General features: G+C 45.5%; 5 protein-coding genes and 1 pseudogene across 16 annotated transcripts in view; 5 read left to right on the top strand and 1 right to left on the bottom strand.

The window, feature by feature from the left end:
* Positions 1 to 1096, top strand: part of ZIM2 (zinc finger imprinted 2) — a 6272-nt gene extending 5176 nt beyond the window's left edge. The window contains exon 5 of the mRNA XM_079907255.1: positions 1 to 1096. This exon is cut by the window's left edge and continues 1221 nt beyond it. The gene's annotated coding sequence lies outside the window, so the exon portion shown is untranslated.
* Positions 1097 to 8113: 7017 nt separating this feature from the next.
* Positions 8114 to 9139, bottom strand: LOC307178403 (olfactory receptor 9S13-like; annotated as a pseudogene). The gene has a single exon. The product of its transcript is annotated as an olfactory receptor 9S13-like (transcript).
* A 711-nt stretch (positions 9140 to 9850) lies between these two features.
* On the top strand, positions 9851 to 10878 carry LOC307178498 (olfactory receptor 6Z7-like; the record flags this gene model as incomplete). Its single annotated transcript, XM_079906690.1, is given in 5 exon segments — positions 9851 to 9940; positions 9942 to 10016; positions 10020 to 10635; positions 10638 to 10705; positions 10708 to 10878. Coding segments are annotated over 5 exon segments (1020 nt in total).
* Positions 10879 to 29606: 18728 nt separating this feature from the next.
* On the top strand, positions 29607 to 35596 carry ZNF835 (zinc finger protein 835). The gene is made up of 3 exons (XM_079908451.1): positions 29607 to 30518; positions 31631 to 31722; positions 33669 to 35596. Exon 3 carries the CDS (start codon positions 33711 to 33713, stop codon positions 35310 to 35312), a length of 1602 nt encoding a protein of 533 aa, XP_079764577.1. The 5' UTR covers positions 29607 to 30518; positions 31631 to 31722; positions 33669 to 33710; the 3' UTR covers positions 35313 to 35596.
* Positions 35597 to 41554: 5958 nt separating this feature from the next.
* ZFP28 (ZFP28 zinc finger protein) lies at positions 41555 to 62240 on the top strand (the record flags this gene model as incomplete). Its single annotated transcript, XM_079906689.1, has 9 exons — positions 41555 to 41615; positions 41718 to 42488; positions 42938 to 43029; positions 49733 to 49859; positions 49968 to 50063; positions 51934 to 52097; positions 52818 to 52929; positions 53275 to 53370; positions 57664 to 62240. 9 exons carry the CDS (start codon positions 41555 to 41557, stop codon positions 59367 to 59369), a joined length of 3225 nt encoding a protein of 1074 aa, XP_079762815.1. The 3' UTR covers positions 59370 to 62240.
* A 3198-nt stretch (positions 62241 to 65438) lies between these two features.
* On the top strand, positions 65439 to 141585 carry ZNF470 (zinc finger protein 470). Of its 11 annotated transcripts, none has more exons than XM_079906340.1 (7): positions 65439 to 65768; positions 66019 to 66275; positions 71169 to 71261; positions 73489 to 73580; positions 78768 to 78894; positions 79071 to 79166; positions 81542 to 85145. In XM_079906340.1, exons 4-7 carry the CDS (start codon positions 73521 to 73523, stop codon positions 83413 to 83415), a joined length of 2157 nt encoding a protein of 718 aa, XP_079762466.1. In that variant the 5' UTR covers positions 65439 to 65768; positions 66019 to 66275; positions 71169 to 71261; positions 73489 to 73520; the 3' UTR covers positions 83416 to 85145. The 11 variants fall into 11 exon arrangements, 7 of the variants coding, with proteins under 7 accessions (XP_079762466.1, XP_079762465.1, XP_079762464.1 ...); XM_079906338.1 differs by lacking the exons at positions 65439 to 65768; positions 66019 to 66275 and adding an exon at positions 66822 to 66863 and having other exon boundaries at positions 81542 to 81705; positions 81832 to 85145; XR_013825164.1 differs by lacking the exons at positions 65439 to 65768; positions 66019 to 66275; positions 71169 to 71261; ... (1 more) ...; positions 78768 to 78894; positions 81542 to 85145 and adding exons at positions 97583 to 97651; positions 103853 to 103979; positions 110725 to 112189; ... (1 more) ...; positions 130069 to 130151; positions 141484 to 141585 and having other exon boundaries at positions 79134 to 79166.
* The last annotated feature ends 2156 nt before the right edge of the window (positions 141586 to 143741 follow it).

Genomic DNA, 143741 nt, shown 5'->3' with positions numbered 1-143741 from the left:
TTTTGTTGCATAGTAAAGAAGCTAATAGATTTTGCCCTTCTTTGGTGTTATCCATAGAATGGAGAACCTTGATTTTGACATCCTGACAGAAAACTTGCAACTGGTAGTTGGGCTCCAGACAGGAATTCTGTTGGCTAAGTTACTACAGAAGTGTTTACATACAGTATCTTTACCACATGGGATGTATCAGCAGAGGGCATGGTAAAAAGATTTTTGAGGTGTGCCCATGTTGATTCATCCACAAAGCTGAAGTAATTGGTAATATGTTTACACAGTACTTGTTGATTTACAAAACATTGCCAAATATATTATTTGATCTTTTAAGGAATGCTGCATTGTACCTAGTATGAGGATATTTATTTCATTTTTACAGGTATAGCAAACTTGAAACTCCAAGTTGTCATTTGATTTAACCTGGGTTGTAAGTGATGGGGTAAGAACTGAACCCCAGTGTGGTTTGGTTAGGTTTGGCTTTTGAGATTCCATGAGATATTTATTTTATATCTTGATGCTCAACCCAGGTTTGTTTTATTCCTGCCATACCCCTCTGAAGAATAGGTACAGTACTATACTGACTGCAGCCGTCTTCCTTTTTAGTAATCCCAACATTATTTCACATTAAATCAGATGGGGACACTTGTAGTATAAGGGGTTCAGAAAGCTTTTTTTTTTTTTTTTGGCGGTACGCGGGCCTCTCACTGCCGTGGCCTCTACCGCTGCAGAGCACAGGCTCCGGACGCGCAGGCTCAGTGGCCATGGCTCACGGGCCCAGCCGCTCCGCGTCATGTGGGATCTTCCCGGACCAGGGTATGAACCCGTGTCCCCTGCATCTACAGGCGGACTCCCAACCACTGCGCCACCAGGGAAGCCCCTGGTATCTTTTTTAAACCTAAAAAATCTAACCTTCTCTAAACATTAGTATTTTTTTCCTGCAGTTTTTATTATTTGTAAAATATACTTTAACTATTATTGAATTTACTTTGATGTATTATGTGAAGAAAAAAATTATCCCCCATTGTTAATTGCCCCAACATCAATTTTAGTAAGTGATATGTAGTCATAATATTTTATTTTATAATACAGTTCTGTATCTGGATCATCCACTTTGTTTCATTGTTTTGTCACCCTATTATATCATAGATCTGTATTCTTTTTAACTTTTATAGCCTCGTGTGAGTTTTCTATCACTGTGCCTTTAAGAAGTTTATTTATGTGTGTTATATTTATATGAGAAAAATGAATTTTATTACTCCTCCAGATGAAAAGTTGTTCAACAATTAAAAACAGCCTTTTGATGATTATTGAAGTGAATTTATAAATGAATTAGGAAGAATTAACATTGTTACATTTAAACTTAGCATCCAGGAATATGATATTGTTCTTTTATGTACTCAAGCATTTTTATCAGCCAGCAAAGTAAGTTCCCCTTAGTTATTCCTACATACTGTTGCAGTTGTAGGTTTCTTTGTGTAGGGTTTTTCTTTTTTTGTTATAATTCTCAAAAATCCAGCATCCCAGAAATGGGGTTCCTTCACTGTTGCCCCACTACATGCATTCAAGCTTGCCAAACCCTACACTTCCAGCAGTTGGGGGCCACAGATGCTCTTAAAGGAAAATGCAGAGAAGCATAGCAGTAAGTATGTGCATACACACACACACACACACACACACACACACACACACACACACGAATACCACCACCTCAGAAGGGTCAGCCATACACCCACCTGGGCCCCAGCTTTGAATCTCCTACCACTCTGGGTCTAGGGCTGGTGCCCAGACCATCTGATAGTCAGGTCTTCTCCAGGTGAGACCCTGAAGGAGGGATAAAGTACAGGTACATTGCCATGGTACCCAACCCACTTCAGCCTTTCAGGTGAAGAGACCCATTTGGATTCATTAACTATAGGTGTGTGGGTTTTGTTTTTTGTGCTTTGTTTTGGGTTGGGTTTTTTTTGTTGGTTTTTTTGTGGGGTTTTTTGGGTTGTTGTTTGTTTGTTTTTTGGCCGCACTACGCAGCTTGCAGGATCTTAGTTCCCCAACTAGGGATCGAATCCACTCCCCGTGAAGTGGAAGCACGGAATCCCAACCACTGGACTGCCAGGGAAGTCCCTCCCCATAATTTCTCTTTTTAATATGGTATAAGATATGTGTTTAATAAACCCAAAATCTTTAGTGTTTCTCTAAAGATGACAAAGTACGTAAATTTAGACATGTTTAGCAATGAATGTTTCAGTATTTTTATCTTAACTGAAAACGATCTGGATGTTCAGTGAATTCCCATCATTTAATTTAATTTAGGAAAACTCTAAAGTTTCAAGTTATCAAACATCTGGAGAAATTAATTTTAGGTAGACATACCATAAAACAATCATTTTTAAAGAATTCATGTAAAAATTTTAATCCCATTGATCTCTATTTCATTACCTATGAAAATATCATCATACCAAGTTAATTTTCTTGCTGACAAATTTTGTAACAAAGATAACATGAACTTACTTTTAGTAAACCTAGGAACAATTAAAGTATTAATACTTAATGCTGATGACCCTAAAGACGTGTCTATATTAATCAAAGCAACAACTTAGGCTTGTTTTCATTTACTAAAGAGTAATTCTATATCACATGATCCTTTAAACATTTGGATTACTATTTTGTTACATTTAAAAATATTAATTTGTAAGTGCTTACTTTTAAGTCAATAGAGCTCTTTTACAAATTCATATTGATAATATCATCTGTAGGTAGAAACAGATCACATTTATAACATACATAAACATACATACATCCAGATAGACACAGAGATCTCATAGTTTTCCTGCTTGAGTTTTAAAAGTCCATTTTTTTTAAGGTATTACTTTCTACTAATTAAGCCAAGGCTGTAGTCTCAGGCAGCATGGGCTGTGTTTGCATTTCAAGGACATGATAAGAGTTATAACTTCAAGCCTTTTCCTAGGAGTACTTTTGTCTCTGAGGGTCAGAATTTTGAAAAGATGTTTTATCAAGCCAGCTGTGTTTAACTGTGCATGCAAAATTAATTTTGGAATGTCAAAAAAAATTTCATCTTGGCCAATTTAGGGTTAGGTAAATATCTGTAAGTATTGGCTCCGTACCAATTGTAGAAGCCAGCCGGAGCTCCAGTGGGTGGCTGCCTGTCCAGGAGCTAGGAGGCTTTAGAAGCACAATCTCCTGCTTTCTTTTAGTTTCATTTTACTATAAAGTGCAAATCTAAATTTAAATTTCCAATTTTAAGCCACATTTAAAAAGTCAGCCAACCCAGTTCACTGCAAAATTCCTTCCAGGCCTTCCTGCCTGGACCTTCCCCCAGGTCCTCTGCCTAGGACACCTACTGGCACCCTCTTAAGACTCCAAGTCTTAAGATAACAGCTCAAATAAAAGTCGTGGACCATCACTTAATATAAGGAGACCCAGGTATCAGGAAAAACTCACCAAATCACCTGAAGGGTGCTGTGAAGCCAGAGGGGCTCAAGGGGCCCATGCTTGTTACAAGCATGGTCTAAAGTAGATTCCAGGTGACCTCAGGTGGGTTCTTCTGATATCCTGCTAACTACGCCAAAGCAGTGTTAATGAAAATAATAATCTGTAGAAGAATAGGAAAGAGTTTTATTTATTATAGAAAAGAGTTTTTATTTTTATAAGCCAAACTGAGGGCCAACCTGAAAGCCATCTTCCCAGATTACTCTTGAGAAGCTGCTCCAGTTTTCAGCAGTTTTATATATTGTCAGAACAAAGAACATTAAACAAGTCAGGGTTATATTTCTTCAACGTTTCAAAAAAAAAAAAAAACAGATCAGCACATACACAGCGAGTCAGTATGGCCTTGGCATCCGGAAAGGGAGTCTTTATCATTAAAGGAGGAAAAGGAAGAGAGGCACTTAATCTTTATTTTTAACATGGACATTCTTTACTTCTGGTCAGTGTGCCCTTAAATAATTAAAGCAGATGTACAATGTATATACGACAGGCCACAAACAGGCTATTTTAAGTAGCATAACATTCAAGTTAACTCAGGTATAAGCCTGAATGACTTCCCTGTATCTCAACGTGTGAACATTTCTTTTATCAACAGCCACCACAGGGCCCTGCATACTAGTGGACAGCCACCCTGGGATTTCCCCTGCAACATTCAGGATCACCCCTGAAACCTTTGGGCCCCACATGTGAGCGGGCAGCCCCCACAACTTTCCATTTCCCATCCTGTATTTCCCGAGATCTTGGTGCTCACAGGAGTTTCCTGTCTGCTGGCTGGCTCTGCCAGTTGTTGGGCTGCACCCCACAGGCCTCAAGGCCTGAACTTGCCCGGCCTCAAGACCGAAGAAAGAGCCCGGAGTCAGCAACAGAGACATCAATGGTTTAATGGGTTGGGGCGCTTACACGTCTGAAGCAACACCGCACCGTGTGTGGCAGATGGCGGGCAGGATATGGCGTCTTCACTCCGTGGCGAGGAAGGGGAGATTGCCAGTTATGGGGGAATTAACATCAGGTGGGCTCATTGGTTACCAGGGAAACCAGCAGAGGAGCATGACCCTCACGGCCCGTTTGATAAGAACAATCATCAGCTGGGGCTTGGGGCAAGTGTAGGAAAGTCAGTCATGTGCGTGAGTGTAGGTGATGCAGGCACTGGTCCAGCAGGGATGTAGAGAGAGCAAGAAAACAGCCACCTTGAGTGGCCTGGCCATACAGTATGCCTTCTAGGATTCTGTCCTGATTCATGGATGACAATGCCACTAAGTGGGGTGAAAACTGGGGAAGATGCAGGTGTAGAGGATAAACGAAGAGCTCTGTGTAGATGTGTGAAGTCTGAAGTGCTTGCTACATGTCCATTCAATGTGATTCAACGATGGTCTGTCCATTCACTAACCAGTTGTTTATTGAGCTGCTATTATGTACAGGGAGAATCTGGTCTGGGTCAACTGTGTGCTGGAGCATGCTAGTACCAGCTCACAAGAGCTAATTGTTAAACAGTCAAGAATGTTGCAAATCGGTCATTAAGCTATCAGTAGCTTGGCATTAGCTGTGGTGAGATTGTTTACACCATGGAAATTGACAAATGCTATTTTTTTTTTTCCAGAGAGTTGATTTATCAGCACCACAGTAAATAAGCCAAAGTAATGTCTGTGTTCATGCAGCCTTCATTCTAGTGTCAGGGACAAATTTTAAGCAAATGATTATAGAATAATTAAAATTGCAATGCATATTTTGAAGAAATGAGAGTGATGAGAGTATAGAAGGAAAAATGGGCTAAGTTGGCCAGCAGGGGGTGATAAGGAAGTAATGCTTGAACTGTGACCTGAAGGCTGAACAGCATGTTTTAACATGGATCAGGATGTGTTCTATTGATGAGGTGTCATGGTTTGATTGGCAGTATCTTTTTCTTCCTTAGTGGAACTTAAAATAATGGAGTATCTTTCAATGAATGGTGGTTTAGATTCACTAGCAGGTATTAATCTGATTCAGGAAGTGGTGTCTGAACTGGATTTGTGGGGCCCAAAGATTCCAGGCAGGTGTTGCAGAAATGACCATGGAGATAGGAAACCACCAAGGCTCAGGGATCCCAGCCCCCGGACCCCAGCTCACACCAGGGAAGCTCTGATTTTTGTGTTTTGCTGTTCTGCTTCATATTCGTTCAGAAAAATACACATTGAACACCTAGTGTGTGCCAGACACTACGACACACAGGCGATACAGTACTGAGGAGACCAGAGCGCTGCCCTCGGGGATTATATCTGAAGGAAGGGGATGGGGATTCGGGGCAGAGCAAACAAACTGAATAATTAGGTAATTTCAGAAGGATGATAAATGCAATGGAGGTAACAAAACAGGATGCAGGCATGATGAGTCACCTGGAGGAGATCTGCTTTGGATGGCAGGGCCACAGAAGGTCGTTCGGATGAGGTGACCTTGGAGCTGATAGGGAGTTGGCCACTCAGGGGTCTGGGGGTTACACCAAGCGCCTTGATGTTTTCTGCCTCAGACAGTATATCTCAGGTAATCGTGGGAGTGACACCCGTCACCTTTGCTGTATTCTATTTGCTAAAGTTAAATCAGTTTCCTCCCACACAAGGGGAAGGGATTATACCAGGATGGGACTCATTGGCATGTGCCTGCCAACCCCAGGAATCACCAAAGACTTGCCTGATCTGGCTGGCTGGTCACATGCCAATTTATGTCTCTCCCAGGGATTATGCATTTGATCAAGAGGTTGATGTTCTCAAGTAAAGGAGAGCTCTTCAACCCTCAAGGATATGTTGGTAGCACTGCAACCCTCTCCTAAAAACTCCCAAAGAAATGTCTCAACAAGGTAAGATTTTTTAAAGTCCTAGAGAAATACAATCCAATCTCTATCATTAAAAAGCAGAACACCCCCCCCCCGCAAAGTAGAACCCCAAATGGTTCTGGACCCAAAATATTGGATCCTTTCTCAACCCTCTGAACTTTGGGTAGATTGCCTATCCTATCTGAACTTCATCTTCCACATGTAAAATGAAGAGGATTTTATAAAGAGTGATAGAGATAATGTATAAAAGTGACTAGTACAGGTGGCCTGGGAAAAAAGGGAAGAATTGGAAGCACGACAATAGATGGAATAAAAAATAGTGGCTTGGGGACTTCCCTGGTGGTGCAGTGGTTAAGAATCCGCCTGCCAATGCAGGGGACACTGGTTTGAGCCCTGGTCCGGGAAGATCCCACATGCTGCGGAGCAACTAAGCCCATGTGCCACAATGACTGAGCCTGCACTCTAGAGCCTGCGAGCCACAACTACTGAGCCTGCGTGCCACAGCTACTGAAGCCTGTGCACCTAGAGCCCATGCTCCGCAACGAGAGGCCACCGCAATGAGAAGCCCACGCGCCGCAACGAAGAGCAGCCCCCACTCGCCGCAACGAAGGCCCAATGCAGCCAAAAATAAAATAAATTATTTTTAAAAATGGTGGCTCATCAAGAGATCAGATGTGGAGGAATGATTAAAAAATAGTAAATACTGTTCTCTCCATTTTTTTCTGGAGCTTTATCTGAGCACATGGCACCCCAGCTGGAGACATTTCCCAGCATCCCTTGCAGGTCAGAGTGGCCATGTGACTAAGCACTGGCCAATGGGATGTCAGCAGAAGTGATGGGTACAACTTCCAGGTCACATCTGAAAAGCACTCTCCTTGCCCTCTACTTCCTCTGTCTTCCTTCCTGCAGTTGGACTGAATGAGTTGCTAGTAAGCCTTCTCCTACCACGTGGATAAGGAGACTGTATGGGATGGTACAGCAATGAGATGGGAGGAACCTGGTCTCAGGATGACTTTGTGGTGTAGAGACACCCATGTTTACAGGAAAGAGAAAAAAAAAAACCTTCTGTATTATTTAAGCCACTGTTGTTTGGTCTGTTAAAGCAGCTGAACCCAAAACCCAACCAATACAGTGCTATCAGGTAAACATTAGAGAAAGAAAAATGTATCCCTGATGTTCTCTTAGGAAGGAGCCACATGAAGACCATGTCTCTGCAAGTACGATATGGACTGTTTTTCTTCCAGAATAGTTGCTTCTTCTGATGAACTCACTGACTTGCATTTCAGACAAATATTAGATGGAAAGTGTGTACCACTAAGCATTAGAATCATTTTGAGCAGGTCAAGGTGTGATCACTTGTGGGAGGTCCATGGAAATGGATGAGCTGAGCAGAAAGTCCCCTAGTGGACTCACACTCCAGGATACAGGGTCATTGGTGGGCTTTGGGATGAAGTGACCCCTTACCACAGTTGTCGTTCAGTACCCACAGGGGATTGGTTCCAGGACCCACCAGGATACCAGAAGGGATGCTCAAGTCCCATAGTCTGCCCTCCATACCCACAGGTTCTGCATTCACGGGTTCGACTAACCAGGGCTTGTAAACAGAGTACACGATCCACGGTTGGTTGAATCCGCAGATGTGGAGCCCGTGAATACCAAAAGTCAACTGTTTTTTAAATTTTTCTCTCCCTCTTTCTACCTTCCCCTGTGTATGTACAGTACCATTTGCCTAAATTAAATGCACCTTGGGCACGTCTCCATTTTATCCAGCTGCCTACTGGGGCTTCCTGCGTGAATCAGCATCAACGTTGTTGTCAACTTTTTGGGCCACCCAGTGTGTTCCTGGTGGTCTCTGGAGACATTAACACCTCCACTAAGACCACAAGGAAAATCCTGTGAGGCTGGATTTCTGGGTCACTCCATGTCTTAAGGTGGCACCTGAAGATACAGCTTCCGCAGGGATCCCTTCATGTCCTTGTTCTTCAGGCTGTAGATAAGCAGATTTAGGGTGGGCATGAGGATGCAGTAGAAGACGGCAGCTAGGCGCCCTTGCTGAGGGGAATATCGTGCGGTGGGCTGCATGTAGGCAGAGCTGCCAGTGCCGTAAAACAGGAGGACGGTGGCCAGGTGGGAGGAACACCTGGAGAAGGCCTTCCAGGGGCTGGCTGCTGAGCGGATCTGAACCACCGTGGCCAAGATGCACACACAGGACAGGACAGTGAGGCTAAAGCAGCTGATGATGACGCAACCGCTGGCTGCAAATCCCGCAGTGTCATGGACACCTGTGTTGGCACAGGCTAGGCGCATGAGTGGCGGGATGTCACAGAAGTGGTCAATCACGTTGGGGCCGCAGAAGAGCAGGGAGAAGGTGTTGGTTAGGGGAGGGCAGAGAAGAGGAGCCCACTGCCCCAGGCCGCCGCCACGGAGACACAGGTCCAGGGCCTCATGGCTGCCCCGTACACCAGGGGCCTGTAGGTGGCCAGACAATGGTCAAGCCATGGAGGTGATGAGAAAACACTCTGCGGACTCCAGGCAGACAAAGGCAGAGTTGGAACATGTACGCATGGAGGGAAATCTGCCCCGAGCCCAGCAGGGTGGCCACCAGGGCCCGGGGCAGGGTGGTGGACATGGAGCAGATATCCACTAAGGAGAGGTGTTTGAGGAAGGAGTACATGGGCGTGTGCAGGCGGGCGTCCAGCGTCACGGCGGCGACGATGGAGATGTTCCCCAGAAACGCGGCCGGGTAAACCAGAAGGAAGGCAGCAGCGCTGAGCAGCTGTATCTCAGGGACCGCTGAGAAACCCGGAGGAAGGAAACGGGCACTGCCTTGAGGTTGGTCATGTTGTGTCTTCGGAAAAGCTCGCGAATGGCAGGGGATGCTCAAAAAGCAGTGCATGGGGCTTCCCTGGTGGCGCAGTGGTTAAGAATCAGCCTGCCAATGCAGGGGACTGGTTTGAGCCCTGGTCTGGGAAGATCCCACATGCTACAGAGCAATGAAGCCCGTGTGCCACAACTACTGAGCCTGTGCTCTAGAGCCTGTGAGCCACAACTACTGAAGCCCACGCGCCTACAGCTGGTGCTCCACAACAAGAGAAGCCACCGCAAAGAGAAACCACCGCAAAGAGAAGCCCATGAACCACAACGAAGATCCAACACAGCCAAAAATAAATAAATTTATTTTTTTAAAAAAAAGTAAAGGAATAATCATGACTCTCTTTATAAAGCACTTTCTCATCTGTTGCTATGTTTAATATCCATAAGGACTAAGGACCTCCTGGGGATAGATTTCACCTCCATTTTACAGATAAGATAATGGAGGCTCACAAAGGTTGAGTATCTTGTCAATGATCAGAGATGTAGTAAATAGTGTTAAATTTTCCGTTTCCGGTTTTGCAATTTCCCAATTGCTCCTTGCTGGCGCTCAGAGCAAGAGTCAACCTACAGCAAAGTAGCATTGGCTCTAGGGGCCCTAACTGTATATGCTCTCCCCCTTTGATCAATTTATTTCTGCATGGATCATGGTCTCTACAAAGCTGTTTCTTTCTTACATAGATGGAGAGGTCTCTGGACTTGGGCAGTATGTCCAGAGTGCAAAAGTTTATCCTACTGGGTTTATCTGCCAGGCAAGGCATAAGGATTGTGCTTCCTGACTCTCTACCTGCTCACCCTCCTGGAGAAAACGCGCATCATTTTCCTTGTCTGCAGTCATGGTGAGCTCTGAAAGCCCATGTACTTCTTCCTGGGCAACCTGAGCTGCCTGGAGATGTGCTACATGTCAGTGACCATGCCCAGCTTGCTCATGGGGCTGAGGTCCGGTGCATGCCATGTGCCCTTCACAGCCTGCATAATTCAGCTTTTTTTATTCATATCTCTCATTGGCACCAAGTGCACCCTCCTGGCCTCCATGGCCTATGACCACTATGTGGCCATCTGCCACCCACTACCCTACCTGCTGCTCATGAGGCCCCAGATATGCCTGGGTTTAGCTTTGTCCTCATGGCTTTGTGGGTTGTTGGTCTCGGTGGTCAAGCTATCATGCATCGCCAGCCTGTCCTCCTGTGGCCCCAATGTCCTCAACCAATTTTTCTGTGATGTCTCCCCTCTGCTCAACCTGTCCTGCACCCACGTGACCCTGACGGAGCTGGTCGACTTCATCTCTGCCATCGTCATCTGCAGGATTCTGCTAGTTGCTCTGCCCTCATATGTGGCCATCAGGAGGGCTGTGCTCCAAATGTCTTCGGCTGCTGCCAGCAGCAACCCCTCCACCTGCGCCCCCAACCTGACTGTGGTGGACATCTTCTGCTCAGTGGTTCTCTTTACGTATTCCCGCCCCAGCCGTGTCGAACCCACTGCACTGACCTCAACAAGTTGCTGTCTGTCATCTACACGGTGGCCATGCCCATGTGCTGCCTGATCTAGTCTACTGCCTGCGGAACAAGGAGGTCCACGCAGCGCTGCGGACATTTCCTGCTCCTGATTTTAACACTTTCGTGGCCAAAACACGTGCACAACTTTCAAAGGCAAATAGAAATCCGGAGGAAAATATTTGCAACATAACGTATAAAGACTTCTTTAAATAAAGGAGAAAAATATGAAGACCCTCACCAAGAGAAAAACCAAAAGGAAAATGGTCATGAACATCAAGCCTATTAAAGGAAACATGTAAGTGGCTGATAACCTACAAAAAAGATGTGCACGCCCTCTAGTAATCCAAGAAATGGAAATTTACTCCTTGCCCACTGTAAAAAAAAGTATAATACAAAATTGAAGCACAAGAATTTTTATCACAACACTGTGAAATTTGGAATAAACATTATTTTATTGGAAATTTTTACAAACAACTCCAATGTCCACCAACGTGAAATCATTTAAATATGTTACATTATATACATAGTGTGAAATAACAGGCATTCATTAAAGAGATTAAACCAGACTTGCAGGTACTGCCATGGGGAGACAGTAAGTTGTTTAGTTAAAAATGAAAGAAGCAGTATAAGAGTATGTCAAAGATTTGTAAAACAATAATAATAGACTAATTGCAGTAGTTATTTATGTTAATAACTAATAACCTAGAAAAGAATCTGAAAAAATATATATCAAAGAGTTATTAGCTATGTTTTTAGGCATGAGACCACAGGGGACTCATATTTTCTATTTTATACATTTGAATTTTTTGCAATAAACTTGTATTACCTTTATAATTGAATAAATATGCATTTTATAAGAGAAAACAGAAATTCAAAGAAAGACCTTCTATAGAATGACTTACTACCATACTAGCATATTTTTCATTTTTATTTTAAGTAATAAAAATTTGTGTTGGGGGACTTCCCTGGCGGTTCAGTGGTTAAGACTCCGTGCTTCCGCTGAAGGGGGCACAAGTTCCATCCCTGGTCGGGGAACTAAGATCCCACATGCAGAGTGGTGCGGCCAAAAAGAAAAAAAATAAAATCGTGTTGACAGTGCCTCAAGGGAAATGAACATGTTCTAGTGTGTTTTGTGAGAGTATATGTTGGTACGTTTTAGAAGGGCAGTTTGCTAATAAATACAAAAAGCCTCGAGAATCTGAATGGCCTTGCATTCATCCATTCAACTTTGGGAATTTATCCTGGAGAAGAAAGTAAAAGATATGGGCAAAAGTTGACCTACAATGATACCCATTCCAAACTATTTGCACAAAGACAAATAACCCAATAGTTCATCCAAAAAAAGGCAATAGAAATGGCCAATAAACTGTGGAATAATATTCAATCTCCACCACAACTAAAGAAATGAAACTCAAAGTAATAAGATGCTCCCCCCTGGTAGTGGAGCATCTTTTAATTTGCCCAGAGCAAATTAAACCCAAAAAAATCCTTTGAGAGAACCCAGTGTTGGTTGGATGTGGGGCAATGTACCCTCTAAGACTACTGTGGGAATGCAGATTGAGGCAGTGTTTTTGGAAAACAATTGGCCAATATTTATCAAATTTTAAATTCACAATCACTTTGACACAGCTATTACCATTTTATCTTCATCTTCACTGATGTTTCCAGCTCTCTACCTTCCAGGCTCTTTATGCATGGGTGGGATCATGTGAGTGGTACTGGCCAATGAGTAATATGTCACTTCTAGACCAAATCATTTAATTCCTGGTGTGAGACCCTCCAGATCTCTCTTTTCTGTTTGGCATGGTGGCAAGCAAAGTTCAAGACTGGCCTTTTCCACCTGAATTCCGACCATGGTTAGCAGAACACCCTTTAAAATGGTCATAAAAATTCTCTATATGCAAATCTCACAGATACATTGCTAAGTGACAAAAGCAGGATGCCAAATATGATCTGGGAAACGGAAGAGCTTGGTTCCAATTGTTTGGAAAAATTTGTGCCACCAAAAATTTTCATGTTTCCTCTTTCCTCAGAAATACTCCTCTTTTCAAAGCTCCACCTGGCCAGGTGTGGGAGCACTTTGAGTCTGTGCTCTTTGCCCATGGTTCTTCTCATCCCCAGGCTGCCATCCTTCCCAAGCCCTGAACCAATAATTGTGGTTGTTGGCCTGGGTTGGGGGGGCGGGGGGGGGGGGAGGTTGCAATGCTCTAGTTGGCCAGCAGGTGTTACATGCCTTCCCCTAGACCCAAGAGCCGCTGTGGCCAGCTCACTCAAGACATAAGGGCAGAGCGTGGGGTAGCGTTTCTCCCCCAGTGGAGTATGTGACTAAAAGGACACCTCTTTAGGTGATAATGGAGTCAAGGAAATATCAGATTCTACTGCAGCTACAATTCCATGAGGGAGATGCATCCTAGAACAGGGAAAGGGGCAGAAGACAGAGATTACAGTGATTTTTTAATATTGAAAAATAATCTTATTATAAAAGCAATACATGCTTGCCACACACACAAAAATTTTTTGACAAAATACAATGAAGTGAAAATGAAAGCAAAGCCTTCCCAAGGTCTGCCACACACTGGCAATCGCCATTAGCATTTCATAGTGTTGATTTTCAAATTCTTTCCAATATACATACATACACTCATTGCATTACAAAATCAAAATGTAATTACACTGTCCATACTGTTTCCTAACCTGAATTTTCCACATCACGATATACAATCGACATCTTTCATGGAAGTAAATATACTTACAAAATTTGTTTTTCATGGCATTGTAGGATTCCATGTGTAGCTGTGCCTCAGTTTAATGACCCCTCTATTGTTGAATAGAGGTTTCTCCCAACAGCTCTCCATTAGAGGCACAAAATGCTGGGACTTCCCTGGCGGTCCAGTGGTTAAGACTCTGCGCTTCCACTGCAGGGGGCACGGGTTCCATCAGGGAACTAAGATCCCACATGCCGTGTGGCATGGCCAAAAATTTAAAAAAAAAAACAAGAGAGAAAAGAAAAAGAAGCACAAAATGCTATGAATATTCTCGCAATTACATTGTTGCAAGCATCCTAAGTTATTTTCTTGGCAAAAAATCCTTAAAATGATACATTGTCAAAGGCCATGAACATTCAGATCTTAATGCATATTGACAAATTGCCCTCCAGAAACATTATACCAATTTCAGATAATAACTTTCATGATTGCTGAAATTTGGGAAAAAATTCAGTTCCTTGAATTTTGGGGTGTGCATCCTCATATGCAAACATCTGTAGCTAGGTCTAGAATTTTTGTCTTTACATTTTTTAATTTAGAATTTTATTTAGAATTTTACTCTAAATTTTTACATTTTTATTTATATCAGGCCTCCATGTCAATATACAGAGATACAACAAATTTTTTAAAATTGCTTCATTAGGTTTCACAATATGGGGGCAACATAACCTATTCAGTCATTATGTTATTGGTGAATATTCACATTCTTTCCAGTTTGGGCCACTTAAAACAATGCTATAATAAACATCCTTGTACATTTATTTTTACAGATCAGTGCTTTAATATTCCTGTGAGATATCTGCAAACGTGGCGATTCTGGGTCAAAGTGTAGCCAGAACAATTCAAATTTTATTTATTTATTTTATTTATTTATTTTTGGCTGCGTTGGGTCTTTGTTGCTGCGTGCAGGCTTTCTCTAGTTGCTGCAAGCGGGGGCTACTCTTCATTGCGGTGCGTGGGCTTCTCATCGTGGTGGTTTCTCTTGTTTCGGAGCACGGGCTCTAGGCGCGCGGGCGTCAGTAGCTGCAAGCATGCAGGCTCAGCATTTGCAGCATACAGGCCCTAGAGCGCGCAGGCTTCAGTGGTTGTGGCACACAGGCTCAGTAGTTGTGGAGCTAGTTGCTCTGCAGCATGTGGGATATTCCCGGACCAGGGATCGAACCCGTGTCCCCTGCATTGGCAGGCGGATTCTTACCCATTGCGCCACCAGGGAAATCCCCACAATTCAAATTTTTAATAGGTGATACCAGGTTGTTCTCCAAGAAGGTTTTAACAATTTATGCCACCACCAGCAATGTATGAGAGAGAGAGTGCCCACTTTTTTAAAACCACTTCAGTTCTAGGTGTTAACAATAATTTGAATTTTTCCTGATCTGGTACAGTGATGGTACAACATTGTAACTAGCATCTTTCCTGAATATCAAGGAGACTTATTAGATTCATTGCTCATTTGCATCATCTCATCTATAAATTGCCATTTCTAATTGCCCTCCTTACCCTGACATACATATATTTTTTTTTATACATATATTTTTAAAGTAGGGTATTGAACACTTTGAAAACAGTTTGACAGTTCTTTTTTTTTTAACATCTTTATTGGAGTATAATTGCTTTACAATGGTGTGTTAGTTTCTGCTTTATAACAAAGTGAATCAGTTATACATATACATATCTTCCCATATCCCTTCCCTCTTGCATCTCTCTCCCTACCACCCTCCCTATCCCACACCTCTAGGTGGTCACAAAGCACCGAGCTGTTCTCCCTGTGCTATGGGGCTGCCTCCCACTAGCTATCTATTTTACGTTTGGTAGTGTATATATGTCCATGCCACTCCCTCACTTTGTCACAGCTTACCCTTCCCCCTCCCCATATCCTCAAGTCCATTCTCTAGTAGGTCTGTGTCTTTATTCAGGTCTTACCCCTAGGTTCTTCATGACATTTTTTTTCTTATATTCCATATATATATGTGTTAGCACACGGTATTTGTCTTTCTCTTTCTGACTTACTTCACTCTGTATGACAGACTCTAGGTCCATCCACCTCACTACAAATAACTCAATTTCGATAGAAAGCCCAGAGATAAACCCATGCACATATGGTCACCTTATCTTTGATAAAGGAGGTAGGAATGTACAGTGGAGAAAGGACAGCCTGTTCAATAAGTGGTGCTGGGAAAACTGGACAGGTACATGTAAAAGTATGAAATTAGATCACTCCCTAACACCATACACAAAAATAAGCTCAAAATGGATTAAAGACCTAAATGTAAGGCCAGACACTATAAAACTCTTAGAGGAAAACAGGCACAACACTCTGTGACATAAATCACAGCAAGATCCTTTTTGACCCGCCTCCTAGAGAAATGGAAATAAAAACAAAAATAAACAAATGGGACCTAATGAAACTTAAAAGCTTTTGCACAGCAAAGGAAACCATAAACAAGACCAAAAGACAACCCTCAGAATGGGAGAAAATATTTGCAAATGAAGCAACTGACAAAGGATTAATCTCCAAAATTTACAAGCAGCTCATACAGCTCAATAACAAAAGAACAAACAACCCAATCCAAAAATGGGCAGAAGACCTAAATAGACATTTCTCCAAAAAAGATATAGAGATTGCCAACAAACACATGAAAGAATGCTCAACATCATTAATCATTAGAGAAATGCAAATCAAAATGCCAATGAGATATCATCTCACACTGGTCAGAATGGCCATCATCAAAAAATCTAGAAACAATAAATGCTGGATAGGGTGTGGAGAAAAGGGAACACTCTTGCACTGCTGGTGGGAATGTGAATTGGCACAGCCACTATGGAGAACAGTATGGAGGTTCCTTAAAAAACTACAAATAGAACTACCATACGACCCAGCAATCCCACTACTGGGCATATACCCTGAGAAAAGCATAACTCAAAAAGAGTCATGTACCACAATGTTCATTGCAGCTCTATTTACAATAGCCAGGAGATGGAAGCAACCTAAGTGTCCATCATCGGAGGAATGGATAAAGAAGATGTGGCACATATATACAATGGAATATTACTCAGCCATAAAAAGAAACGAAATTGAGTTATTTGTAGTGAGGTGGATGGACCTAGAGTCTGTCATACAGAGTGAAGTAAGTCAAAAAGAGAAAAACAAATACCGTATGCTAACACATATATATGGAATCTAAAAAAATGGTCATGAAGAACCTAAGGGCAAGACGGGAATAAAGACACAGACCTACTAGAGAATGGACTTGAGGATATGGGGAGGGGGAAGGGTAAGCTGTGACAAAGTGAGAGAGTGGCATGGACATATATACACTACCAAATGTAAAATAGATAGCTAGTGGGAGGCAGCCGCATGGCAGAGGGAGAACAGCTCGGTGCTTTGTACCACCTAGAAGTGTGGGATAGGGAGGGTGGTAGGGAGAGAGATGCAAGAGGGAAGAGATATGGGAAGATATGTATATGTATAACTGATTCACTTTGTTATAAAGCAGAAACTAACACACCATTGTAAAGCAATTATACTCCAATAAAGATGTTAAAAAGTGATTTCTCCTGGAGTATTCTACCTGATACAAGTGGAAGACTTATAATTAGTCTAAGTTTCAAATAAAAGCACATCTATACTAAAAAAAAAAAAAGGGGTACACACAACTCTATATAAAATAGATAAGCAACAAGGATTTACTGGATAGCACAGGAAACTGCATTCAATATCTTGCAATAACCTATAATGGAAAATAATCTGAAAACATATGTGTATAACTGAATCACTTTGCTGTACCCCAAAATTAACACAATAATGTAAATCAACTATACTTCAATTTTTAAAACTTTTAAAAATTATCATGCTGTATACCTTAAATATATACAATTTTCACTTAAAAATTAAATGACATTAAAAAGAAGAATTAAAGAGGACCTACATTAATGGGCGCATGTTATAAACTTGAGTAGTCAGTAATTTTCACTTTTCATTTTTACCTATATTAGTCTGTACATTTTGTGTCATCCCAGTCAAAATCCCACAAGGGTATGTGTGTGCATGTGTAAGTGTGTGTATGTGTGAAACTAAGCAAACTGAATCCTAAAATTTATATGCGAAGGTAAAGGACCAACTCTAGTAGAAAATAATGCTTGTCTCAAAGCTACAGAAAGTAACAATAAGGAAATCTGACCAGTGAGCTAGCAAAGAGAGCAAAGAACTGAGCCAACACACAAATGTTTATTTAATTGATAAGAAAAAATGGCATTGCAGAGAAGTGAAGAAAGTAAAGGCATTTCAATAAACGGCCTTAGCCCAATTCACCACTACTAAGAGAACATGAGGGGACTTCCCTGGTGACGCAGTGGTTAAGAATCCGCCTGCCAATGCAAGGGACATGGGTTCAAGCCCTGGTCCGGGAAGATCCCACATGCCTCGGAGCAACTAAGCCCGTGTGCCACAACTACTGAGCCCACATGCCACAACTACTGAAACCCTCGTGCCTAGAGCCCGTGCTCTGCAACGAGAAGCCACGGCAATGAGAAGCCCGCGCACCGCAACGAAGTGTAGCCCCCGCTCTCCGCAACCAGAGAAAAGCCTGCGCGCAGCAACAAAGACCCAAGGTAGCCAAAAATAAATAAATAAACAAATTTAAATAAAAAAAAAAGAGAGAGAGAATGTGAAATTTTCTCAAGCTCAAACTCTTCTTAAAACTATGTGCCCTCTATAATATACATATATCGAAACTAACACAACGTTGTAAATCAACTATACTCCAGTAAAATTTTTTTAAAAAGGTAAAAGACCAAAAAAAATATGTTCTAAAGGAAGAAGGAAAAGTAAATTCAAAATCAATAAAACTCTTAGAAGATGGTAGGAGGCACATTGCTTTGGGGTCTGTTTAGACTTGGAAACAAGCGCAACTGGTTTAATTATATAAAAACTAAGCACTCTATCACACACACACAGTGAAAGGACTGAAAAGTCAAGCTATAGTGTGGGAAATTGTTTGCAACACATATCTTTGAAAAAGAGCTCATATCTTGAACACAGAAATAACGTCTCTAAAGCAAAAAGAGGGAATTGCCTGGTTGTCCAGTGGTTAGGAGTCTGTGCTTCCACTGCTGGGAGCCCGGGTTGAATCCCGGTTTGGGGAACTAAGATCCCACAAGCCGCAGGGTGAAGCAAAAAAAAAAAAAAGAAAAATAGAGGAAAATACTTCAGAAGAAAACAGTGGGGAAGAAACTTAAACTAGCCCATCAGAAAGAAGAATATTGAACTGCCATTCAATAGATGAAAAAATACACAAACTCGTTAGCAATCAGGAAAATGCAAAAGAAAAACATAATGAGATACAACTACAACCAACACCAAACCGTGCTTACTGCCAAGTTTTGGAATGGGAAATAGATGGAAATACTCATTCACTACTGCTGGGGGTGTAAATCGGTCGACTGTGGCAATAAAATTGGCAGTATCTACTAAAGGTTAATGCACACAAATTTATGACAAAGCAGTTCCCCTCCTACATGTGTATTTAGGGGTAATGCATGGACTTGAGCACCCAGACACGTACAAGAATATTTATAGCAGCGTCAAACCAGAAGCCACACAAATGTCCATTAACACCAAAATATGAGAAAAATTTAACCAAAAACAAAGGCAATGAGAAAAAAAAATAAAAGAAAAAATAAAATAAATTAAAAATGTCACCTTCCTGAGATAAAATTTCATTGTAAAAAGATGGACCTAAATGATGGGGGGAAAAAAGCAATGAAAATGACCAAATAACACCTACATGCAACAACATAGTTAAATCTCACAAATGTGTTGAACGAGATATACAGAAACATATAGTGTACGAAGCCACGTATATGAAGTCCAACAGCAGCTAAAACAAAATTATACTGTTAGACACCAGTATTGTACTCATGTCTGGGGGGAAGCAAGAGGGTAGTGAGGAAAGGAATCAAGAAAAAGTCTTTGAACATAAGAAAGTGTATGATTTTACTAGACAAGGGTACGGTTATATGTAAAATATTATTCGTTGCATTGTAAAATCTTGTCCTGTGTACTTTTTCTACATGCGTTATTTTTCACACACACAAACATTTTTTTAATTAAAAAAAAAAAAAAAAAGCCTGTTTACTTTCCTACGATTCAAGGGCGCCATCTAGCGACCTCACAGGCACTTCATGAACTCAAAAGCATTCCCTAAAATTGAAACAAAATAACCGAGATACTTTGTTACTTTTTTAAGGGTTTTTTAATATGACTTTTTCCCCAAATTATGATAATCATGCACACGGCCTTGGAAGTCTGTAGGGCTTTGGATATACAGCACAATGTTCTGTGGGATTCCTGCAGCCCTGGCGTGGACGTGGCTTGGGGATGGAGCGTAGGCTGGGTTTCACATCCCCACATCACCTCGGACGGTGCCTACCGGCAGCGTGAAATATGCACACCGTGCCCAGCAGCCCTGACTGTCAGCGAGGTCCTCGGAGCATCTGCCCCCGATAGATGAGAACGCTGGGCTCAGAGACGGGAGGGTTCCTGGATGTCTGGTCCTGAGCCCCTGTTTCCCACATCAGCCCCCCATCCTGCCCCCGAACATCCAAGGAAAGGTAAAGTGGGCCACCTCCAGTAATACCTGCTACACACCTGCTTTTTCTGTCCTCAGACATCGACCCTCTCATCTTCATTGTCACTGGATTCCTGTTTCCCTGATAAAAGTAACAACAAGAAAAGAATATTTTAATAATTTCATAGGAAATCAGGAAGAGTTGTTATCTTTTCTCTTTGGATCTTTTCAATTCCCAGTGAGAAATATACACCAGCAGAAATCCAGAAACTTAGCTCCATTCTTTGTGCCATCGTCCTAAGAGTTTACATTCTGATGGGGGAACATGCAGTAATGCAATAAGCAGACAAGAGGAGCATCAAGTTTGTGATGGAAACAAGGCAGAGGTATGCACGGAGGGCCTCTGGAGATGACAGTCAGGGTGGACTTCCCTGAGGAGGTGATCTCTGGCCAGAACCCTGAATGGAGACAGGAAAGAACCACATAAGGGCTCAGGGGAGGAGGGGCGGGAGTAACAGCAGGTGCAGAGGTCCTGAGGTTGGTTCTTTGAAGAGGCAAAGAAGCCGTTGTGGCTGGAGCCCACTGACCAAGGGGGAGATAAAGTCAGCAGGGCCTGGCCGGCCACAGAAGAATTTGAGATTTATTCTGAGCAAAGAAGCCCCTGTGGGGTTTAATCTGACTCGTATCTTAACTTCATTTCCTCCGAACATTTCTTCTGTCTGCTGAGTGGAGACTTGAATGGGACTGAAGGGGAGTGGAGCGGACAGGAGACAAGGGAAGGGGGTATTGGGGATTCAGGTGAGACACCTGAATGAGACACCTGGATGGGGTAATGGGGAAGGTGGAAAACATCAAGAACACTGGCCGCTTCTAATCCTGCCTCAGACGTCTGTGCAGGGAGATTACAGATAGTGTAAAGAGAACTTGGTCTGTGGGACCTCGGGCAGCAGCAGCCACCCCGGGAATCATGGAATTGGGGTCCCTGGGGAGATGTCTGCTGGGAAGTTCACCTCAAACCTCTCACCCCAGTTGCGGGGGAAGGGTTAGGAATTCCTAACACGAGCTGCAGGGAGGGGATGGACCTAACTGCCCCCCCCCACGCCCCGCAACAAATCACTGTGTGTGTTCTTTCTCTCAATTCCTGAATTCCTTTCTCTAAGTCGAGCTTCCTCCTTCAGGTTACCATGGCAACAAGGACATTCCATCCTCTTAAAGATGTCTTTGATACACGTGTATGATATTCTGGAATATGTGAAATTATAGAGATGACAACCATATTGGTTGTTGACAGGGGTTAGGGGAAGAGACAGGAAGTGACTATAAAAGGGGGAAATGAGGGGCGATTTGGGGGGGGTGGAGTCATTCTGCATCCTGATTTTGGTGGTGCTGGTGGTATTGAATCTATGTGTGTGTTAATACTCATAGAACAATACAGCAAATAAAGTCAACATTTTTAGAAAGTGTTGGTTCAATACTGGCAGCCATTAAAAAAATATGTTGCAGAAAAAGTCTTAATGACAAAAAAAAATAGTTCTTGGTATGTGTAGTTAAGTGGGAAAAAAAGCAAGATTACCAAATGCTATACAGTGTATAATCTCTTTTTTTTAAACATCTTTATTGGAGTATAATTGCTTTACAATGGTGTGTTAGTTTCTGCTATATAACAAAGTGAATCAGCTATATATATACATACCCCCATATATCCTCCCTCTTGCGTCTCCCTCCCACCCTCCCTATCCCATCCCTCTAGGTGGTCACAAAGCACCGAGCTGATCTCCCTGTGCTATGTGGCTGCTTCCCACTAGCTATCTCTTTTACATTTGGTAGTGTATATATAGGTCCATGCCACTCTCTCACTTCGTCCCAGCTTACCCTACCCCCTCCCCGTGTCCTCAAGTCCATTCTCTACTCCTGCGTCTTTATTCCTGTCTTGCCCCTAGGTTCTTCATAACCATTTTTTTTTCTTTTTAGATTCTATATATATGTGTTAGCATATGGTATTTGTTTTTCTCTTTCTGACTTACTTCACTCTGTATGACAGACTCTAGGTCCATCCACCTCACTACAAAAAAACTCTATTTCATTTCTTTTTATGGCTTAGTAATATTCCATTGTATATATGTGCCACATCTTCTTTATCCAGTCATCTGTCGATGGACACTTGGGTTGCTTCCATGTCCTGGCTGTTGTAAATAGAGCTTCAATGAACATTGTGGTACATGACTCTTTTTGAGTTATGCTTTTCTCAGGGTATATGCCCAGTAGTGGGATTGCTGGGTCGTATGGTAGTTCTATTTGTAGTTTTTTAAGGAACCTCCATACTGTTCTTCATAGTGGCTGTATCAATTTACATTCCCACCAACAGTGCAAGAGTGTTCCTTTTCTCCACACCCTCTCCAGCATTTATTGTTCATAGATTTTTGATGATGGCCATTCTGACCAGTGTGAGGTGACACCTCATTTTAGTTTTTATTTGCATTTCTCTAATGATTAGTGATGTTGAGCATCCTTTCCTGTATTTGTTGGCAATCTGTATATCTTCTTTGGAGAAATGTCTATTTAGGTCTTCTGCCCATTTTTATATTGGGTTGTTTGTTTTTTTGATATTGAGCTCCATGAGCTGCTTGTATATTTTGGAGGTTAATCCTTTGTCAGTTGCTTCGTTTACAAATATTTTCTCCCATCCTAGGGTTGTCTTTTGGTCTTGTTTATGGTTTCCTTTGCTGTGCAAAAGCTTTTAAGTTTCATTAGGTCCCATTTGTTTATTTTTGTTTTTATTTCCATTTCTCTAGGAGGTGGGTCAAAAAGGATCTTGCTGTGATTTATGTCATAGAGTGTTCTGTCTATGTTTTCCTCTAAGAGTTTTATAGTGTCTGGCCTTACATTTAGGTCTTTAAATCATTTTGAGTTTACTTTTGTGTATGGTGTTAGGGATTGTTCTAATTTCATTCTTTTACATGTCACTGTCCAGTTTTCCCAGCACCACTTATTGAAGAGGCTGTCTTTTCTCCATTGTATATTCTTGCCCCCTTTATCAAAAATAAGGTGACCATATGTGTGTGGGTTTACCTCTGGGCTTTCTATCCTGTTCCATTGATCTATGTTTCTGTTTTTGTGCCAGTACCATACTTTCTTGATTACTGTAGCTTTGTAGTATAGTCTGAAGTCTGGGATCCTTATTCCTCCAGCTCCATTTTTCTTTCTTTTGGCTATTCAGGGTCTTTTGTGTTTCCATACAAATTGTGAATTTTTTTGTTCTAGTTCTGTGAAAACTGCCATTGGTAGTTTGATAGGGATTGCGTTAAATCTGTAGATTGCTTTGGGTAGTAGAGTCACTTTCACAGTGTTGATTCTTCCAGTCCAGGAACATGGTATGTCTCTCCATCTGTTTGTATCATCTTTAATTTCTTTTATCAGTATCTTATAGTTTTCTGCATACAGGTCTTTTGTCTCCTTAGGTAGGTTTATTCCTAGGTATTTTATTCTTTTTGTTGCAATGGTAAATGTGAGTGTTTCCTTTATTTCTCTTTCAGATTTTTCATCATTAGTGTATAGGAATGCAAGATATTTCTATGCATTAATTTTGTATCATGCTACTTTACCAAATTCGTTGATTAGCCCTAGTAGTTTTCTGGTAGCATCTTTAGGATTCTCTATGTATAGTATCATGTCATCTGCAAACAGTGACATCTTTACTTCTTCTTTTCCAATTTGTATTCCTTTTATTTCTTTTTCTTCTCTGATTGCTGTGACTAAAACTTCCAAAACTATGTTGGATAATAGTCGTGAGAGTGGACAACCTTGTCTTTTTCCTGATCTTAGTGGAAATGGTTTCAGTTTTTCACCATTGAGGATGATGTTGGCTGTGGGTTTGTCATATATGGCCTTTATTATGCTGAGGTAACTTCCCTCTATGCCTACTTTCTGGAGGGTTTTTATCATAAATGGGTGTTGAATTTTGTTGAAAGCTTTTTCTGCATCTATTGAGATGATCATATTGTTTTTATTCTTTAATTTGTTAATATGGGGTATCACATTGATTGATTTGCGTATATTGAAGAATTCTTGCATTCCTGGGATAAACCCCACTTGATCATGGTGTATTATCCTTTTAATGTGCTGTTGGATTCTGTTTGCCAGTATTTTGTTGAGGATTTTTGCATCTATGTTCATCAGTGATATTAGCTTGTAGTTTTCTTTCTTTATGATATCTTTGTCTGGTTTTGGTATCAGGGTGATAGTGGCCTTGTAGAATGAGTTTGGGAGTGTTCCTCCCTCTGCTATATTTTGGAAGAGTTTGAGAAGGATAGGTGTTAGCTCTTCTCTAAATGTTTGATAGAATTCACCTGTGAAGCCATCTGGTCCTGGGCTTTCGTTTGCTGGAAGATTTCTAATGACAGTCTCAACTTCAGTGCTTGTGATTGATCTGTTTATATTTTTTATTTCTTCCTGGTTGAGTCTCAGAAGGTTGTGCTTTTCTAAGAATTTATCCATTTCTTCCAATTTGTCCATTTTATTGGCATATAGTTGCTTGTAGTAATCTCTCATGATCCTTTGTATTTCTGCAGTGTCAGTTGTTACTTCTCCTTTTTCATTTCTTATTCTGTTGATTTGAGTCTTCTCCCTTTTTTTCTTGATGAAGCTGGCTAATGGTTTATCAATTTTGTTTATCTTCTCAAAGAACCAGCTTTTAGTTTTATTGATCTTTACTATTGCTTTCTTCATTTCTTATTCATTTATTTCTGATCTGATCTTTATGATTTCCTTCCTTCTGCTAACTTTGGGGTTTTTTTGTTCTTCTTTCTCTAATTGCTTTAGGTGTAAGGTTAGGTTGTTTATTTGAGTTGTTTCTTGTTTCTTGAGGTAGGATTACATTGCTGTAAACTTCCCTTTTAGAACTGCTTTTGCTGCATCCCATAGTATCACCTATTTTTAAAACTGAGAAAAACCAGATGTTGACAGCAACATCCTTCATCCCAGAGAGAATGTGGAAAGCACATAAATGGTCTTCAGTTGAGGATTCGTTAAATAAATGTAAGGTGTAATTTAGGTACTTGCCACCTTTGGACTTCTTTTACCAATAAGGGATAGAGAGATTCAAGCCATACTTGGGAATACATTTTAGCATGATAATAATTATGCGTGAAAGGGGTTGACCCTGAAAGAAGATGTCTGGAAACAACATCCCTTAAGGAGTAGTTGAAAGATCTTTGCATCTATTTTTTATAGAGGAGAAGTGTGTGCAATTCCACTAGTGTGTGTGACCCCTATATCCGATCGCTTATATTTATGTGTGTGTGTGTGTGTGTTATAGATTACCCAAAAAGTGAAGCTAATTTCCCACCCTTTCTTGCATCCACCTGTCTTGCAACATTTCCATTTTCCCACTCCTTGAATCTGGACTGTACCTGTAGTTTGCTTTGGCCAATAGAATGCTGTGAACATGGAAATGCATCCACGTGGAGCCTGGGACTCAAGTGGTGTTGCAGACTCTGCTCACACTCTTGGAACCCCACCCAGCTGCCATGTGGACAGGCTCGGGCTAGCCTGTTGGAGCAGAAATGAGCCATCGCAGGTGAGGCCACCTTAAATGAGCCAGTCCCCAGTCAGCCCGTAGCTGACCAGTGATGCATGAGTGGGCCCAGAAAGACCAGAAGAACTGCTTAGCTGAACCCAGCCCACGGCTAACGAACTAAACCACAGCTGTTGTTTATAGCCTCTGTATTAGTTGCTAGGGCTGCTGTAACAAAGTACCATGAACTGGGGGGGCTTAGGAAAGAGAAATGTATTGCCTCACGGTTCTGGAGGATGGAATTCTGAAACCAAGATATCAACAAAGTTGGGTCTTGTGGGAAGATCAGTTCCAGGCTTCTCTCCTTCCTTTGTGGATGGCCTGTGTCGCTTTACATCATCTTCCTTCTATGCCTACATGGCTCTGTATCCAAATTTCCCCTTTTTATAAGGACACCAGTCCTATGGGATTAGGACCCACCCTAATGACCTAATTTTAACTTGATTTCCTCTGTAAAGTCCCTACCCCCAAATAACATTCTGAGATACTGAGGGTTAGGACTTCAAAATATCATTGGCGGGAGGAGATGGGAGGGAGACACAATTCAGCTCATAACAGGTAAATATAACTTTATAAAGAAAACTATTTTAAAAATCACATTTATCACTTATATGTGGAATCTTTAAAAAAAAAAAATGACACAAATGGGAATTTCCCAGCGGTCCAGTGGTTAGGACTCAGCACTTTCACTGCTGGGGCTCACGTTCAATCCCTGGTCGGGGGGCTAAGATCCCACAAGCCACATGGTGGCATGGCCAAAAAAAAAAAACCACAAATGAACTTATTTACAAAACAGGAACAGACTCACAGACATAGAAAACAAACTTATGGTTACCAAAGGGGAAAGGGGAGGAAGGGATAAATTAGGAATTTGGGATTAGCAGATACAAACTACTATGTATAAAATAGACAAACAACAAGGTCCTACTGTATGGCACAGGGAACTATATTCAATACATTGTAATAAACTATAATGGAAAAGAATCTGAAAAAGAATATATATATTCAGTTTTATATATACATATGCAAATATATTTATATATAAATATATGTATATATAACTGAATCACACCAGAAACTAACACAAACTTGTAAGTCAACTATACTTCAATAAAAAATAAAAACAAAAATATTTAAAGGAAAAGAACCTTGAGCTGTTTCCATTGTCCATTCTTTGAGGAAAATGTCCCCTCTCATGATTTCAGCAAGGATGGACAAGTATCCATAAACCCTTAAGAGTGAAGATACTATTGAGTTGGCCAAAAAGTTGGTTCGGTTTTAAGTAAAAATAAAAGACACATTTTTCATTTTTCCCACGAACTTTACTGAAAAATATATTCATTAACTGAACAAACTTTTTGGCCAACCCAATTTATATCACTGGAGTAAAATCACCACTATTTTTCATTCAAGAAAAAATATGTTTTCTTGGTATAAATTGAACTATTTCTGCTTTTCTTTGGTAAAATCATACTTGGTGTTGTTGTCTATCCAAAATTAGGCTCATGTTAGTTAAAAACCACCATGGACTTCTGCTTCTGGCCAACTTAGAGTAACAGGGACCAGATTTTCCCTCCCTTATGAAACAACCATAAAAGGGGCAAAACATAAAACGTCGTGCTTTTTAAGACAGTGCACATCAGGCCACAAAGGACAGTGGGACATAGGAAATGAATGAAGGGAGCCCTACCATTTCCCTGGCTTACTATCTTAAGAGCATTTCTAGGTCACGGTGCAGGGGGAGGAATCCAGGCAGAGCCCTGTAGACCCCCTGAGTTGAAGAGATGGAGCTGAGAATCCAGGAAAACCAACATGGCCTGAGTTCCTAGGAAAGGGTACTGAAGCGAATAGGACCACCCGGAGATCTGCAGAGGGTCCCCCTTGAGCGCTTAGCAGAACCAAGGTTCAAGGCCAGGGAAAGAACTTCCCAAAAGGGTTAAGGAAACAGTGTTCAGTACTCACACCAGGCAGGCACACGTAGTATCATAAATGCAGACTATTCCAGCTTTCTTTTTCTTTTTGGCCGCGCGGCATGGCATGCGGGATCTTAGTCCCACCACCAAGGATCAAACCCCGGGGCCCCAGCAGTGAAAGCGCTGAGTCCTAACCACTGGACAGCCAGGAAATTCCCTCTTCCAGCTTTAAAAGATATAAAGCACAGCAGCGATTGCCTCGCACATTCAGGAAGTGTTCTTAGCATGGCCCACAAGAACCTGAATTACCCGGCCTACACTTCAGCTTCATCTCTGGGCCCTGCCTCTGTCTCAGTCAGTTTATTGCCAATAAACTGCTATGTAACAAATCGACCCTCCACTCAGTGGCTTGCTCCTGGCTTACTCCTGTTGAAGCCCGGAACCACTGTATGAGAAGTTCTACTACTCTCGGTCCACTGTGCTGTGAGGAGGCCCAAGTGAGCCACATGGAGGTGTCTGGCCAGCCCCAACACCCACTGCATGGAGAAGAGCCAGGCCCCAGATGTATGGACAAACTGAGCCAACCCAGCCATCCCTGGCTCCCTGGCCACCCCGATAAAGTCCCACTGTGGGGCAGAGATGGAGCCCTCCCTCTGTGCCCTGCTTGAATTGCTACTAATAGAACGTTTTTTCCTAATAACCACAGAATAATGAAATGAGCATAATAAAATGTTTTTCTTCATAATACTTCCACATCATATACTTGAATAGAAAGGTCCTTTCCTGTATTTGAGTAATCCCTGCCTTTTTTTAAAAAGGGGGGGGGGGAAGCTTTTTAGTAAAAAAAACCCAAAAAACCTTCAGCCTTCTGAGCTCCCTACATGGTTTATGAGGAAAGTGTAAGAGGCGTTTTTTATTTTTATTTAAAAAAATTAATTAATTAATTTTTGGCTGTGCTGGGTCTTTGTTGCTGTGCACGGGCTTTCTCTAGTTGTGGTGAGTGGGGACTGCTCTTCATTGCGGTGCGTGGGCTTCATCACGGTGGCTTCTCTTGCTGCGGAGCCTGGGCTCTAGGCACGTGGGCTTCAGTAGTTATGGCACATGGGCTCAGTAGTTGTGGCTCACGGGCTCTAGAGCACAGGCTCAGTAGTTGTGACACATGGGCTTAGTTGCTCCATGGCACATGGGATCTTCCCAGACCAGGGCTCGAACCTGTGTCCCCTGCAGTGGCAGGCAGATTCTTAACCACTGCACCCCCAGGGAAGTTCCCTGATGTTTTTTAACTATTCAAATGTAAAACTAAACAAGAAAAAAATTTTAAAACCTTGGTGACTTAAAGCAAAAATCCTTTCTTCTCATGCTTACAGGTCTGTGGATTGGCTGGGAGGCTCTGCTCCATGAGTCCCAGGCTTGGAGGGGCAGTGGGCGTGTTCTTACCATGCAAGGCCAGAAGCTTCCAGAAGGATGAGAGGAAACCCACAATGCCTCTGGACATCTACACATAAAACAAAAACTTGAAAGGTAAAGAAAGCATGTTTCCAGTGGAGTGAGGGAATGGGGGGAGGCGTAAAATAGGGGTATAGGATTGAGATACAAATTACTATGTATAAAATAAATAAGCTACAAAGACATATTGTACAACATAGGGACTATAACCAGTATTTTATAATAACTATAAATGGTGTATAACCTTTAAAAATTTGAATCATTATGCTGTACACCTGAAACTCATATAATATTGTACATCAACTATACCTCAATTAAAAACAATAAAAAGCAGGTGTCATGGTTTAACGGGCAGCCTTGGGAGTATGTAAAATAATATAGTATCTCACAATCTGTAGCATGTTGATTCTGGTGACATACATACGTCTTCCCATTGTATATTCACACGTTTCTCTGCTTTCCCAACTATCTAAAAATGAGCTTGTGCCCATTTCTCTAATGGCCGAAGGAAGGATTTATGAAGGCTAATCCTATGAAGGGAATAATTTAGGAAGCCTAACTCTATGGAGAAGCACTTTACAAAAACAGCAGGCCAGGGCTTCCCTGGTGGCGCAGTGGTTGAGAGTCCGCCTGACGATGCAGGGGACACGGGTTCGTGTCCTGGTCTGGGAGGATCCCGCATGCCGCGGAGCGGCTGGGACCGTGTGCCATGGCCGCTGAGCCTGCACGTCCGGAGCCTGTGCTCCGCAACGGGAGAGGCCGCAGCAGTGAGAGGCCCGCGTACCGAAAAAAAACACAAAAAAACAAAAAAACAGCAGGCCAATAGTGACTCTTATGTCGAGTTCTGTACTATAATCGTTTGCCCACGTCAATGGGTTTATCACCTTTTTCCCTCTGGTCTAGAATTACATCATATCTCTGAGACAAATGATTTCCATGGCTTAAGGGTGAACTGTGGGTTGCAAACTCCAGCTCAAGCCCTTTCTGTGCTGTGTGGCCTGGGGTGACTCACTTAGCCTCTCTGATCCTAAGGGTCTTTTTTACCCTCACCTGTGGACTCCGCCCCCTCCTTGAGGAAGAAGAGTCCCGCCTCCATATTACTGGCCCCGCCCACCAGGGCGCCCAGGTCGTGGTGAGCGGAGCTCAGGTAGAGACACGCCCAAGCCCCGCCCCCAGCCGCCCTGCCCTCCTCGGGCTCCCGGAGCCGCTGAGATTCATCATCCCACTGTGTGCGGTCGCACGGCCTTCTGGGACTTGTAGTTTCCGTACACCGGCGCTGCGGGCCCGAGTCACTGTGCAGGCGCAGCGCGGCACCTTCTGGGAGTTGTAGTTCTTGACGGACCCGAGCGAGCCGCAACTCTCCCAGTGCGCACGCGCAGTCCGGGCCGGCCTGGCGCTTGGGCTAGTTTGTGGTGGCTGATACCTTGAACTGTGTGGCCCGCACGTCCGCGCCACCGCCGGACGAGGGGTCACCGGGGCTCCGCGTGGGCCGGATAGGCCAGAGACCGTGGAGAAACTGACCCAAACCCGCCAGGCTCGGCGGGAGCCGCCCAAGGCCTTCAGAGATGGTCCTGGAGGCGAGGGCGCCGCGGTGCGCATGCACGATTGTGTGTACGCTTGTCCCCTGTGTGTCTGTGTGTGACGGTATGATCTCGACTCCAGCGGCGTGTTCCTGTGCGTGTGAGGCCTGCCCTGCGTGCCACTCCAGAACTTTGTGCCGGTGCGGGCGTGTAGCTATGTGTGTCACTGTGCGTGTAGGCCCGCCTGTCCCATCTGTGCATGAGACTTCATGTGAGTCCGTCCCCAAGTGTCACCACATGTTTGCACGTGCCTGACCCTAGCGGCCTGTGCCTGTGAATTTGAGCATTTGGGGACCTCTGCCTATCTGTGACTTTGGGCATGTGTGGAACTTGTTCTCCTAGGTGGGTGTGAGGTGTATAATTCCACACTTCCTGGCTGTGCAACTGCGTAGGGTGGCTGGGTGGGTGTGCCTGCCAGCATGGAGCTGGATGGTCAGGGTGTGCCTGAGTGGAGGGCTGTGCACAGGATATTGATGAGAGACACTGCGAGGGTGGGGGTGCTGCGTGTGTGGTGTGTGTGTGTGTGTGTGTGTGTGTGTGTGTCTGTTTGCGCGTGGGGGAGACCCTGCAAACCTGCGGCTCTGGATATGTGCGGAGCTCTGCCCACCGCATGACTCTGTGTGTGACTAGGAGTGCCACTGTGGGTGGTGACCCAGACCAGGCCTGCCCGTTGAGCAGGGCGGCATGTGTGACTTTGTTGTGTGTGTACCCATGTGTGCATGGGCAGGCGTCACCGCAGACGCGCTTGGAGTTGAGTGGGTGTGCGAGACTGCCTGCCTCCTTGTGTATGGGAAGGACTGTGCCACAGCATATGGGTGACTGTGTAAGGGCATCTGAGGGCCAAGGCAGGGGGTGGTATAACAGCCCCCCCCCCCCGTGTGGTTGCATGCAACTCCATGTGTGTGTCTGTGTGTGATGTGACATGTGTCTGCCTCTGAGCATGTCTCTGTCTCCCTTTTGGTTGCTTGCTTGTGCACCTGACTGGCCCAGGTGTACCCCACCCTGAATCCACTTACCTTCCCCACGTGCACACAGAGGAAACACCCTGCGTTCTTGCTTCACCCACCCACCTGCGCCTGCCCCAGCATCTTCCTTCAGGGGTCCCTGTTTCTTTTCCTCACAGATGCTGACTGGACCCACTGAGGCATGTGTGGCCACGGCAGGAGCCACAGCGTGAGTGACATGGACAGGACCTGATGCTCCCAAACCCACGAGGTGGGTACCACTGCCTGCTCTGGGGACCCAGTCAGGCCCCACTCAAGCCTGAGGGTTGCCTGTGGGGGTGGCACCAGAACTGGGACTGGCCCCATTTGGCTCCCACCAGCAAAGTTCTCACCTCTGCACAAAGACCCTGCATGGTCTGGCCCTCACCCTGACATATCTAATCTCCCCTGCTCTCCGCCTAGGTCACTCTTCTCCAGCGTCCCCCAACCCTGCCCAGCCCCTTAACTGTTCCTCCATCACCTCCATCATGGTCCTGCCTTAGGACCTTTGCACTTGCTGGGCTCACGGCCCAGAATCCTCGCTCCATAACTTCCTCCAAGTCTTGGCTCATTGAGCCCTGCGCTGGGGGACAAGCATTCCAGGTAGGTGGAACGGCCAGGGCAAAGGCCCTGTGGCAGGAGCATGCCTGGAGTGTTTGTGGAACAGGGAGGAGGGCTCTGGCTGGAGCAGGGCAAGCCCAGAGCAGGTGAGGGTGTTGTAGAGGCTGAGGTCAGGGAGATGCTGTGCAGGCCATGGAGAGGAGTGTGGCATTTATGGAGCCATTAGTGGTTTTTTAAAAAGTGTTTATTTATTCGGCTGCTCAGGGTCTTAGTTGTAACGTGCGGGATCTTTAGTTGCGGCATGTGGGATGTTAGTTCCCCAACCAGGGATCGAATCCGGGCCCCCTGCATTGGGATCTTGGTGTCTTAGCCACTGGACCACCAGGGAAGTCCTGCCATTAGTGATTTTAATTGGGAGAGAGAGGAAGAGGAAAAGCTCTGGAGCTGGGCAGCCCAGGTGTGGGTCCTGGTATTGCCACTTCTGGGAGCCTCACTGAGGAATAAAAGAGCTTAAAGGGTGATGGGCACATAGGTCTGTGTTCAACAGGTGCTGGTTATTTTGGCCACTATAATAATACACCCGAGTTGGCTTCAGAGTGGCCGGGACCAGTGCCTCTTAGATGTTCCTGTGCCCACAAACCACCCAGGGCTCTTATCAGAAGGCAGATTCCAAGTTACCAGGCCTGGGGAGAGGCCTGAGCGCTGCACTTGTCCCGGGCAATGCTGATGCTGCTGGGCCTTGGGCTAGGGTGGAGCGGTGTTGATTTCAGAGTGGAAATCAGGATCTCTGTGTTGATGGCGGTCGTGCTCTGTGTGCTAGTTAAGATGAAATGTCTCCTCCTGGTCCGGACATGTGGCCCACCCACCTGTGAAAACTTTCACTGGCTTCCTCTACCTGCTGTGCGTGTACACCTCCCTGTACACCTGCTCGCCGCCACCTGTAGCTCGTCTTTGCTGGGGTTGGGGTGGGGAGCACCAGGGGGATGAGGGGAGCTCAGAGCCTTCTGAGGGAGGCTCAGGCTCAGCCTGTGAGTGTGACTTTACACACAGCAGGGAGCAAGCTGGAAGCTGGTTGCGGCTGGGGGGAGACGGACACAGGGCCTCTGGACCCACGTGAGCAGGGTCTTTCAGGGAGGGGTGTGCTGCTGGTGATACCAGGAGAAACTAATCACCCCTAGGATGGCCCCCACTTGGCCCACCCACCCCAGGGGGCTGAACCCAAAGCAGGTCACTGACTGCTCTCCACACGTGCACATAGTCACAGGCACCAGGGATTAGGACTTCAGTACATCTTTTGCATGGACGCAATTGAACCCATAACAGCAGGGTTTAGAAACAGTTTTGGTTGTCACACCTGGGGGCATCCAGTGAGTAGAGGTCAGGGACGCTGCTCAACATCCTACAAGGCACAGGATGGTCCCGCAACAAAGCATGATGTGACCCACACTGTCAGTAGACAGACCCTGCACTGATCCTTTTCCAGCCCGGGACAGGTGACAAACCTGTTTGGTTTTTTGTTGTCATTCTTTTTTCTTTCTTTCCTTCTTTCCTCCTCTTCCTTCCCTCCCTTCCCTCCCTCCCTCTTTCCCTCCCTCCCTCTCTTTCTTTCTCATCCAGTAACGAAGATGTGAAATCGAGGTAGCAGCTCACAAAGCCGGGATGGAAGGACTCTTGACGGTTGCCGTCCAGCAAGACTCTGAGTTGGAAGAAACCCCGAAACACGAAGGTCATTTCAGGGATGGCTGGGAGAACCAGGAGGTCCACGAGGAAGACCCCACTGAGGACTGCATCCCAGAGCATGATGAATGCACCAGAACCCCCAGGACCAGATCGAGCCCCACAACTACCCAGGCTGACTGCAGGCCCCAGAGGCGCAGTACACCAAGAAAGAACCCAAACCAGAAGAACACAGACGCCAGCGCAGAGGAGGAGGAGGAACGAGGTGGTGGAACCAGAAAGCCGTGGAAGTGTCAGGACTGTGGAAAGGCCTTCAGCTACTGCTCGGCCTTCACCCTGCACCAAAGAACCCACACGGGGGAGAAGCCGTTCTCCTGCCCCAACTGCAGCAAGGCCTTTAGCCAGAGCGTGCACCTGATGCTGCACCGGCAGACGCACACGGGCGAGCGGCCCTACACATGCGGTGAGTGCGGCAAGGCCTTTAGCCAGGGCTCCTACCTGGCAGCGCACCAGCGCACACACACGGGCCAGCGGCCACACAGCTGTGCGGACTGTGGCAAGGCTTTCATGCGCCCCACGCACCTGGCGCAGCACCGGCGTGTGCACACAGGCGAGCGGCCCTTTGCATGTGGCCAGTGTGCCAAGGCCTTTCGCAACCGCTCCTCCCTGCTGGAGCACCAGCGCATCCACACGGGCGAGAAGCCATTCATGTGTGCACAGTGCGACAAGGCCTTCCGCTTCTCCTCGGCGCTCATCCACCACCAGCGCACGCACACTGCCGAGCGGCCCTACGCCTGTGGCCAGTGTGCCAAGGCCTTCACGCAGATCACGCACCTGGCGCAGCACCGTCGCGTGCACACGGGCGAGAAGCCCTACACGTGCCCCGAGTGCGGTGCGCCCTTCAGCCAGAGCGCCTTGCTGGCCGAGCACCGGCGCATCCACACGGGCGAGAAGCCGTACACGTGCGCGCAGTGCGGCAAGGCCTTCACGCAGGTGTCGCACCTGAGCCAGCACCGGCGCATGCACACTGGAGAGCGGCCCTACGCCTGCCGGGACTGCGGCCGCACCTTCAGCAACCACTCGCACCTGGTGCAGCACCACCTCGTGCACACGGGGGTGCGGCCCTACAAGTGCCTGGAGTGCGGCACCACCTTCAGCCACGTGTCCTCCCTAATTGAGCACCAGAAGGTCCACACCGGAGAGAAGCCCTACTGGTGCAGGGACTACGGCCGTGCCTTCAGCCAGGGCTCGTCGCTGACGCTGCACCAGCGCACACACACCGGCGAGCGGCCCTACGCGTGCCCTGAGTGCGGCAAGGCCTTCAGCAACCGCTCCTACCTGATCCAGCACCACATCGTGCACACTGGGGAGAAGCCGTACGAGTGCAGCGGCTGCGGCAAGGCCTTCGGCTTCTCCTCCGCCCTCATTCGACACCAGAGGACACACGCTGACGAGAAGGTGGGGGACACCTTTGCCCAGTTGCCACACCTGATTCAACACCTGAGCTCTGACCAGGAGGAGGAGCCTGTTGACGGGGGTGGTCCTGCAGAAACCGTGGTGGACCAGCCCAAGAATGAGGGCTGAGGACTGCCAGGGCCTCCTATAGGCAGGCACCCTGCTGAGCCTTTTATACCTTGTGCTCGGGCTCTCAGCACTAGCGGGTAGATACCCTACCATCCCCATGTTGCCAATGAGGAAACCAAGGCTCTGGGAGGCTCTGTGGGGTGCCCGAGATCACACAGGAAGGATGTCACAGGGTCAGGACTGGACCTCGCATCTACCAGACTCACCTCCACCACCTCCCTGGTTCAAAATTCTAATTGTGACCCATGAAAGTAGACCCAAAGATATATCTGTGGGTCTCTGGTCGGCCTTTTGATCATTTTATGACTGAGTAGACATTTGGTCCACACATTTAAATAAAAGGTTCAGTTCCTTTGGTGCAGTTGGCATGGTAACAGGGAGCAGGGTCTTAAGAATAAATGTGGGGACTTCCTGGTGGTGCAGTGGTTAAGAATCTGCCTGCCAATGTCGGGGACATGGGTTCGAGCCCTGGTCCAGGAAGACCCCACATGCCGCAGAGCAACTAAGCCCATGCACCACAGCTACTGAGCCTGCGCTCTAGAGCCCGTGAGCCACAACTACTGAAGCCTGTGCACCTACAGCCCGTGCTCTGCAACAAGAGAAGCCACCGCAATGAGAAGCCCACACACCACAACGAAGAGTAGCCCCTGCTCGCCGCAAGTAGGGAAAGCCCACATGCAGCAATGAAGACCCCATGCAGCCATAAGTAAATAAATAAATAAATTTATAAACGAATAAATGTGGATCCCTAGGACTGAAACAGTGCTTCCAAAATTAGAGAAAAATGAGCAGAGAACTCCAGGGCAGGGAAAGTTGTTTTAGAAGGAAGCACCTCTCCCCTGACAGACCTGTGGAGGGTGATTTTTAGAGTGGACCCCAGTCTTTTTTTCAGTATGAGGAAACACCTCCCCTTTCCAGATGTTTTCCCCCAACTCAAAGTCCTGACTTTCATTGTTGTCTCTGTTAGCTCTTGCCAAGTAACAAGTCGCCCAGAATGTCCATTTAGTGTTTCCCATGCAGGGTGGTGCTGGAGGTCTGGACCAGTTTCATTCGATGTTGGGAAGGGGAGGGCCCACCATACCAGCCTCTTTCTCTGACCTCTGGGAGTGTGGGAACGTGTAAGCACCAGCGATTGGCCACAGAGTGGAGGCGGGACTGAAATCAGAGCTGATCCTCAGCGGCTGTCCACACCTTGGATTTACATTACTGCCACCACGTTTGTAAACTCAGTGCCTGCAGGACAGCCAAGTGGACTGCAGGTGTTCCCACAGTTGGGATAGTCTGGCATTAGCAGCTGTGTGGCTGGCCTGGAGTCTGGGCTGCTTCCGCTGCAGTCCCGATACCTGACTTCAGTGGATCTACAAATCTGTGCTTGTAGTTTTGTGAACACAGCACCTGAGGGACATCTGGGCTGATTTCTTGCCTTCCCGCAGTGGAGGCAGGGCCGAGGGCAGTGCCAACAACAGTGTACTTTGTGAGCCCACACGACAGGTGACAAGTGACACCACAGCGTGCTGCCTGATGGGCAGCTCCAATTGAGGAATACTCACTGACTCCTCTCCCATCCCACCCCCCTCACACCACAGCTTAGAAATGGGTCTGGGGGCCTCTACTCCAACAACTAGGGAGCATGCCCTTACCCCAACAGGGCAGTGAAAACCACAGATCAAAGAGGAGGCCCCACTCACTATCCAGGGCAGGCTCTGGTCACCGCAACACCAGTCACACCCCCTATCAAGCAGATAATGGCCAGCACACACTGAGGAAAGACGCAGCAGGCATCCATACTAAAAGCAGCCCTCACACCAAAAGTACTAAAACCACACAGGCTACACAAGGACATTCCATATAAAAATAGCCCTTGGGAGTTCCCTGGTGGTCTGGTGGTTAGGATTTGGTGCTTTCATTGCCATGGCCCACGTTCAGTCCCTGGTCAGAGAACTGAGATCCCGCAAGACATGCAGCATGTTTAGCCAACATAAAAACAAACAAACAAAAAAGCCCTCTAAGACCACAGTAGATAACTGTTCCTCCTAAACCCATAGGGTAAGAGAAATATAAGTAAAATGAAGAAGCAGAGGCATCACTCCAGATTAAAAGATCAAGAGAATTCCCCTGAAAGAACAAACAATGAAACAGACCTCCTCAGTCTAATAGACACTGAATTTAAAAAAGGAGATAATGAAAATACTGAAGGAATTAAGAAGAGATATTGATAGAAATGCAGATTACTGTAAAAAGAAACTAGAAGCTATAGAAGGAACCAAGAAAAATTTAAAAATTCATTTGGTGAGATGAAAGATGAGCTACAGACAATAAATAGCAGATTGAATTTGGAAAAGAATGAATAAGTGATCTGGAAGATAGAATAATGGAAATCTCCCAATCAGAACAGCAGACAGAAAGCCAAATGAAGAAAAAAAAAGAAGAAAGCAATATAAGAGACCTATGGGATAATGTAAAGCATGCCAATATATGCAAAATAGGGATACCAGAAGGAGAAGAAAGAGAAAAGAGGATTGAAAATGTATTTGAAGAAATTATGGCTGAAAATTTCCCAAACCTAAAGAAGGAAACAGATATCCAGGTACAGGAAGCACAGAGGGTCCCAAACAAGATGAACCCAAACAGACCTACACCAAAACATATCATAATTAAAATGGCAAAAGTTAAAGAGGGGATTCTAAAGGCAGCAAAAGAAAAACAAAGTTAATTACAAGAGAACCCCCATAAGGCTATCAGGTAATTTCTCTACAGAAACATTGCAGGTTAGAAGGGAGTGGCAAGATACATTCAAAGTCCTGAAAGGGAAAAATCTGCAACCTAGGATACTCTACCCAGCAAGATTATTTAGAAGAAGAATAGAATAGAAGAAGAGATAAAGAAATTTTCAGATAAGCAAAAAGTAAAAGAATACAGCAATAGTAAAACCTAGCCCAAAGGAAATATTGAAAGGCCTTCTCTAAATAGAAAAGCAGCAAGACTCTATAGGAAAGAGAAAATCACAACTGGAAAGTAAATCACTTAAATAAGCCAGTGCACAGATTTTTTAAAAATCAAAAAAATTTTCTGCAAAATTTTCTGTGAAAGTGCTGATAACCACAATGAATGGCAGAAGGATAAACATGCAGATGTAAAAGAGGACATCAAAATCATACAATGTGGGGGAGGAGAGTAAGAAAATGTAGTGGGTTTATTTTTTTTCAGAATGTTTTTCAGCTTATATGACTACCAGTCCAAGCAAGTAGATATAGGAAGATGTTAACATACTTGAAAAACAGGGTAACCACAAATCAAAAAACATACAATAGATTCATGAAAACCAAAAAGAAGAGAACACAAGCATAATACAAAAGAAAATCATCAAACCACAAAAGGAAAAACAAAAAGAAAGGAACAAGAAGAAATACAAAATCAATGGGAAAACAAGGTTTAAAATGGCAATAAGTACATATCTATCAACAATTACCTTAAATGACAAGGGACTAAATGCTCCAATAAAAAGACATAGAGTGGCAGGTTGGATTAAAAAAAACAAAAAAGCCTACAATATACTGCCTATAAGAGATCCACTTTGGGGCAAAGGACACACATAGATTGAAAGTGAGGGGATGGAAAAAGATATTTCATGCAAATGGAAATGACAAGAAAGCAGGGGTCACAATACTCATATCAAACAAAACAGAGGCTATAAACAGGAAAGATAAAGAAGGACACTATATAACAATAAAAGAAGAGGATATTACACTTGTCAACATATATGCACCAATATAGGAGCACCCAAATGCATGAAATAAATACTAACAGACATAAAGGTGGAAATCAATGGGACTACAACACCCCACTCACATCAATGGACAGATCTTCCAGACAGAAAATCAATAAGGCAACAGAGATCCTAAATGATACAATAGAACAGTTAGACTTAATTGATATTTTCAGGACATTACATCCAAAAGAACCCAGAATACACATTCTTTTCAAGTGCACATGGAAAATTCTCTAAGATTGATTACATACTAGGGCATAAAACAAGCCTCAACAAATTTAAAAGAGTATAGAAATTATTTCAAGCATCTTTTCTGACCACAAGAGCATGAAACTAGAAATCAACCACAGGAAAAAAAAATGAGAAAAACAACAATTACATGGAGAATAAACAACATGCTACTAAAAAACCAATGGTTCAGGGAGGAAATCAAAGAGGAAATTAAAAAATACCTTGAGACAAATGACAATGAAAACAATCATACAAAATCTATGGGAAGCAGCAAAAGCAGTTCTTAGAGGGAAGTTCATAGTGATACAGGCCTTCTTCAAGAAATAGGAAAAATCTCAAACAAACTAACCTACCACCTAAAAGAATTAGAAAAAGAAGAATAAACAAAATCTAAAGTCAGCAGAAGGAATGAAATAATAAAGATCAGAGAGGAAATAAAATAGAGATTTTTAAAAGTAATAGAAAAAAATCAATAAAACAAAGAGCTGGTTCTTTGAAAGGGTAAAAAAAACTGACAAACCTTTGGCCAGGCTCACCAAGAAGAAAAGAGAGAGGACCCAAATAAACAAAATAAGAAATGAAAGAGGAGAAATAGCAACTGATACCACAGAAATGCAATAAAAAAGAGAATACTATGAACAATTATATGCCAACAAATTGGACAACCTAGAAGAAATGGACAAGTTTTTAGAAACATACAGTGCACCAAAACTGAATCAAAAAGAAATAGATAATTTGAACAGAGCAATCACTAGAAATAAAATAGAATCTGTAATTTAAAAAAAAAAGACTTCCTACAAACAAAAGTTCAGGACCAGATGGCTTCACAGGTGAATTCTACCAAACATACAAAGAAGAACTTATATACTAATCCTTTTTAAACTCTTCCAAAAGATTGAAGAGGAGGGAACACTCCCAAAGACATTCTATGAATCCAGCATCACCCGGATACCAAAACCAGACAAAGACACCACCAAAAAAAGAAAATTACAGTCCAATATCTTTGATGAATGTAGATGGGAAAATTCTCAACAAAATATTAGCAAACTGAATCCAACAACACATAAAAAAGTTTGTACACCACAACCAAGTTGGATTCATCCCAGGGTCACAAGGATGGTTCAACATACACAAATCAATCAATGTGATATACCACATCAACAAAAGAAAAGAAAAAAACCACATGATCATCTCAATAGATGCAGAAAAGGTATTTGATAAAATTCAACATCCAGTCATGATAAAAAGTTATGAAAGTGGGTATAGAGGGAACATATCTCAACATAATAAAAGCTGTTTATGACAAACCCACAGGCAAGATAATACTCAATGATGAAAAGCTGAAAGCCTTCCTACTAAAATCTGGAATCTAACACAACATTGTAAATCAAGTATTTACAAGTATACTTCAATAAAACAAATAAATAAAATAAATAAATAAAATTTATTTTATTAAAATAAATCAATAAATCAATAATAAATCAATAAAATAAATTAAAAAGCTCTGAACGACTCTGACAAGACCAGCCCTAAACATGTAAATGAATAAAAGCATCAGCTAACTCAGATAATGATGAACGTTATGAAGGGGATTTTAAAAGGTATGGGGAAGTCATTCTGCATTTTACATGAGTTAATTTGAATTTTATGCTAACTAAAATAGCCTGTTTGTGGCCTGTCAAACATGCATTGTACATCTGCTTTAATTATTGAAGAAAAGGGCACACTAACCAGAAGTAAAGAATGTGTTAAAAAGAAAGGTTAAATGCCTCCCTTCCTGGGATGCCAATGCTGGTCCTCCCTCAATAAGACTCCCTTCCCAGGTGCCAAGGCCATACTGACTCTCTGTATACTCGCTGTATACGCGCTGGTCTGTTTTTGTTTAGTTTGGTTTTGGTTTTGAAACCTTGAAGAAATGTACCTCTGACTTATTTAATGTTCTTTGCTCTGACAGTATATAACACTGTGCTGAAAACCATGCTTCTCCGGAGAAATTTCTCAGAATAATCTGGGAGGCTGTCTTCTGGACTATAGTCCTCAGTTTGGCGCAAATAAAACTCTTTTCTATTTTTATTATATATTTATTGATTATTTTCATTGACAAGGGGTTGGTGGCATTTGCGGGGCTGCGCAGCCCTCTACCAGGAGATGAGAGGCTAATGACAAAAAGGAGCCAGCCCAGGGGAAAGTTTGGGGGAAGACTGCTCATTCCTGCTGGTCCCTGAAGCCTGGCATTTGGAGGATGGGTGTGGGAGGTGGGGGAGGCCCCTGTATCAGCAGAGGGGACCCACCTGAGGTGAAAGGTGGGATGCAGACCGGACACACGAAGACACGCTGTGCTCACACACACACACCATCACAATCACATTCTGGACCCTGCCCTTCCCCCACCGCACATCCCCCAGTTCTGTTGGCTGACAACCTGGAGAAACGAACTCCAAGGACCACACCACCTGCCCCGCCCAGAGACATCATCAACGTCCCCCGAGGCCCCGCCCCTCGCCATAAGCCCCGCCCCGGCTTGCAACTGCTCCTGCGCGCTCCAAGCCGGGAGCGACTCCCAGAAGCCCTTGGGGCGCTGTCCTGTCTAGCGGCGCGGCCTGTACTTCCGGCCAGACTCGGTTACTATGTGGATAACCACCTGGGCAGCCGCGGTCCGGAAGGGCCAGGAGCCGCTGACTTGGGGCCGAGTCGACGGACGCTGTGTAGGCCCAGACGGGCCCTCTCCTCCACGCCCTCTCTCCTCTTGGCGCCGCCGGGACGCTGGCTGGGACTCCGTTTCCCAGAGGGCGCCGCGGCTGACGGACGCGCTCACTTCCGGCGGTGGCCCGCCACCTGGGTTCCAGCTGGCCAGGCAGGGTGGTGGGCTCGGCGGCCGGCCGGGCGGGGCCGGCTGGGTGCCCGGCGTGCCCGGGCGGGCTGGGTGTGTTTTCGCGACCCCGGGGGCGTGTGCGCGCACGGTGGTGACATGCGGGGGACGGCGAGCGCGCGGGCCCGCGGCCTGGGATCCCCACCGCAGCGAGGCGTCCCCCGCACAAAGCCCGGAGCGGGCCGCGGCCGGAGCGCGGGGACCCCGGTTGCTTTCCCTTGCCCTGCCCGGGGAAGGCCGCGCGCAAGGCGTGGCCTCACATCCAGGGGCCAGCGGGGAGCGGCGACCACGGGACCTGAGAATAGAGGTGAGCGTGACAGGTGGCCCGGCGGGTGGACGGGGACGAATTAATCCCCTCAGGGTGAGGGGAGGGTGGGGTCTGGGACAGGAGGCTTCTTGGGGCCCAAGTGCTGGTGAATGGTGTCCCTGGACTCCGGGGCTGTTGGATGGGGGCATCCAAAGGACTGGAAATTGAACGCGAGAGCATTAGTCCGCGGTACAGGATCACTCTAACCGGCCACCTCCCTGTTTCAGGGCTCCTAGAGAGAAGACACCCCCCCCACCCGTGACAGCCCCTAGTAGAGTAGCGACCACATCCCAGGTGACCCTTCAAAACTGGTCCCATCCTACTCATGCTCGAGCATTTGACGCTCCACTTGTTGAATCCATTTCAGATTTACAGCTGTCGTTTAAGACTCAGCAGGAAGGGAGCGTGGTGTAGATCTGGCCTGTAGCTACTTCTCTCTCTTCCCCCAGCTCTGCCTTCCAGGGACACGGCCTTTGTCCAGGTGAGGAGACACAAGCAGGAGGCGGCAGGGACAGGAATTGAACGGCAAGCCACCTCCCAGGTGAGTTGGCATTTCCTCTCTCCTCTCTGAAATGCAAGCTTGCTTTTCAGGACTTAATAATGTTTATTTTCTTTCAAAAGTTTTCAATCTAAGAGACCTGTCAGGGGAGCTGGTTCCCATTTCCTCACATTCTGGTGAGTGGCGGGCTACAGGGACAGCCCAGGGCCTCCCTCCCTGCTTCCTCTTCATCCCACTCAGAGTTCGTTCTTCATTGAAGAAACGATTCAGCCCCTCCCTGTGCAGCTTTTCTCAGAGGGACTCTGACGGAGCAGAAAGGTACTCCTTAGTGCAAACAGGACAGCCCCTTGTGTTGTACCTGGTGTGCTTGGTACTCTCTTTGTGCCAGCCCCTGGAGAGACATATGGCTAAGCCCCAGCCCCTGCTCCCAAGGAGCTCACAGCCTGTGGGTGGAAAGTCATGGAAGCATACAAGGTTCTGAGTGTGAGTTTTAGGACCAGGTACTGTGAGAGCGGGCGGGAGGAACTCTTGGCTCCTAGCTGCCTGTCGGGAAAGAGTAAGGATGTGATTTCTGAGCCCCATGTTTTGAAGGGAGAGGAGAGGTTTGGCAGACAGAAGAGGAAAGGGCAGCCCTGGTACAATATGGAAGGCTGTCTTTTCCTCACTTGATTGCGTTCCTTCTTAGAATGCTAATAAATTCTTTGTTTCTGTCAGCTGTGTCTCCTAAATATGTGATCGCCAGCTCATAAACGTATGAGCTGGGTTCCAGTTGCCCAGACTGCATAGATTACCAGTGATCTCCATCCACATTACCAAAGGCAGTGCTCAGTTCTTCGTCTTTCTTGATTATCTTTGGCACTTGACGACCGTTGGCGTTTGAAATAGTTCAGGGGTTGGCAGGCTTTCACTGTAAAGGGCCAGGTAGTAAATATTTTAGGCTTTGCAGTCTGTGAGGTCTCTGCTGCAGCTACTTCCCTCTGCCTTGTAGAGCTAAAGCAGCCACAGAAAATATGTAAGTGATTGGGTGGGGTTGCGTTCCAATAAAATTTTACTTACAAAAACAGGTAACTGCCACCCCCTGAAAGAGCTCGCCCTGGCCCTCCCACCTTCCTGACTTCTCAGCTTTCACTGCTGGTTCCTCCTCACCCTCCTGACCTACAGCTGTCCCTGTGCCTCTGGGCTCTGTACTTGGCTCTCTCCTCTTGTCTGTCTGCAGCACTTTCCTTGGGGAGGTCAGCCCATTCTTGTCTGCACAGACCAGCCAAGCACTGACTTCTCCCAATTCGCCTTTCCAGCCCAAATCTCTCCTCTGAGCTCCAGGCCTCTGTGTCCAACTGGACTCCTCCACATGAATGTCGAATAGGTAACACAAACCTAACACGTCCAGACCCAGGTTCCTGGGGTTCCCCCGACAATTGCCTCTGTCTCTGTGGCAGTTTCATGCTCTGAGTTACTCAGGCCAGAAGCTCTGCTGTCATTCTTGTCTCCTCTCTTGCCCTCACCTTCCACGTTTGGTCCATTTGCAAATCCTGTCAACACTGTTTTCATGTTGTACCCAGAATCTGACAGTTATCACCACTGCCACCACCGCGTCGGTCCTCATTATCTTGCTGTTGGCCCCTTCTACTCATGCTCCCCATGGTCGCTGCCCAATGCAGCAGCCAGAGGAGTCTGTTCCGCCACTCTCTGCTCAAACGCCCCAATGGCTTTCCCAAATGAAGGCCAGCTCCTTAATGTGACTGACAGGGCCCCAAGTGACCCGGCCCCCTGAACTCTGACATGTGCTACCACACTCCCCCATCACTCACTTTACTTTCTCAAAAGTTGCCTTCTCGTTTTCCTGATCACTGTGTCTAAAATTTCAGAGCCTCCCACCCAAATTCCTCACATCCCTCTTCCTTACTCTTCCTTGCTTTTTTTAAGACTCTTAGCACTTTTCAATATACTATATACTTAGTTTATCTGGTTTTCTCTTGTCTGATTCTCTTATACCACAAAGTACATTTGACACAGGCAGGGATTTTGGATTCTTTTGCCCCAGCGCCTGATATGGAAAATAGGTGGTGGATGAATGTGTGAATGTAGTCTTAAAGTTCTCCTGGAGCCAATGTTTCACTATTTAATATAGCATTACAATGATACTTTTTATACCTGAAAATGTGCATTATCTCTGATTACTTTCTATGAGTATATTCCCAGAAGTTTTTCATTCCTGTGGATTAAAGTTTACCAAAGTTACATGAAAGCAAAATACTTTAAAAATTATATGTGGATGGAACAGCAGTAGGGTCTCAAAAGCTAGAATTCTAGATTTTACTTTTTTACTTTAAAAAAAGTAAACTTTACCCCCCTCAAAAAAATTATTACAGAATTTTCATTTGTGTATTTTAAAAATTAACTGAATTGAATTGAACCAAAAAAAACCCCTTTGATGCATTTTTTTTCTGTAAAATACTTTTTTTTAAACTAGTTTGTTTGTTTTAATTTTTATTCATTTGTTTGGCTGCACCAGGTCTTAGTTGCGGTGTGTGTGATCTTTAGTTGCGGCACGTGGGATCTAATTCCCTGACCAGGGATCAAACCCGGGCCCCCTGCATTGGGAGCATGGAGTCCTAACCTCTGGACCACCAGAGAAGTCCCTCCTGTAAAATACTTTTTACTCTTTTTTTTTCCTGTAAAATGTTAACACAAAGTATTTTTCTGTAAGGATAAGGTTGCTTTTTGGGTTTTATTTGTTTTTAAAGTTTATCTCGTCTTTATTATGTTTGAGAGTTAAAGCACCAGATCAATTTCATATTATCAGTACAGATTCTGTACCTGTATGTTTCCTCCGTGGTGTAGTATGACCCTGTGAAACCCACCTGAAAGTCTGCACGTCTGTATGATGGCAACAGGAATAAGACCAGGACCTGCACATTCTCGCTGTGTCCTCACATGGTGGAAGGGGCTGGGGAGGTCTCTGGGTCCTCATCTGTAAGGACACTAATCCCATTCATGAGGGTGGGCCTCCCAGAGGCCCCCACCTCCAAATACCATCACACAGGGCATTAGGATGTCAACATAGGAAGTTTAGGGGGACACAAACATTCAGACAAAGAGCTAACAAAAGTCATTGATTCTGTATATAAGGAGCAATCTGTATAAACTGGGAAAGTGTCTTAAAAGGATATGCACATACTGTTACTTTGGGGTCCCTCTGGAATATGAGATTGGAGAGATGGGGAAAGGGATGTTTCTTATTAAGAAGAAAAATCAAAACCAAAAAAACCCAGTTGCCAAGTATAAGAAAATATTTGAACTTGTATTCTTCTCTTTAAGGGCCCCCAAATTCCAGTTTTACCAATAACAAAGTAGTAACAAATGCTAGAAAAATAGGCAGCATTTTCTCTGGCTCCAACAGACTTAAAGTTACTGTAAAGATTCTGTGAAGATATTTTAAAAGATACTGTAATTTGTATACAATTTATTTACTACATATAATATATATATTTTGCTTCATTTAGTAAGGAATATCAGAAAGCTATTTGAATATCTGAAAAATTTAAGTACAAGACTTCCCAGCCAAGGAGCAGGCAGTTAGAATTGTAAGATTGGAACCTGCAAAAACCCATCATTCATTCATTCATTCATTTACGCTGTGCCAGGTCTCAGTTGCTGCACGTGGGATCTGTGTTGCGGCATGCGAACTCTTAGTTGTGGCATGCATGTGGAATTGAACCTGGGCCCCTGCATTAGGAGCACGGAGTCTTACCCACTGGACCACCAGGGAAGTCCCAAAATCCCATCTTTTAGAATTGGGTCAGAAAAGAAGCAGAAAAGTAGCCTCTGTCTCAGCACCTGTGTCTTTGAATGCAATTGAAAATGTTTGCCAAAAAAAAAATCTGCATTGAAATGTTTTGTTTGTTTTTAAACCACTTTGTTGAGGCAAGATTGACACATAGATAGCTTCACATTTTTAATATGTACAACTCGCTGAGTTTGAGGGTAAATACATACTCATGAAACCAGCACCCCCATCAAGGCCATAGACTTATCTATCAGTTCCCAGAGTTTCCTCCCTTCCCTCTTTAGTATTTTTACTTTTTTGGCAGTGAAAGCACTTAGCATAAGACCTACCTTCTTGGCCGACTTTAAGAATGCAGTGCAGGGAATTCCCTGCCGGTCCAGTGGTTAGGACTCCGTGCTTTCACTGCTGACGGCCCGGGTTCAACCCCTGGTTGGGGAACTAAGATTCCGCAAGCCATGGGGTGTGGCCAAAAAAGAAAAGAATACAGTGCAGTATTTTTAGCTATAGGCACTGTGCTGTACATTAGAACTCCAGAACTTACTCATCCTGCATTACTGAAACTTTGTACTCTTTGATCATCCCCATTTCCCCCTCCACTAGCCCCTGGAAGCCACCATTCTACTCTCTATTTCGAAGAGTTGGGACTATTTTAGATTCCACATATAGGTGAGATCGATCATGCAGTTTTTGTCCTTCTCTCTGGCTTATGTCACTTAGCATATGTTTAGAAATGTTTGGGTTTTCATATACCTAAATATTTCCACTGCTGAGTCTCGTGCAGTTTTCAAAACTTGAAGGCATTTAAGGAACCGCAGGTGCAAAATGCAGGTCAGTAACAGATCAGGGTGAACAACCCGGGGAACGAGAGCCAAGCCTGCCTAGCGAGGTAAGCGCTCCTGCCAGCCACTCAGCCAGCAAATCCGTTCCTCTGCCTTTGAGGCTGGGTGCACTCACTTGAGGACTTGCTGCTGTGAGCTGGCCTGCATTTGAGCACGTCTTTGCTCAAGGCTGACTAAGCAGTTCCCGGCTGTTTCCCGCAAGTGTTACCAGGTGTTTTCCGTGTTTTATGGGGCCTTGGCTTCTGCCACTTAGGAGAGCCCTGCATCGGGACTTCACCATCTCCACACAAAGCAAGATACCACTCACAGAACCCTTTACACAGTTCAGTTAAAAATCTTCAAAGTTGGTGCAAGTTAAAGAACGTGTGATAGTATTATATATTATTCAACAGATAACAAATCTCCAAGGCGCTTTCGTTGCTGGTAGAATTTAAATGGAAAGGTTGAGCCGCGGGTCAAAGTCGGCAGAGCGAACGTTCATTTGGTGTTTACAAGGCACCTCACGTTCTGAGCGCCGTGCTTGTGCTGTCCTTTTTAACCCATGGCACGGTCTGTGAGGTTGGTTTTATTGATGTTTCCCTTTTAAACATGGGCAACTGAGACGTAGAGGGGTTAAGTAACTAGCCGAGGTTTCAGAGCTGATGAGTGGACAGAGTCCTTAATTCAGCCTTCGGGGTAGTTGGACTTTTTTGCTTCCTGATTTGAGTCTATGCTTTTGAAAATCCCAAGGCTGCCAGATATTTAAATATACCTTCTGTTAGCCTCAGATTCTGGGGGTCAGAGTTTGAATTGAATAAATGTTCAAAATACATTAGGATGTATCAGCATTGTACACTGAAATCATAAAATTATGCCACATAAAATTCCACCAGCAGTGCATGAGTAGCAGACCCAGTCGTAAACAGGCTTGCAATGCCTCCTTGATACTTGCCCGCTTCTCTGAGATGGCACCTTGATTCTTTTTTTGTAATTGTGGTGTAGTTGACAACATAGTGATTCACAATTTTTAAAGGTTATACTCCACTTATAACTATTATAAAATGTTGGTTGTATTCCCTGTGGTGTACAATACACCTTGATTCTCAAAGACATCTTATTAATGAAAAGCTTTATCGTATTTTTCATTCTAATTATACACTCATCTTTATTTCAGAAAAAAAGAATTCGGTTAGTTTGTTTTAAATGAACATTCAACATGTGATGAACACTAAAAGCAAATAGAAATCCTTAGAACACAGTTTGGGGTTTAGTCATGTGATGTTCACCTCCAGGTTTATTTCCCCATTCTTTTTTTTTTTCCCCCCCCGGGAGAAAGAAGAATTTATCATTACTTGCAGGAAGTGATGAGAACACTGGGGATCTTTCCCAAAGCAGTGTCTCCTGTTTCCCCATTCTTGTGCTGATCCAGGGCACTTGACTGTCCTCATGGTAAAAAACGCTCTGGTACCTGTTGTGCGTGGAACAATTTAGCCTCCGTTGTTTATTGTTTCTAATTGATGTCACATATTTCTCTTGTGTGTACCTCCTGTCACCAGCACAAAATTGCCAGTTCTCCGAGGGTAGAGGCTCTCTATTTTTCTCTTTTCTCTGAAGTTTACAGTGTAATGAGGCCCGCTGTCCAGTAATTAACTAGATTTCCACATCACTGGGTATTTTCCCTTACATGTATAATCTCCTACCTAAAATGAAGAGGGGGTAACCCTTAGGCCCCTATATTAACTTGCAAGGACTGCCATGAGAACACCACAGGCTGGGCAGCTAAAACAACAAACAGTATACCGTTCTGGAGGACAGAAGTTTAAGACCAAGGGGTGAGCGGAGTTGGTTTCCCCTGAGGCCTCTCGTTGACTTGTAGACAGTCGCCCTTTCGCTCTGTTGTCACATGGTCCTCCCTCTGCGCTCACCCATCCCTGATTTCTTCCTCCTCTTAACAAGAATACCAGTCAGATTGGATCAGGGCCCAACCGTGTGACTTCATTTAACTTTTAGTCACCTCTTTGAAGGCCCTGTCTCCAAATACAGTCACCTTCTGGGTATGGGGGGTTGGGGCTTCGACGTGTGCATTTGGGGGGCAGGGCCTGAGCACTGGTCCAGCAGGAATGTGCTTTTGTCGTTTCAGAGCTTGGTGACATTTGGGGATGTGGCTGTAGAGTTCTCCCCAGAGGAGTGGGAGTGGCTGGACTCTGCTCAGAGGAGTCTGTACAGGAGTGTGATGCTGGAAAACTACAGGAGCCTGGTCTCGCTGGGTAAAGGCCCCCCCCCCTCCTCATCACCACACCCTGCACCATCCTCTTCCTTCAAGCCAAGGACAGACCCACAGCATGACCACGTCCCGTTTCTTCTTACATATTTAGGACTTTGTGTTTCTAAGCCCAAAATGATCTCTTCACTGGAACAGAGGAAGGAGCCCTGGGTGGCGAAGAGAACGTTGACAAGAGGCGGGTGTCCAGGTGAGCGTGGGAGACCCAGGTGGGGTGAGGCCATGGCAGTCGCAGCTCCGCGCCTTCAGACACCTGGGATCATCAGCAGCCTTGAGCCTCTGGCCTGGAGGGAAAATCTAGGCCTGGGCTTTGCAAATTCTCCTTCTCCCCATCTCTTCTCTCCACCTCTGCTTCCCCCCCCACCAAGTGTAACTTTTTTGTTTGTTTGTTTTTGTGGCCACGCCACGCAGCCTCTGGGATCTTAGTTCCCCAACCAGGGATCAAACGCGCTCCCCCCTGCAGTGGAAGGCAGGGTCCTAACCCCTGGACCACCAGGGAAGTCGTGTTACAATTCTTGTAACTCTTGTCCTGTCCTCTGGATCTCATGTTTTCCCAGCACCCGTCTTACCCTTTTGCTTTTCACACTTACACAGTCGTCACTTTCTTTAAAAGTCTTCGGCTGATTCTGATGCAGGTTTTACTATCTTATTTCTCTTTGATGAAATGACTTTCATTTACAGACTTCTTTTAACTGATTGTTACTGCACGTCAGCTTTGAGTGAGCCCACCAGGTGCTGGCTGGGAAGATGAGCGTAAGCTGTTAGAAAACTAACCATCCCGTAGGGGCGATAAGACATTTCTGTACACTTAAGTGCAGTAGAAAGTACTGTCCTACATATGATTAGTGTAAATAGGTACCTAAGAGGAAGAAAAAAGTTATTCCCGGTTTCAAGCCAGGGAAACAAGGTACAAGAGTAGAGCCTTGAGCAGAAAGGTGAGAACGAGAAGAAAGACATTGGTAGTTCAGGAGAGGATTTGTGTTGAGCCGTGATCCGTCTGGGGTCCAGGCGGACTTCCCCCGTGCAAACAGGCTGCACACAGGTGGGCGACTGGCTCTCAGAAGGAAAGGACACTGATTCTGATTTGATGGTATGTTCTTGCAGATATTGTGATGCAGATATCATATTTATACCACTTGGGAGTACAGAGATTTCAACCACAACACTATTTCTGGAATAGCAAGTTAACCAAGTAAGACAAGGAATCAGAATTACAGATTTCTTTTGGAGGTTCCTGTAATAGGAAATGACTACCATTTCTAAAGAATTGAGAATCTTGTAAGACCTCTTTGTTCAAACCGTACTTCGGCAGAAAAGTTTGTATCAACAGGACAGTTTACAAACTCTGACGACTCACATGGGTCATCGTATGGCCCAGGAGAACTGGAATGGCGTTTTGGGGAAAAGTTTTCCATTTATCATGGTACTAAATCACATTCTCTGAGCAGTTTTCTGAGACAGAACTGTTTTTTTCCCTTCTGTTGACCCTTCTTCTGTTGCTGAGACTGTAGTTGATTTTGAAGACCTGTACTTTTAAGGCCAGAATCTGAACATTGGTTAGTTAGCATTGTAATCAAAAAAAAAAAAAAAAAAAAAAAGGAGACGTTAGTTTTTAAAAAAAAAGAGAGAGAAGAAATTTTTGCTAAATAAAATGGAGAAAGAGTCAAAGTGAGACTTCCATAATAGCGCTGAGATAAGGATCATATAGCATTTCCTTCAATAGGCTCTGCCCCTCTTTGTCTATTTTGACCACATTTTATCTTAGATTTAAATCTCTGTGAGCTCTCTCACCTCCTGCACTTCGATCTCTTTCTCCAGTCTCCTGCTAAAACCATAACATGCACTACTTGGTCAACCTTTAGGTGTGAAAACTCACATTGTGTCCTTTAGGGTTAAAGCTACACAAATTTGGGAATGGAAGGCCAGTTGGTCATATAAAACAGCTTTCGAAACAGTATACTTTTTTTGAGGATTTTTTCCCATCTGATTACATTTTGGAAGATTTCTTCATACTGGTATATAATCGAAGAGATATTTACCTTCTTAAAAATATCTTTTAGACTCACGGGCTCTGCCAAAGACCAAGGAGTTATCTTCAAAGAAGAGCTTCTGTGAAGAAAAGTCATCCCAGGCGGTGCTAATGGAGAGGCCCACAACCTACAGTCTGGAGTGCTCCGTTCTAGGGGAAGACTGGGGTTACAGTGCTGTGTTGGAGAGGCATCTGGTGAGTCAGGGTGTAAATGGAGGGGGAGACACGCTTACAGATAAGTTGCATGAGGTAGACTTGGCGAGATTCCTAGTAAGGCACTTACAGAGGCAGTGCTGATGACTCCCAGGAGCTTCCTTGTGTCCTTCACAAAGAAACCCTTCCTTAGGAAAGCGATCTTGTCTGCAGTAAGTGTGGGAGAAGTTTCCGTTGGAATCCAGGGCTGCATACCGACAGAGTGTCCCCCCAGAAGAGAGAGTACCTGAAGTCTTGATACACACAAGGGGGAACACTGGGTCACAGCAAGTCGTAAACAAGTCTGTTTAAATCAGAAATGTTCGACTTGTAATGGATGTGAGAAGACTTTGAATAGGATCTCAACCCTTCCTTTTCATCAGAGATTTCATATGAGAGAAAAACCCTCTGCAGACTTAATTGAACAACGTGTGTTGAACGTCAGGAAGCCTCCAGTGAACTTCAGAAAATCCATACTCTCTGTACCTTCATTCTCCTCCAAGAAATTATAGATTCTCCATGGCACAAACAGTTTCCCCTATTTTTCTTTTCTTTCCCCCTAAACATATACGACATAGCTAGCTCAGTCGTCATGTGACCGGCATCACTCAGAACCTAGTGAAAATTCTTGGTACATCACAGCATGTGGATGCAGCCCACCCCACAGAGCCATCGTGGGTTCACGAGCACGGTTTGATGAGAAACGTGTTTGTACTATTTCAGGGCTTGGTGACCATCACGAACATGGCCGTAGACGTCTCCCAGCAGCCAGACCCAACTCGGAAGAGTTTCTGTAAGAATGTTGTGTGGGAGGACCACAATCTGGGGGCAGTAGGTAAGGATGTTCCTCTCCGAAATCTGAAACTTCAGGAGCCCCCACTTTCGTTCCTCAGTTTTGAATTGTGTGTGGGGGTGGGGGGTGGGGGGGGTGGCAGGGTTGTCTTCCAAAGCACTGGGTTGAATTTTTACTCGCAATTCTTAAGAGTGTGACGTTTGTAGAGTTGAGAGTTAGTATCTCTGTCATACTTGAAGCATCAACTTCAATATCCTTAAAATACTCTTCACTTTTCTTCCTGGTCCTTCCTGTAATAAAGCGCTCTTCCTTCAAAGCCAAGGAATTGGTTGTCCATTTAAGAATGCCAAGGGTATGACTGAAACCCCTGTCTTTTCCCATGTGCAGGACATTGTGTGTCTGAGCCAGACTTGGTCTCTTTGCTGGACCTTGGGAAGGAACCCTGGGTGGTGAAAGGAGAGCTGGCAAGAGGCCCGTCCCCAGGTGAGCGTGGGAGGCCTGGGGTGGAAATGCCACTGCAGGCCAGAGTGTAGTTCTCACCAAAGAGGCCAGGTGCTCCCTAACGTACAGAGAAAGTCCTCGGGTCTAGAAAGAAGATTGAGATCCGAGCTTTGAAAATTACATTGTTCTCTCCTCCTCCTCCTCCCCTCCCCTTCCTCTTCCCCTCCCTCCTCCCCTCCCCTCCTCCCCTCCTCCCCTCCCTCCTCCTCTCCCCTCCTCCCCTCCCTCCTCCTCTCCCCTCCTCCCCTCCCTCCTCCCCTCCCCCCTCCCCTCCCTCCTCCCCACCCCTCCCCTCCCCCCTCCTCCCCTCCCCTCCCCCTCCTCCCCTCCCCTCCCCTCCCCCTCCTCCCCTCCCCCCTCCCCTCCCCTCCTCCCCCCTCCTCCTTCCTCCCCTCCTCCTTGCCCCCCCACCCCACCTTCTCTTGGTTGATAACTCCTCCCTGTAGCTCTGCTCCTGTCCTTGGCCACTCAGACATGGATCAGCCACTTGGTTCTTTAAATGATCTCTTCCAGACCCCGAGGGTTTCTGGAGCTGTCTTCCAAAGGTCTGATGTTCGTAGTCACATGGCCACTCACTTCGTGATGCATCCATTCCTGTAAGAACCACAAATTGAAGGAGGGAGCCACTTGGCTTGACATTGGCAGGCGATTGGAGAACGAGGGAATTTACACTTCTGTCCTCAGCCATCAAATATTTACATCAAATATGACATGTGCATGGATGACTTGCATAAACCAGAGCTTGTGAAATTCCCAACATGGCCTTAAAGAGGCAAAGGACAGGGTTCCCCCCAGAGAATCCTTGTCTGGGTTGGAGAGGGTGGGCAGATGGATTGCAAGAAGACGTGGGCGGAGGGCCATTTCTTCGATACACAAGGAAGGAAAAGAAACTTCTTTTGAAAATAATGGTTTTCAGAAAGTGTAATCCTGTCACCTGTCTGGGAAAGGAATAGAAAATCATAACCTGTAATCACAATATGTTAACAAGACAACTTTAGGCCCTTCAAGCCCTGATGAACACATATGTTGTTTTATGTGGTAGAAATAGAGTTTGCGTTCTGTCCTGCGTACCAGTGTTTTCACGTGAGTTCCATGTTCTGTGTGCCACTGCTCAATTAGGTTGCGTCACATTTCTTGGTGTTAAAAATATAACAGGCACCTTTATGTTAGTGAAGGCTGTACATTTTGGGGATGCCTGTATCCCTGGAAGTGAAAATCTGCTGAGCTCTGAGAGTTTTCTGTTCTAGTGACTCTAGCAATGGCCAGATGACTAGATGTATGGGTTTAATTGCATCATCGTAGCATTGGGTAGTTTGGTGAAAATGTTTAGCTTATTATTTGGTGAAAGATTATAGCCTAAGGTTATTTTTTTATTATGAAAATGAGTTGAATACTTTCCTCAAATTTTGTTATTGTCTTTATCCTTTTGTAAAATGTCCCTCATTTATATCCATTTCTCTATTTGTGTCTTAAATTTTTTTTGTTTTTGATTTTTTTTTAATATTTGGCTGTGTCCAGTCTTAGTTATGGCATGCAGGATCTTTCATTGCGGTGCGCGGGCTTATCTCTAGTTGTGGCGTGTGGGTTTTCTCTCTCTGACTGTGGTGCATGGGCTCCAGAGCATGTGGGCTCTGCAGTTTGCAGCACATGGGCTCTCTAGTTGAGGTGCACGGGCCCAGTAGTTATGACCACGCAGCATGTGGGATTTAGTTCCCTGACCAGGGTTCAAACCCACATGCCCTGCATTGGAAGGCAGATTCTTTACTACTGGACCACCAGGGAAGTCCCTATTTTTTTGTTTTTTGGGGTTTTTTTTTCCTTTTTTGGCTGTGCTGCACAGCATGTGGCATCTTAGTTCCCCAACCAGGGGTCAAACCCATGCCCCCTGCAGTGGAAGTGCAGAGTCTTAACCACTGCACTGCCAGTCCAGTCCCAGTGGGTTTTTTTTAATGTGAACATTAATTTTTTAATGTATTGTTTCAAACTATCTTTTACATATGGTAATAAGTATTTTTCTTTTCACTAGAATTTTTTAAGTTGTACATAAAATTTTTAAAAATTTTATATAGTCTAATATATTACTACTTTTATGATTTCTCCTTCTATTTGTATCCTTAGAAAGTAGACAGAAACTTCATCTAAGTGGCTCTCTAGTATTACAGTATATGGAAATACCATAATTTACTTAACTAATTTACTGTTGAGGATATTTGAACCTTTAGGTTTTTTCTGGTTTTCACCTGTAATAAACTGTGGTCCAGTTTGTTCATATCTCTTTGCATGATCAAAGTATACATGTCTTTTAAGTTTCATGAACATAATAACAGGCTGTAACACCATTGGTAAACAATATATGAGAATACCTATTTCCATACATCTTCACTAATAGTATTTTGGGTTTTTTTTAATATTTTCCAAGCTGTGGGGTGAAAATTGAGTTTTGTTTAATTTTTATTTTGCAGACTACTTGTGAGGTTGTGAATACATGTGTTTAAATCCATTCAGGGTTTATACTCTGTTAGTGATGTCTTCATGCCCATTGCCCACATTTCTGCTGGGTCATATTTCCTTGCCTGTATATAGCATGAATGTAAATCCTGTTTTATAAATGTGATATTTTTTCCCCCAATTTCCTGTGGTTTGAAAGGTTGCATGTGGTGTTTCTTGCTATCCAGTATTTTAGATTGGTAGCTTCATTTATAGAAGCTTTAGCTTTGATTTTTGTTTCATTCATGGTTTTTTGTTTCTGTTAACAGATATATTACTCCCATTTGTACTGTACAACAAATTTGTTTGGTCTTGTTTCTGTTGCTTATTTAATTCTTCCTTGTTTCTCTCCATGAATACATTATTAAGTCTTTCTATCCATGAACACAGGATGTCTTTCCATTTATCTGGCTCTTAATTTTGTTAAGCAGTGTTTGTAGTTTTTAGTGTACAGTCTTGCACCCTTTAAGGTAACTTTTTTCCTCAATAATTTATTCCTTCACTGCTATTTTTCATGGAATTATTTTCATAATTTCCTTTTCAGATTGTTCATTCCTAGTGTATTGAAATACAGCTGATTTTTGTGTGTTGATCTTGTATACTGCAGTTTTGATGACTTGATGTATTAGCTCTAATACCTTTCTTGTGGATTGTTTAGGGTTTTCTATATATGGGATGATATCATCAGCAAGTACAGTTTTTTTTTTTCCTTTCTAATTTGGATGCCTTTTATTTCTATTTAATTGCTCTGGCTGGAACTTCCCAGGTATCTTTGTCTTGTTATTGACCTAAGAAGGAAAGCTTTCAGTGTTTAGATGCCATTAAAAAAAATACTTTATTTTCCTTTTTTAAAGATCATCTTTTCCCAAACATCTGGCTCTCTGCATCATCTCTCTCCCCAACACCACTTTGATCTCTGTACATTTATTGTGATATAGCTCTACTTGCACAAGTTTTTGGTACATGCTAAGTGATTCAGCAAAGGGATTTCAGACATAATCATTCCTCCCTGCAAGCTTGCAGTCTGAGGTAAGCCATATACCCGATCAGTGGTGTGTATGATGTAATTAAATATAATATCAGCACTCACTATTTTTATAGAAACAGTCTTTCCAGAATGAGAAATTCCATTACTTAAATGGCCAGAGAAGAAGTGACGATTTTGTCAGGCTTGCAGAAGCAAGCAGGTCAGTGTAAAAATGATTTCTATGTGACCACTGAACTTTAGCCATCAGTTGGCACTGTAGGTTCTGTTGAAATCAGTCAAATAAGATACAGTTGACAGAAACACCATTTCTGGTTGTAGGGGAGTGATTGGGCTTTCAGGACTCTTAATGAACGTCATAGAATACACTGTCCTTTTGTGTTTGGTGTGCTTCTTGGAACAACTTTGGTGACATGATGACTGCCCTGGCATCAAAGCTGCATAGCCAGGGGTGAGAAAGGGTGAAGAGAATGATTGTCATAGACTGTATTTTTAGGTGATGTGATTACAGAACATTTTTCCAACTCCTGATGCTTCTGATGTGTGACTGATTCCACATACATTTATCTTTTTTTCTATTCACCTCTCTGGGTTCCTGTATGAATCCAGTCTGGGGTCGTCTTACATACATTGTAGACTGCATGTTCACATGTTTTAGAGGTGCACAATTTATGTGGTTTAATTAGGGTTTAATTCACCAATTAGTGAGTTTCTTCACAGTTTTCCTTTTAGTAGATTCCTTTTCTCCCAGCCTATGATAAAAGAAATGTTTGTTTCTTGTTTATTTTCTTGATATCTTTCAGGCCAGCAGTCTATACATGAGACCCAGGAGTTATTTCCGAAGCAGGATTCATTTGCTGAAGTGGTAACGGACAGAACTTCAAACACTAACCTAGAGAGTTCCACTTTCAGAGGAAGCTGGGATTCTGAGGGTCTGTTTGAAAGGAAGCTGGCAGGTCAGAAGACACAATTCAGGCGGGAGGCAGTCACTCACAACAAAACTCTCTCTAAGGAAAGAGAGTGTCCGTATAACAAATCTGGAAGATGGTTCCACTTGGACATTTCAGAAGAGAGAGTTCACCGCTGTGATTCAGTTAAGAAAACTTTCCCCCCAAGTTCAGTGGTAATAAAACATGCAGGGATCTATGCAGGAAAAAAACTTTTCAAATGTAATGAATGTAAGAAAACCTTTACCCAGAGCTCATCCCTCACCGTGCATCAGAGAATTCATACTGGAGAGAAGCCCTATAAATGTAAGGAATGTGGAAAGGCCTTCAGTGACGGCTCATCCTTTGCCCGACATCAGAGATGTCACACCGGCAAGAAGCCCTACGAATGTATGGAATGTGGGAAGGCCTTCATACAGAACACATCCCTTATCCGTCACTGGAGGTATTATCACACCGGGGAGAAACCCTTTGACTGCATCGACTGTGGGAAAGCCTTCAGTGATCACATCGGACTCAATCAGCACAGGAGAATTCATACTGGAGAGAAGCCCTACAAGTGTGATGTGTGTGACAAAGCCTTTAGGTATGGCTCATCCCTGACTGTCCATCAGAGAATTCACACAGGAGAGAAACCGTACGAATGTGAGGTGTGTAGAAAAGCCTTTAGCCATCATGCCTCACTCACTCAGCACCAAAGGGTGCATTCTGGAGAGAAGCCTTTTAAATGTAAAGAATGTGGGAAAGCCTTTAGGCAGAATATACACCTTGCTAGCCATCTGAGGATTCATACTGGTGAGAAGCCCTTCGAATGTGGGGAATGTGGTAAGTCCTTTAGCATCAGTTCCCAGCTGGCCACCCATCAGAGAATTCATACCGGAGAGAAGCCCTATGCTTGTAAGGTCTGCAGCAAAGCTTTCACCCAGAAGGCTCACTTGGCACAGCATCAGAAAACTCACACAGGAGAGAAACCCTATGAGTGTAAGGAGTGCGGGAAGGCCTTCAGCCAGACCACACACCTTATTCAACACCAGCGAGTTCACACGGGAGAGAAACCCTATAAGTGCATGGAATGTGGGAAGGCCTTTGGCGACAACTCCTCCTGCACTCAGCACCAGAGGCTTCACACTGGCCAAAGGCCCTACGAATGTATTGAATGTGGGAAGGCCTTCAAGACAAAGTCGTCCCTCATCTGTCATCGCAGAAGTCACACTGGGGAGAAACCTTACGAATGTAGTGCGTGCGGCAAAGCCTTCAGCCATCGGCAGTCCCTTAGCGTCCATCAGAGGATTCACTCTGGAAAGAAACCGTATGAATGCAAGGAATGCAGGAAAACCTTCATCCAAATCGGACACCTCAATCAGCACAAAAGAGTGCACACGGGAGAGAGACCCCACAACCATAAGAGAAGCAGAAAGGTCTTCAGGCAGAGCACACACTTTGCACATCAGAGAATCCACACTGGAGAGTCACCTGCACGCCCCTCTTTACCTGCTACATCAAATCCTGTGGATCTGTTACCCAAGTTTCTCTGGAATCCACCCTCACTCCCATCACTATAGTCCTGAGACATTGTGGCTCAGATAGACCACTCCAGCAGTTTAAAACCTGTTCTCTCTCTTTCTGTCTATTCTGTTCTTGTCCTGTACAAGTTTGTTCTTCACATTGTTGCAGTTAGAACGTGAAGATTTTTGTTTTAAGTGAAAATAGAATTCATTTACTCCTCATGTAAACACTTATGTTGAGATCCTTCATATTGATTAATGCATAAGATGTGTGTAGCACAATGGCTGGTCCATACTAAGCGTTCAGTAATGTTAGCTCTTTTAAAAACATTGTTTTCAGACATTGAAAAGTTACCATAGGCAACTCTGACTGAAAATGATGCATAGAATGAAGCTAAGAGAAGCCGGATATTAGATCAGGAACAGGCGTTTCAAGACAGTGAGGCTTTGCCCGTTCTGGTTTAAAACTTGATTCCATAATGTTGAGTTAGTATTATAGCTTTTCATTTATCTGCATAAAGTGTAAGGTGCTGTGACCTTGTTGGTGAGAAAATTACATCTGACAACAGTCTTAGAAAGTGTGTAGAGAACATGGGTGAGGAGGCCACCTGGAAGAAAAGAACTGAAACAATCAGAGGAGAAGACAAGGTTCACCTGCGTACATTTAAACCTTCTGACATGTATTAGAAAATTTGGCAAGATTTGATCATTTAAAGTCACCTGGGCTTATACGTGAATTCCATTAAAGTTTCAAAGAACCACTAACCTTGAGGCAGACTAATCTTGACTATGACTCATGGCCAGAGCCTCACTGTTTTGTATGGCCCATGATCTGAATTTTTAAAATTATTTTAATGGAGGAACAAGTGAATAGAATAATAGCTTAAGACAACATGAAAATTATATGAAATTTAAATTTCAGTGTCCGTAAATAAAGTCTTATTGGCTCACAGCCATGCTCATTTGTTTACATGTTGCCTAGGGCTGCTTTCACTCTACAATAGCAGACCTGAGTAGCTGTAACAGAGACAGTATTGCCTGAAAAACTTCAAATATTTACTCTCTGTCCTTGTGCAGAGAAAGCGTGCCGACTCCTGCTCCAGTGCAGAGAAAAATACACAAAAGGTTCTAATTATTTTTATGAGGATAATACAACTCTCCCATCAAAAACAAGGAAAACTGTAAAGCAACTTATGAATAGAGGTGAAAGAATGTTATTAAACTGTTGAACAATAGGAAATGTCAATAAAAAGAAATACTATATTTTTCTAGATGAAGTAATACTGTTAAAATGTTTGTAAATTGTCACTCCCAATAGAGTCTCAGTAGGATATGTTTGCTCTGACAGTTTTAGCTGAAAACCACACAAGGAAGGATGATTTGTCAAACATAGCAGGACATTTAAAAAATGTTTTGGTGGGACTTCCGTGGCGGTCCAGTGGTTAGGACTCTGTGCTTCCATTTCAGGGGGTGCGGGTTTGATCCCTGGTGGGGGAGCTAACCTCGCATGCCGCGTGGTGTGGCCAGAAAAAAAAAAATCGTTGAAAAAATGTTTTGGTATATAATAAGATTAGCGTTTCATTATTGGGGAAATGATGTTGTAACAATTGATTATCCACTCTCCACAAAGAGAAGCATACCTAGACCTTACAGAGAAATATAATACAGTTGTATTTATCGGCTCTAATTATGAAATAATATGTTAGAGGCGAACACAGAAAGGAGGAAGGCTTTACTGAGTAGGACATGGAGCCCTGGAAGACATGAAGAGAGTAAGCTGGCCTGTACAAAGATTTAAATAAACTTCGATATGGTGAAACGTGTCAAAAAAGATGTAAGAGGCAACTGGCAGAAAATACACACAACACATATGAAAAAATATGTCATTTAAGAACAGAGTGCTATGACACAAAGCAGTCGGGGAACTAGGCAGTGCTTACCAACAGGCGTGTCACCGTGGAAGAACTCGAATAAAGAAAATTTGTTAGGTTCTTAACCTTGTTGCTCAGAAAATTACAGATTTAAAACGAATCTTCTTGACTCGCAGATGGATTAAAATCTAAACTGCAGTTAATTTCCCGTACTAGTTATTGTGGGAAAACAGGAGGTTGTTCATCATTACCAGTGTAGATTTGTCTCCTCCTGTTTGGGGTGGCAATATGGCATGACCTATCCACACTATAAATATGCATTCCTTTTAAAACAGTAATTCTAGATCTAGGAGTTTCATCCCAATGGAATAAATATATAGATATAAATAATGTTTATTGCAAAATCTTCTTAATTACAATAAATAGGATTTCAGTATCCTGCCAAGCAGATTGATTAAATTGTGATTATTCAATACAGTATTGTCCAGTTAGCAGAAAGAGATTAAGCTCTACATATGCTCCTATGGAGTATTGTCTGTCTACAATATATTAAATGCAATATGTGATTTGCAGAACTTTATGTGTAAAATAATCTTGTAGTCATAGAGTCAAAATTAATATTGAATATATATGTGTGCGTGTATATGTGTGTGTGTGTCTATATATATATATATTTTTCAGTATATATGTTGAAATCTGTTTTTGTCTTTAACACATGCTTTTCCTAGCTCTTTGTTGTCACTTTGCCTTCATTCTGTATTGTACTGTTGGACTGCCAGTCACACATGGCTCTAATTAAGCCAGTCAGGTTTTTCATTCTTTGTATTTTGACCGGAGACATGGGGCAAATATTAGGCTTTATGTATGGGCCATAAGGGATGTTTTCTTTTAGTATTCATTTTGATTGGTTGGGCCACTTGTTGTAACAGCTATTATAAAGATATGGAACATCACTCCTGGACTGCAAATAGGTGGAATTGAGTCATCCTTTGGCAGCAGCCTAAAGATTTCTGCATCTCTACCTGTCTGATCCATTAAAATTATTCCTGCATCCTCACATCCTAGTTTTGTTTGGTTCTTTAAATCTTCAAGGTATCTGGTATCCTTTCAATATTTAACTTCTAAGGTGGAGTCATCTTTTATTCTCATACAGAAATTGGTACTAGAGGATGATTCTCAGACTACAGAGAAGCAGAATATTAAGGGCTGGTTGAAAGAGATAGGTTAAAAGAGAAACTTGTAATCCTGTGTTGTGTTAGGAAAGGATAGTCATGATGTAGCAGGATCATAAGCCCACTGCACACAAGGGGCTGGATAGCTCTTACCAAAAACTAAAGGCAGTGAGCAATGCTAGCTCCAAAAGTAAGTGTGATGCTTGTTTACAATGAAATTAGATAATTAAAAGTGAAAGGCCACTTGAAATTCTGACCTTAAGAAAGGCATTGAAGTCAGACCTTTCTATGATTGTGTTGGGAGTCTTCTTAAGTGCTTCTAACCACGGGGCTGGCAAATCCTGAAACCCAAGTGCAACAGTAGATCCAGGTGTTTGCTGAGCTATGATACTTACTGAATTCCCAACCTCGCCACTTCTCTTAGATGAAAGTGAAGTGTGGGGAAAGATTTGAATCCATGTAACTGGAATGGGGCTATCACGAAAGATTCAAGCATCTTAGAAAACTTTTGACTTTCTCAAACCTTAAGAAACCTCCCTACTTATTCTCTTTGCCATACATCTGTGACAAAACTCTTGAGTCTGCTTTTCTAGTCTTGAAATGCAGACAGGGAGGAGATTCATGTCATCCAGAAATATTTAATATCCTTTATTATATCAAAAATCTAGGACACATTTTTGGAAATGTCATCTCGAGGGTTAGAATTTACATTGCATAATATATAAGGACTTGAAAGAATTCAAGAGTTTATAGTGCTGGATTGGATCATTTATGTCCCTACCCTCACTTACCTTTTGCAAGTTCCCCTGTCAGGTCTAGTAGTTTTTCTATGTTCTTTTGACATGAAGTACCAGCATATTAAAAGTCTCCTGTCTCCTTTAGGTACTGGGATTTCTCATGACAGTGATTACATTTGGAAAGTGTACTGAACTAGGGCATGTGCAATAGCTGGAGTATAGGGCAACAGGTAATCTTGAGAATAAAATGAAATGTCACAATAAACACAGAAATCCTAAGAATGTTCTGATATCTGATATTTTTACCTTATTTCATTGATCCCCAAGGTTGAAACTGCACTAGGGTTTTGTTTTAGTTAGAAGCACTCCATGGCATGGCATCCAAGTCCCACATCGACTTGAGTCAACAGAAAGGAGACTGAGTACTCTTGAAAGATTGTAATCAGTATCTGAACATTTCTACTGGAATTCCTGAATGACATATTTGTGCAGAGTGAGGGCTCATGGGGGAATTCTTATGTAGTGTAGCTTGTAGCAGGTACAATGACCACAAACCCATATGGTTATTTTCCAAGGTCCTGGGTATGTAGCATTTGTTAATGATACCTATGATATGATTAGACAACTGCCCAAAGTTTGTGCTTCCCTTTCTGTTGCCTGAAAGTCGATTCCGGAATGTGACTGCCAAGGCACATCCTGCATTACTCAGCCACTATTGCTTCCAGTTCTGGCTGTGGTTTGAATAGGAAACGTGTGTCACTCTGGGCTCGGTTATTAAGAAAAGGATGTACCACCCAGATGGAAGAAGAAGAATCTCAATTGTATGGAACGGCAAAACTGCAAGATGGAAGAACTCTGGGCCGCTAAACCGCTATTTGGAGGAAAGCCATCAGTCACTCAGGAGCAACAGCAGTGGATTATTATGTGAGCGAAAAACAAACATATGTGCAGGTAATGACACGAGTTTTAATTGTGATAGCAGCTGCTGTAGTTCTATCAATGTGGTATCTTTGACTACTGATAGAATCCCTTTTTTTTTTTTTTTTTTTTTTTTTTGCGGTATGCGGGCCTCTAACTGTTGTGGCCTCTCCTGTTGCGGAGCACAGGCTCCGGACGCGCAGGCTCAGCGGCCATGGCTCACGGGCCCAGCCACTCCACGGCATGTGGGAACTTCCCGGACCAGGGCACGAACCTGCTTGCCCTGCATCGGCAGGCGGACTCTCAACCACTGCGCCACGAGGGAAGCCCAGAATCCCTATTTTAACTCACTGAATCACAGAGTAAGGGCTGTGATAGTATGTTCATTAGCTGTTGTGTAACAAACTACGCTAAAGCTTAGTGGCTTAAAACAAACATACATTTGTCATCTTACAGCTTCTTTGGGTAAGGAATCCAGGCATGGCTCAGCTGGGTGCCTCTGGCTCCTGGGGTCTCTCAACAAGACAGCAGTCATCTGAAGGCTTTATGGGAGGAGAATCATCTTCCAAACTCATTAAAACTGTTGGCTGGCCTCGGGTCCTTGCTGGCCTTTGGCTGGACACATCAATTCCTTTCCACATGGGCAGCTCACAACATGGCAGCTGGCTTCCTTGTAAGTGAGCAGGCAAAAGAAGGGTACCCAAGGTGGAAGCCGAAGCCTTTATGTAACCTAATATTACAAGTGGCATCCCCTCATCTTTGTACTTGGTTAATTAAAAGTGGGTCACTAGGTCCAGCTCACTTCCAAGGGGAGAGGATTACATGAGGTTATGAATAGCAGGAGGCGGGGATCATTTGGGAGCCACTTTAATGGATGCCTACCATAGTCTGCCCTCCGGCCCCTGGTGACTCATTTCCCTTCGGCATACAAAACAATCACCGGCTTCCAAGACCCCTCCCCAAATCGCATCTCATTATAGCATCAGCTCAAAGTCAAGAATCTTGTCATGTAAATTAAGTACAGATGCTGATGAGGCTCATAAGACGTCGTTTCTTAAGTACAGTTCCTCTGCTCTGTAGACCTTTGGAAATAAATTATCTGCCTCCCCTAGACCCCAGAGCGCGCGCGCGCACACACACACACACACACGCGCGCACACACACCCGCAAGTGCACAAAGCACCAGGCAAAATCCAAATCTCCGCTCTTCTATCCCGAAGGCTCCGCCCCTAGACCCGCCTCTCCTAAGCTCCGCCCACTTCCCTGGCTTTCCCCTTGCTCAAGGCGGCTGCGCGCTCCACGTTCTTGCGACCCCGCCCACCTTCGGCCGAGGCGCGGGTGAGCGGCTACTCGGGTCTCGGCTCTCAGTGCCTGACAGCTGCTCCTGCGCACTCCGAGCCCGGCGACGGCTCCCAGAAGTCCCCGGGGCTCGGCTTCTTTCGTGGAGGCCGTGGGACCCAGAAGCTAAAAGGCTTCTAGGTAGCTCTGTTCCTGACCAGGAGGCACCAATAGGGGACAGAGGGCAGTGATCACCAGGCCGCGGGGAGGAACCCTGCCTAGCAGTGTAGTCCTCAGATTTCAGAAAGCCGCCGCCACCCCTGTCTGCACTACGTTTCCCAAGGGCCCTTGCGCTGAGAGGACGCGCCCACTTCCGACGAGACTTGAAACCCGGACGTGAGCGAGTCTGGCCGGTTCTGAGAAGGAAGTCTGAGTGGGGCGGCGGCAGCGGCTGAGCCGGGCACGGGGAGACGCCGAGAGGTCAGCGTCCCGGTCTGCATGCTGGGGCGGCGAGGTCGTGAGCGTGCGCGCGTGATTTGGCGACTGTGACCGTCAGCGCGTGGTGTGTGAGTGTGTGTGTGACCGGGAGGAGGAGGCAGGTACGTGTGTGAATGGGGGGGGGAGTGTGTGCGGGTGTGAGATGTGACTGGTAGGGCGCAGAGGAGGCAAGTGTGTGACTGGGGCCCGTGTTTCTGCGCGTGTCTTTTGTGCACCTTGCACGTCCCAGCAGCATGTGAGCGACGGCGTGTATTGGGACGAATGAAGGATTTTACGTGGCTGAGAACTGGAAACGCCTCCGGAGAAGGCCACCCCCCGACACACACCCCACACCCCAGCCCCCCACACACCCTGACTCCACCACCAAGAACCCAGTGTGGCCCAAAGCCCCAAAGCCCTGGAGTCCTGGAAAGGCACCTGGTTGGGCCGGTGGAGCTTGTTAAGGTCGGATTTTAACAAACGGCATCGCGAAACAGAGGAAAGCTTCAAGTGAGCTTTATTAGGGAGCGCTCCCGGGCGCGAGGTTCATTGGTCCGAGAGAAAGGGGCCAGAGAAGTCGCACCCGGGCGAGGATTGGGCAAGATTTTATAGGGGAAGAAGGGAAAGGGGTGTGGTGAATCTGGGAGGGCGCAGGGTATTCCTTATTTGGTGGTCTTTTCGGGTATCCTGGGGGACAGTTAGTCCCGCCCCTCGAAAGGCGGGAAGGCTGGGCTGGGTTCAAAGTCCCCAGGTCAGTTCCTGGAACTGGGTGGTCCGGAATGTCTCCAGGGCAGTTTCTGGAACTGGGTGGTCCGGAGAATTTCGGTCTGATGCAACCTGTGAATCTGATTGTGTTCCCCTGCCTTGGGCCAGTTGGTCTTACATCCCGACATCTTTGGTGTAATGGGGCGGCGTTCTGATCTCTGACTACTTCATGCTGAATGGGGGCATCGAAAGGGGAGTCGGGCGACCAGAGGTCCGAGGCTTAGGGGGGTTCTGTAGGAAGCAAAGTGTAAGGACCGAGGAGCATTTGGGTTGTGGCCACCCGAGAGACTTCCTCCATGCGCCTGCGAAGGAACCTAAGAAAACGGAGCAAACGTGAGCAAGATACAGATGAGAATTAAGGGGCCTAAGATTGGTGTTAGCCAGGTATAGAGGGTGGATCGCCACCAATCGGGAATTGGGGAGGTGGACTGTTGGTGTCTGCGTTGGAGTTCTTCTCTTAAGCGATGGAGGGCTTTTACGTTGTCTTCGACGAGTCCTGTTTCATTGATATAATAGCAGCATTCCTCCTGTAGGAAGAGGCAGGTACCTCCTTTGTCGGCCGTCAGGAGATCCAGGGCTCGTCGATTTTGGAGGGCACCTCGGGCTACTGAGGTGATCTGGCGCTGGAGGGAGGTGATGGAGGCGGCAGAAGCCTCGATGGCTAGCTGGAGTTTTTGTTCTAGGTCACGGGATGTTGAGACACTGTGTGTTAGGGCTCCTCCTCCGATGCCCGCAGCAACGAGAGAGGAGGCGAGGGAAATGCCTGCGACCATAGGGAGAAAGATGGCCCTTTGGCCCTTAGAGAGGTCGAGGGCCTGCATGATTGCTATCAGTTCAGCCCTTTGAGAGGTTGTCCCTTCTGGGAGGCGGTTGGCCTCGATAATGGTTGAGATGCTTACTACCGCGTAGGCCGCCCGTCGGCATCCGTCAGGACTGAGTATCGAACTACTGTCCACAAAGAGAGTGCGGTCCGGATTTGAAAGAGGGGTGTCAAAGAGTCCCTCTCTTGGTGGTTTGAAGGGTTCTATGACATGAGGGCAGGAATGGGATGGAAAACCCCCGGTGCCAGAGATAGGCACGAGGGAAGCCGGGTTCAGGTGAGGGGAGAGAGCAAGAGAAATAGCTGGGTTTTCAATGAATAGAAGGTGGAACTCCTGGATGCGGGAGGGGCCCAGGAGGGAGAGAGACTTGTGGCCTAGGAGGTCGACCAGCCGGTGGGAGGAAAACACGGTTAGTGGGTGGGCCAGAGCCAGTTTGAGTGTTTGTTTGGTCACTTCGGCTGCCGCTGCTAGAGCCCGAAGGCATGGTTGCCATCCCCGAATGGTTGGGTCCAGCTGTTTGGAGAGGTAAGCCACGGGGCGGTAGGAAGGCCCTACAGGCTGGGCAAGGAGTCCAGTGGCTATTCCAGCCCGTTCATCCACAAAAAGGTGAAAAGGTCGGTTTGGGTTGGGCAGAGAAATGGGAGGAGAAGATATCAGAGCATTACGGAGGGTGAGAAAGGCCTGTTAAAAGGCAGAAGGAGAGGTGAGGGGTCCTTGAGGGGTTTCTTTAGCGGCTAGATATAAGGGTTTAGCGAGGAGAGCAAAGTTAGGGATCCAGACTACTGGGTGGAGAGGAATTATGGCCTCATTGATTAGTCGGATGTCCTGGACCAGGCGATAATCCCCAGAGGCCTTGCGGACAGGCAGGATGGAGGTGTTGCAGGGAGAGTCCGTGGGGATGAGGAGTCCCTGGTTTAGGAGTCTGGTGATAATAGGTTGTAGGCCCCTAAGGTGAATCTCAGAGATGGGAAATTGGGGCATTGATGGAAATTTGGAGGGGTCCTTTAGGTGGATGAGAACGGGGGAATGGTGTGTTGCTATTATGGGCTTAGAAGTATCCCAGACTTGGGGATTGATTGGGTTCGGTGTGATTGGAAGAGGGGGATAGGAGGGGGAGGGTTCTAGAGACAGGCCGAGAAGAAGAAGCAGGAGTTGGGAGGAGGGGACCTTAGGGTCAAGTCTAACCAGCTGGAGGGAGGCCCCTAAGTGGAAAAGGACATCTCGGCCTAGCAAGGGAACTGGGCAGGATGGTATGACTAAGAAGGAATGAGTAAAAGGGAGTCCTTCGATATGACATGGGAGTGGATCGGTCTGGAGTGGGAAGGATGGTTTGCCATCAATACCCATGACCGAGATCTGGGAAGGAGAAACTGGCCCGGAATAAGTAGGCAGGACCGAATAGGTAGCCTCCGTGTCCACCACAAATGAGATGGACTTACCCGCTACCTGTACCGTTACCCTGGGCTCGGCGAGGGTGATGGGGGTCTTCGAGTCCGGGCGCCGTCAGTCGTCAGCCAATCCCAGCAGTTCGAGTGGTAATGCCGTTGGGTCGGCCTGCCCCCCGCGTGGAGACGCTGAGGGAGGGCCAGTTGTAGGGCAGTCACTCTTCCAGTGGCCTGTTAGCCCGCAGCTGGGACAGGGCTTAGAAGGAGGTCGGGGATTGGGACATTGGCGAGCCCAGTGGCCTTCTTTTCCGCATTTGAAGCAGGCCCCAGGCGGGGTTGCCCTTTGCGGACCCCGTGGATGCTGTGATCCATGGGAGATGTACGGCCTTAGGGCGGCTACAAGAGCTTGGGTTTGGAGGGCCACCTTCTGGTGCGTCCGAGCCTGTCGTCTGGATTCTGCCAAATCCTCACGGCCATTATAGACTTTAAAGGCCATCTTTACCAGACCTCGAATAGGGGTTTGAGGGCCGTCTTCTGCCCGTTTTAATTTCTTTTGGATGTCCGGGACTGATTGGGTGATGAAATGGGTGGCCAGGACCGCTGCCCCTGCCGGGGTGTCAGGATCCAGCCGGGTGTAGAGAGTTAAGGCCTCTGTAAGGCGATTGAGAAAGATAGCTGGATTTTCGTTAGGTTCTTGGGTTATCTCTCTTAGTTTTTCAAAATTGACTACCTTATGAGCGGCAGCCTGCATGCCAGCCAGGAGGCATTGGATCATGAGGTCGCGTTTACGACGGCCATCTTGGCCATCCTGAGAAGTCCAGCCTGGATCGGTGCCAGGTACGGCAGTCGCTCCGACAGGCATGGAGTTGTCGGTAAGGTGAACCTGATCTGCATGGTTTCCGGCAGCAGTTTGAATTCTTTCCCTCTCGTCAGGGGTCAGAGTAGAAGATAGGACCACAAAGATATCGTGCCAGGTTAGATCGTAAGCTTGAGAGAGAGAGCGAAATACTTTAATGTAGCGGGAAGAGTCGGCAGAAAAGGAGCCTAATCGCTTTTCTATTTGAGAGAGATCTTGGAGAGAAAAGGGAACATGAACTCTAACTAATCCTCCCGCTCCTGCTACCTCCCTCAGAGGGCAGAGGAGATTTGAATCTTGGGAGTCGTGAGAGCGTGTATGTGCACTAATTGGCGAAGTAAGGGGCGTGGGAGGAGAAACCATCGAGGGAGGCGGGGGAACGGTTGGAGGGGACGGAGCGGGTTCGGGAGGAGGAGGGACCGCCTCAGGGTAGGGTGGAGGTTGGAGAGGAGCTCTGGAGGGGGGAGAGGCGAGAGATTCGGGTGGGTCAGCTAATGGAGAGGGGTCATCGTCAAAGGAAATTAAGGGCTTGGATGTAGGAGATGTCTGTTTGGCAAGAAGGATCTGGGAAGTGGAACAATCGAGGCAGAGGGAAGGGCGGGAGCGCAAATACAAGAAGGCCTGAACATAGGGAACCTCGGGACCATTTGTCCGTCCTGCGGCAGTAATTATCTAGATCACGGAGGATGTTAAAATCGAAAGTCCCTTCAGGATTGATTGTCTAGAGGATATTGTGGCCAGGCCACGGTGGAATAGAAAATAAGCCGTCGGCGACGGAGATCTTGGGAGAAACCGAGGGCTGTAAAATTGGCTAGGAGACACCCCAAGGGCGTCTTAGGATCTGGTTTCGATTGTGAGGTTCCCATGACCCCCAGTCTGTCCCTGAGTGAATGGAGAGGGAGAGAGCCGTCCCTGGTCTCAGTCTCCAATTCACGGCAGGTCGGAGGGCGGTCAGGCGATTGGGACGTCTCCACAGTTGCCCGAGGCCCGGAGAGAGGACGAAAGAATCCCTGACGCAGCCGCGATTAAGGACAGGGAGTCCGGTGGGCAGGGACTCTGAGGGTCGGAGGGAACAGGGAGGGGGACTTACCCCATTTTCTGCCGGATCGGGTGGATGAATAGAGGTTCCCTGATTGTCTCCTGGGGGAGGGGAGGAGCGGCCCGCGGTAACCCGCGGGGCTTGGTACCCCTCCCGGGTTTCGGCACCAAATGTAAGGTCGGATCTTAACAAATGGCACCGCGAAACAGAGGAAAGCTTCAAGTGAGCTTTATTAGGGAGCGCTCCTGGGCGAGGTTCACTGGTCCGAGAGAAAGGGACCAGAGAAGTCGCACCCGGGGGCGAGGGTCGGGCAAGATTTTATAGGGGAAGAAGGGAAAGGGGTTTGGTGAATCTGGGAGGGCGCAGGGTATTCCTTATTTGGTGGTCTTTTCGGGTATCCTGGGGGACCGTTAGTCCCGCCCCTCGAAAGGCGGGAAGGCTGGGCTGGGTTCAAAGTCCCCAGGGCAGTTTCTGGAACTTGGTAGTCCGGACTGATGCAACCTGTGAATCTGATTGTGTTCTCCTGTCTTGGGACAGTTGGCCTTACAGGGCTGAAGCATTTCTTGCCTGCCTCACCTGGATGGTGTGGAAGTCGGGACACTACACACGTCCACGGGACTAAGTATGGAGGTAAGAGTGGCAGACGGCTTTGGTACGGCTGCAAGAGTGAAAATTAAGGTTTGGGGGTGCTGTTCCTGGGCCCAAGTGCTGGAGGAAGATGTCCCTGGCCTCAGAGTCTGTTGGACCCAGAAGTCCAAAGATTTGGACGGTCATCTCGGGCCAGAGTGTGGAGCTGAATTCAAGGAGGGTTCTTGACTTGCCCAGAGTCTCCTAACCAGACACTCCCCTTCCAGGTCTGTCTGCGTATCTCCAAGGACCCAGGGGAGAGAGCATTCCCCATTAGAACATTACCTCTGAGTGCTGTGCTGCTGTTCAAGGAGGACCTCAGTATTTAATATTTTTATTTTTTAACCTGTTAGAGTCCTGTCCTACATTGTCACTGTGGGATGAGACTTGGGAGGAAGGCGAGATTCACAGCTTCGTCTGGAAGTGCTGAGGGATCCCAGCCTTTCCATGGCTTAGTCACCTTTTAGTAGATGAACAAAAATACTCCCCCATTTCTATCTCACACTTCTCTGTCTCCCGCTACCCCCGCCCCCAGCCAGAGTGAGTAAAGAGAGAGAGAGAAGGGAAAGAAGCACTGCTCATAGCCCTATTGTTCTTTGCTTGTTTTACTGCATGCAGTAACAATAGGTAATGTTTACTGAGTGCTTACTGTGGCCCAGACACAGTTCTAAGACCTTTTGGGTATGTTAACACCAAACCTCACAACATTATGAGGTGGAAACTATCTTATCTCCTTTTTATAGATGAGGACACTGACGCATAGAGAGGACAAATAATCACTAGTAAGTGGAGGAGCCAGGATTCACATCCAGGACAGGCTGACTCCAGAGTCCCCCTCTGTACTGGCCCTCATGTAATCCCCTTGAATTGGGTATTCTTTTTTTTTTTTTTTTTTAAATATTTATTTATTTATTTTTGGCTGCGTTGGGTCTTCGTTTCTGTGCGAGGGCTTTCTCTAGTTGTGGCAAGCGGAGGCCACTCTTCATCGCGGTGCACGGGCCTCTCACTATCGCGGCCTCTCTTGTTGCGGAGCACAGGCTCCAGACGCGCAGGCTCAGTAGTTGTGGCTCACGGGCCCAGTCGCTCCGCGGCACGTGGGATCCTCCCAGACCAGGGCTCGAACCCGCGTCCCCTGCATTGGAAGGCGGACTCTCAACCACTGCGCCACCAGGGAAGCCCGAATTGGGTATTCTTAACCACTTTTGACAGTTTAAGAAGCTGACCCTAAGAGTTCAGATCCCAAGACCTCCACTGCGCAAGTTTTTTTTTTTTCTTAAACTTTCTGACCCAGTTTCTGTTATGTAAAATGAAGATGATATTCTATACCTCATAGGACTGTTAGGATTAAGTGAGCTCATACCTGTAAAGCACTTTGTGTAGTCCCTGTCACATAGTAACTAGTGCTCCGTAAGTGTTCATTCTTATATTCATCATTATAATAATGCTTTGAAAAAGCAGTGGAGTTTAGTGGAAAGAAACCAGAATTAAGTCAGATATTTTTATTCTCTTCCTGATTGAAGAAACTTGGCTGGAGGGCTGGGGGTGGGGTGAGGTGGCAAGGGACTTCAGAGCTATAGTTTGCTAGAAAAGGAGAGCCTGGGTCTCCTGACGGTTTTTTGGTCCAGCTATCCGTAAGCCGCATGGACTCTGTTGTAACAAAAGTAATACCTCTTTCTGGGGAAGATGGCTTTTTTCAAGTCTGATAGACTCTTTATAAGTCCTGAGTAGTTAGTTGCACATGAGGTGTTTTTCTGTTATATTCTGGTGTCTGCTTGAGCATATAACTTGGCTGGTAGAGTCACGCAGACAGGTTGATGACTGGGCTCCATTGTTTACAAGCTATGTGACTTGTGCAAAAGACTTCACTTCCCAGAGCTTTCACGTGTGAAACAGTGACAGCATTCCCTATTTTCACTGAAGGTCGTGAAGGTCACATCAGAGTATGAATATATGCAGCACTCCTAATACATCTCTGTTGTTAATGAATGGGTGGCTTTGAGCAAGAGAGAGATTGTCCTCGGCCTGAAAATCCAGAGCAGAGCAGAACCCCAGCTGTAAATTATTGGTTTCCCAGGGAGTGCCTGGATTGTGAGAGGAGGGTGGAGTAGGAATAGGGGAGTGAGAACAGAGGGATCTGAAGGGAAAAGTTTCTAGGTTGTGATTATTCGAGCTACTCACCGTTCCTAGAGTCTCTCACTAGTCTCTCACCGTTCCTTTCTCTTCCTCCCAGCTGTGCCCTCTCAGGATGAAGCCCTTCTCCACATGAGGAGCCAGGAAAAGGAGAAGATGATGGGAATTGAACTTCTTAAAGCCATGTCCCTGGTTAGTATTCCCTTGCTTTTCAGGACTTGGTAATGTTTGTTTCCTTCTGAAAATTGTCCCACTTTGGGGCCTGGCTCCTATTTCCTCTCTTTCTGACGAGTATTGGGGCTATAGGTAGCTTCAAACAGCCCAATACACTCTTACAGAGCTTCCTCTTTTTCCTATTCAATGTTTATTCTTCACTCAAGAAATGACCCACTGTGAGCCCTTCCCTTGTACTCTTTTTTTTCATAAGTATCTGACAATACAGAAATACAGTCCTTAGAGGAGATTTGAGAGCCACGATCTGCCTAGTTCCTAAATCCCCATCCTTGCTCTCAGAGAGCTTACTATCTGTTGGAGAAATGAAAAGGTAGCAAACATTTATTTTTACAGTGTGATCAGTGCTGCAGGTAGAGAGTGGACTTCCTGTGGAGTGGAGGGGAAGGGCCATTAATAGCCCGATGAGTGCCTTTGGGTGAATTACAAAAAGGTGCCCCTTCATCTGTACTGATGAAGCTCTGTGATAGGCCACAATCTGGCAGAAGGAAATCTGCTTATTTTAGCTCCTTTTTGCCACCTTCGTGAGAAATCCTGCACAATGTTACTCGCTGTTGGAAGGAGGAGGCGTTGGGAGGGCTTGAGTCACAGAGGAAGGGATTTCTGAGTTGCATATTGAAGGAAGTGGAGGAGATCTGCAGGCGCAGGTGAGATGGGTGACATTTTCGCCAGAGTAAACAAAGATTTCCCCTCCCTACTTGACTGGAGCCATAGTGTCTTAAAATGCCAGGGAATGTACTACATCCTTTTTTCTTTCTAGGATGAATACCATAATCTATTTAATCAGCCCTTTGTTGTTCCATAGGTAAATTGTTGCCAATATTTTACTATTTAATAGAGAGCGTTGCAGTTATCATCCTTGTATTTGAATTTTTGCCCTCATCTCTGATTTCTTTGGACTAAATTCCTAATTTTTCATTTCTTGCAGATTAGAGTTTCTCACACTTACTCTACTCCAGAATGGTTTTTTTTTTTGTTTTTTTGTTTTTTTGTTTTTTTTTGCGGTACGCGGGCCTCTCACTGTTGTGACCTCTCCCGCTGCGGAGCACAGGCTCCGGGCGCGCAGGCTCAGCGGCCATGGCTCACGGGCCCAGCCGCTCCGCGGCATGTGGGATCTTCCCGGACCGGGGCACGAACCCATGTCCCCTGCATCGGCAGGCGGACTCTCAACCACTGCGCCACCAGGGAAGCCACAGAATGTTTTTAATATTAATATCTTATTGACCAATAATAGAACCTTAAGAACTATAATTCATGTTCTGATTAAACTGCTGAACAAGAGTCACCAGCAAATTAATTATTATAAAACTATAAAAATTGGTACATAAATTTTAAAATCTAATCAAATGAAAACAACTTATAATATTAAAATTGTTTTATTTTACATCAAAGACACAATAAGCAACTTAAAGCAAAATACCTTCTTTAAAAAAAAAACAGATTTAATGCCACAACATGTACTACCAATGAAACTTGTTTCTTAGAGCATATATACATTTTAAACAAAAGCATTATGGTTATTGGTCAGAAGAATATATTTTAAGAGTGCCAGAGTATGGTATAAAGGTTAGTAACAAGGACTCTGCAACCAAACTGCCTGGGTACAAATTCTAGCTCCACCATATACTAGACATATCACCTTAATTTCAGTTCCCTCAACTGTGAAATGGGAAAAATAATAGTACCAAATTTATAGGACTGTTGTGAGTATTAATGAGTCAATATATTTTAAGTGTTTAGAAAAGTACTTGGCACATAATAAGCACTAGCTATATGTGCTACTGAAGAACTACAATATGATGTTTAATGCACAAGAAGCACTGAATATCTGGAATGTTTATATTTCCAATGGAATATTAGTTTTTTTGTGTTTTTTTTTTTGTTTTTTTGTTTTTTGTTTTTTGTTTTTTTGCGGTACGCAGGCCTCTCACTGTTGCGGAGCACAGGCTCCGGATGTGCAGGCTCAGCGGCCATGGCTCACGGGCCTAACTGCTCCGTGGCATGTGGGATCTTCCTGGACTGGGACATGAACCCGTATCCCATGCATAAGCAGGCGGACTGTCAACCACTGCACCACCAGGGAAGCCTTGGAATATTAGTTTTAAAAATAACAACATTTTGCACTGAATTTGGGAGAGTCCTGGTTCTGGGTAATGGACTAAGCATGCTCCACCTGTCTTTCCCACTGAAAGCTGGGATGCATGCATGCATGAAGCATGCATGCTCCAGAATGCATGAAGAAGCAATTTGAAGTCTCTAAAAAGTACATAGGCAGATTGGGAAAGAAGCCCAAAATGTGAAGTCCCACCAGACCTGCAGTGTGATTACCTTTTTTTTTTCCTTCCAGTATCTCTTTAACATGGATTCAACAAGCACAGAACTCAGAAGTAGGCATTGGCGTGGATAGAAAGAACTGCAGGAGAAACTTTCTAGTTTAGACTCAAGAAGTGGGAAAGGGATCTAATGCTCAGAATGAGGGGGAGGGGAGCAGAAATCTCCCTTTTAAAGTGGTAAGTGCACAATGGAATGGAATAAATAAGGCCCAGTTATCTGGCCAGAGAACGAAAAAGAGGAGCCCCCTGGGAAACAAAGTACTGGAGAGATCCCAGAGAGGGAGGAAGTCACCCACATCAAGTTGTTTATGATCTCCTAAGCAGCTCACTCTGAGCTGCTCGTGTATGTATCTGACCCTGAAGAGCATACCATAGTCTATGAGAATGAACTAAGGTCTCAGGCTGGCCTTAGACCAGGCTGGCCACTTACTGGTAAGTAGGACAAAGGTGAATATCACTGCACAGGGTTGAAAATGGAACTGCTGTTGAAACCACCACCCACAGAAGGCTGGTTAGAACTTGTAGCCTGAAGAAAATATCAGCCAACATTCTCCATAGAGAATTTAAACAAGACGTAGAGTCTCATAATATCCAGAATGTCAGAAATATAATCCAAAATTATTCAGCTAATGAAAAACTAGGAAAATTTCAATTCATAGGGGAAAAGACCACCACTGGATACTAATGTTGATGTGACACCAATGTTGGAATTATCTGATAAAGACTTTAAAGCAGCTGTTATAAAAGTGCTCCAACAAGTAAGGTTGAACATTCTTGAAACTAGTGGAAAGATAGTCTCAGCAAAGAAATAGAAAATATGAACAAGAAATGAAAAATGTAGTAACCAAAATAAGGTCACTGGATGGACTAGTGGCACAATGGAGATGACAGAGGAGAGAGTTAGTGAACTTGAGGATAAAACAGACACTATCTAATCTGAATAACAGCGAGAAAAAAGATTGAACAAAGCCTCAGGGTCCTATAAGACAATACCAAAATGTTTAACATTTCTATCATTGAATCCCCCCAAAAAGAGGAGAAAAGGAAGTGTAGAAAAAATATTTGAAGACATAATGGCTGAAAAATTACCAACTTCAGTGAAAGACATAAACATGTGGGTCTATAAAGCTCATCAAACTCCAATGTGATGAAGCCAGAGAAATCCCTACCCAGAAATGTCATAATCAGACTGCTGAAACTGAAGACAAGGGAAAAAAACTTCAAAAGCAGCCAGAGAAAAACAGTGCTTAACATGCAGGACAACAGTGATTTGGATAACTGTGGATTTCTCATCAGAAACCATGGAAGTCAGAAGTCAGAAAAGTAGAACAACTTTTAAAGTGCTTGAAGAAAAGAACTGTCAACCCAGAATTCTGTGTCCAGTAAAAGAGCCTTCAAGAAGGTGAAATAGTTTCTCTTGTGAATGAACACTAAGAAAATTCATAGACAAATTTTTAAAAGAATTACAAAAGGAAGTTTTTCCAGTAGAAATTATATCAGAAGGGAATTTGGAACATTAGGAATGAAGGAAGTGCAACAAAAATGGTGAATATTTATATGTAAATGCAATAGACTGTTCTTTAGAAGTATTTAAAGTATCTTCAACAGTTGAAACCAAAACTAATAGCTTAGGTTTGCTGAGCCGGACAGGATTTGAACATTGGTTATCTGGCTTCAGAGACCATGTTCTTAACTACTATAGCTTACTGAAATTAGTAAAATAAAATATAGGTAAAACGTTTATTGAAATACTAAACCAAATGTATCACCTCTTCCTGGCCTCCTGCTCTTCTTTCTTTCCCATCTCTCCTTCATAATTATCATAGGTAAAAATTCTTGAGTACTTAGCCAGGTAGTGTGCCTGTTACTTCATTTAATTCTCACAGTGCTACCATGAGGTAGGTACTAAAATTATTACCACTTTTTTAGGAGGGAAATGTTGAAGCACACAGAAGTTAATTGACTTGGCAAAGATCACCCAGCTAGTAAGTGACAGAGTCTGAATTCTTTGGAATAATAATAATCTAACCTTTTTCTCTGGTTTTATTTAAAACTCATTCTTAGATGTTGGTACAAGTGAAATCACAAAAAAAAAAAAAAAAGAGGAAGAAATGAAAAATCTGCCATCAACCATAGAACTGGCCTCACTTCATGGTTGGTTAGAAATTCAGCCCATGTAACAAAACACAGGTTACCTGTCATGTGCCTACCTCATATCATCTCTTGATACTTCTCAGCAGATTATCAAAAAATAACTTGCCAAATGAGTTTTCTCCTAATCTGTTTGTTTTTCAAAACAAAATAATAGTGCTGGGCATTTTTTTCTTTCATTCTTTTTAGGCATACCTCTTAATATCTCGAGAACACTAAGATTTCTTAGAGTATGTTGTGGAGATTGAAGTCATACTCATCAGGTCAGCATCATTCCTTGAAACTTTCTATTGCAGTCCCAGAGCTCTTTAGTTTTTCCATGTAGAAAGTGAGCTAACTCCTAACATAGATAAAATAATTTAGTGCTTGATGATATTGTGTTTTGAATGCAATCAACACTTTTTTATTTGAGAATGTCTTCTCACACCATAAAATGCTTCAAGAACAGAGAGTTATCGCTCATATTTTTTCTTTTAATATATATAAATATAGGCAGAAAAGTGTTTCAGTAAATAACTACATGACCTTGATCATTTAGATTCTCCCAGGGCAGTTACTCACAATTTCTTTTTCCCAAATGTGAACAGCGTAACTCTTTACCCTAAGGCCAGCTAAGTCAGGCCATGAACACTGATTGAGCAAGATTATGTTTGTGTCGTTTCAGGATTCAGTGTCTTTCACGGATATAGCCATAGACTTCTCCAAAGATGAGTGGGAATGGCTGAATCTTGGTCAAAGGACTTTGTATAAGAAGGTGATGTTAGAGAACTATAGGAACCTGGCTTCATTGGGTAAGAGTATATTCCTCCCTCCACCTCCCCCTAGGAGTCTTTCCGCTTCAGTAGCCTTTCATGACTTTATCAGCATTTTCCTACAATGTTTCTCTTCTCTCAGTACCATTTAGACTGTGTCATAGCTCTGGAATATTCACAGCATAGCTAATTTTCTTATTTCCTCTTACATGCAGGTCTTTGCATTTCTAAACCAGATGTGATCTCCTTATTGGAGCAGGATAAAGAGCCCTGGATGTTGAAAGGAGAGATAACAAGAGGGCTGCCCCCAGGTAAATGCAGGATAACTAGAGCTGGGAAAACTATCCTAAAGGTGTTTCTTCCCTCTAATATTTGCTGGAAAATACCTCTCAAAGTCCTTCCCAAATTGAAACTTCTTGTTCTAACACTATGTTTTTTAAAGATTTTATTTATCATTTATTTATTTATTTTGTTTATTTTTTGGCTGCATCAGGTCTTAGTTGCAGCATGCAGGATCTTTGTTGAGGCATGCAGGATATTTCCTTGTGGCTCGCGGGCTTCTCTCTAGTTGTGACATGCAGGCTTTCTCTCTCTAGTTGTGGCGCGCAGGCTCCAGGGCACACGGGCTCTGCAGTTTGCAGCACGCAGGCTCTTCTAGCACGTGGGATCTTCGTTGAGGCATGCAGGATCTTTTGTTGTGGCATGCGGGCTTCTCTCTAGTTGTGGTGTGTGGGTTTTCTCTCTCTCGTTGTGGTGCGCAGGCTCCAGGGTGCGTGGCCTCCGTAGTTGTGGCGCGCAGCCTCCAGAGCACGTGGGCTCTGTAGTTTGTGGCACACAGGCTCTCTAGTTGAGGTGCATGAGCTCAGTAGTTGTGGCATGTGGGCTTCGTTGCCCTGTGGCGTGTGGGATCTTAGTTCCCTGACCAGGGATCGAACCCGCATCCCCTGCGTTGTAAGGTGGATTCTTTAACACTGGAGCATGAGGGAAGTCCCTCTAACACTATTTTTTAAGTGGATCTTTTCTTCCCCACTGGTATGACATACCACCTTTACCTTTAGTGATTTCCTATAAATACAACAGTCTGTTTCTGAACTCTGTTATGTTCCATTGCTGTTTACCTAGTTCTGCTCAAGCACTGTATTGTTGTAATCATCCCTGACTTTCAACATTTCTGAGTTCTTTAAACAGATTGGTGTTTAGTTTTTCAAACTTGTTTAAGTATTTTCCTTTCTTTAAGATGTGACTTACCAAATTAACAAGTATTATAGCTATGTTCTCTCTGCTTTTAATTATTTTTCTCTTTGGTGTTTGTTTTTTATTGTTTCTTTTTGTTTTGTTGTTTATGTCTTTTTTCCCCCTTCAATTGGAAAGGTTTTAGTTCTACAACTGTTAACTTTATGACTTCATCTATTTTTAAATTTGTATTTTAAAATTCATCCACTTGAGATTGAAAACATTGTCTTTTGATACCGATATGAAAGATGAAGAAATTAGCCCACTAATGTTACCTCCTCTCTCTTTGTCCATCATCTTCCCACTTTTACTCTACCTATTGGGATTTTTGACTCAGGTTATTTTCTTCAGTTTATTAATTTTTTTCCCTGTCGTGCTTGAAAGCTGTTTTTCTGGTTTAGAAAGCCAGATAATAGCCTATAGACATATATTGCAGGGAAATGAGCTTCAAGTGAGGAGGTTAGTTTATTCTGCGGGCTGTAGTGTGGCCTTTTCCTGCTTTCAGTTCTCAAAGTTTTAAGAAGTGGACGTTGGTAGGTCACTTATAGCCCTAATGGTGTACATTAATAAATAATTTTAAAAAATAAATTAAGCATCCAATTCAAGATATTAGAAAAAGAACAAAATGAATCTCAAGGAGACTGAAATAAGTTATATATAGTGATTTATACTGCTAGAGATAAAAGTAGGAATAAATGAATCAGAAAACAGTAGATCTAATGAAAATAAATCCAACATAGGCTTCTTTAGAAAACCAATAAAATATATAAACTATCCAGACAAATGAAAGAAAATACAAGAAAAGAAATAATGGTAAATGACCACTGACACCTAAGTACATAAGAGAATCATACGGATCTATTTTTGGAATGCAAGTCTCTGTAAATAATTTGAAAACCTGGATGAAATGGATGATACTTTACGAAAATATAATAACCACAACTGACACCAGAGATAGAAAATTTAAACAGACTGGTTACCATTGAAGAAATGTTGAAAATCGTCTAAGAACTGCCTCCCCCAAGAAAATAAGCCACAACCCCAAATAGTTTTACAAATAAATTCTATAAAGCCTGTAAGGAACAATTTCAACATTCTTTAAAGTGTTCCATGACAGAATAAAAAGGAGAACTATAAAAAATGAAGACAGCATAACATTTGATACCAAAATATTGCCAAAACAGCACCCAAAAAAAGGAAATTACAGACAAAATCAATTATGAATATTGGTGCAATATCTTAAATAAAAAGTCATGTTGAAATAATATATCAGAGCCAAGGAGGGTTTATTCAAGAAACGCAAGGGTGGTCACGCTGCTTAACTTTAAGAACTGTCAAAAACATGTACCTTTGTGGGCTTCAGCAACTGTTTTGATTCATATGGTTTCATTTGGAAGTTTCCATTCTTTTGGCATTAAATAAGGGAGACGTTTGCTTTCTTAATATCTTTCAGACTTGGAGTATGTATGGATGAGAAAGGAATTATCTCCAAACCAGGACATCTATGAGGAAAAATTGTCCCAGGCAATGATAATGGAGAGACTTACAGGCTGTGACCTCAAATGTTCCACATTAGGGGAAAACTGGAAACGTGAAGACCTGTTTGAGAGGGAGCTGGTAAGTCAGAAGACACATTTTAGGCAAGAGACAGTCAGTCATATAGGTACCCTTATTGAGAAAGGAGACCACTGTAACAAATCTGGGACAGTTTTTCATCTGAATACATTATCTTATATAAAACAGGTATTTCCTATTGAAGAGAGAATATATAATTTTGACACAGATAAGAAAAGCTTAAAAGCACATTCCTTTGTGAAAAAACACAAGCAAGTCTATGGAGAAAAGAAACTTTGGAAATGTAATGACTGTGAGAAAACTTTCAGCAAAATCTCAACTCTTACTCTTCATCAAAGAATTCATACTGGAGAGAAACCCTATGAATGTATCGAATGTGGGAAGGCCTTTAGCCAGAGTGCCCACCTTGCTCAACATCAGAGAATCCACACAGGAGAAAAACCCTTCAAATGTACTGAATGTGGGAAAGCCTTCAGCCAGAATGCTCATCTCATTCAACATCAGAGAGTTCATACTGGAGAGAAACCTTATCAATGTAAGCAGTGTCATAAAGCCTTCAGCCAGCTTGCACATCTTGCTCAACACCAGAGGGTTCATACTGGAGAGAAACCCTATGAATGTATCGAATGTGGGAAAGCTTTTAGTGATTGTTCATCTCTAGCTCATCATCGAAGGATTCACTCTGGGAAAAGACCCTATGAATGCATTGACTGTGGGAAAGCTTTCAGGCAGAATGCTTCTCTTATACGTCATCGGAGGTATTGTCACACTGGAGAGAAACCCTTTGATTGTATTGATTGTGGGAAGGCTTTCACTGATCATATAGGACTTATTCAGCATAAGAGAATTCATACTGGAGAGAGACCTTACAAATGTAACGTGTGTGGGAAGGCTTTTAGCCATGGCTCATCCCTGACTGTCCATCAGAGAATTCACACAGGAGAGAAACCCTATGAATGTAATATCTGCGAGAAAGCCTTTAGCCATCGTGGCTCACTCACTCTGCATCAAAGAGTTCATACTGGAGAGAAACCCTACGAATGTAAGGAATGTGGGAAAGCTTTTCGGCAGAACACTCACCTTGCCCATCATCAGAGAATTCATACTGGGGAGAAACCTTACAAATGTAAGGAGTGCAGCAAAGCCTTCAGCCAGAATGCACACCTGGCACAACATCAGAAAGTACACACTGGAGAGAAACCATACGAATGTAAGGTATGCGGGAAGGCCTTCAGTCAAATTGCACACCTTATTCAACACCAGCGAGTTCATACTGGCGAGAAGCCTTATGAATGTATTGAATGTGGGAAGGCCTTTAGTGATGGCTCCTATCTTGTTCAACATCAGAGACTCCACTCTGGCAAAAGACCGTATGCATGTCTTGAATGTGGGAAGGCATTCAGACAGAGGGCAACCCTGATCTGTCACCAAAGGTGTCATACAGGCGAGAAACCTTACGAATGTAACGTCTGTGGGAAAGCCTTTAGCCATCGTAAATCCCTTACTCTGCATCAGAGAATTCACACAGGAGAGAAACCGTATGAGTGTAAGGAATGCAGCAAAGCCTTCAACCAGATTGCCCATCTGACGCTGCATAGGAGAATTCATACTGGAGAAAGGCCCTATGAATGTAAAGAATGTGGAAAAGCCTTTAGGCAGAGTGTACACCTTGCTCACCATCAGCGAATTCATACCGGAGAGTCATCCTCAATTATTCCCTCCTCTTCACCTGCATACCACCAGGTCCTCTAGCTTCAATATTCTAAATCTGTCTATCCACTTCTTTCCAACTCGTGCCATTATCATGGTCAAAGATGCAACCACCTTGTTTGGATTTCTGCATAGCGTTGCAACCATTTTCCCTCTTGCTTCCCTTAAGTGCATTTTTAGCACTGTAGCCAGCTTAATCTTTTAAAAATAAAGAATGATATTCACGTTACTTTTCCATTTGAAACACTTGTTTTGAAGAATATGTTAGATAACCCACTTAAAGGGTTTAGCATACCTTCCTGGGCTTATAATTAATGCCATTAAGGTAGAGTTTTCCTTACAGTTATGTTCAGCTGCAAGTGTAATGAACCAGTAGGTCAAGACTAAGAAACCTACAAATTTTAGAGTAGATGGAGAACTCTTTACTCTCCTGATAGGTAGGAAAAATGAACGCATTCAGAATTGAAAGATTGTAGGATATACAAGGTAACATGGTGGCTTGCACCTCCCTCTATGAATAAATATAATGACGTCTAGCGTTGTTGGTGAGAGAGTCTCACCTCACCTGGCGCTTACAAGTGATAATAGGCCAATTAGAACAAAAGGTAGAATGTAGGACTAACTAGGGGGTAGTATTAAAACTGAACTAAAATGAACAAGCTAGAAAACTTGAATAGGTTAATAGCCATGAAATAAACTACAAAAGGTAGTTCAACACTTTCACCTGTGGAAAAGCATCACAAACAAGTTCTGTGATATTTAATTGTTCTAGAGCATAAAATAAATACAGTAAAGCTTCCCACCTTGTTCTATGAGACTGACAAGACTAATACCAAAACAGGAGAACATACATATTGCAGTTGGCTTATGAATGTGGATGTTAAAAGTTAAATTTTTTCTTTTTTTTTTTTTTGTGGCACGCGGGCCTCTCACTGTTGTGGCCTCTCCCGTTGCAGAGCACAGGCTCCGGACGCGCAGGCTCAGCGGCCATGGCTCACGAGCCTAGCCACTCCGCGGCATGTGGGATCTTCCCGGACTGTGGCACGAACCTGTGTCCCCTGCATCGGCAGGCAGACTCTCAACCACTGTGCCACCAGGGAAGCCCAAAAGTTAAATATTTTTTAAATATTAAAAAGCAGAGTAAATGAAAAGCTAGACATGTCTCTGTATAGACAGACTCAGTCTGGCAAAGATATTTCTCCCCAAGTTAAATTTGTAAATTCATTGATAGAAGAGTCCTTATGTGTTTTTAAGTTGACAAGCTCATTTTGACCATCTAGATAGTACTGTGATATAGCAAAGAGTGTAGTACTGTAGTAATCATTAAATTAACATTAATGGAGCATTTACTAATGTTACAGGCATTGTTTTAGGTGCTGGGGATACAGCGAGGTGCAAAATGTACAAAAACGTTTTTCTTCACAGATCTAGTGGGAGAAGACAAACTAAAAATTGAAATACTATATAGTAAGTATGTGATATGTACATACTTGTACATGATGAGAAATGACCTAAAGAGGGAGTCAGGGAGTGCTGGGAGGGAGTGCTTTACTCCCCCAGAACATATGGGCATTAGAACCAAGGGACTAGGGAAGAACTAGAAAAAACTCAGCCCCAAAGGGCACGATGAGAATAATCATGACAGTCTCAAAGCAGATAATTATGATGCTCTGAGTATTGCAGGAAGGGAGAATTGATGGCTTAACAAGGTTCATGAGAGTTCTGTTCACTCTTTGTCAATCGTGCTTTAGAGGCTGGTGGAAAGTTTTGTTTTGGGTTTTGTTTTGGTAGCGGTCTTATTGAGATAATTCACGTACCATACAATTTGCCCACTTAAAGTATATGATTCAGGGAATTCCCTGGTGGTCCCATGGTTAGGACTCGGCACTTTCATTGCCATGGCCTGGGTTCAGTCCCTGGTCAGGGAACTAAGATCCCGCAAGCCGTGCGGCGCAGCCAAAAAAAAAAAAGGTATATGATTCAATGACTTTAGTATGTTCAAAGTTGTGCAACTGTCACCACAGTTAATTTTAGAACATTTTCATCACCCAAAATGAGATCCCCTGCCCTTTAGTGGATACTCTTACACCTAGAGGAGAATACTTACCTGGAGCACCTCCTACACCTGAAGGTACCTGGAGTACCCAGAGCTCTCGGGTTTCCTCTTGGTTGCTGCCTGTGGCCATGAGATGGGAGCTCTTATCCAGAGGACACTGGAAAATGGAGCTTTGGGGCTTCCTCTTTACTTCGGCATCAAGGCTAGGAGATGGACGATCTTATCCAGAGCACGTAGGGGGTTTTGACTGCCCTTATATATGGTAAAAAGGATTTTTCATTTCAGTGGGGCAAAGACAGATTGATCAGATGGCCTTGGGACAGTTAGCTCTCTGGAAAGACATAGATCTATACTTTGCACACTGATGAAGTTCTGACAGATTAGAGATCTAAAAGTATAATATTAAAATACAAGAAAAATTTAGAATATTTCTATAACCTTGGCTTGAGGCAGACCTTCTTAAGCATTACACATAACCCAGGAGCTGACATTAAACTAAGTAACACTTCTGTGTGGAAAACATCAAAGTTAACATAAATGAGAGACTGAAAATGTTTGCAACAAATATGACAAAGGGCAATGATCCCTGATATTTTTACAAATCAGTAATAGTAACATCTGCAACTCAGAAAAATGGACAGAGATAACAGCCTCTTTAAAGAAGATGAAATAAAAACAGCTAAGGAATATTACCCACTATCATTAGTAATCAAGGCAATGCAAAATAAAGTGATGATACATTGACTTTTCCCCCCAAGAGATTTATTTTAAATAACAGAAGAGTGATACTATCCAGTTTTGGTGAATGTGTGAAAAACAAGACAGTTCCTTTGTTATATAAATTGCTGTATGTATAGACCATTCGAATCAATATTCCTCAGAAACCAAAGTGTACACAGGTAGGTAAATGTATAATGGGAAACTTTTTTTTTTTTTGGCGGTACGCAGGCCTCTCACTGTTGTGGCCTCTCCCATTGCGGAGCACAGGCTCCAGACGCACAGGCCCAGTGGCCATGGCTCACGGGCCCAGCCGCTCCGCGGCATGTGGGATCTTCCTGGACCAGGGCATGAACCCATGTCCCCTGCATCAGCAGGCGGACTCTCAACCACTGTTCCACCAGGGAAGCCCGGGAAACATTTTTAATGATAAACTCTTAGTAACTTAGGGTAATGGGCAAATGGGTAAGTTAATTGTGTTGTATTCTTTCAATAGAATTATATGCAGCTGTTGAAAAACTATAAATGTGTATATAGCCATAAAAGATAGTTGTGCTATATTAAATGAAAAGAATTTTTTCAGACCTGTATTCTAGTATAAATTCATAATCATAATATCAAAAATAAAACCAAAAATACATGTTTTTCTGTTTTCCTCTGCCCCGATTTCCTTGCCTTTTTTTTTTAAATTTTATTTATTTCTGGCTGCGTGGGGTCTTAGTTGCTGCGCTCGGGCTTTCTCTAGTTGCGGCAAGTGGGGGCAACTCATTGTGGTGTGTGGGCTTCTCATTGAGGTGGCTTCTCGTTGCGGAGTGTGGCCTCTCGGTGCGCGAGCTTCAGTAGTTGTAGCATGCAAGCTCAGTAGTTGTGGCTCATAGGCTCTAGAGCGCAGGCTCAGTAGTTGTGGCGCACTGGCTTAGTTGCTCCACGGCATGTGGGATCTTCCTGGACCAGGACTCGAACCCATGTCCCCTGCATTGGCAGGTGGATTCTTAACCACTGTGCCACCAGAGAAGTCCTTGCCTCCTTTTGACTACACTCTCTTTTCCTTTGAGTAACTGGCCATACCCTGTCTTACAGTTCTGAGGGACCTAGTCAATCACATTCTCTCTGGGACTTGAAAGGGAGAAGGATCTGTTCCCTAAAGGGATGATGCTGGTGCCCTTGTGGTTGTGATCTTTGGAGCCACCCTAGTTTTTGTGCTTTCCAACGCTGCAATTCCTTAAACGACTTTCCATCCTCTCAGTACTTCATTTTTTGCTTGTTTGCTTGCAATTAAAGAAACTTAACCAAATCAGAGTTTGGGATGAAGATTATGTAATAGGCAATAGAATCTTTGGAATATTGGAGGTGTTAGGGATCGGTGTTTGGGTGAGATGGGACAAGTGAGACTCATGTTTCTTTCCTAGCCTAGGAAAGTAACAACTCGTGGTGTGCACTGGGCAAACACCCAAGTGAATTATTATTAGTTGTAGTCACCTGAGGTGAATAGAGGTCTAGAGTCCTGAATAATGACAGTTTCAAGAGGAAGAGGAATGCCAAGTCCAAAGAGTGTCTATGATGCCGGTAGCTAACTGTTTTGGGTAATTTAAAACTCAAATCTTGAACTTTCTGAACTACTAGCAACTAAGGGTCTTTGTATGATATTGTTGAAAGATGTCTTATACTGTTTGAAGTCATAGGGTTAAGATCGCTTAAAACCAAAGTGAGAGACTCCTTTTATGGGTTGCTAAGGTGCAATGCTGGTTAAATTCCATATTTTGTTGTAGAGTAGTTGTAAGGCCTGAATTGTATCCCTCCCACCCCCAAATTCACATATTGAAGCCCTAAACCCCAATGTGACTGTATATGGAGAGAGACGGCTTTGGGGGAGGGAATTACGGTTAAATGAAGTGATAAGGGTGGGGCCCTAATCTGAAAGAACTGGTAACCTTATAAGAAGAGGGAGAGACATCAGAGGTACTAGAGAGAAGTTACAGTGACAATTGAGAAAAGTTTCTGGCAGTTTAGCCCTAGAAGAACTGACCTTGACCTTTATCAGAAGTTGGTCTGGAGATGACAAGGAGCCACATGGTAAGTTGAGGGAATCAACATTTCTAGATCACAACAGGAAAAATTCCCACCGCTCGCTCCAGATATGGCCTTCACAGGAAGTGTTGGTGCTCCTTGTATCCAAGGAGCCTAGAACTCAGAGTGCATGTACCTCATGGGTCATTCTGGAACATTCCTCATAAGGCCAGTGAGTGGTCATCTGTGGGCCGCAGTTGTTGTTACTAAACATTTTGAATACGGTTCCCAAAAGGAGACAGTCTGATTTACAGACGATCCAGAGTAACTCAAATTGGCACTAGCACCACTGAGGATTTCTTCTAGCCAGTATTCCTGAGATTCTAGTACCATTGTTGTCATTTTAAGATACAGTGTTTTCAGAGGAAGTGAGAGACTCTAATCAAATTCTGAATAATTTTAAAGGGAAGGTGATCAAAAGGGAGAAGATGTGACTCGACAAGTTAAGTAGGCATAAGTGGCTTAAAATGAATGTGAACATCAAAGTGTCGGAATAATTTAGAAAGTACATCTTGATGTACAGGTGTAGGGCTTTTGGCAGGTGGGGGTCCATAAAAATCAATCAATTATGTAAACCTACCCATTGAAACTTTTTTTTTTAATCTGTTGAGTATTTCCTTCTTTGGGGAACTAAAATTTAGATATCCTGAAAATGTCGCCTCAGTAAGTCTAACAAGAAGAACAAGGGTCTGGAGACCAAGCCTCTTTGGGAGACAGTTTGGCAGCTTCTTAAAAGGCTAAACACTGTCCAGAAACCATACTTCTAGGTATTAGTTCAAATGAATTGAAAACATGTCCACACAGAAAGCTGCATGTGGGTGCTTACAGCAGTTTTATGAAAGCGGCCGAGATGTCCTTTAGTAGGCGAATGGATAAACATACTGCGGCACAACCAATAGATTATTATTTAGTGATAAAAAGAAATGAGCCAGGGGCTTCCCTGGTGGTGCAGTCGTTAAGAATCCGCCTGCCAATGCAGTGGACATGGGTTTGAGCCCTGGTCCTGGAAGATCCCACATGCTGCAGAGCATCTAAACTAAGCCCGTGCGCCACAACTACCGAGCCTCTGCTCTAGAGCCCGTGAGCCACAACTACTGAAGCCCACATGCCACAATTACTGAAGCCTGCACACCTAGAGCCCAAGCTTCACAACAAGAGAAGCCACCACAATGAGAGGCCCACGCACTGCAAAGAGTAGCCCCTGCTCACTGCAACTAGAGAAAGCCTGCGTGTAGCAACGAAGACCCAATGCAGCCAAAAGTAAAAATAAAATAAAAATAAATTAATTTTTTAAAAAAAAGAAATGAGCTAAAAAAATGGAGAACTTTAAGTTCATATTAAATGCTAAGTGAAAGAAGCCATTCTGAAAAAGGCTATATATTGTCTGATTCCAACTATGTGACATTCTGGAAAAGACAAAACTATGCAGATAGAAAAACTATGGGGTTCATGAAGATGGAGGAGGACAAACAGGTGCAGCATAGGACATTTTTAGGGCAGTGAAATATATGCTACTGTAATGGTGGATACATATTATTATGCATTTGCCAAAACCCACAGAAGTATACAACACAAAGAGCAACCTTAATGTAAACTATGGGGTTTTGTTAGTAATAATGTATCAATATTGGTTCATTAATTGTAACAAATCTTCCACATTAAATGCAAGTGTTTACTAATAGGGGAAATTGGGTGCAGGGAGGTGGGTGTATGAGAACTCTGTACTATCTGCTCAATTCTGTAAACCTAAAACTGTTCTAAAAAGTAAAGTCATTAGTAAAAACAAAAACAAAACAAAACAAGAAACCCATAATGAGATATCACTACACGCTTATCAGAATGGCTAAAATAAAATATGTATATGTATAATGGCAACATCCAATGTCGGCAAGGATTTGGAGAAACTGGATATCTCATAAATTGCTGGTAGGAATATAAATGGTACGGCCACTCTGAAAAACAGTTTGGCAGTTTGTTTAAAAAAATAAAAAAACTAAGCTAAAAATGCAAATACCATATGACCTAGAAATGCACTCCTGGGCATTTATCCCAGAGAAATGAAGATTTAGGTTCACACGAAACCCTGTAATAAGGAACAATTAATAGTAGAAGGGCAACCTATGAAATGGGAGAAAATATTTGCAAACCAAATATCTAATAAGGGATTAATATCCAAAATATGTAAGGAACACCTGCAACTCAATAGCAAAAGATAAAATAATTTTAAATGGGCATAAGACTTGAATAGAATAGACATTTCTCCAAAAAAGACATACAAATGGACATCAGGTACATGTAAAGGTAAAGAGCATCACTAATCATCAGGGAGATGCAAATCTAAACCACACTGAGATATCACCACACACCTATTAGAATGAATATTGTTTTTTAAAAAAATTGAAGAGGATGTGGAGAAGTCAGAACTTTGTACCCTACTGATGGGAATGTAAAATGGTGCAGCCACTATGGAAAACAGTATGGAGTTTCCTCCAAAAAAAATTAGAAATACCTAATGATCTCACTTCTCGCTTCTGGGTATTCGAAAGTCAGCATCTCAAATAGATGATTTGCACTCCATTGTTCACTCCAGCATTATTCACAATAGCTGAGATGTGGAAGCAACCTAAATGTCCATCAGTGAATCAACGGATAAAGAAAATGTGGTATACACATAAAATGTAATATCCTTTAACCTTAAAAAAGAAGGAAATTCTCCCATATGCTACAACATGGGTGAAGCTTGAGGACGTTGTGCTGAGATAAGCCAGATGCAGAAGGACAAATACTGCGTTTATATGAGGTATCTAAAATAGTCAAGCACATGGAAGCAGAGAACAGAATGGTGGTTGCCAGGGTCTTGAGGGAAGGGGAAATGGGGAGTTACTGGTCATCAGGTATAAAGTTTCATTTAGGCAAGGTGATTAAGTTCTAGTGTTCTGTACATCGTGCCTCTAGTTAACAATACTGTATTGTACAATTAAAATTTTGTTATGATGGTAGATCTTATGTTAAGTGTTCCTACCGAAATGAAAAGAAAATTGTAACTGGAATAGCCCCAAACTGGAAACATCCCAGATGTGGTAGCCAAACTGTGGTAAATCCCTACCATGGATTACCACTCAGTAGTAAAGTAATGACTATTGATACAAATAACAACTTGGATAGATCTCCAGAGGATTATGCTGAATGAAAAAAAAATACCTATTGATATAACATTTTTGAAATGATAAAATTATGGAGAAAAAATTAGCGATAGTCAAGGGTTAAGGAAAGATGGGATATGGAGGAAAGTGGGTGTGGCTATGAAAGGGCAACCTGAGGGATCCTAGTGGTGACGGAAACGTTCTGTATCTTGACAATATTCATGTCTGTATCCTATTTGTGACTTTGCAAGTGAAACCGTGCCCTATAGGGTTAACAGAAACTGGTGACTAACAGAAATTCTTTTTTAAAATAAATTTATTTTATTTATTTATTTTTGGCTGCGTTGTGTCTTCGTTGCTGCGCATGGGCTTTATCTAGCTGTGGCGCGCGGGCTTCTCATTGCCGTGGCTTCTCTTGTTGCGGAGCACGGGCTCTAGGCGCATGGGCTTCAGTAGTTATGGCACATGGGCTCAGTAGTTGTGGCTCACTGGTTCTAGAGTAGAGGCTCAGTAGCTGTAGCGCACAGGCTTGTTGCTCCGTGGCATGTGGGATCTTCCCAGGCCAGGGATCAAACCCGTGTCCCCTGCACTGGCAGGCGGATTCTCAACCACTGTGCCACCAGGGAAGCCCCTAACAGAAATTCTTGACGTTGTCTTACAGCTCGTTAAAACCACCTCCACTTGTAACCAGCCTTCACTGATCAAGCTCACTTTAATTTTCGCTACAGAAGATTTGCATGTGTTCCAAGCGACACGTAGCCTATACAGTAAGACGTTTGCCCAAGTCGTTTTCCAGGAACTTGGACTGAGCTGTGTCCAGCTCAAGCTCAAGCCAGTTAAGACTGGTTGGGACCACTGACCCTACACCTGGGCCTTTACAAAGGCCTGATGTGTCTGATGAACAAACTTTTGACATCAGAGGGCCAAAAACCCCTCCCTCAGATCATACTAAGTGCCTCCATTTTGGGACATGCATCCCATGAGGAAGCATGTAACTCAGATTTGCCTGCACAGAACACAGATTACCTCACCTTTTCCCTACCTCCAATACCTTTTCCTATGCCTAAAATCACCTTGCTTCTTTAACCCATAAATATCTCACCCCTCTCGCCTCAGGGAGGTGGATCTGAGATGTTTTCCCATCTCCTCGCCAGCTGCCTCTGAATAAACCTTTTCTTTGTTGCAAACCTTGACTTTTTGCTGTGCCTTGGGCAAATGAACCTGGTTTGGTAACACAAGACTTCACCCTTGGGGGAACCAGATAAAGGGTATACTGGATCTCTCTCGGTGGTTTCTGTATTTTTTACAACTGCAGGTGAACCTACATTTGTCTCAAATAAAATATTTAAAGTCATTAACCACCCCTTAAGACTAGCCTCTGTTTCACTACTATATATATAATATAATACTAGCAAGGACCTACTGTATAGCACAGGGAACTCTACTCAATACTCAGTAATAACCTGTATGGGAAAAGAATCTAAATGAAGGGCTTCCCTGGTGGCGCAGTGGTTGAGAGTCTGCCTGCCGATGCAGGGGACACGGGTTCGTGCCCCGGTCTGGGAAGATCCCACGTGCCGCGAAGCGGCTGGGCCCGTGAGCCATGGCCGCTGGGCCTGCGCGTCCGGAGCCTGTGCTCCGCGACGGGAGAGGCCACGGCAGTGAGAGGCCCGCGTACCAAAAAAAAAAAAAAATCTAAATGAAGAGTGGATATAGGTATATGTATAACTGATTCACTTTGCTGTACACCTGAAACTAACACAACATTGTAAATCAACTATACTGCAATTAAAAAAAAAAAAAAAGACTAGCTGCTGTTTACATTTCTGTGGCCACTGAGACATTCAGCAAATGCTTTCGGACTTGGCTTTGTGGTTTATGGTGTAACAGGCCCAGCCAGGAGCCCTGACTCCTACCCCAGCTCCCCCACTGTCCCCTTGTGCCACCTCTTTTGTCGGCACCACTGCCCTCATCTGGAAAGTAGAATGGTTGTAAGGATTGGATACGTTCCTAAGTCATAAAACGCCCAAAACAGGAGCTGGCACTTAGGAAACTCAAAATAAGAAGAGTGAATACTTTTTTAAAATTATTTTCTGGTTTGTATCTCTATGCTTTACAAATTTTCTACAATTCAGCATGATTATCACGCTCAACAAAATTGCCCAGGATCCTCCCTCAGTCCAGCCCAGAAGTCTGCAGAAGGTGGGCCACAGCCTCCTTTCTCCACCGCCACCCACGCCCCCTCCCTTTCTGGAATTCTCCCTTCCCCACCTTCCGCCCCTCCTACCTCTCCCCCATCTCTCTTCTCCCCCTTCCCTTTACCCCCATCTCCTCTCTCCCTCCACTCTTCCTCCTCCCCCCTCCCATCCCTCAATACCAACCCCCCCCCGCACCCCCATCCCCTGCGGCCGTGGTTCCGGTGCCGCGGGGGCCTCTGGGAGCTGGAGGGGCGCGGTCGGGTCTCGGGTAGGTTCGGGTCCGCTCGGCTCCATTCGGGTCCGCTCGGCTCAACTCGGGTCCGCTCGGCTCCATTCGGCTCCACGGGCGGGAAGGCCTGAGCGGAGGCGGAGGCGCGCGAGCTTCTGGGAAGTGTAGTCCGCCCGTCTGCGCAGGCGCAGTGCGGCCTGGAGGGCGTAGGGCGCCCGTCATTGTACAGAACGACCCGCGCTGGTGAGTCCGGCCACGGGCAGGACAGGGCAGGGCAGGGAAGGGCGAGGCGGGGGCGGGGGCGGGCTCGGGAGGGGGGCATGCTGACTGAGGAGAGGGGTCGTCAGGTCACAGGCAACGGGCCTGAGGGCGGAGGGGAGGGTGTGCGGGCAGCAAGAAGGTATACGGACTGAGGGGAAAGTGTGAGGACTGAAGGGAGAGGGTGTGCGGGCCCACGCGAGGGGCGTGAGGGAGGAGGGGAGGGTGTGCGCGCCGGGAGAGGGCGTGTGAACTGAGGGGAAGGTGTGAGCACTGAAGGGAGAGGGTGTGCGGGCCCAGGCGAGGGGCGTGAGGGCTGAGGGGAGGGTGTGCGCGCCGGGACAGGGCGTGTGGACTGAGGGGAAGGTGGGCCCTGAAGGGAGAAAGTGTGAGGGCCCAGGTGAGGGGCGTGCCGGCTCAGAGAGAGGGCTGGGGAGAGGAGTGGAGGGAGGAGGCTGGTACTGACCTAATGTGATGCGATGGGGAAGGAGGCGAATCTGTGTGTGTGTGCATCAGTGTAAGTCTGGGGGGGGGGGGGGAGGGGGCGGGGGTGCGCACGCGCTCGTGCGCCTACCGGTCTTGGTCTCTGTGGATGTCTTCTATGTCTAGTCTTTGCCTTCCCTGTTGGGGTGAGGGCAGTGTATCTCTGGGTGACCGCCATGTCCACATCCTTGGTTGTGTGTGTGTCTGCCTTTATTTCTGCCCACGGTGTCTCTGTGTGAGGGTGTCATCCAGGTGTCCACCTGTGTCTCGTCTTTCACTTTGTAGCTGTGTCCCTGGGTGTGAGTGTGTCTGTGAGCATGGGGTGTGTCTCTCCCGAAGTCCGCCGCGTCAGTGTCTCTACCTTTCTGTGTGTGTGTGTTCACCTGTGTGTCTCTGTCTTTGGGCCTTTCTGGGTGTTTGTATGCGAGTGCATCTGGGTGCGACCCTCCTAAAAGCATGTGTGAAAGACTGAACGCTTGGACAGGCAGGCCTAGCAGAGCTACCTCCCTTCTTGTCCTGCAGGTCTCCTGGCCTGGGGCCCCCAGATTCCCCAGCTCCTTCCTGCCCCTCAGAGCCTTGTCCGGCTCATAGAAGGCTCTGGAGTGTTGAGGGGGCAGGAAGTGTGTGGGTGACAGGATGTGGGGCTAAGGCTTCTTCTCTTGCCTTCCACAGGACCTTCTTAAAGGAGGGTCAGAGTCCCCTACCCACTCCTGAGTGGGGTTGATTTGTTCAGAGGATGTGTATTGGGCCCTCAAAGTGCTGTTCTGGGCACTTTGCTGGGACTTTCATTTATAAGCCTCCCAGTAACTCCAAGGTAGGGACCTCATCATCCCCATTTTATACATGGGGAAACCGAGGCTCAGAGACTTAAGTGAATGACCCAACTCTATACCCAGGCATCTGGGTTCCAGAGACCCCACACTTAACCACCAGACAAATGGGAAATCCTTTCTTCCTTTCGGCTCATCTGACACACAGTTGCAGGATTTTTTCCCCCATGGGAATCTTACCCTTAGAAACAATGGAAGGAAGGAAATGCCAGAAGACTCAAGGAAGGAGAGGAGGGAAGTAGCCACCAGCTTTGTAGCCACATAGATCTCAGGCCACATGGGTTCAACAGTCACCAGCCCAGAGCATGTCACTTCCAGGGCCTCTGTGCCTTCGTCGCCTTCATGGACTCCTTTTTTCATGAAAAGAAAATATATATATAGTTTGTGATTACATTGATATGAAGACAAATATAATCCAGGCTGGATTAGAGTCACTTTTTTTTTTTTTTAATGATCTTAAATTAAGACATTCTCGTGGGCCCCTACAGGTATCAGGGGCCTTGGGCTCGCTGTGCCTCCTGGGTAAGTCGGCTCTGGTCATGTCCACGTCCGGCCAAAGCCAGTGTTGTTGACGTCACAGTATAGGGATGGGAGTCAGATGGAGATTGCCAGTCCAGAAAGAATACTCTTTAAAAAATTAAATTCTGTTTAAGAAATTATGACATTACTATGAAGTCACTCACCCAGGGAAACAATCAAAGGAATATAAGAAAAAAAATTAATAACTCCCCCTTGTTTTTTTTGTGTTTGTTGGTTTGGTTGGATTCTAGGAACAGTGCTATAATAAACATCTTTCTTCCCTATATAACCTTTTACATGGAGTTTTTGTTGCTATGGGCAGAGTCCCGGGAACAAGGCTGCTGAGTTATGGGGTTTGTGTTTTGCCAGCTCACTCTCCACAAATGTCGAGTGACTCCCGTTCCTTCAGCTGTGTGTGGGAGGTCCATTTCTTTGCATCTTTGCCAGTGATAGAAGTTGGCTTATTCATTCACTCAGCTCTATGTTTGGGTACCTCTGGCTGTTATCCTAGATGCTGGAAACAGAATCCAAAAATGATCGTCTCTGCTCCCCAGGGGCTTGCATTCTTGTGAAGGGAAGACAGATGATGAACTTGAAAACCTTTTAAAGAGACAGTTGTCAACAATGATGTGGGCTATAAGAAGATGGCAGGGGTGGGCGTTGGTTGCTACTTGAGCTCAGGGCCCTGGGAGTGGGAGACTTCTCCGTGGAGGTGACATTTGAGCTGACAGTGAGAAGGAGCCAGCCAGGGGAAGAGCATTTCTGGCAGAGGAAGCGGCAGATTCGAAGGCCACTGTACCTGGGGCCAAGTGTTTGAGAGGGGAGTGGAGTGGGAGCGGGAAGGCCCTCGGGGCAGACTATAAGGGCCATGTGGGCAGCGGTGAAGACTGGATGATTTCTAAGGCTGTGGGAAGCCACCGGAGAGTTTTAAGCTGGAGGATGTTTTTGCGGAGGGCTTGCTGCGGGCCGGGCACGCTGCTGTGGGGTTTGCAGACGTGAAGTGGTGGGGACACAAGCCCATACCTTTGTGATCCTTTGTGATGTACAGCGGGGCTTCTTTTTTAAAATAACTTTATTGCTTTTTAATTTGAAATTTCACTGTTTAAAGTTTATAGGGACCAACATTTAATTTGACAGTATTCTTTTTTTATTGAAGTATAGTTGATATACAGTGTTGTGTTAATTTCTGCTGTACAGCGAAGCAATTTAGTTATATGTATTCTTTTTCATATTATTTTCTATTATGGTTTATTACAGGATGTTGAATATAGTTCCCTGTGCTATACAGGAGGACCTTGTTGTTTATCCATTCTATATATAATAGTTTGCATCTGCTAACCCCAAACTTCCAATCCTTCCCTCCCCCTTGGCAACCACAAGTCTGTTCTCTATGTCTGTGAGTCTGGTTCTGTTTCATAGATAAGCTCATTTGTGTCGTATTTTAGATTCCACTTATAAGTGAAACTATATGGTGAAATGGGGTCAGTGGAAATAGTGCCCACCTTGCAGGAGTGTTAGGAGGATTAAGTGAGAGGTGTTGGTCTAGTGCTTTGCAGGCGGTAAGCACCCTGAATGTTCGCTGTTAATGTATGTGCGTGTTCCTGTCTCCTGCCCCTCTGTGGGCATGTGTGTGTCTGTCCTGTGTGCATTGTGAGGTGGGCCTAGGCCTGGTCTCTCACCGTGCCTCCCTCTCTTTCCCCCCTGACCAGAGCCCGCCGTTCCCGGTCACCGTGGGCAGTGGAGGGATGGCCGCCCAGCTGCTGACTGATGAGGCCCTGGTGAGTCATGTTGCCTCCCTCTCCTTTCCAGAGGGATGACCCTCTGACCCCCAGCCCCATGTCCCCACCTCCTGGGGGTTCTGTCTACCCTGAGGAAGGACAGCAGTGCTCAGGGGTGATGCTCCTGTCCACTCTGCCCTCTCCAGGCCCAGGAGCCTCTCTCTTGCCTGTCCCTGACATTGACTTTTGTCAACCAAGGAGGACAGGGCAGCTGGGGAGTGACTGGTTCTGCCCTGGGGTCCCTCAGGAGACACAGGAGGGCACCCGGAAAGTGGTGGTTTAATTGTGTACAAGACTCACTGGAACAAGGCCCACACATTTCAGACAGCAGTTACCTTGGGGGAGGGGAGGGCGCCCATGGGGAGGGCACACGGCTGGCATCCCCGGCTCTCACTGTAATGTGTTATGATGTTTTAACGGGTGGTACATATATAGTTGTGTATTGAATTTTTCTCTAAGCTTGCTTTTATGCCAGAAATATTTCATAATAATAAATATATAAATGTTCTTTATAGAAAATAGGGAAAATCCAGTAACCTGTAGGTAAGACAATAATAATTCACCCATAGTGCCTCTACCCAGAGATAATCATGTGGATTATTTGTGTATTCATTTATTGGCTTCCTCCTCTGATGATTATTTTTAAAAATTGACCCAGTATTGGCTCTGCCATTTTTATCTTGGAAGATTTTTTTTTTCCATCCCACATTAATCATTAGGATTTCCCCAGCCTTTGAAAACTACAGACATCACTTGTTTTGGCTGCATAATCAGTGTATCTAAATGTCCATCTGGTATTGGTGAGTTTGCCTTTTTAAAAAATCATTTTTCAATGCTGTAAATAATCTATTGTAAAAGTAAAAGAAAATGCCTGATAAATAAGGAAATGCCATGATCATTACAAAAAGCTTAGAAAATCCAGAAGAGCACAGTGAAGAGGATCAGAATGACCCTTGATCTCATCCTAGAAATAACCACCCTCGAATGTTGTGTGTCCTTCTCTCCCTGGATACATGTTTGTGGAAAAATAAGAATCACCCCAGCTGAGCAATTTTTATATCCTTTTTCATCGAAGATTTCATCCTGAGCATTTCTCTGCATTGTTAAAAACTCCTTGGTAACATCCATTTTAATGACTCCATAGAAATTTTATCTTGGGGCCATACCTGGCTTACTTAATGGTTCCCCTATTGTTTGATATTTATTTGTCCCTAGTTATTTATGGCTGTCGGGTATTTATTGTGCAAGTTGGATATAAATGATAAATGGATATGTGACAAATGGTATAAACTTTGAGCATGATAGGTGACAAATGGTGTCACAAAATCTTTTCCGAATAGCATTGTATGTATATTAGTGAGGTTTGATTTTTAGAAAATGTTTATTAGCCTTTTCTGCAGGGGGTTAAATGATCTATCTTGTGCTTTACCAGTCTCCAGGAATCTTAGTATTCTTGAAGATTTTAAAGAAGTGTGTGTGTATGGAAATATTTGTGGCAAATATACTTCCCAGCTTTACTTTTCGTTTCTTATTTTATATTTAAGTCCAAAAGCATTTCATATTTTTAAAATCGAGTCTGTCTCTCCTCCTCTGGTGTCTTCCATTTAAACTATAAAAGGGTTTCTCCATCCACAGGTCACACATCATCTGTTTTTCTTCCTTTTTTTCCATTTATCGTTTGGATGTTAACAGTGAACTTCTGAATCCACCTAGAATTTATTTTGATGTCTAAATGTGTCATTTCACTTACCTGTGAGTTTTGGTTTGTCATGCCTTTCTTTATTTAACACCTGTATTAAGATATGCCCCACATACCACAGAGTGTACAGTTCATTGGCTTACGGTATATTCAGAATTGTGCAACCATCACCACAGTCAATTTTAGAACATTTTCATCATCCCAAATGGAAGTGTGTACCCAATGGCACTCACTCCCATTTCCTCTCTTGACCCCCAACTGCTGGCAACCACTCATTTACTTTTTGTCTCTGGATTTGCCTATCCTGGGCATTTCATATAAATGAAATCATATGATATATGGTCTTTTGTGTCTGGATTCTTTTAGCATAATTTTTCTGAGATTCATCCATGTTTTAGCATGTGTCAGTGCTTCATTCCTTTTCATGACTGAATAATATTCCACTGTGTGGTTAGACCACATGTTATTTATCCATTCATTGGTTGATGGACATTTGGACTGTTTCCACTTTTTGGTTATTAGGAATGCTGCAGTTCAGACATTAGTTTGGACATGTGTTCTCAATTCTCTTGGGCGTATACTTAGGAGTGGAATTGCTGGGTCCTAATATAACTCTGTTTAACTGTCTAAGGAACTGTCGGACTATTTTCCAAAGCAACTCTGCACCATGATGTCTTCATTTTTAACTTGTCTGTGATTATCGTCTTGATTTCTTCTTTTTCCTACTTAATTTAGAAGGACTTGTTGATTATTTTTATTTTGGTATGGTTGGGATTTTTTATTTAAGTGCTTTCTTCTTAATTACATCTAGCACAAATATATTCTGATTTTCAAGAAATAGAGCCTATCTGATTTCAGCTCTTTGGAATTTGGGGAGGTTTTCCTTGTGGCGAATTGGTTTGTGCCATTAGACAGGAAACCAAAACAGATGAAGCACGAGAATGAGTGGCCTCAGACATGCACACACAAAGCACTCAGGTTCGGTGCATTTGGGGCTAAACCATACTTCTGGGGAAGTCTTCCCAACCCTCCAGAGGAGGGCGGCCCCTGCTGTCTGCCCTTCAGCATCCTTTGCTGTAAGGTGTCAGCTCTGACACTTCCAGGACTGTCCATTTTGTTTTTAGTGCACCCCTCCCAGCCCAGCCCCAGAGCAGGGCATGGAGCCTACTCAGTAAATATGTTATTTATTGAGTGAATTCACTGATGTGGGGCATACTTAGAGAAGATTCTCTGAAGGAACTACAATATTTTTAAAAATTAAAATAAATAAAAAGATAGAGGGGGCAGCAGGAAACTTTTGGAGGTGATGGATAGCTTATGGCCTCGATTGTAATAATGTTTCATGGGTGCATACTTTCCAAACTTAATCAAGTTGTATTAATTAAATATGTACAGCTTTTATATGTCAATCATACCTCAATAAAGTGGCTTTTTTTGTGTGTGTGTGGTACGCAGGCCTCTCACCACTGCGGCCCCTCCCACTGTGGAGCACAGGCTCCGGACACGCAGGCCCAGCAGCCATGGCTCACAGGCCCAGCCACTCCGCAGCACGTGGGATCCTCCTGGACCGGGGCACGAACCCGTGCCCCCTGCATCCACGGGCGGACTCTCAACCACTGCGCCACCAGGGAAGCCCAAAGTGGCTTTTTTTTAAAAAAGGAATTATTAGCAGGACTGGCCAAAGGATGTATGGGCCAAAGAATCAAATAATAATATCATATAATAATAATAACTACTACTGGGGAACTAGATCCCACACACATGCCGCAACTAAGAGTCTGCATGCCACAACTAAAGATCCTTCATGCCTCAACTAAACATGCTGCAACGAAGATCCTGCATGCCATGACTAGGACCCAGCCTGGCCAAAATAAATAAATATTAAATAATAATAACTACTACTAATAATAAGTATATATATAAGATGCATATGTGAAATGTCAAAATCAATCAAATGTAATAGTTGACATTCATCGAGAACTTACTCCAGCCATACCAGACACTGTGCTGGAACCATATATGCATTACCGCATTCAACCCCCATGACAACTACTGAGGGGGACATTTTTATTATGAACAAATGAAGTTCAGAGAGGTTAAGGCACTTGCTCAAGGAAAAGACAGCCATTGAGGGTAGAGCTAGGATTTCATTGCAGGCTTCCAGGCTCCTGAGCCCACACTCTCAACCACTGCCTTGTACTGCTTCCTCATCAAACAGTAGTGACCCACGAGGCAGAGGAGGCCAGCATGAGCTCAAAGCCTCTGGGCGGGCACATGGGGACCATGATAGGACTGGCCAGGAGGTGAGGCCTCCTCTCAGGGAGGGTGAGCCAGGGTTCACGGTTCTCGTGTTGGGGGCTCAGAGCACTGGGGAGAGCCAAGGACCTGTGGATGTGGGTGGCAGTAATAGTAGCTGATGGTAATTAAGCACCTACTGTATGCTGTACACTGTTCTGAGTGTCAAACATGGATTAACTCATTTAATCCTCACACCATCCTTACTGACCCATTTATTCATTCAAGAACTATTCATTGAGTGCCTACTATATGCCAGGCATTGTACTAAACACTGGGGAAATAGTAGAGAGCAAGACGGATATATTGGTTTGCTAGGGTTGCCATAACAAAGTACCACAGACAGGCTTAAACAACAGAAATATATTTTCTCACAGTTCTGGAGGCTGGAAGTCAAAAATCAAGGTGTTGGCTGGGCCAACACCTTGATTTTTTTTTCCCAAGTAATACATTTTTTAATAAAAATTAACTACAGGGCTTCCCTGGTGGCGCAGTGGTTGAGAGTCCGCCTGCCGATGCAGGGGACACAGGTTCGTGCCCCGGTCCGGGAAGATCCCACATGCCGCGGAGCGGCTGGGCCCGTGAGCCATGGCCTCTGAGCCTGCGCGTCCGGAGCCTGTGCTCCGCGACGGGAGAGGCCACAGCAGTGAGAGACCCGCGTACCGCAAAAAAAAAAAAAAAAAAAAAAAATTAACTACAGAACAAAAACTCAAAGTTTCCAGAATCCACCTAAATCACCAACGTGGTTAGGAAAACATTAAAACCTGCCCACGTCCCTGTAAATGACAAATCTAAATAAAAAGTAAACATACATGATTTCCAGGAATTTTCCTTTGAGCACTTTAAATAATAATGATGAAAACAACTTCTGCAAATACATTGTTTAGAGTAGGGGGTCAAAACAAATATGTGGAAAACCACCCTTCCTTCTGAACGGTCTAGAGAAGAATCAATTTCAGGCCTCTCTCTCAGCTCCCAGTAGTTCTTGGCTTGTTTTCACATGGTATTTTCCATGTGTGCATGTCTCTGTGTTCAGATTTCCTCTATTTATAAGGACACCAGTCATATTGGATTAGGGCCCACCTACTCCAGTATGACCTCATCTTAACCAGTGGCCCTATTTCCAAATAAGGTCCCATTCTGAGGTGCTGGGAGTAGGACTTCAACAGATGGATTTGGAGGAGAGGAAGCATAATTCAACCTATAACAAATCCTTAGAATAATACCTGGTACATAGCAACTGCCTATGAAGTGATAGGTGTTGTGACCTACAATTGACAACATCATTGTCATCACCATCACCACCATCATCACCACAGCCATTGTCACTAGCATCACCATCACCACCATCACCATCATCACCACCATCACCACCATCACCACCACCACCACCACCACCACCACCACCACCACCACCATCACCATCACCATCACCATCATCATCTCTCCCTGCTAAGCCACATTCATTTCATCCCCAGGGCTTACAGCATCAGCTGGAAAGTCTCTTATGCTTCCACCACATGAACTTCTCACGATTCCTCAATGGTCTAATCTGCCTTTTAAGCCTCATGTCTTGACCCAAGCTCTTCCTCCCTCCGGAATCTCCCCCCAAGGACCTGACCACTGATCCTTCCCCCAGCCTAAACTCAGTGTCACCTTTCTGAAGTCTTCCCGGACGCCCCCTAAAGCTGCTGTTGCTCAGGCGCCTGGAGAATTTTGTTCATACCTTCATGACAGTATTGACCAGATTGTGGGTCAGTTACAGGTGTTTTCATCTGCCCCTCCTTTGAGGAACTAGTTCTTAAACCTTCTGTGTCTGTATCCCGCACCTTGCTTAGTGCCTGCAGCTTTGTAGGGGCTCAGGAATCTTTGGTGAACTACTGGGTTCCATCTAGGTTTCTGCCTTTGTTGGGCTTCTAATGAATGTGTTGATTCACTGGGTTATGATCATTTTGCCTTTGATTCCTTCTCTGTCTCTCAAATCTGTGACTTTCTGCTCTAAACAGCCTCATATTTGTTTTATTTCTCTGTCAGAGGACCATCCCCAAATAATGAGGCACCAAGATAACTGAGTGGCTGGTCCTTGTTGAAATCACTTCAGATACATCCTGTGTGCCTTCCCGAAATCCTCTTGGCTTTTCTGGCCATTCTTCCAGACCTCTGTAAGGAGGGCCCTGCGGTGAGTGGTTGTGGGTTTCCTCTTACAGGAGTCAGTGACGTTCAGGGATGTGACTGTGGACTTCACCCAGGAGGAGTGGCAGCAGCTGGAACCTTCCCAGAAGGACCTGTACAGAGATGTGATGCTAGAGAACCTCCAGAACCTGGTCTCACTGGGTAAGGGGCAGCTTCGCTGAGTAACTTACCATCAGCCTGTCACGTGAGGACTACAGAGAGATAAGAAAAAAGATTGACAGATTTGACTATGTAGAAAGTTTAAATCACTGACAGATTTGACTACATAGAAAGTTTAAATCACTCAAAGCTAAAAATAAAGTTGACAGATGATGCAATGGGGAATAATATTTACCACATGGATAACAGTCAAAGGATTATAATTATGTAAAAACCTCCTAGGAATAAATAAGAAAAAGACTGAATGATGGCCAGACTTATAGATGGAAGTTCATAAATGTGGAAATACATGGAATCACGCTTTATAAAAGATTTTTAAATCTTACTAATAGTCAAAGAAATACAAACTGAGTCAAGGAAATACAGTTTTTGCTCATGAGGTACACAGAAATGAAAAAGAATAATAGCCTGCATTATGAAGGTATCGGGAAAGGGACTCTGTCCTTTTGGGAGTATAATGTTATAATGTTGGGACAACTCTTTTGGAGGACAGTTTGGCATTATCAGCCAAATTTTGAACAATTCCATTTTTAGGGATCTACCCTTTAGAAATCTTTCTATATGTGTACAAAGTTTTCCTTAGGAAGAAAAATAGAAATGACCTAAATGCCCACATGTACAAGACTGACTAACATATCAAGGTGTAGCCATATGATGGAAACCATGCTTTTCAAAGATGAGCACTCTTTGTAGGCACTGACATGGAATGATGTCCCTTGATGTGTTGTTGAAACACTAACTTTCAGAGCTAGAGTATGGTCCCATTTCTTCAACAGCTTTTGTGGAAGTATAATTGACCTATAATTAACTGCACATATGTAAAGAATAATTCAGTGTATTTCAACATCTGTACACACCCAGGAAACCATCACCATGATCCAGATAATGAACATATCCATTACCCCGAAGAGTTTCTCATGCCCCTGGGTAATATCTCCCTTCCCTCCCCGTACCCACCCTCCGTCCCCAGGCAACCACTGGTCTGCCTTATGTCACTGTGGTTTAATTTGCATATTCTAGAATTTTATATACATGGAATCATACAGCATGTAGTCTCTTTTTGGTCTGACTTCTTTCACTTGGCATGATGATTTTGAGGTTCACCCATGTTGTTGTATGTATCAATAGTTCACATCTTTTTATTGCTGAATACCATTCTGCCTATGGATAGACCACAATTTGTTTATCCATTCACTTGTTGATGAACATTTGGGTTGTTTCCAATTCTGGACTATTACAAATAAAGCTGCTGTGAATGTGCGTGTACAAGTTTTTCTGTAGGCATATGCTTTCCTTTCTCTTGAGTAAACACCGGTGAGTAGAATGGTTGGCTCAGATATGAGGTGTATATCTAACTTTTAAAGAAACTCCAAACTTTTTTCCAAAGCAGTTGTAACATTTGACATTTCCACCAGCAGTGAGTGGGAGTTTCAGCTGCTCCATGTGCTTGCCAAATCTCAGTATGCTCAATCTTTTTCATTTCAGCCTTTCTCGTTGGTGTGTAGTCTTATCATATCGTAGTTTTCATTTGATATTGAGAATCTTTCCATGTGCTTATTTGCCACATGTATATTCTCTTCAGTGAAATATCTGTTCAAGTCTTTTGCCTGTTTTATTTAGTTGGGTTGTTCGTTTCCTTATTACTGAGTTTTGAGAGTTCTTTATATGTTTATTATTATTGTTGACATAAGTCCTTTATCGGGTAGATGCTTTGCAAATATTTTGTCCCATTCTGTGGGTAGACTTTTCTCTTTTTTGATGGCATCATTTGAAACACAAACATTTTTAATTTTGATGTGTTCAATTTATTTATTTTGTTGTTGTTGCTTGTGCTTTTGGTATCGTATCTCAGAAACCATTGACCAACCAAGGCCATGAAAATTTACTCCTGTGTTTTCTTCTAAGAGTTTAACAGTTGTAGCTCTTCATGTACATCTTTGGTTCACTTTGAGTTAATTTTTGTGAATGATGTTAAAAGGGTCTAATGTCACTCCTTTGAATGTGGCTATCCAGGTTCCCCAGCATCATTTGTTTGAAGAGAAGTTTTTAATTTGAAGTCCAATTGATAAATTATTTTCCTTAGGGATCATGCTTTTGGTGTCAGATTTTAGAAATCTTTGCCTATCTCAAAGCCACAAAGGTTTTCTTCTGTATGTTGTATAGTTTTAGGTTTCATATTTTGTTCTATGATCCCCTTAGAGTTAATTTTTCTAATGATGCAAAATGTTAATTCAAGTTCACTTTTTTTTTGTCAAATAGATGTCCTGTTGTTCCGCCATGTGTTGAAAAGACTGAATATTTCCACTGAAAAATTTCCACTGAATTTTCTCCACTGAATTGCCTTTGCACTTTTGTCAAAAATCAGCTGTTCATGTATGTGTGGGTCTAATTCTGGACTCTGTTCTGTTTCATCCATCTATTTGTCTGTCTTGACACCAATACCACATCATTTGACCTGCTTTCATTTTTGCCTTTGTGGCTTGTGTTCAGTCTAGGACGACTTAATCTCCACAAGACCCTTCTGAGTGTTCTGCCCAACGCCCCATGAATTATATGGTGCGAGTTACATGGCTGGTGTGAGGAGGCACTGTTCCCAGCCCTGCGTCGGCTCTGGGTACTGTTTTCAATTCCTTTCGGGTGGTTTTCTCCAGCCTTGGGTAGTTTCTGTATCTGAGTGTTCTGATCAGTAACCCAAGTCCTGGAGGGAGGACCTTGCCTGTCTCCAGAGCCCACTCTCCACACTTTGCTGTCCAGTACTCTGTTCTGTGAACTCCACCTGCCTCCGTCTCTCAATTCCATCTCCTCAACTCAGGGAGTCTGTGGGGCTTCGCCTCAGTTTCCCCTCCTGTGCTGTGGCCTGCGAACTTTCCTGCGAGTAAGTTGGGTGGTCGTAGGGCCTGCCTCTGTTGAGTCCTATGTCTCAGGAATCACTGCACTTTGTTGACTCATGTCCAGTGTCTTGAAAACCTTTGCTTTATATATTTTGTCCTCTCTTCCTCCCATTGCTTTAGGCTGTAGGCTGGAGGGAAATCGTATCTTTGTTACTCTATCTTGGCCACATTTCAGAAAAACAACAACAACAGTGTGTGTTCATATGTGTGTGTGCATACAGAGTGTGTTGTGTGTATTTTTTTAAAGTATGCACTGGGAGAAAATTCTAAAAATATACATCAAACTGTTAGATGGTGAGATTGCAAGAGACTTCCATTTTATGTTATTTTTTGATGTTTGATGTTTTAATAACAAGTGTGAATTACTTTGTGATCAGAAGCAATGTGGAAATACATAATATGGGAAAAGAAACTATAAAGGACAAGAAATCTAGTACCATGAAAAAAAATCCACATTTAGACCAAAAGGGATGAATAACATTTTGGATGTTTGTAGCTTGTTGCCGAAATGGCCTCTGCAGACGTTGTCCTGTTAACATTTCCCTTGACCGTGGGCAAGAAGGCCCATGTCCACACACTGTCACCAGCCACACATCATCAAATGCTTTGCTCCTTGCTGATCTGATTGGTGAAAAGCCATATGGCAGGGTCCTTTTAGTTTGGCTGACGTTGAGCTGTGTTTGCATACCTTTTCACGAGTAAGAGCTGATGTTTGCTTTTTTGCAAATCATCTCTCCTGAAGGGTGTTTGTGTTTTTTTTTTTTAATTGAAGTAGAGTTGATTTACAATAGTGTGTTAGTTTCAGGTGTACAGCAAAGTGATTCAGTTATATACACGTATGTATTTTTAGATTATTTTCTATTATAGGTTATTACAAGGTATTGAATGTAGCTCCCTGTGCTATATATCCTTGTTGCTTATCTAGCTTATGTATAGTAGTGTGTATCTGTTAATCCCAATCTCCTAATTTATCCCTCCCCCCCTTTCCCCTTTGGTAACCATATGTTTGTTTTCTGTGTCTGTCTGTTTTATACAGATTCATTCGTATTATTTTCTAGATTCCATATATAAGTGATTTCATATAATATTTGTCTTTCTCTGTCTTACTTCACTAAATATGATATTCTCTAGGTCCATCCATGTTGCCACATCTCCTGAAGGGTTTTAATCCCTGAAAGGGAGGCCGCCCCCTTTTAACTGCCCCTTAACTCTGGGATTTTGCTGGCATGCTCCCTCCAGCTCTCATATTTATTCCAGAAGACTTTCAACTCTATTCACAACCGAGACTCCGCTGCCTCCCATCTCTGCAGGCTCAGGCCAGTGTATGTCCCCAGCACGTCTCAGACCCCATGCACCCCAAACCAAACCCACCATCAGCCTGCCTTTCCTCCTCCTACTGAGAAGTCACCCCCACCCATGTCACGGGGCCTTCATGCCCCATGCCTCCATCTGCCCTAACATCTGGGTGTCACGCCACACCCCAGGGTCACTAAGCCAGGATCACTGTCAAGTATTTCTCAAATCCTTTGCTCTGGCATGGGAAAGCATAAGAACACAGCAAAACAGTGACTGACCAGGGCCCGTGGCTCTGTGGTCATAGGCTTCAATCTCAGTTCTGCCTCTAGTATGCTGTGTGACCTTGAGTAAGTGACTTAATTCTCAGAGCTTGTTTCCTTGTCTGTAAAATGGGTATAATCTCAAATATAACTACATGGTCGTGGGGACCACACGGAATGATCTGTGCCGATTGCTCAGCCCCGTGCTGGGCACATTGCAAGTGTGCAGTGCATGTTTACCTGCTACCTTCTGTGTGCCAGGTACTGTAACTAACCAGGCACAGGCCAGGGTCTTGCCCTCCTGGAGCTCAACTTTCCACTGCAGGGCAGGGGCTGGTAGTAAACAGATCAAGGGACAAAGACAAGTTGCCACGGGCCATAACGAACGATCACTAGGAAGCAGGCAAGAGGATAGCAAGAGAGATCTTCCTTTCCACGGTAGGATGGAGGATAAATGCTAACTGAGGCCTGAGGATGAGCACGCAAGGAGTATCAAGGAGCCGGCAGGTGCAAAGGCCCAAGGCAGGAAGAGCTCAGCACAGACAAGGGGGTAAAAAGGGAGCCGCAGGGCAAGTGTGCCTGAAGAAAAGGAAGGTGCGTTAGTCTGGCGTGGTCGGCAGGATCCAGGCTGGCTCTGTCTGCCCAAGGGCCCAGGAGGGAAGGTCTTGGCCTTGATTCTCAGTGCACTGGGGAGATGCTGGAGGGCTTGGCCTGCCTGAGAAGATCCCTACCACTGAGTGGACAGCGCCTTGTAGAGGGCAGAGGGTGTAGGCAGGAAACCTGCGGTGCCTGACCCGATGGTTGGCTGTGTTGGTGGAGAGATTTGGTCTGGCTCAAGCTGCTTTGCCCATCCAGTGGCACTCAACAGCCTGGATGATGCGAGGGAAGGGACGAATCAAAAATGACTGCTAAATCTTTATTTTTAAAACACTTTTTAAAATTATGGTAAAATACATATAACACAAAATTTACCATTTTAGCCCTTTTTTACATGTACAGTTCAGTGGTATTGAGTACATTCATATTGTTGTGCAACCGTCACCACCATCCATCTCCAGGGGCCTTTTCATCTTCCCCAACCTGGTCCCCAGTAAACACTCCCCGTTCCCTCCTCCCCCAGCCCCTGGGACCCACCGTCTACTTTCTGTCTCTATAAATTTGACTCCTCTGGGGACCTCATATGAGTGTCCTTCTGTGTCTGACTATGTTGCTACATCTCTTTGATGAGCCTTTCTTTCTTTTTTTTATCATTTGGGGTGGGGGTGAGGGTTCCAAAATCACAAGTTTCCTGTTAAACGGGTTTGCCATACCCAAGAGGGACACAGGAGGCTTCTGAATAGTCCTCAGCAGGACTCAGCAGGTCTGGGTGGGGGGCATACATTTGGGAGGCATCACTATATAGAAGTCCAGACTCCCTTGGCGGGGCCATGAAGGCATGACATAACTTAGGGGAGGGGAGGTCTCAAACTCAAGTGTTGGTGGGGCCAGGTGGGGGTTAAATGAGGGGTCGGGGAACAGCTGCTGCTCCACTCCTGCTTTTTATCGCCTCATAGGAATAAAGGCTTTGTGTGGTCATATCGTCACACTTTTCGTGACATTTTTGTGTAAGATCTCACAACTTTTAAATGTTGGGAATGAAGCCATTAGGTCCATGATACAGAGTCCGGACCTCAGACAGGAAACAGAAATGAACAGGATACACGTGGGAGGGGATTGGAGACTTCTCTTGGTGACCAGGAAGGGATGGATGTGCAAAGAGGAGAGGTCTGGAGCCAGCCCCACGGGGATACCTGCGCTCCACGACTGGGCAGTGGAGGAGGGGAGTGAGGCCTACGGGGCTGGGGAGGGCGGGATGGAGCTGGGCCGGGGCCGGAAAGACGGGGTAACCTGCACGCGCCATAAACGTCAGCTGTATTTGTATCATTTCTAATACAAAATCGATGCTCTGCGAAGCATGACTGGTTGGGGATATTCAGGATGGACCCTGGAGGGGAGGAATCCATTGCAGAAACTCCTCACTCAGGTTTGCGAGAGCCTTTCTGACCCGCCCCCTCTCAGCCCAACTTGTGTGTCTCCTCCGAGCTCCGAAAGGGACATTTCTAGTTCTCCGCTCACCTCCTAGGTTGGTTCTGCCTTCTGAAACCACGTGTGTCGTCAGCGCATTGCTTTGCTCTTAGCTTCTCCATCCGTGCCCTGTCGCTTACCCACTCCCGCTTGGGAAATTACTTCCACCCAGCATTAACCGCGTACAATTCTTCTCCTCTCCTCCTCCCCCGCCAGACTTGGAAATGAGACCTGAAATGAAAGAACCGGACCTGAAGGAAGAGATTTCGGAAGACAGACCATCCGGGGCCTGGGGTTCAGCCGTGGACGGAGCGCGGACGCAGGGTGACAGGGTGGAGTCGCGGCGGGGAAGCGCTAGGACCTGCCCGGGGCGGCTGGAAATCTCCCGGGAGTCGGACCCCGAATGTCGTGAATTGCTGGCGTTCGTTAACCAGAGCCCCACCCCGGCGCCACCCAGGTCGGGGGGTCCGCGGGAAGCAGGGATCCACCCGTTTGCCATGCGGGGCAAGAACCTCGCAGGTAACTCGGACCTTGGTAAACCCTCCAGACCGGACGTGGAGAAGAAATCCTACGACTGTAGCGAGTGTGGCAAGGCTTTTGGCCGCAGCTCGTCGCTGGTGAAACACCAGCGCATCCACACCGGGGAGAAGCCCTTCCAGTGCGACGTGTGTGGGAAGCACTTTCTGGAACGGTCGTCGCTGACCATCCACCAGCGGGTCCACACGGGCGAGAAGCCGTACGCGTGCGGGGACTGCGGCCGCGCCTTCAGCCAGAGCATGAACCTCATCGTGCACCAGCGCACGCACACCGGCGAGAAGCCGTACGCGTGCGGCGTGTGCGGGAAAGCCTTCCGGAAGACCTCCTCCCTCGCCCAGCACGAGCGGGTCCACACGGGCGAGAAGCCGTACGCGTGCGGAGAGTGCGGCAAGGCCTTCCGCCAGAACATGCACCTGATCGTGCACCAGCGCACGCACACGGGCGAGAAGCCGTACGTGTGCGGCGAGTGCGGGCGCGCCTTCAGCCAGAACATGCACCTGACGGAGCACCAGCGCACGCACACGGGCGAGAAGCCGTACGCGTGCGGGGACTGCGGCCGCGCCTTCAACAAGAGCTCGTCGCTGACGCTGCACCGGCGCAACCACACGGGCGAGAAGCCGTACGCGTGCGGCGAGTGCGGCAAGGCCTTCAGCCAGAGCGCCTACCTGATCCAGCACCAGAGGCTGCACATCGGGGTGAAGCCTTTCGAGTGCGGCCAGTGCGGCAAGGCCTTTAGCAAGAACTCCGCGCTGACCCAGCACCAGCGCATCCACACCGGCGAGAAGCCGTACGCGTGCTACATCTGCAAGAAGCACTTCACGGGCCGCTCGTCCCTGGTGGTACACCAGATGGGCCACACCGGCGAGAAGCCGTACGCGTGCGGCGAGTGCGGGAAGGCCTTCAGCCAGAGCGCCTACCTCATCGAACACCAGCGCATCCACACGGGCGAGAAGCCGTACCGGTGCGCGCAGTGCGGCAAGGCCTTCATCAAGAACTCCTCGCTCACGGTTCACCAGAGGATCCACACCGGGGAGAAGCCCTACAGGTGCGGCGAGTGCGGGAAAACCTTCAGCCGGAACACCAACCTCACGCGGCACCTGAGGATCCACACCTAGGGTGCTTGGGGCGCCCCAGTCTACACCAGGTGGGCGGCGTCCTTAGCACTGGCCGTTGGCTCTCTGGGAGTTCTCAAGTGCTGGCCCAGGGTGGCGCAGCCCCGCGGCTCTTAGGAATTGTGGGGGTCTTGGTTCCCACGCGCTCCTTCCCGGCCGGGCGTCCACACCACCGAGCTGGAAGGCAAGTTCCTCCGTGCCCAGTGTACTTGGGAACGTTGCAAGGTTGGCTGTGGCTGGTAACTCGCGGGAGTTCCAGGAACGGAGCGCGTCAGGGTTCCAGACCAAGCGCTCAGTGCATTTTAAGCGCTGAGATGGAGCCTCCGGTCGGTCTCCGTTACGATAGTAAAGTTGGGGAGAGGCGTGCAGGACTTGATAAGAGCGTGGGGACGTTTTTCCCCTTGTCACACACACCCTCGGTCTAGTCCAGACGTAGGTTGTCAGTGAGTTTCCTCTATGGGGAAGAGCTAGAGGGGGACCCTTCGTCGTCCTTCCATATCCCAGCCGCCCTGCAGTCTCCCTAAACCGTACTGGAAGCCTCCTCCCCCCAGGCTAATAAGCGGTAGAAGTTGGCAAGTTCGTGACAGGAAAAAAAATTTTTTTCAGAGTTAGCAATAACAGTAACCGGTTTGGCTGCCAAAGTTTCTCATAGTGGTCTGTTAAATTTTTTTTTTAATAAAACTTTTCATGAAGGGAGACCAGTGTCATCTTAAACAGTCATCAGGTGAGAAAGATACAGGTAACAGGTGTGCTGTCAAAGTCGGTTTCAGTGCTTGTGGGAGAGGGCAGGGGAGCGAGTAACAACAGGCTTGATATTCAGGTTAAAATACTTAACCGGATTCAATAAGTTGCACATCTGAGTTTCTTTACATAGTTATCTTTTGCAGTTAAACTTGGAGTCTCCTAAGGCTGACCTGAAGCTTTGTGTACACATAGAGTTCCCCCAGTCTCCCCTCTCTGGGACCTTTTCCACCACCTTTTTATTTTAATGTTCTGTGCTACTGGTCGCAAATGTCCTGGCGTGTCTGAATGTCCCACACTTCCTGACGTCGGGGTGCACAAAGAATAATTCATTTTAAGCAACCACTTATATTAGTAAGCACACTTCGTGTTGTAGGTAGGAAAAACAGCCATGTAGAAACATGGACAGTTTTTGAATGTCAGGGTGCAGGCATCAGGGTGGGCTTGATCCAGACGCACAGCACGTCAGAACCACAGCTCTGCCTCCCCGTGGTCTGCTGGCTCTCCCTTCACGCACTGGCCTCGTCCTCAGGCTGGCTTCCCTTGTGGTTTCATGGTGGTTTCCAGCAGCTCCTCTTGACACACTTCCTCAGTCTCGTGCAGATGGAGACAGACCTCTTCCAGTCATTGGCAAAAAAGCCCTACGCTTCATTCCGCTGGACTCACCAGGGGCTGATTGTTCTGACCAGAGAAATGCCATGTGCTGATTGGCTTAGATATGGGTCTCGCCCTCATCCTTGAAATAGTAGCTGTGGAAGGGGAATGAATGGGAGTGACTGCCCAGATAGGCCTGAAACCACTGTCCACCCTTGACGTGGGCGTGGGGTCCATTCTACCCAGGTCACAGTCGGGCAGAAGTGGGATGACACGGAGAAGCCGGCCCCAGCGTCATCGGATGGCCTCTCTGGTTTTTGTTGTGACAGTGAGGTCCTGCTGCGTGTGACATTTTCTTTGGGGAAACTTCTCATTGCCTCGGTCACCACGAGAGCCCCCGGTCCTGGCTGTCCTCTGTGCTCTCTTGACCACGGGATGGGGGCAGAGCCCAGAGAGACTGAGAGGCTCCGAGTCACATCTGTTTGCACCAGCTTTCTTCGCCATGCCCCCATTCCCGTCGGCAAGAACAGATGTCATGTGATCAGGTTTCCTGCTTGGGGGGGGGCGGGGCAGGGGTGGCCGGGTGAGTGACTGTGACGCACAGGGCAAGTGTGAGCCTTGGATGGATTGAAGGTGAGCCCCAGCTGTGAGCGAGTGAGTTCCTTCTAACCCTCTGTGCTTCGGTTCCCTCTGCTTTAAAAAGGGGGTTGTGGGCATCTCCGAAGTCGATTGATAGGATAGTCAGGGGCAGGCTAAGCTGCAGGTCCTGGCAACACAGAGCCTCAGACAACAGAGCCCCCAGCCTCTCTGCCTCTCTCCTGCTCCCTCGCTTCTCTCTCAGTCTCAGACCAAAAATTCCACCCAGTCGCACTCCTTGTGGTCACTTAGGACCTACATCCCGTCCACCCCTGAGGACACAGGGCTGGTCAGAGCTGGCTGCCAGCCACCATGAGCGTTCCAGCGGCAGGTCAGGGGAGGCAGCCTGGGGGAGGTAAGTCTGACCAACACCTTAGCACCGGACCGGAAGTGGCCCAGTGTCTCCCACTGTCTACCACGCCTTTGACAGCTGCCTCCCCTCAGACCTACATGGAGGCTGGGAGGTGTCGTCCAGGGGTGTTTCCAGGACGAAGTGGAGACAACCATCCCTCAGGCTGCACCCTGAGGACCTGTCCAGGCAGATCGTGCAGTCAGGCAGGGGCATGAGACATGGTCTTTCAATAAAACGAGCACATGGAGCTTGGCAACCTTCTAGGCCCCCCAGTAGGAGCTAAGAGTAGGGGTCTCTGACGGTTTGGCCTAGCAGCCATGTCGCCACCCTCCTCCTGTGCTTCCCTCCCATCACCTCCTACTCATGAGATGGGACACTCAGCCTCTCCCTGCTAGACCTTTCCACACCTGGCCCAGTCCTCTCATCAAATGGGAAAGGACGGGCAGGAGGGGTGTGGGAGCACCCTCTTCTCTCAGCGCCAACTGGTCCCTGGTAGGTCAGGACGGGATGCAGGTAACTGAGACCTTGGACAGAGACAAGCCCTGGAGAGTTATCGGAGGCCCGTGGTCACTGTCCAGTATTATTGACTGAGGGCCTGGACACAGATCCAGAAGCTGGTGATGGCCAGGAATCTCCTGGAAGTTTTGGAATTTCAGGAGAGGTGCAAACCATCCTCTCTCAAATCACGGATTTATGACCCCCTGACATACTGGATGGGATTCTTGTGAACATAAAGTGCTTTGAGTCAAGCAGGCTTATTGTCTAATGTATGCCTCATCCACACCTTAATAATATCTTATTATTTTACTATTGATAATAGTGCTCTATTGTTATCATTAATTAATAGTAAATAATAAATACAGTGCTCTATTATCAACAGTCAAAATATTAATAAGCACTATCTAGAATGCTATTATTATCCTGGTTTTTCAGCTGAGGAAACTGAGGCTCAGAGTACTAATGCTTTGCTCAAGATCTTGGAGCTGAAAGCTTTTATGTGCAATGTTTCTGTTTCCTAAACAGCACCAAATTCCCGTATTTAAGAAATGCTACTTGGGCCAGGCCCAAGCAGGCCACACCAACGACATCTGGGGCAAGAAACAGATTGGACCCCTGGTCTGCAGCCCCTGCAGAGTGGAGGAGTGATCAAGTGGGCTCTGGGGTCAGGGGATCCTGGGCTCAACCACTGGTACTGCCACTCACCCAGTGGTCAACCTGAGCTTGCTCGGTGCCTCCTTGTCTGTTCAATGGAGGTGATGCCTGACCTCCCACACAGGGTGGAGGTGATGGTGAGGTCACAGAGCTGGGTCAGCATGGACGAAATGCAGCAACAAACCCCAAAGACCTGGGGCCTAATTCCTTGCAGCCGATCGTAGGAGGATCTCCACAGGGTGACTCGGGGGTCCAAACTCCCTCTACCACCTTCAGCTCACCACTTCTGGAAACACTCTGGGGTCGGCGTCCGGGGGGTGGATGGGGGAAGGGCAGGTGGCAAAGGCCCAACCTTTTCTGGACACATCCCTCTCCTCACCTTCCACAGGGAGGAGTGGTCCATGCCCCTTCCTGGATGCAAGTGGGAAATGCGGTCTCTGGCAGGACAGCTGCGTCCCAGGACTAACTCTGCACCAGGAAGGAAGGAAAGTGAGGAGTGTGGGGGGTTGCTGTCTCCCCCTGCCACCCAAAATGCAAGGTGGGTGCTCATGCTTTCCAGTAACATGTAGACAGCAGCTACAGTTGCAAAAGGCTGTTTCTAGCCATTTAAGGATGTTATAGATTGCACGTGTTCTCCCCAAATTCATATATTGAAATCCTAACACCCAGTAACTTCAAAATGTGACTGCATTTGGATATAGGGCCTTTAAAGGGATAATTAGGGTTCTGTGAGGTCATATGAGTGGGCCCTAATCCAATGACTGGTGTCCTAAGAAGAGAGAGAGAGATGCCAGGCCGCACACGGGCAGAGGGACAGCCACGTGAAGAGGCCACAGGAGGGCCGCCATCTGCAAGCCAAGGAGAGAGGCCTTAGGAGAAATCAACCCTGCTCACACCCTGATCCCGGACGGTGAGAAAATAGATTTCTGCCATTCAAGCCCACTGCACTGTCTGTGGTCTTTTGCCATGGCAGCCGGAGCAAACGAATACAGTGAGTGAGCTACAACAAGCTCCCACTGGACAAACCTTTCTGGCAGAGACGCCAGATCCTGCAGTGAATAAGCAGCCATTTAACAGAGAATCACGTTTATTCCCGGAAAAGTGCCAAGTACGCAGGTGATGTTCAGCACCAAGGACAGCAGCTGGTCTGAGCCACAGTAAGGGCTTCCCTGGTGGCTCAGTGGTTAAGAATCCGCGTGCCAATGCAGGGGACACAGGTTCGAGCCCTGGTCCGGGAAGATCCCACATGCCGCAGAGCAACTAAGCCCATGCGGCACAACTACTGAGCCTACACTCTAGAGCCCGCGAGCCACAACCATTGAGCCCACGTGCCACAACTACTGAAGCCTGCACGCCTAGAGCCCGTGCTCTGCAACAAGAAAAGCCACCACAATGAGAAGCCCGTGCACCACAACGAAGAGTAGCCACCCCTCGCTGCAACTAGAGAGAGCCCACGTGCAGCAACAAAGACCCAATGCAGCCAAAAATAAATAAATATATATATATTTTAAAAGGTCTAGAGGGAAATGAAAGAACGGAGCCAGCCAGTCTCCTCCACTTAGTCCCAGGAGCCCACCTGAGGGAACCACCAAGAGGGACCATGAGACCAAACGGGTTTTGCCAGCCTGTGCTGAGGAAGGGTGTGGAATTCCACAGATAACTGTTGGTTGATGGCAGGGGTTGGCCAACCTTTTCTGCAAAAGGCCAGAGACTATGTATTCTTTGCAAGCCACAAAAGCTCTCTCTGTGTCATATTCTTTTCGCTTTATTTTACAACCCTTCACTTTATTTTACAGTGTGAAAGCCATTCTTACCTTGGGGGCCATGTGAAAGCAGGTCTGGCTCCCGAGCTGCGGTTTGCCAACCCCTGCCTGATCTAATCTCTCCCCTGGTAACGGGGATAATTTTTGGAGTCTGGTGCAACATGAAAATATGGGGCCCTCTGTCCAGAGGTTATTAAGCATTTCAAAATGTTGACTGCAGAGCATGAGACCGAGCGTGGGCCAGGCCCTGTGTGGTTGCACAGGTCGCACACTGCTGAAGTACGGCAGCTGTCGCCTGTCCTGAGGGAATTCTCAGGAATGTGTCACAAGCCCCAAGGGCATCTCTTGACGTCCCTGAGTTAATTCTAAAGTGATGACGGGAGGAGGCTGAAACTTGGCCACCATCTCAGGCCTCACCTGTGACAGGTTATCTGGGAGAGTGGGCAGAAGGCTGGGCTCCCTGGCGGGCACCCCCGCAGCAGCGTGGGTCTTCTGGTGGCAGGTGAGGTTCCCGATGCGCCTGAAGGCCTTGCCGTACACCTTGCACTCATAGGGCCACCCCCCCCCCCACCACCCCGGTGGGGATATTCCGGTGCGCCGTCAGCGTGGGCTGGTGCTGGAAGTCTTTCCCACACTGCCAGCACTAGTAGGGCTTCTCCCCTGTGTGGATTCGGCCATGCTTGACCAGGGTGGACTTCCGCACGAAGGCCTTGCTGCACACGCCACACTGGAAGGGCCTCTCGTCACTGTGGATGGCCTGATGCTGGAGCAGGAAGGACACCTTCCGGAAGCTTATCCCGCATTCGCCGCAGCGGTAAGGGCTTCTCGCCCCGTGTGGATCTGCAGGTGAATGGAGAGGTGCGCCTTCTGGCTGAAGGTCTTGCACTCCGTGCACTCAAAGGGTCTCTCTCCGGTATGGGTCCGCCGGTGCACGGTGAGGTAGCCCTTCTGGCTGTAGGATCTCCCGCAGGCTTTGCAGTGGAAAGGCTTCTCGCCCGTGTGGTTGCGCCAGTATACCACGAGCTGCGCCTTCTGGCTGAAGGCCTTGCCGCACTCGTAGCACTTGAACGGCCGCTCGCCCGTGTGCGTGCGCTGGTGGTTGACCCGCTCGGATTTCTTGCGGAAGGCCTTCCCGCACACCCTGCACGGGTGGGGCCTGTCGCCTCTGGCGGCCCACTGGTGCCCGAGGAGGGAGGAGCGCTTGGTGAAGCGCTTACCGCACAGGTCACACACGAAGGGCTTCTCCCTGGTGTGGATGCGCTGGTGGTCCACCAGGTTGGTGATGAGGGTGAAGGCCTTGCCTCACTCGCCGCACTTGTAGGGCCGCTCGCCGGTGTGTGTGCGCCGGTGCCCGAGCAGCTGCTTGTTCTGCACGAAGGCGCGGCCGCATTCGGCACACCGGTAGGGCCACTCGCGCATGTGGATGCGCCGGTGCACTGTGAGGTTGGCAAGCTGGCAGAACGCCTTGCTGCCCTCGGCGCACGTGAACGGCTTCTCGCCGGTGTGGACGCGCTGGTACACTGTGAGCGTGGCTTTCCTGCGGGAGCGTCTCCCACACTCGCCCCACGTGAAGGGTTTGTCCAGGGCGTGCACGCGCTGGTGCTGCGCCAGCTCGGTGCAGTGTGCAGAGGCCTCCCCGCACTCCTGGCACACAGGACTTCTCAGTGACGGCAGGGGCTCTCCCAGTTGGGATTCCGCGGGCCGCACTTGTGGGGTCCCCTCCCTCCTGGAATTCCTGGCTGGGGGTCTCCTGGCTGATGCTCTGAAGGGGCCCTTCCTGAAGCTGTCCCGGCCTCTCCTGATGCACAGCCCCAGGGGCAGCCACCTCCCAGATCTTCCAGGTCCAGCTCAGGGGATACTCCTGCAGGGACAGCTTCCACTGGGCCATTCCTCTCGTCTCCATTTCTGAAAGAGACGGAAAACACGAATGTCACCCATGTCACCTACTCCCAGAGCTGGAAGGGGTGAGGGCTGGGGGCTGGGAAAGCAAAGAGAAGCCTCCTCAGGTACTTGCCAAGGGCTCTAGAATGAGGTCTAGTGTGTGTGTGCAGTGGACAGAATATATGTGCCCCCCCCGCAAATTCATATGTGGAAATCCTAATCCCCAGGTGATGGCATTAGGTGGTTGGGAGGTGATTAGGTCATAAAGGCAGAGTACTCACAAATGGGATTAATGAGATCTCTCTCACCCCTTCCTCCTTGTGAGGACACAGCGAGAAGGGGCCACCTATGAACTAGGAAAAGGGCCCTCCCCAGAACCCCCCGTTTTACCCAGGGAGCTCAAGTTCTGGAAGTTCTCAAGCATCACATCCTTGTACAGGCCCCTCTGAGCCGGCTCCAGCTGCTGCCACTCCTGTGTGAAGTTCACGGCCACATCTTTGAATGTCACCAACTCCTGTGACAGCAAAGATGTCTGGTTCAACCAGGCCGGCAGGGCTGGAGGAGCCAGGGAGGTGGGGCAAGGCCCTGGCCTCAGTGGGTCCTCCCAGGGAATATCCCCCTCCCCCAGCACAGAATGGCAGTGGCACACAGTAGGTGCTCAAGAAACGCCAGCTGTCATTAGGATGACATCATTATTACAGGGCTGGGACTGGATTTGGTTTGGGGCTTCAGGGCTGTGTGGCGGTCCCCAAGGCCATCCCAAAGTTTGATGATTCTCTATGAGGACTTGTGGGACTCGGCATAAAGTTGTATTCGTGGCCACCCTGCCCCAGGTGACAGGGCACAGGCCCCGGAGGGGGGCTCCAGCAGGGCCTCATTTGACTCGAGGCCCAACCTGAGCCACCCACGAGGAGGAGGGCAAGGAGCTGACACTACTCACCAGGGCCTTGTCAGCCGGCAGCTGGGCAGCCATCCCTCCACTGCCCACAGTGACCAGGGGATGGGTGGTGGGGTCTGGGGGCTGATGGAACTGTGGTGGAGGGAGAGAGAAGGGGGACAGTGAGAGACCAGGCCTAGCCCTGCCCCCTGGATTCACACACACACACACACACACACACACACACACACACACACAGCTCTTCTCATCCAGAGAAACACAGGGACACAGCACACACACACCCCATGGGCTCATGCTACCCAGACACTGCCACAGTGTGGTGGCTGGGGAAGTAGGGAGTGGGGATGTCTCTCCCAAGTGGGTTCAGACCCAGGACCACTCTGCCTAGACACCCCCATCAGGACCTGGACCTGAGATCCACCCTTAGGGCCAAGCGGCTGAGCCCCCACCACTGCCCCAGGCCCCAGCTTACACTTGGGGTCCGGCTCTGCTACCAGATGAAAAAGCCCCCAGGAACAAAGGCCCAGGGACAGAGAAATCAGTCCCCAGCTGCAGAGTGTTCATCATGCCCTTGACTGCTCCGTACTGCATCAGTTTCCTCTGGCCACCATCCCTGACCCAGCTCGTGGGGCTCTGGAGAGAACCAGGGTCTCTCACCTAGGCGCTGACCAAGGCCTTGACTGCCACTCTCCTTTGACACCTGTTTCCTGGGCTGGTGAACTGTGAGACTGCAGGAGCCAGATACCTGGGTTTCAATTCTGGCTCTGCCACTTACCTGCTGTGTAGCTTTGGGCAGGTTACTCAACCTCTCTGTGCCTCAGTTTCCTCATCTAGAAAATGGGCATAAGGTCCCCATCTCATGGGGTCATTATGACATTTCAACAAGTTAGTGTAAGTAACTCGTTATGAACAGTGCTTGCCATGTGGTAAGGGATATATGTTTTATTGTTGTTGTTATTTTATTATCGCCATCTATATATTCAACATTCTTCCTACTAAACTGGGCTTCCGTTTATTATGTTTTATTCCAGTACCCTACAAAGGATTTGGCTCACAACTAGCCACCCCCCACCCCCTCCTTTTTTATTATGCTCAAATACACATAAAATTTAACATTTTACCCATTTTAAAGTGTACAATTCAGTGGCATTTAGCACATTCATAATGTTGTGTAACCATTACCGCTATCTAGTTCCAAAACATTTTCATCACCTCCAAAGGGAAACCTTGCATCCATGAAGCAGTCCCTCCCCATTCCCTCCTCACCGCAGGCCCTGGCAACCACCAATCTGCTTTCTGTTTCCATGGATTTGCCTGTTCTGGACATTTCATACACAAGGAATCCTACACTATGTGGCCCTTTGTGTCTGGCTTGTTTCACTGAGCTGGGTGTATTTGAGGTTCACCCATGTGGCAGCATGTATCAGGGCCTCATTCCTTTTCATGGCTGAAAAATGTTCCATTGTGTGAACATACCACGTTTTGTTATCCATTCTCTGCTAATGGACATTAGGGTTGTTTCCACATTTTGCCTGTTGTAATGCTGCCATGAGTATGCATGGTCAGGTGCAAATATACCTTGCAGATATTGTGGGTTAGGTTCCCAACCACCACAATAAGGCAAATATCGCAATAAGGAGAGTCACACAAATTTTTTGGTTTCCCAGGGCATATAAAGTTATGTCTATATTATACTGTAATCTGTTAAATGTGCAGTAGCATGATGTCTAAAAAAAATGTACGTATCTTACTTTAAAAATCCTTTATTGCTAAATAATGCTGACCATCATCTGAGCCTCAGTGAGTGGTAGTTTTTTTGCAATAGTAACACCAAAGATCACTGATCACAGATCACTGTAACAAATAATTTTTAAAAGTTTGAAGTATTTCCAGAATTGCCAAAATGTGACACAGAGACAAGAAGTGAGCAAATGCTGTTGGAAAAATGGCACCAATAGACTTGATCAATGCAGGGTTGCCACAAGCCTTCAATTTGTAAAAAAACGCAGTATCTGCGAAACACAGTAAAATGATATATCTATATTTGAGTACATAAGGTGCACACACATTCTAAATACCGTATCTATGTGCATATGAGATGTAACCATACACTAAATACCATAGGTACATGCATATAAGATATATAGAAACTGATATACATGACATGTGTATAAGATATATGCACAAAATATCACATATACATGTATATGTGGTTCAACCACACACTAAATGCCACATATATATGTATATAAAATATATGTGATCTTTTATCTGTGTGCTATGGTACTAAATACCATTTATACCTGTATAAATGTGTAATGTGTAATCATGCACACTAAATACTACATAGGCACGTGTGTAAGATATATGTAAACTGATTATATATATACTACAGTTCTGAATACCATATACATTGGCATATAAACTATTTACACAGAACAAATACCATATATACATATATATAAGGTAAATAAACTCTAAATACCATATTCCCTGTAAATAAGGTGTATATATAAACATATACTAAATGCTGTACATACATGTATATAATAAGGTCTATTAGTACATGCTCACATGAAATACCATAATTACATTAATACACGTAACTACACCAAATACCGTATATATGTATATACATGTACTCTAGTAAAAACTGTATTTCATTTACTCCAAGAGACCATAGGTTGAAAGAAAACATGATTTTATCTCACTAAGGAAAAAAAAGAATCTGCCAAATAAACCACAATATACCGTCAGTGGTAAGACACATCCTAATTTTGGAGATATTAAACTATGAAAAAGAAACGGATCTTTGAATTAAGGAGTAAAGTTGAATCACTATATGTTCAGACTGAAACGACCCAGGAACACAAGCTCTAACATTCTCTGGCTGCACCCCACTGCATGGCCTGGCAGATGCCCCACCCTGGAGAGCACTGTTCTGACAGAGACCAGACTCTGGATCCAGACTGCCTGGCTTCCAGTCTCGGCTCTGCCACATCCTAGTTGTGTGTTCCTGGGCAGGTCACTTAACCTCTGTTTCCTCCTGTGTAAGGTGAGGGACATAATACCCCTACTTTATAGGGTTCTGAGAATTAAGTGAGTCAATACAGATAAAGACCCCTAGAATGGTGCCGGACACGGAGCTTCCTAAGTGTGGTTATTAAGTCGCACTTAATAACCCCCTGGTGGTGATGGTGCGAGGGGGTGGGGTGGGGAGTCTTTTCGGTGCCTCAGTTATGGGGAAGTCACAGTGCGTACCCGGATCAGGCTACTGCAAGGGTTTAACGAGCTGAAAGGGCGTCTCTCTCACTTCATCAGCATCAGCATCACCGGGAAAGCTTAGGAGGCCACGGCCCCGGGGGACACACCCAGGGAATCTGGGTCGGTCTTCCCGGGAGAGGGGGCCCGAGAATCTGCATCTCTGACGACCTCCGGGCGGGCGACGCTGGCACTGCTGGAGCGGGACACCCTCTGCGGGGCGCGGAGTGAGTATTCAGCTAAGCACTCAGCTTAGCTGACTAAGCACTGAGCACTCAGCTCAACGCCCGGCACTAAGGAAATCAACGTTCCGTGACTGCCAGTGGCGGCGGGGCCGTTACTATTACCTAAACAGTAGCGAGAACGGAGCAGATCCGGCGGATGGAGCCCCGCGGAGCACCTCGGCTACAGGTGGGGTCCTCGCACCCACTGTCCAGGCGGGGAAACTGAGGCACGCAGGGATGGGGCAGGGATTCAGAGCCCCCTCCGGGGTCCCTCCCGCGATCCAGGGTGCATGGTCCTCCCCGTCGACGAAAACCCGGCGGGGCCGCTGTGGGGTTCTGACCGCAATATGGCCAGCAAGACCGCGGTCTGCACCTGCGCGGCTCGGCTGCTCCCGCCCCGCCCCCGCGCCGCGTGAGGCCACACCCACCCCGCGTTCCCAGACTCCTCCGCGCGCCGACCGGGGTGGGCGGGGACTGAGAGGTGGGAGAAGAAGAGGGATTAGTGGGGAGGGGGGAGATGGAGAGGGGCTTGGAGAGAGTGGGAGGGGAGGGGAAAAAGGAAAGAGGGAGGAGGAGTTAGGGGAGGGGTGGAGGGTGGCGGGGGAGATGGAGAGGGGCGGGGAGGAGAGTGGTACTCCTACTGGGAGAAGGGGAGGAGGATCAGGAGGGAGAAATGGGGAGGAGGGAAGACCAAAAGAGGGGCAGGAGGGGAGGGGCTTGAGAGGAGAGGGAGGGGAGGGGGGAAAGGAAGGAGAGGGAAGAGAAGAAGGAAGGGAGGGGGTTGGGAAGGAGAGCGGGGAGGGGAGGAAGATGCAGGAATGAAGAAGGGAAGAAAGGAATTGCTTCAACAATACTGAAAAAAACAACAAGAATTGATTAGGACTGGTTGGGAGACAGGTCTGCCCGGTTCAAATCCCAGCTCTGTGTCTTTGGACCCGTGTCCTAATGTTCTGAGCCTCGGTTTCCTCGTCTGTAAAGAGGTTGCAGTCACGAAACCTGCACTATAGATGGGGTTGTTGTGTGGATGACGTGAGTTAATTAGCATAAAGTCCCTTCAAAAGGAACTGGGGCCCGCAAAACAGCTCTGTCCTACCCAACTTTATGCACAGATGCGGAAGTTCTGTGTCCGCGATGTTCAGTATGGTGGCCACTGACCACGTGTGGCTCTTGAGCACTTGGCATGTGGCCATGGAACTGAATTCTTAGTTGTACATAATTTGATAAATTAAAGTTTTCATAGTTGCTACGGCTACTGCGTTGGACGTTGTAGTTCTAAAGCCTTAGCTGTTCTCGTGACATATACTAAGTTTCTCGTGTTTTATAACAGTTTGATGGGGCCTCTTAAAATACCCACAGCAACCACAATAGCAACAGCACTTTGGGGGTCTTTTTTAAGTGCCAGGGATTGTCCTAAGGACTTGACGTGGATTAACTATTTGAATCTTCTCATAGTCATGAGACGTATAACAAGTCTTACTACTATTATCATTTGAGTGTGTACTCTGCCCTCCCCGAAACTCTTGACACACATATCATGTCATTTAACTGCAGGAGGAGAGGCTTAGGTATAATATATTTGGGAAAGGCCACAGGACGGGGTCAGCAAGATGGGAGTAGAACGTGGTTGCGTTTTGTCTTTATTTGGATCTGCGCTAGAAGGTCCTGAAGCTTGCAGAGATGGAGGAGGCAGAGCAGAATCTGCTTGCCCTGAAGCTGCAACCACCGTCCCAGGGCATGTGTATGGTCCTAGGACTGGGGCCCTCACGCTACCTCTTCCCATAAGCTTTAAAAAAAATTTTTTTTATTGCTCCTCTTTTCCCCCCATCTCCTTTTTCCATTAAAAATTTTCTCTGGGAACCCCCTGGCGGTCCAGTGGTTAGGATTCTGCGCTTCCACTGCCAGGGTCCTGGGTTCGATTCCTGGTCAGGGAACTAAGACCAGGAGCTAAGATCCCACAAGCCAGGTGGTGCAGCCAAAAAACAAACATACAAATATATAAATAAATATATTCTCATTTTCGATATTAAAAATGGCCATGATTTTTTGCAGCTTCTGCTCTCAGGAGCTGGACTCTGTTTTCCCATTCGCTGAACATGTGCTGTTTTTGTGGGTTGTGTAAGGTCGGATCTTAACAAACGGCACCGCGAAACAGAGGAAAGCTTCAAGTGAGCTTTATTAGGGAGCGCTCCCGGGCAAGGTTCACTGGTCCGAGAGAAAGGGGGCCAGAGAAGTCGCACCTGGGGCGAGGGTTGGGCAAGATTTTATAGGGGAAGAAGGGAAAGGGGTGTGGTGAATCTGGGAGGGCGCAGGGTATTCCTTATTTGGTGGTCTTTTCGGGTATCCTGGGGGACCGTTAGTCCCGCCCCTCGAAAGGCGGGAAGGCTGGGCTGGGTTCAAAGTCCCCAGGTCAGTTGCTGGAACTGGGTGGTCCGGAATGTCTCCAGGGCAGTTTCTGGAACTGGGTGGTCCGGAAAGTTTCGGTCTGATGCAACCTGTGAATCTGATTGTGTTCCCCTGCCTCGGGCCAGTTGGCCTTACAGGTTGCTTTGACCAATACGATATGGCAGAAGTGATGCTGTAGGATTTTGGAGGTTAGCCCTTCTGATTCTGACACCAGTTCCAATGTGTGTGTGTTTTTCCCAAAACCACCAAGCAGTTCTCTGACACCAGCTGGGAGTTGGAGACCTTATCTACCTGGAGATAGCATCAGTTAGCGATACCAATACACCTTCCCAGAATGATTTCCCTACTGGCACTCCCCCTGCCAACGTATAAGAATGTCTGTCTTAATTACTGCCTGGCCCATTATGTGGGGTGGCTGGGCTGTGCGTTCCCTAGTTTTTGGATCTTAACTACATGAAAGAAAGCCAAGGTTGGGGGTGAGCTGGTAGCGACTGCTCACTGTCCCGCAAAACGTGTCTCTACTTCTATTGTGCCAGAACCCCTAAGTTTTAGCTGCATTTCCCAGTCTCGCTTGTAGCTGGATGTGGCCAGGTAACTAGGTTGTGACCAGCAAGGTGCAAATGACAGCATCAGGTTATAGCTTCCGGGGTGGACTGCTGCATTCAGATTCTGGCTTTGTTGTTCCCCTGTTAAGGAATGTTGGGAAAGTGACTTAATTTCTCTGCACCTCAGTTGCCTCATCTGTACAATGGGGATAAGGATAGTATCTACCTTATAGTGTTGTAATGAAGAGCAAATGAAGTAATACAGTGAAGCAATTAGAACAGTTCTTGGCACAAAAGTGTTCTATTATGTGTCACAATTATCATTATAATAATCTTATTATCACTTCCTAAGGTTGATGTGAGGTTCAAGTGCAACCATGCTCCATGCCTATTATCAGAACAAATTTCCCTGGGGTTTATTGGTCTCCCACGACCAGGGAGAAATATTAGGAGGGAATTAAATCCATCCATCTCCCCACCCACTCACCTCCACCGACATCATCACCCTAGGAGGCTCCATAGATTTTCCATTTCCTTCATCATAGATACTCATTTACCCAACCAATATTCTCCAATGCATGAAAATTCATAGAGGGAATTTTCCTTTTGCCGAAGTTTCTTTAAAGAGCTGCCTACAAGGAATGTGGGTGTTTATTTATGTGACCACCTGCTTTACAGAGAGAGGCAGGTGTGAAGTTGCCGTTTTTCACTGCTGAATTCAATGTATCACAGGGAGGTTGGTGTGAGCAGAAGTGTGTGGAAAGGGGGAGGAGAGAATTAGGTCAAAGAGCCTGAGGTTTTTTCCTTTCTTTCATCCTTAGTGGTGGAGGAGAGGCGGTTTTAAGTATGTGAATATGTAGAATCTCTGCATCTTCTGATAATCAGGCATCTCAAGAGACAAGAGGCTTCAGGGTGAGTGGAGAGTCATTCATTCAGCGAATATCTGAGCAGCTCCTCTGTGCCAGGCACTGTTCTAGGGGCTGGGAATCCAGCAGTGAGTAAACCAAAGCCCTTTGTCATATGGAGCCACGAGCACTAAATTCTGAGCGTGATCAGAGGTAATTAGGTGGAGGGTGAAGGGGAAGCCTACTTCAGCTTGGGCAGTCGGGGAGGCCTCTCTCTAAGGAGGGGATATCTGAGCAGAGCCGCAGTTAGCAAAGACCGCTGTATGCATATCTGGAGGAAGGGTAGCCTCCTCTCACCCAAGGTTCACTGGAACCTTGCTCAGAAGACGGAAAAAATAGGCAGCACCCAAGAATCTGTCCTTAGAAACTTGGCTAAGTAGCTTAGGATTCGTCTGGGTAAGAAATGGTGAGGAAGGCTTGAATATACTGATATGGAAGGAGCTCTGGTTACAGTATTAAATGAGAAAACAAATGAACAATTGACCACAGTGTATCTTGTGTATTCTCATTTATGTTTTTAAAAAGTATATATATACATTATATACATAGTGCATGTATATACTGTACATATATAACTGTAACTATATATAAAGTATATATACTTATGTCTATATAACTATATAATTAACTATACGGCCTTATATAGAGAGAGAGACAGAGACAGAGAAGTATCGATAGAAGAAACGCTACTACTTCTGTACAGCTTGTTAATCTATTGAGATGCTTCTCTGAAAGTTGGTAAATAGCTGCTGACTGAAGGCCTCTGGCCCTGCTGCCTTGTCCTGTCCTACGTATCACCCAAAGGGTGCCAGGTGTTGGTGATTAAAATTCTCAGACTGACTCCTACTTCTTTACAGGCTGCTAATTTATTGAAACACCTCAGTGAGAGAGACAGGGCAGAGTGTACTTACTGTACCTCACCTGAAACTGGGACCCTCCTGTTGCCCTTCAAAAAGTAATGATGAAATACTACAAGCCTATGGGACAGTGTAGAGAATAAGACAACTTACCTCCCATGTATTTTTTTTATTGACATATAGTTGATTTACAGTGTTTTGTTAGCTTCTGCTGTACGGCAAAGTGATTCAGATATACATATGTATGCATTCTTTTTATGTTCTTTTTCATTATGGTGTATCCCAGGATATTGAATATAGTTCCCTGTGCTCTACAGGAGGACCTTGTTGTCTATCCATTCTCTGTATAATATTTTGCATCTGCAGATCCCAAACCCCCACTCCATCCCTCCCCCATTACCTCCCATGCATCTGCCACTCAGAACTATTTGATTTTTTTTTAAGTATGTGCGTACATGACTTTGATTTCAGAAAGAAGTTTTTTTATGTAATTTAATATTTTATTTATTCATTTATTTTTGGCTGTATTGGGTCTTCGTTGCTGTGTGTCGGCTTTTCTCTAGCTGCAGCGAGCAGGGGCTACTCTTCGTTGTGGTGCGCGGGCTTCTCATTGCATTGGCTTCTCTTGTGGAGCATGGGCTCTAGACGCACGGGCTTCAGTAGTTGTGGCACGTGGGCTCAGTAGTTTTGGCTCGCGGGCTCAGTAGTTGTGGTTCATGGGCTCTAGAGTGCAGGCTCGGTAGTTGTGGTGCACGGGCTTAGTTGCTCTGCGAAAAGTGGGATCTTCCCGGACCAGGGCTCGAACCCGTGTCCCCTGCATTGGCAGGCGGATTCTTAACAACTGTACCACCAGGGAAGTCCCATAAAGAAGTTTTAAATCACTGTACACCTCATGTCAAAATTGTATCCCAATTCTTTATTCATTTTATCCTAATGTTTTAAAAACATACATATTTTTCCACCTTATGCCTTTATTATTTATTTAAGAGCTTATTTGGTACAACACTCAAAAGGGACAGAGAATATAAGACAAAAAACAACGTTCTCCTCATCTTCCAACACTGGATTCTCTTTTGGTAACCACAATTATCAGTTTCTTTGTAAACCTTCGAGAGATACTGTACACACACATGCACACACACAGCCCTCATCCTATCAGGCCCAACAAACCAGGGAATCAAAAGGTAGGACTGTCTTTCCCATCGCTGGTGGTCTGGATCTTTGGGAGGATGATGTGGGTTTCCATGGCAATCAACTGTCTCCCAGGGATGGAAAGAAAAACAGGTTGGCTGCCCAAGGATGGATCCAGGATCCTCTCTGGGAGGAGAGGACTCTTGTGGAGAACTGACTGCCATCCCCCAGCCCCCTCCCTGGGGAATTTACAAACCCTATTTTGGGGTGAGGCTGGGAAGGGGAGGGCTGTCTCTTGCGGTGTTGAAAAGCCTTCTGAAGTAGGCTGTCTGTGGGGTGGAGTAGGTTTTAGAGCCTGTGAGTTTCAGGTCTGAATCACAACTCTGCTACTTACTGGCTGTATAAGCCAGGTGATCTGGTTTAATAGGGATCAGAAGGGTGACTGCTGTGTGCTAGACAGTGGGAATTAGGGGTGGGCAAGACCATTCATAGTTCACCTCTCAGAGAGGGACTTACCTTCTCCAAATCTCTCTTTTAAACTTATTATTTTATTTTTCTTTCTTGACAGTCAACAAGTACAAACATTTTCTCTGTCAAAGATCAAGATTTCCTGCTGATCTCACTTCAGCAACCCCAGTCTCTGCTCTAGAGGTGAGTGACTGCTGTGGATTTGGGGTGCACTGGGAGTGTGCTTCTACTTTTCATTACATACATCTCTGTGCCTACAGAAGGAAATGGAATTTGTGTGTGCATATCTGCAAATGCATTGATACTGGCCTGACTTTCCTTATCTTGGCTAATATTACCCATCCCATAATAACAATGTCAAATGCATATCAGCCTCTTACTATGATATACGCACTGTTGTTATTGACTAAGTTGTCATAATTAAATTTATATGTCATATTTCATTGATGTTAAGGTGCACTTTTACTTTTTTTATTGCTAACATCTGTGACATTGAAATACAATGGTCAATGTTTGGATTTTAGGATTTGTAACTTCTTATTTGGTAAGCAGTACACGTGGAAGCAAAACTGTCACATTCACGGCGTGCCATAGTCCAGGAAGAATAATTAATTTACACCCTGAGATTAACCAAATATAACAGGGTCATCCTATTTAGTCCTGATCCCCCCAAAACAAAAAACTTCCTGTAAACCTGGAATTTAAGCAAAATCAACTTTATCTGTGAGTTTTGCCATGCTGAAATTTGAGGGTCTGTCATGAACTTTCTGACTGTGATAATCGTTTAACAAAATTAGTGGTTTTGGGGGGGAAATTCACTGGAAGTTCAGCGACTCGAGTCCTTCAGTGAAAGGACTCAGTGCTTTCACTCCCGGGGGCCCGGACCCAATTCCTGGTTGGGAAACTAAGATTCCGCAAGATGTGCAGTGTGGCAAAAAAAAAAAAAAAATTAGTGGGTTTTCATCATGAACAAACAAATGTAACCTTGATAAACTCAGTAATGTCTTGTGAGCTTTTTCTTTTAAATACGTTTTGTGTTTTAAATTTGGCAAGGTTTTACATACACATCTATGCATCCATAGAAAATATCTGACATTGTTTTACGTGTTGTTGGTTTTTTCATATAAGGGATGTCACACTCCATCTGTGGCTTTGCAGCATGCTTTTTCCCCATACAATGATGTGTCTTTGAGACCTTTCCATATCAGTCCACAAAGATCTATTTTGTTCTGTAAAATGAGGAAAATAACATCACCCTATGGATAGCATCTTGTTGAGGACACGATAAGCTATCAATAAATGTTACTTGACTTATAAAGATTCTGTCTTTAGAATGTGAACCCCATCAGTCAGACCACAGAAAAGCTCTGTGGGCACGTATTTCTCTAAGCAGATGTGGGAACTCTCTGTCATTTTATATTTCACCCTAGACACCCCAAGTGACTGGATGCTTTAAGGTTTTTGGCAACTAAGTGAGTTTTTCTCACATCAGTCATTTTACTTTTTGCAGAGTAAACTGAAGAATCTTCAGTAGTCGTGAAACAAGAAGGTCTTTGGCAACAGATTGCCCTGGGTTAAATCATGGCTGTGTGGTTTACAGTTGAATTTGGGTCTCTCTCAAGGGGTCTGAGGCTTCCAAATGATTACTGTTTGGAAATAGCCTAATTGTCTGCTAGTTGGGGGAAGGGCCATGGTAAATAGATGCAACCACACAATGTGATTAATTTTCCCTGAAATTGTTAAAAGGGATAAAGTGAGTTCTTATCCTTGTGGGGTGATCCTTACTGACCAGATTCCACGCTTGGTGGCACACAACCCTGCCTTCTGGGCCACCACTGACGGACTGGAGGAGGGAACATCACTTCTCCTGGCCATGACGTGGTCCCATGGCAGAGTCTTTCTCAGTAGGGATTCCATGACCTTGGAGGACTCAACCGGGCAAATCTTGGGCTGCATCCAGCCAACTGATGTGCTTAGTTCAGTTCACTCATTTTCTTTTTAATTTAGTGAGTTACCAACTTAAAATATTGGGATATCTTGTGTTTACAAACATCACCTTTCATTCATTTAACCCTTCGAAAAAGTCATAGACCATCTAGAAGAAGTGTCCTAGATGCTGGAGGCTTGGGGATGAAATAGAAACAGATAGTCCCTACCATCATGGAGCCTAAATTCTAGAAGTTGAGACAGACAGTAGGCAAGAAAAATATATAATGTAATGAGCTACAGCTTCTTTAGAGAATTTGGAATATCAAAACCCACTGGGCTGACAATGCCATGAGAGGACAGAAAAGTATGTAAGAGCCAGATTTCAGTGTCTCTACCTGATCAACGAGCTCAAATCAAAGCCGCAAACCTTCCTCCCCCTTGAAGAGGTGTGGAAATCATCCATTTAGGAAAAGGGGAAATGCCTCAGGCCTCCTGGGTGTCCCCTGCAAAATCCATCACATAGTGGATGCTTTGTGAATGTCTGTCTCTTCATAGTGGTGGGAAAAGCTGTGGCTTCCCTGGTGACCAGATCTTTGGGAATGACAAACGTGTTCATTCATTCATTCATTCATTCATTCATCAATCCAAGAATGGTTGGATTTTACCCCAGGGACTCATTTTTTAAGATCTTACACAATTCAAAACCTACATAATTCAAGACTAATCCTAACAAAAGATGGCCGGCATGTTTATTCACCAGCTAAGATGATACGAAAATAACAAACACAGTTTACACAATTGATCATATTCGCAAGTGTGGATTCTTGAGGAATGTTTTTTTAGTTTTTTTCTAAATTTATATATATATATATATATATATATATATATATATAAAATTTGGTTGCGCTGGATCGTAGTTGCAGCAGGCAGGCTCCTTAGTTGCAGCATGCGAACTCTTAGTTGCGGCATGCATGTGGGATCTAGTTTCCCCAGGGATCGAACCCGGGGCCCCCTGCATTGGGGGTATGGAGTCTTAACCACTGCACCATCAGGGAAGTCCCGAGGCATTTTTAAATCACAAGGCTTCTTGTCATTTCAAAAAGTGCCACCCAAAGCTCATGATTTCAAATGTTTGAAATTCATGTTGGCATGAAATATAGCCGTGATGTATTTATATAAATCTACAATAATATCCCTCTTGTAGCCCCCACGTCACAACATAGAAACAAAGGGCTCGTCACTCCCCATCTCATTTCCCTGCCTCCCCCAATCCAACGTAACCAACAGCCTGAGTTCTGGCACATCTTTCGCTTGTTTTCCTATATTCAGAGATGTTTTGGAAACTTCGTGTTGTTAATTCCAGTAAGATGTAGCCAGGTCCTGCAGTCCTAAGAGCCAAAACTGCCTCTTAAAAATGACTGCAGATTTTTTTCCCCTCATTTGCTTTCATTCTAGAGCGCTTTGTTTCCAGGCAACAGCGGGGTCTTTCCCAGGAGGGTGGGTACTTTGAAAAAGTGACAGAGAGAGATGGAGGGAAGGAGGGAAGGAGGAAGAGAGAGGGAGAGAGAGTCTCCAGCTCTTGTTCCTAGAGGTTTAGTACCACGGACAGCTCAGGAGCGGCCGGTTCAGCACCACGGACAGATCCACCTGAAGGGTTTCAGAACCGCGGACAGTACCGGGAGCCTACTTTTGTCACTGCCCCTGCTAGATGCCTGTGCTCTTTGAGCAGATTTCTGAGCCCACTCCTAACCCTCACCCCCAGAGTCTTCGAATCCTGATATCTGAGTAATCCAGGCTCTCCTGGTGCTGACCTCAGAAACTCGGGTATCGAACACTTAACATGCCCCAAAGGGAATTTTGGATTTTCTCCACACACAAACGTGACCCTACTTAATGCACTGCAGGACACTCAGCTGGTCAGGTTCATAGCCCCAGAGTCGTCCTTGATTCCTCCCTTTCACTCTTCCCATTCCGACCATCTGTGAGGGCTCTCAGCTCCACCTCCAAAGTATTCCCTGAATCTGTCCACTGCTTTCCACACACACTGCCACCACCAAATGCAATTGTTTCTCACCTGGTGTACAACAACCTCCTAACTGATCCTCTGTACCTATAGCCCCTTCTGTATCATTCCTTACATAATAGTTTCAGTGATGCCTTGAACATCTAAATCAGATTATATCACACCTTTCCTCTACCCTTCCATCGCTTCCCAACACACCTACAGTAACATTCAAAGATGTTACTGTGGGGCTTCCCTGGTGGTGCAGTGGTTGAGAGTCCGCCTGCTGATGCAGGGGACACAGGTTCGTGCCCCGGTCCGGGAAGATCCCACATGCTGCGGAGTGGCTGGGCCCGTGAGCCATGGCCGCTGAGCCTGCGCGTCTGGAGCCTGTGCTCCACAACGGGAGAGGCCACAACAGTGAGAGGCCCGCGTACCGCAAAAAAAAAAAAAAAAAAGATATTACTGTGGGGGACTTCCCTTGTGGTCCAGTGGTTAAGACTCCACACTTCCACTGCAGGGGCAATGGGTTCAGTCCCTGGCTGGGGAACTAAGATCCCACATGCCATACGGCACGGCCAAAAAAAAAAAAAAAAGATTTTACTGTGGCTTTCAAGACCCTGGATGCCTCTCTGACCCTATCCCCCATCACTGCCTCCTTTGCCTAACTGCTCTGGCCACACTGGCCTCCTTGTTTTCCCTCTGGACCTTTGCACATGCTGTTCTCCCTGCCACAGATTCTTGCATAACTGGCTCCTTTCCACCTTTCAGGATTTAGCTCAAAATGCCACCTCTTCAAAAAGACCACCTCTCATCGAAAGTGGCCTCACCATACGTCATGTACCTCATAGAACTAGCACAAACTATATTTTATTTTATATTTTTGGGTTTATTTGTCCATTGTCTGTTTTCATCACTAGCAGGTAAACGTCATCAAGTCATATATCTTGATTGTCCTAGTCACCCAAGACAGCATCTGCCACGTAACAGCTGTTTCATAAGTCTTTGTTGAATGAATAAATTGTCAGCTACTCATGGAGCCCCAAAGAGATGTCAACAGCACTAAACTTCTGGTAGAATGGTGGTCATCTGTACTGGCCCAAGGTTTGAGAGCTGTGTTGCCAATCCCCAAGATGACCCCCAAGTTTGGTGATTCGCTAGGAGAACTCACTGAACTCATCACGGCTGTGGCTTATTCCAGTGAAAGGATACAAAGCACAATCAGCAAAGGGACAAGGCTCATGGAAATAATACATCTTTACCCTTTACCACAGCCTCACGGTAATCAGAGTTTACTTCTCCACGCCCTGGCTTGCCATGAGGCTACAGCAAGAGGAAAATGTGTTATGCTACAGCAGGAAGATGAAAAACGTGGGCCAGTAATTCAATTTACCACACCAAGCAGCAGCTTCTAGCTATGATTTATTAATCCTGATTTTATTTCCTTTTTTTTTTTTGTAATGGCACATGAAACTGGCTTTCGGTTTATAAGGCTGCTCTAAAGTTTCCTTTGTAAAGGTCCTTTTGAAAGGGTTTTACAAAACGAGATCATTTACAATAAAGATATTAGATAAATGACTATTTACTTATATTCAGATGTTATGTGGCAATGGAAACAGTCCTAAGGTGGTATCCATTAATGCAGAGACATGGCAAACGTTGATAAAGAGATATATGAATGACGGAAGTTTGAGAAAAATGAGAGTAAGACATAGAATGAGATTCTAGACACTGTCTCCTCACTGCCTTCTTCTCTTTTGGGAAGAAATCTTCACCCAAGAAGTCATTCAGCAGCCTTCCCCAGCTCCCCGGGGCCTTGAGGGAGCTCCTCAAACTTGAGTCTCTTTTAAGAACAACCTTTAATTATCTGAACTGTCAGGCCCACTTGTGGAATTTTCCCCGTGTTGAGAACCTGGTGCTTAGTAATAATGATAACATGATGACATTTCTTGAGCAGTCAATATATGTGAAGCATGTGTTTTATTCACTTGATGTTCACCATAGCCTGTGAGGTAGGAACTTCATTGTCCCCATTTTACAGATAAGGAAACTGAGACCGAGTTAATTCACTTCCCAAAGTTGCACAGCTGGTTTGTGGTAGATCTGGGTCAGGAGGCCGAGCTCTCAACCCCCTGAAGGCTCCCCGACCTGGTCTCCTGCACTAAATGACTGGTTATTATAGGAAGTAGTGAGGGGTCGGGAATTCCATGATGGTCCAGTGGTTAGGACTTGGCTCTCTCACTGCCACGTGTTTGACCCCTGGTCTGGGAACTAAAATCCTGTAAGCCACTCGGTGTGGCAAACAAACAAACAACAAGGAAATAGTGAGGGGTGAATTAGGAGTCTTACTCTAAAATCTATCTCTCCCCTCTTCATACTGACCTATCTTTGGAATGCCTGGAAACCCACCTCCTAAACAGCTAAACAAAGGAAATTTCCCCTCCCAATTATGTGACATAGATGGATACTCGTAAGAAAACTAATCTCAATTCTTTCAGTCTTGTCCTGTATCCTCTGGACAAATCATTTAATTCCTTTATGCCTAGTTCCCTTCTCTGGAAAAAAACAAAACAAAACAAAACAAAAAAACCGAGGCTAATAACACCTACCACTTGGGGCTGCTGGGATTAATAAGATAATTTACATACGATGCATTTGCTCATCGTATCTGTTGGATAAGTTAGTTATTTGGGCTGTTTTTCTGAGTAACCATGATTATTCAGTTGTCTCTCCATTGGGAAAAGAAAGTTAAATCCTTACCTCACGTCATTCAAAAAAATTTCAGAAGGTTCAAGCAACTAAACATCTAAAACAATACTGTAAAGTATGAGATCTTACAGGAAAGTGTGTTTATGAGAGTAAGGTGAGGAAAACCATTTAAAAATTGATTTCTTGGACTTTATCAAAATCCAAGACTTCAGGCACTGTGTAAGCAAAGTGAAGAGAAAAGGGACGGGCCAGGAGAAAATATCTGCCACAGGCAAAGGGTCAATATCCAGAATAAAGAATTCCTGTAAATCAATAAGGAAAAGCTAAAAAAAGAAACAAATAGAATAATGCAGGGAGGGTACAAATGGGCAATTCACAGAAGGGAAGATAAATCTGTCCAACAAACATGTACATTTCCTCCGTCTCGCTAGGAAATGAAATAAGACTCTAAAGGGAGACTATTTTCCCCCCATCTATGGCTTTGTCAAAAGTTTAAAATTTGGGGGCTTCCTTGGTGGCACAGTGGTTAAGCGGATGCCTGCTAATGCACAGGACACGGGTTTGAGCCTTGGTCCGGGAAGATCCTACATGCCGTGGAGCAGCTAAGCCCGTGCGCCACAACCACTGAGCCTGCGCTCCAGAGCCCGCAAGCCACAACTACTGAGCCCATATGCCTAGAGCCCGTGCTCCGCAACAAGAGAAGCCACGACAATGAGAAGCCCACACACCACAATGAAGCCCCCGCTTGCCACAACTAGAGAAAGCCCGTGCGTAGCAACGAAGACCAAACACAGCCAAAAAAAAGTTTAAAATTTTGATGTAGCCTCCAGGAGAGGCGGTGGTCATTGCATTATAAAGATGAATAAACAATAATAATAGCAGGTAATAGCTATTAAGCAGTGTATATGCGTTACTTACTTTTTACCGTCAAAGCAATACTGGCTGCTCTGTTTAATCCTCTCTGCTCAGTTGTCTTTCTCCTCCAGGAGATTGTGACCTTGCTCAACTGATCCTCAGATTCTCCATGCTCAGCACAGGCCTGGCACAAAGTTCCGGCTGAGAAATGGTTTGAAAAAAGTCATTTCCATTCGAGCACTTTATGGGTGGCAAATATTCACGGGGTCTCCCGGGGTGGTGATGTGTCAGCTCAGCTTTGAAGTACGGGCAGGATGTCTAGAAGCCCAGACAGAAGGGCAAGGACGAGCCAGGAAGAGGAAAAAACCTTTTCTTTCCTTCATTCATTAGGTACTCACTGTGTATGAAAGCTCACAACGACTCTGGGAGGAAGTTGCTGTTATCATCCACACCCTCGTTTTATTTTATTTTATTTTTTAATAAATTTATCTATTTATTTAATTTTGTCTGCGTTGGGTCTTTGTTGCCATGCGCGGGCTTCTCATTGCGGTGGCTTCTCTTGTTGCAGAGCACGGGCTGTGAGTGCGCGGGCTTCAGTAGTTGTGGCACACGGGCTCAGTAGTTGTGGTGCACGGGCTTAGTTGCTCCGCGGCATGTGGGATCTTCCCGGCCAGGGCTCGAACCCGTGTCCGCTGCATTTGGCAGGCGGATTCTTAACCACTGCGCCACCAGGGAAGTCCCACCCTCATTTTATTTTATGTTTTTAATTAATTTATTAATTTATTAATTTATTTATTTTGGCCACACCGCTGAGCTTGTCGAATCTCAGTTCCCCAACCAGGGATCGAACCTGTGCCCCCTTCAGTGAAAGCACAGAGTCCTAACCACTGGACCGCCAGGGAATTCCCAGCACCCTCATTTTACAGCTGAGCACACTGAAGCTCAGAAAGGTTAAAATGACCTGTCAAAGTCACACAGCTAATGCATGGCAGAGCGGAAATTCACGCCATGCACTCGCACCCACACCTTGCTCTTAACCACTCTGCTGCGATGGCTGCAATTAGCATCTTATTAACACCAGCCCTTCTTTCTCCACCTTCGAGATTACTCTCTCATTCTAGCACCCCAACTAGGACTTACCCCTCTTTTTCCTTTAAATTACCTCCCTTCTCTTCTAGCAATAATGTCCTTGAGGACCCTCTGCTAAGTGAAATAAATCGGTCACAAAAATACTGTGTGATTCTAGTTATACAAGGTGCCTACAGTAGGCAAATTCAGAGAGTCAGAAAGTAGTCTGGGGAGTTCCCTGGTAGTCCGGGGGTTAGAGCTCTGTGCTCTCCCTGCCGAGGGCCTGGGTACAATCGCTGATCGGGGAACTAAGATCCCATAAATGTGGTGGTGGCCAGGGGTTGGGGGCGGAGGAGGGGGAGGGGGGGATCCTGCATTTAATGGGGACAGAGTGTGATACAGAGTTCTAGAGATGGATGGTGGTGATGAGTGCACAACAATGTGAATGTACACTTTAAAATGGTTAAGATGGTAAAATTTCTTGTTATGTGTATTTTACTTTTCTTTTTTTTTGGTCGTGCGGCATGTGGGATGTTAGTTCACTGACCAAGGATTGAACCCGTGCCCCCTGAAGTGGAAGTGCAGCGTCTTAACCACTGGGCCGCCAGGGAATTCCCTACTTATTTTTTTTTTTAAGATTTTTTGATGTGGCCCAGTTTTAAAGTCTTTATTGAAGTTATTACAATATTGCTTCTGTTTTATGTTTTGATTTTTTGGCCACAAGGCATGTGGGATCTTAGCTCCCTGACCAGGGATCAAACCCACAACCCCTGCATTGGAAGGCAAAGTCTTAACCACTGGACCACCAGGGAAGTCCCTACTCCCTCAACTTTTTAAAACAGAAATTTAAAGGGTGCTGAAGAGGGGGAATTCTCTCCCTGGGATTCAGTGTTCTGTAGTCCTGGGTGTGTTAAACCTGCCTCCTGGGCTGACCTGATAATGGGCGAGTGCAGGGACTGTGGTGGTGGAGGGTTAGAGACCAAGAAAGGAAGCTGGCCTCTGCCCCGCATGGGATGCCTTGAAAGCGTCTTGACCAGTGAAAGTCTTGTGGAGGATGAAGCTGGGGGAATAGACTGGAGATTGGGGTTAGGGGACAGGATCGGGGTAGGGGTTCAGGTGTGGAGTGGACCACAGGGGGCAGAAGCAGAGAAGGGACAGAACAGGTGGGCTCAGGGATTGATCAATTGGATGTAAGGGTGAGGAAGGGGTCAAGTTGCCAATGAAGCCTGCAGAGACTGATGAGGAAGATGGTGGAGCGGGAGTCCCAGGGGACAGGGCGTGCTGGGGGAAGCGGACAGAGGTGTCTGGGGAATGTGTTTGAATTTGGGTTTCAGGGGCCTGTGAGCCAGCCCTCTCTGTAAGGAAGACCTACATGATGATTGGTGAGGCAGAAGAAAAGAAGATATTCTGCATATTTGTAATTTATATGTTAAGTTCTACTATGAAAAAGCTTTATATCTACTCATGGGTACAAGGACAGCACTGCCTGCCACTGTCTCTCCATTCTTGGGCTCAGCAATCATCATTTGCATGTTTGCTCTGATCCCCTTTTGTCTCTTTACCTCTTTACAGAAGAATTTTAAAGTAAATCTCAGCCATCCCATCAATACACCCCTGCATACTACAAAAACATCTCTAAAAAATAATAAGACGGACATTTTCTTACCTATTCATAAGGCCACTTCCACACGCAACAAAACCATTGAGAAATCCTTGATATTATCAAACACCCAGTCCATAATCAAATTTCCTTGAGTGTCTAAAAAATAATTTTTTTCTTCACAGCAGGTTTCCTTGAGTCTGACTCCAAACATGGTCCCCACATACATTTGATTGTTGAGTCTCTAACTTCCCTTTAAATCTAGAGTATGTGCTCTGTGGTTTTAAAATCCGATAAAAGTTTCTGTTTGCATAAACCTAAGCAGGGAAGACCACACTTACAAAAGCTTTTTCATTCACACCAGGAGAACGTACTCCTTAAAAAAAAATACTATTCACGAGGACGGTCAGTGGGTTATATCATGCAACATGGGTAATACATACAGTGTCCTAGAACAAGAACATGAAACCAGCTTTAGAGTCTCAAGGTAAATGGTTATACGTCAAGTTATTTTAGTTCAGATAGCTTCCTGCAAACAGCCTCCTGAATTTTAAGTTGACAAGATATAGAATGAGAATATTAAAGAATATTTAACTTTTAAAAACTAAATTTATCTATTTATTTATTTTTGGCTGCGTTGGGTCTTCCTTACTGCACGCAGGCTTTCTCTGGTTGCAGCTAGCGGGGGCTACTCTTCGTTGCGGTGCACGGGCTTCTCATTGCAGTGGCTTCTCGATGCAGAGCACGGGCTTTAGGCGCGCTGGCTTTGGTAGTTGTGGCACGCGGGCTCAGTAGTTGTGGCTCGCAGGCTCTAGAGCACAGGCTCAGTAGTTGTGGTGCACGGGCTTAGTTTCTCTACGGCATGTGGGGTTTTCCTGGACAAGGGCTCGAACTCGTATCCCCTCCATTGACAGGCAGATTCTTAACCACTGCACCACCAGGGAAGCCCTAAAGAATATTTAATTTTAAATTGGATTTTTTAACCCTTATTTGGCAAATCCTTCTCCTCCTCCTTCTTCTTCTTAATGACAACAGAGGAGAAAGTCATGCTATAGGGGGCTGGAGGGAAGAGTAGGGTCCTTCTCTCTGTAGCTACAGGGATTATGGGGGTAACTCTCTTTTCCTAAAAACTTGTAGCTCTATGCTTTGGGTTGTGGAATGTGTGTATGTGTGTGCATGCTGTCATTTGGCATGCTGTCTGTCTCTCTCCCCCCACTAGAATGTAAGGCCCAAGAGGGAAAGCAGCTTTGCTTCCCTCACTGCTGTATCTCTGGCACCTAGGAATCATGCCTGACACAGGGCTGGCACTCTGTAAGTATTTGTTGAGTGACTAAATGTCTGTCTGTCCTTAGGTTCTGAGTCCTGTTCCCTGGGAAACCCAACAGAACCCTGGACTGGAGAGAGGAGAAAAAGCCTGCCTTTAAAGTTGAGCCTCCTGGAGAGATGCAGTCTCAGGCCTGAGAAGATGCAGGGGCTGCTGTCTCAGGAGGGCAGGGCCTGGGAGAAGCGTGCTTCCCTCACCAAGGACTGCATGGCTGTGGAGGTTGGGGCCTCTGGCTGTGACAGTGACAAGAAAGGTGAGGGGCAGGTGTCCTGTGGAGGGGGGGAGGTCATGGCAGAGCCTAGGGAAAGACACGACTTCATTCCTTTGCTCCTTTCAACACAGTTTTATGGAGCCTTGTGTCAGTCAGCTTTTGCTGTGTAACAAGTCAGCCCCAAACTGAGTGGCTTAAAGCAGCAGTCATTTAGCTGCTAACAATTCTGTGGGTTGGCAATGTATGTGGCCTCAGGGGACAGTTCTGTTGCCCTTGCCTGTGTCGGCTCCCACAGTGCAGCTGCAGTGAGCTGAAGGGCAGCTTGTTCATCTAAGATGGCTTTACTGGTGTGTCTAGCTGGTTTAATGGTGCTGACTTAAAGCCATGTGTCTCCAGCAGGCTAGCCCAGGCTTATTCTCACGGGGGTGGTTGCAGAGTTCTTGGGACCAGCAAGCAAGGGAAAAACCCCAGGTCACAAGCACTTTTTTACCCTCTACTGGCAACCCAGCTGCTTATGGGCCATCGGTTGAAATAAGCCGTATGGTCAAGCTCAGAATCAGTGGGGCAGAGTGGGGAGGGCAGCCCAAGGGTGTGGACACAGGGAGCTGTGAACAAGCCGGAGGCCACTGGGGGCAAAAATCTATCACAAGCACCTACTATGTGCCAGGCGTTAGGGTCTTGCCGTGAACAAGATGGCTTTGTAGAGCTCTGATACTTTTTTCTTTTAATATTTATTTATTTATTTCTGGCTGCATTGGGTCCTAGTTGCATCATGCGCAATCTTTCATTGTGGTATGCAGGCTCTCCTATGGCATGCGGGCTTCTCTCTAGTTGTGGCACAGGGGCTCAGTAGTTGCGGCACACGGGCTAAGTTGCCCTGCGGCATGTGGGATCTTAGTTCCCTGACCGGAGATCGAACCTGCGTCCTCTGCATTAGGAGGTGGATTCTTAACCACTGGACCACCAGAGAAGTCCCAAGCTCCAATTCTAGAGGAGAAAACAGGCACTAAAGAAAGAAGTTACAAAATAAAGAGAAAGGTCATGTCTGACGAGACCTGTAAAACAGGATGACAAGTAAAACAGGATGATTGGTGGGGTGTGACAATGTGATTGGGGAAGGTGGGAGAAGCACAAGAAGGATCAGTTGTTCCAAGGATGGGGGAACAGCTTCAAGGGCAGCCAGAGCTGCACGTGCACGACCCCACATTGGCAGCAAGTTTGCTGTGTTCAAGGAGACCACGGGGAACAGAGCAGGGAGATGGGAGGGGAAAACGATAGAGATCAGCTGGGACCAGTGATGGGGTATCTTGTTGACCTTGGCAAGTAGTTTGCGTATTACTTGAGTATTGGGAGAGCACTGGAAGGTTTTGAAGAGGAGAAGACAGGATCTCATTTGTATTTCAGAAGATTCTTCTAAATCAGTAGTTCTCAACTGGGGGCAATGTTACACCCCACTGTCCTCCCCAGGCAACATAAGAGATCTTGAATTATCAGAACTGGGGAAATGCTGCTGCCATCTAGTGGGTGGAGGCCAGCAACACTGCTTAGTGTCCTACAGTGCACAGAACAGACACCCCCCCGCCCCCCCCCCGCCCCCCGCCACAGGGATTTCGCAGCCTGAAATGCCAGCAGTGCCCAGGTTGAGAAACTGCGTCCAGCTGCGTGTGAGAATGAACCGTAGGATTAGGAGGTCAAGAGTAGAAGCTGGGAGGCCAGTTGGGAGATTCCTGCAACTGTCCAGGAGTGGACAGGGGAGGAACAAAGAGATATCAAGGGTGACCCCTGGGATTTTGGCCCAAACATCTGGCGAAGAGTGGTGCCATTTGCTGAGATGGGGACACCTGAAAGGCACCCCCACAGGAGAATGGGGGCTGGACCTTCTACTAGGAAAGGCTCCTTCCTTCCACAGGAGATGAGCAGATCTGGGACAGAAGTTGTAGGAAATAGGAATGTCAGTTCTGGCAGTGAGGAGGAGGTTTGGGGCTCCCGGCAGGACCTGGGTGCAGAAAGAGTGGAAAATGGCCATCTCTGGTCCAACCCCCAGTTCTATCGAGTTGAGGAGTGAGAAGGATGTT

The sequence above is a fragment of the Stenella coeruleoalba genome, assembly GCF_951394435.1.
Source record: "Stenella coeruleoalba genome assembly, chromosome: 20".
NCBI lineage: Eukaryota > Metazoa > Chordata > Mammalia > Artiodactyla > Delphinidae > Stenella > Stenella coeruleoalba.
The sequence above is the reverse complement of the archived record's forward strand: the minus strand, read 5'-3'. Positions and strand labels throughout refer to the sequence as shown.

Excerpts from the sequence above, each read along its gene's own strand:
- ZNF835 (XM_079908451.1), top strand. The coding sequence starts at position 33,711 with ATGGAAGGACTCTTGACGGTTGCCGTCCAGCAAGACTCTGAGTTGGAA.
- ZNF470 (XM_079906336.1), top strand. The coding sequence starts at position 66,827 with ATGCGCCTGCGAAGGAACCTAAGAAAACGGAGCAAAC. Across the intron at positions 66,864-71,168 it reads CCTAAGAAAACGGAGCAAAC|TTGGCCTTACAGGGCTGAAG; the intron begins GTGAGCAAGATA and ends GTCTTGGGACAG. Across the intron at positions 71,262-73,488 it reads CCACGGGACTAAGTATGGAG|CTGTGCCCTCTCAGGATGAA; the intron begins GTAAGAGTGGCA and ends TCTTCCTCCCAG.